This window comes from Eleutherodactylus coqui, chromosome 2 (assembly GCF_035609145.1).
Source record: "Eleutherodactylus coqui strain aEleCoq1 chromosome 2, aEleCoq1.hap1, whole genome shotgun sequence".
NCBI classification, from domain to species: domain Eukaryota; kingdom Metazoa; phylum Chordata; class Amphibia; order Anura; family Eleutherodactylidae; genus Eleutherodactylus; species Eleutherodactylus coqui.
The window spans coordinates 41,918,814-42,062,992 of NC_089838.1; the positions used below are offsets into that span (position 1 = coordinate 41,918,814).

The 144,179-nt window shown below is 40.6% G+C and overlaps 4 protein-coding genes and 1 pseudogene across 4 annotated transcripts in view; all 5 read right to left on the reverse strand.

The window, feature by feature from the left end:
- The window catches only part of LOC136609959 (protocadherin alpha-3-like), an 11,457-nt gene extending 9,899 nt beyond the window's left edge, over nt 1-1,558 (reverse strand). Inside the window, exon 1 of the mRNA XM_066589237.1 lies at nt 1-1,558. This exon is cut by the window's left edge and continues 812 nt beyond it. Coding sequence (XP_066445334.1) covers nt 1-1,558 — 1,558 coding nt within the window.
- Nucleotides 1,559-1,847: 289 nt separating this feature from the next.
- On the reverse strand, nt 1,848-13,511 carry LOC136609960 (protocadherin alpha-10 pseudogene; annotated as a pseudogene).
- A 24,366-nt stretch (nt 13,512-37,877) lies between these two features.
- LOC136609962 (protocadherin alpha-10-like) lies at nt 37,878-45,691 on the reverse strand. The gene is made up of 4 exons (XM_066589239.1): nt 43,322-45,691; nt 42,742-42,801; nt 38,343-38,413; nt 37,878-38,226 (listed from the first exon to the last, which is right to left on the reverse strand). The coding sequence occupies exons 1-4, from the start codon at nt 45,689-45,691 to the stop codon at nt 37,878-37,880; spliced, it is 2,850 nt and encodes a 949-aa protein (XP_066445336.1).
- A 3,879-nt stretch (nt 45,692-49,570) lies between these two features.
- On the reverse strand, nt 49,571-55,241 carry LOC136609963 (protocadherin alpha-6-like). Its single transcript, XM_066589240.1, has 5 exons — nt 55,194-55,241; nt 54,735-54,905; nt 53,251-53,328; nt 49,850-52,222; nt 49,571-49,660 (listed from the first exon to the last, which is right to left on the reverse strand). Exons 1-5 carry the CDS (start codon nt 55,239-55,241, stop codon nt 49,571-49,573), a joined length of 2,760 nt encoding a protein of 919 aa, XP_066445337.1.
- Nucleotides 55,242-55,270: 29 nt separating this feature from the next.
- On the reverse strand, nt 55,271-89,614 carry LOC136609964 (protocadherin alpha-13-like). The gene is made up of 6 exons (XM_066589241.1): nt 89,099-89,614; nt 78,032-79,819; nt 70,400-70,529; nt 68,625-68,863; nt 55,488-55,751; nt 55,271-55,402 (listed from the first exon to the last, which is right to left on the reverse strand). Exons 1-6 carry the CDS (start codon nt 89,612-89,614, stop codon nt 55,271-55,273), a joined length of 3,069 nt encoding a protein of 1,022 aa, XP_066445338.1.
- Nucleotides 89,615-144,179: the final 54,565 nt, after the last annotated feature.

The following is a 144,179-nucleotide window of genomic DNA, read 5'->3' on the forward strand; positions in this document are numbered from 1 at the left end:
CAAAGACCTTCCCATTCTCCGGATTAATGGAAATGTAAGACGAAATAGGGATCCCATCAACTGTGCGCTCCTTAATTGAGTAAGTAATGAAAGAATTTTGCCCAATATCTGGGTCAGAGGCAGATGCTGTATAAATATGGGAACCTGGTGGGTTGTTCTCCTTAATGAATATTGTATCTTCTGATTGGATAAATCTTGGAGCGTTGTCATTGACATCACTTATATCAATCTTCAGAGTTGTAGAGGTAGACAAGGATGGCGAACCTTCATCTGTTGCAATAATTGTAACTTCATATTCATCTTTCACCTCTCGATCCAAAGGCCCATTTACAGTCAAAGAAAAATCACTCATGAAAGCTGGATTTACTTTAAATGGTGAAGGCTCGGAAATAGAGCAATGGACTTTTCCATTTGACCCTGAATCTTTATCATGGACACTGATGATGGCCACTGTTGTTCCCTGAGGAGAATTTTCGGGTACAGGAACTGATAATGATGTCACTAGTATTTCTGGAGCGTTGTCATTGACATCTACAACAGTTACTAAAACTTTACAATATCCAATATGCTGAACCTCTACTCCATCATCAATAGCTTCAACCTGAATTTCATACATATTGACAGTTTCAAAATCCAGTTTGCCTTTCACTCTTATTTGGCCTGTGTTTGTGTCTAACATGAATGCTTCCTTTGCTTCACCTGACACCATTTTATTAAATCTATATTGTATTTTCCCATTTCTTCCTTCATCCAGATCAGTGGCATTTAACTTGAACACTAAAGTTCCTTCATCAGCATTTTCATTAACACTGCATTGGTAGAATGGCTGATCAAACACAGGAGCATTGTCATTAAAATCTTCCACATTAACAATAATATGTGTAGTGCCACTCAGTCTTGGTTTGCCTCCATCATAAGCTGTAAGAGTCAGATTGTGAACAGACTGCTTCTCTCTATCTAAACTCTTTTTCATTACAAGCTCTAATGACTTGATTTGATTTACATATTTTTGGAAATCCAATGTAAAATAATCACTTGCACTGAGCTCATAGTTTGTTATAGAATTTGTTCCAAGATCTGGATCAGCAGCTACCATCAATGAAAAACGAGATCCTGCAGGCTTCACTTCTGATATGACAAGATTAGTAACACCGGAGGAGAATACTGGACTGTTGTCATTTATATCTTCTATTTCTACATCTACACGATACATCTGCACAGGCTTATCTACAATAACCTGCAGAGGAATAATACAGAAGGGTGTATTTGGACACTGCACTTCTCTGTCTATTGTCTCCTTAACAAACAAGATTCCATTCTGCAGATTAACCTGGAAATATTCCTTCTCATCTCTAGAGACAATATGTAACATTCTGGAATTAATCTCACCTATATCCAGTCCAAGATCCTGGGCAATTCTTCCCACAAAGGTGCCATGCTTGGATTCCTCCGGGATGATATAATGCAGCTGACTGAGGACCACATCCCAATACATTTGTAACAAAAAGAAGTGGATGAATCTGCTCCTTGTTTGATAATCCTGTTTCTGATAGAGCATTTCTAAAAACCAGTGAAGGTAGAGGTGGTGATTTTCCTAGCAATAAAGGCACTCGTGTTGATGGGAGAATGAAGAAATTGGAAAAAAATCTATCATGGCCGAAATCCTTGCAGCAAGAATTTCATTTAGCGATGCAGAAATACAGTTCCTCTTTCCTTCCTGTTATTAGTTGGTGTGTAGTGCCATCTAGTGATCAATTTATAAGTTGCATGTCAGGTATGTATTTTTGTCTTTTTAAAGCATCAATTTATATAGATCTTTGAAATGTAATACTAATAATTCATTTTTATCAAAATATGTGTTTAACCTAAAAATATAAATTTATAGATTATATTTTATACCATAAAACTGTTGCCTCATTTTAATTGTTTTCCTTTTGAATATTTTTTGTTATCAAATATTTTTGTATTACACAATCAATTCACCATGTGTAAAATAATAGTAGTAATAATAATACTAATAAAAAACATCCTTAAAAAGCTTTAAAAGTAAAGAAAGTACATTAACATGCCTTACTAAATGTATAAAATGTTTTTAATAAATAATATACAATAAATAATTATTTACCAAAATGAATGTAGTAATAATAATAATGACTAAGCTTAAAAAGTGGAATAACTTTTAAATTATCATATTTATTTGTCCATTTTATTTTAATATTAGGTTGAAGATCTGACCATGGAATGGTTTTTAAAAGTGTTGGGTAAAACAGTGGCGCATGGTTATTAAAACAGTAACGTCATCATCATTAATTCCTTTCCATACAGTTAAATAATTCAAAGTATATCCTATTTGAATGAACAAGGGCCCAAGCATTTCTCAAGATAGTTCCCTAATTTTTAAAATATTTGGTATACAATGAAAATTTTCTTACAGGACACACAAAAAAAAACTGCCCTGATATTGAACAAATGTTTGTGACATTTATCAATACTCATACTATCTTAAAAATAGTAGACCACCTTTCTAGATTTTTGTTTTTAATTTTAAGGAAGTTTCATTAGATATCAGTCACATACTTTGTTATGATATTTCAAAATAGAGTCTCTCAGTAATTCTCCCATCATTAGACCAAGTACATAGAATGTCACATAACTTTCCAGACTTTGCATACAAGAATGTAGTCGTCATGGCCTGATCAATTCATAACTCATAGTATCTTATAAATAGTAGCCCACTTCTTTGAACAGACCACCTTTCTAGATTTTTGGTTTTCATTTTAAGGAAGTTTCATTAGATATCAATCGCATACTTTGTTATGTAAGTCCCAGAAGTTCAGCAATTTATAATAATGGTGGCAGCATCAATGGGTGCAGAAAAATCCAAGAAAGTTTTATTCTGCCATCAAACTCGATAAAGCTTGCTAAAGACCAAACGTTGGTGGAAATGTCACTGTATTATCATTTTTGATATGAATAAACAGTCAAAGAGAGCGCCTCACACTCTATATATCCACAATGTAATCAAAAATCCAAAGAACTTACCCGGTGTCAGGCAGGATACTAATGATAAGTGTCCCGCCTGCACCTGGAATCCAGGTGAGCCTTTAGCAAGTTACTTTTGAGGGGCTTTCCATTCATCCAATACCTTGGAGAGCTGCAGCATTTAAGGGGTGCTCCGATTTTTTGGCAAAAAAATCGGGTAGAGAAAATAAGTAAAAATAAAAAAAACCCTTTTAATGCTTGCGCTACCATGGATCAGCCTCTAAAGTCCACAAAGAGGAAAATATCCTCAATAGAATGATCCTTTAAAAGATAGTCTTATTAAAACATACAAAAGAGAAAGAAACGAGGTAACCCATACCTCTATCGTACAATAAAATATGCAACGCGTTTCTGCGTCATGTGACGCCTTTATCAAGCATACATTCAAATAACAACTCTGCTATATATAGCTGAAAACATACCGTGATCTAATGTGCATAGAAAACAGCTGATTGAAGACTGTCAGTTTGAAAACGCCATTCTGGCACGGACCGAGGAGTCAGGTCTTCCGCTATCGTCATAACTCGGCTGCTGGAACGCACATCGCGTCTCCTAGTGAGGACCACATGACCGCTCCATACACGTCACTTCCGTCCTCTGCCGATATATGTAACTTCCTGTGAAACCACTGCTACTCGCCTGGAACGCAGTCAGCGCTTCACGGAAGTAAGTCACATGACCACGAGATGACGTATAGGTCATGTGACGTCTCATGTGTTGTGGTAACCTAGCTGATCTCAGCATTCAGTCTATGGGGACAAAAATGAACCCTAACCTCACTGCAATAGAACAAAAGTGAAATAACTTCCTCTAAGCATTTATATAGATCATAGATATAAACGTTCATCTAAAACCACCTGTCTTATGGCCCATATAGAAAAACTGTCCCACAGCCTATCTGGAGAAAATGTCATTTCAGAGAATCCATATCTTAAATGTAACACAGTACAAACAAATGCATATATACTAAAATAGTGTAAACTACCTTTAAATTAACCATTTTTTTAAATCTCTTTTGAGAGCAGACCACCTTCCTAGATTTTTGGTTTTCATTAAGTGTAAATAGATATCAATCACATACATTGTTATGATATTTCAAAATAGAGTCGCTCCGTAATTCTGCCATCATTAGACCAAGTACATGGAATATCACATAATGAATTCATGAATGGGTGTGAGTGGGACCTGCCTCTGATTGGCTCAGCGCTGAGCCAATCAGGGGGCCGGTTTGACTCACACCCCCTTCACACCCACTGCAGGTCGGCCGCGCTGAACTCTGGCTGCTGGGACAAGGTGAGTATATATATATTTTTTATTTTAACACATTTCTGGATGAACTGCAGGGAAGGGCTTATATATTTAAGCACTTCCCGACAATTCATCCCGCGCACGCTGGCAGCCCATTGCTTTCAATGGAGCCGGCTGTATTGCCGACTCCATTGAATTCAATGGGCAAACATCGTTCTTCTCTGCCACAGCTGTTACAGCTGTGGCAGAGAAGAATGATTTGTCTACTATATGTTCTCAATGGGGCCGGCGCTGCTGCCGCCGGCCCCATTGAGCGCATATAAAGAAGAGAACAGGAATCGCAGATCGCAGATAGGTGCGATCTGCGATTTCTGTTCTATAATTTATCGGACGAGCGCATAAAAAGCTCTCATGTGTCCGATACCATTGCAAAGCAATGGTTTTAAAAAATCACCGGACGCATGCGCATGTGCAAATTGGGTGAAAAAACGCCCGACTGACTGAGGCCTTATGATGCAGATTTTAATGTGGATTTTTCACTGCAGAAAATCCTCATCAATTCTGCTCTTTGTGATTGTACCATTTAGGCCTTAGTCAGACGGGCGTTTTTAGCCGCGATTTGCGCATGCGCATGCGTCCGGCGATTTTTTAAAACCATTGCTTTGCAATGGTATCGGACACATGAGCGCTTTTTATGCGCTCGTCCGATAAATTATAGAACAAAAAATCGCAGATCGCACCTATCTGCGATCTGCGATTCCTGTTCTCTTCTGTATATGCCTCAATGGGGCCGGCGGCAGCAGCGCCGACCCCATTGAGAACATATAGAAGACAAATCATTCTTCTCTGCCACAGCTGTAACAGCTGTGGCAGAGAAGAACGATGTTTGCCCATTGAATTCAATGGAGCGGCAATACAGCCGCTCCATTGAAAGCAATGGGCTGCCGGCGTGCGCGGGGTGAATTGTCGGGAAGGGGTTAAATATATAAGCCCTTCCCGGCAATTCATCCTAAAATGTGTTAAAATAAAAAAAAATTGTATACTCACCTTTCCGCTGCAGCCGGAGTCCAGCCGCAGCCGCTGTCAGTTCTCCTGAATTGCTTCTCGGCACTATTCAGCCGGCGGGGCTTTAAAATCCCCGCCTGCTGAATGATCTGCCTCTGATTGGTCACAGCCCTGACCAATCAGAGGCTGAAAACACTCACACACCCATTCATGAATTCATGAATGGGTGAGTGACTGCTGCCTCTCAGCGCTGAGCCAATCAGGGGCAGGTCTGACTCACATCCATTCATGAATTCATGAATGGGTGTGAGTGAGGCATGCCTCTGATTGGCTCAGCGCTGAGCCAATCAGGGGGCAGGTCTAACTCACACCCCCTTCACACCCACTGCAGGACGGCCGCGCGGAGCTCCGGCTGCCGGCAGAAGGTGAGTATACAATTTTTTTTTATTTTTACACATTTTAGGATGAATTGCAGGTAAGGGCTTATATATTTAAGCCCTTACCGACAATTCATCCCGGGCTTGCCCGCAGCGCATTGCTTTCAATCGAGACGGCTGTATTGCCGTCTCCATTGAATGCAATGCGCTGGACAGCTCCGGCCCGTTTCTAATGAAACGCGGCTAGGAGCAGATTTTCGGGTGATTTGCGGGCGACTTGCGCGCACCGGTCATGCGATTTGCGGATGCGCATCCGTCATGCGATCCGCAAATCGCACGAAAAATCGCCCGTCTGACTAAGGCCAAAGAGTTAAAAATTTCTTCCTGACCTCTTAGAATCAATTACAAATAACTCTGGATTTAGCAAACCTGATTTCTTCTTAAATGTGATAATAGTCATTTACCTAATTAGAAAAGAATTATCATGTCACTTTCATTCTTCTTTTCTAAAAGATTAATAAATTCATTTTAATAAGTTTCTCTCATGACTTCCATACCTTTCATTAATTTTTTTTCAAAAACAGTTACAAATGTAAAGGGGCAGATTAGCGGTTAAAATAAAGGGTAAAAAAGTACTCACTTCTTAAACAACCCTACCCTCCCGTCAAGTGCTGCTGCTCCAGCCATCGTCACATCCCACTCATCTTTCCTTCAGACGCTATCACTGACACAACTCCTTAAAATATAACCTTTAATAAAGCCTACCTTCAAGGCTGAAGATGCTGCTAGGCTTTTTCAGATTTTATTATTTTGGGTTCTCTTAGCTACATATTTCCTTATTTAGCTAGCGGCTGCAAGCAATTACTGGAATTTTGGTTATTCCTATACTCGTAGGGTCTCTATGGCATTTAGCTTTATGTCACCTATAGATATTGCAGGGCTTATCTAAACCCACATGGTGATATACGCAATTTTTTATGCAAATACTGACCCATTTGAGAACCATTCTTCCTAGCATAACAGGGCATTGCTCTCCCTCTATACAATTCCTAGGTCATCTCTAGGATTGTGGAGTTCTAGTATTTACTAGGCACTGTCCTCATCTACGAGGGTTAATCTTAGGTTCAGCAGGATACTTACTAGGTTTATTATCTCTACGGTTCATTTTTTTAATCAGGCTTCTGAAGAGTCGTGCTTACGACAGAAATGCATTGAGCCACACTGAACCAAATTAGAACTGTTTCCAGTGAACCACATGACTATGCTGAGGAATCATCCAGAATCCACATATTTTTTGTCTCACTGGGCCTATATGTATTCTAGAGCCCTATATCTGGCTTGATTCTCGCACATGAAAATTTGATACTAGACCTTATATTTCTGGTCTTATCCCTATATTTGTAGATACCTAATTGGTCCTCATTTCTGTCTTTGATGGACGGGCCTATATGTTTCAAGTGACGGGCAGACAGGCACTTTTTTAGTGGTTAGGAAACACTGGCACTTTTGTTGCTTCCGTCTAACTTTTGTCAGGACCACTTTCTTGTTATTGAGCGTCTTTTGAATTCTATGTCTCTCACACACTTGGACATAGCCAATTTTCAGTAATTACATGTAGTGCCTGTCAGGGTAGACCATCATTTGTGTTGTTTGCACATAAAGCCGCAATTCTCTAGTTTTTAGCATTTCTTAATTAAAAGTTATATTTTAAGGAGTTTTGTCAGTGATAGCGGTTACATTTTCTTACTCCCCTGCACCTGTGATTTCTAATCTTTCCTTCAGAGAATCACTTGCCTCAGATGTCATGTGTGCATAAATGTCACATGAGTACTGAAGCCAGTAATTAGCTGAGCAGTCACTTGAATAATGAACAGCACGTGTCTTCAGCAGGAGTATCTGGCTCCATTGTGAAACAGCAGAACTGTAAGCAGGGAGGGGTTATAATTTAGCTACTAATCTGGGTTCTGTTAATTGCTAAATATTCACTGAAAACTTCTTTTCAATTTAGAAGTTCACATTTGAACTTTCTCCACCTCCGTGATATCCTTTTCATTAAATGGTGCCCAAAACTACATTGCATACTCGAGATATGTACTTCTTTATAAAGTGATAAAATAATGGCTTCCTGAGCAGACTTGCTTCTTTCAATATTGTTTTCTTTATATACAGCAGATTTTCACTGCATGCTTAACTATATTATTACATTTATTATCAATAATCATACCTGAATCTTCCACCACTACAGTCTCATTCAAATCTTATCCATTCTGGATATAAATGGTTTGCACTTTTTAGTTCCAAAATGTATAAGCTCAAATATATGGACTTTTAACCTCATCTACCATTAAGCTGCCCTTTTGTCTAGTTTATATGGGTGCTCCTTCAAGACTCAAGACAAACAGATGTAGAAATCATTACTGTGACAGGCACATCCTGATAACTCGATTTACAGAATAGGAGTAGTCTACAATTATGATATCAACATGATGAATGTCAAGTTACTGAATCTGTGGTATCTATAGCTCTACCTAGCTTTATGTTGATACAAAAAAATATTAATTTTCGCAGCAATCATTAAACATCTATGGTCTCAGTAAAGATTCCTTCAGAAAACAACCCATATGATAAGAGAATGCACGGGTATATAGAGAAGTATAGAGCTATGCTGGTATATTAAAACCTATAATAAAAATAACTTGTCAAAAGTCCCATTTTTAAGGAACAGTAAATGTTATTAAAATATAAAAGTTTATGAACAATTTTAAATTAATGAATTTTTAATATATTTTAATAAATAAACATTACAAAGTAGTAAATGACATGCAAACAATATGGCAATTATTTATGGTATTCAGTGCAAATAAAAATGCAATATTGCTTTTTTTCTGGCTTCAACCCATAATGAAAGTCACTAGAAAGGAAATGCCTATGTGTATGGCAAAATGGCACCTAAAAGACTACAGATCCTCTCACAAAAAGAACAACCTATAGCTATGACTGTGGAAACAAAAAAGATTCAGAACAAGTGTAGCACCCAATAGTAAAAAAGGTTAAATTGCAAATTTTGAAACACAATTCTAATTGCCAAAGGCGAAAAATACCCATAGGTGATATCCCCTAAATATAATCTAAATACTTTATTATTCAAAAAAGACAACATCAAATGATATTTAAAATGAAGGGTCAAACGGTGGTAGCAATGAAATGTGACCAGCAGTCATCAATTAGTATCATGTGTGTAATTGTGCATATACACACTAAAACATATAGCCACCCCTACATGTTTGGCCTTGCAGCATCCTCAGGGGGAGCAAAAAACCAGGGCAATAGTGAGACTCTATAGCCTTGGTTTTTTGCTTGCCTGAGGACGCCACAAAGGGAAACATGTCGGGTGGCTATAGATTAGATTTTAATAGGGTTTTGGTGGTGACAACTTATTAATTTCTACATAAACTTTTGTAACATACACCTGCTTATCTTCTACTTACAGTGTGTTTAAACATTCCAGTTTTTGTTGTGTGTAGAAATGACAGGCACATATTTTAAAGTATTTTTTTAATTAAAAAACTATATCTCCCTTGAAAAACACAGCAAAAATGGTTATAAAAATGTCACTATTGCTATTACTGGTGTGTAGAATATTGGGTAGATGAAAAAAGTGGAGGCATAAATGGCCCACTATGAGTTTATCATCCAAGAGGGCAAATAAACTACTTTTTGGACACTTTTTAACTGTGTAGTGTAACAAATAGTGATATCCTGACAAATGGATGTGAAGTTGATCAATAACTGCATGTAAGAAACCATTTCAAGCAATATAGTAAAACAATAATAAATCAACAGTATGAAATGCCCAGATTCCTGCTCAATAATTAATAAAATGCCAGTAAATTTGATTCACAGGAGCCTTAGTCATGGAGCCATGGTGGCTTTTAAATGCTTTTAAATGATCACACATCGAGCTTTCAACTAAATGCCCAACTTTACCTGCTAAACATAATTGTTTATATGTCAAGCACACTCACTGAAACATTTTTGAAAGTAGTAATGAAATAAACCTTTGCCAGGCCATTGGTACCATACATGTTAGCAGTCCTTAAGTATAAAAAAAATAATGGTTTGGCAATGAATGAGCTAAATTCTCAAGGTATTGAAAAGAAAAAGCAAACATAAGGGATTGGAACTTTATTCACATTGCTCTTCTATGAATCTTTTTGGACATTTTTTTTCAGCCCCCCGCTAATCAATAATAATGATGAAATTAATAATATTAGAAAACTGTATTTAATAATTCTGCTTTCTCAAGTCATAAAAAAGGGTTTAAGTGATATCTTTAAATGGGTAAGCTGCAATAAAGCTTATGTTAGCTATCCTTTATGTTTTCATTACTCTTTGATTACCAGAAAACCAAAACAAGCAAAATATACATAGAAATTTCCCAAGAAACCTCACAATGCAATCATAAATAAATCAGATCCATCATGATCTCAACATTATATACTGCCCCACTCTACAGTTGTTGGTGAGAGAGACACAGCTATGGTGGCATTTTTGAGAGAAGTGAACATATATTACAAATGTCTTTATCTGACTGCTTTGGTCAAAGGCTTAGAAACATACTCTTTATTTCATTTTTAAATGTAATTTTGAGCTCAGGAAACGAGTGATATAATAATGTTCTTTATTTTTATAGCGCCGACATATTCCAGTTATACTTTTCAAACGGACATCAATTAAAGAATCCCAACTAAAATATATTGTCTCCTTTTACAAATGGAAGTACTCTAATGAAATAACAGTATATAAAGAGGATTATTCAGAGGTACTGCCCCATAGAATAATTACTCCCAGGAGAGAATACCTTTATAATGTGGTACCTTACAAAAGCCCCAAGCAGCAGGGCCTACTGCATGACACCTAAGAACAGAACCATTGCAGCTCTGCCATGTGCAATAGGCCATTATCTGTATTGTTTCTTTGTAAAATACATCCTGGCTTTGAAGCTACATTTTTAGGTTGCTTAAAGCTCTATTCACTTTTGTATTCCGGGTTGCTTTCATGATTTCTCACAAGCTTTTCTATATTTTGATATTATGTATTTTGTCAGCAAAATTAACTTACACTGGAGAAATACAGATGTATCCATCCGTAACTATTCTGGCATTTAATTAAGGCCTCCAATTTATCAGGAAACAAAAATGACAAATTCTTGGATCACCAAGTAAAAATCTTCTTTTTAAGCATGGGAGCTTAAAATACTGGAGACTTGACAAAACTAGAACATTTATGAGGTCCACCAGAATCTCTATGGCTTAGGAACAGTAGAAATGAGAATTGTGTGCTTTGTATGTGCTTACGTTTTATATAATTTTACTTGCAATACTTTATCTTTATATTTTGTTTGACTTTTAACATAATTTATATATGATTTTTAAAAAGCCCCCAAACAATATATTTCATTATTCTTACCTTATAGGCAGAGTTTAATATGACCCCTTGAGGAATGACCTGCTCTTCAGTCCCTGGTGTCTGAGAGTTATTTGGAGTGAACACAATTAAGTCACTTTTAGGTCGCAGTGAATTGGAACTTATTTGATACTGAGTGTGTTGGGAATACATCCAGCTCCCTCCAGTGTTGGAGCAGATTTTGTAATTTTCTTTCAGTTCATTGACTTCATCTCTGTATTTTTGCCATCTTAAAACACTGAACACAATTAGAGTGATCAGAAAAATACTTGATATGACGCAGATTGCAACAACCAAGTAAATATTTGCATCAGAAAACTCATAACTATTCCTCTTGATCTCTTGATTATCAAACTTTAATTCTTCTCCAGACTCCACCACATATACGACAATTTGTGCCTCCGTTGTCATGGCTGGTTCCCCGTGATCTTGAGCTACAACATGCAATCTGTACTCATCATTATCTGAGTCTGTAAATGACCGCTTTAAAGTAATTTCTCCCGTTTGATGTGCAATGGTAAATGGTGATTTTCCAGATTCTCCAAGATCCTTTAACTTATAAAATGTCCAAGCATTGTATCCAGAATCCAGATCTACGGCCTTTACTTTAGTTATCAGGTGTCCAGGTTCTGCTGACCTTGAAGCTTTAATTGTTAATGCAGAATGAAGTGGGGTGAATGTAGGAGCATTATCATTAATATCCTTAATAAATATATTTAGTGTAAGGTTAGAGCTGAGTGCTCGTAGGCCAGCATCGGTGGCTTTTATGTGACATTGGAAATATGCAATCTGTTCATGGTCAAATGACACTAAAGCAAAGACCTTCCCATTCTCTGGATTAATGGAAATGTAATACGAAATGGGGATCCCATCAACTGTGCGCTCCTTAATTGAGTAAGTAATGAAAGAATTTTGCCCAATATCTGGGTCAGAGGCGGATGCTGTATAAATATGAGATCCTGGTGGGTTGTTCTCCTTAATGAATATTGTATCTTCTGATTGGATAAATCTTGGAGCATTGTCATTGGCATCACTTATATCAATCTTCAGAGTTGTAGAGCTAGACAAGGATGGTGAACCTTCATCTCTTGCGATAATTGTGACTTCATATTCATCTTTCAACTCTCGATCCAAAGGTCCATTCACAATCAAAGAAAAATCTCTCATGAAAGCTGGATTAACTTTAAAAGGTGAAGGCTCAGAAATGTAGCAATGGACTTTTCCATTTGACCCTGAATCTTTATCACGGACACTAATAATGGCTACTGTTGTCCCCTGAGGATAATTTTCTGGTACAGGAACTGATAATGATGTCACCATTATTTCTGGAGGATTGTCATTGACATCCACAATAGTTACTAAAACTTTACAATATCCAACATGCTGAACCTCTCCTCCATCATCAATAGCCTCAACCTGAATTTCATACAAATTAACAGTTTCAAAATCCAGTTTGCCTTTCACTCTTATTTGGCCTGTGTTTTTGTCTAACATGAATGCTTCATTTGCTTCACCTGACACCATTTTATTAAATCTGTATAGTATTTCCCCATTTCTTCCTTCATCCAGATCAGTGGCATTTAATTTGAACACCAAAGTTCCTTCATCAGCATTTTCATTAACACTGCATTGGTAGAATGGCTGATCAAACACAGGAGCATTGTCATTAAAATCTTCCACATTAACAATAATATGTGTAGTGCCACTCAGTCTTGGTTTGCCTCCATCATAAGCTGTAAGTGTCAGATTGTGAACAGACTGCTTCTCTCTGTCTAAACTCTTTTTCATTACAAGCTCTAATGACTTGATTTGATTTACGTATTTTTGGAAATCCAATGTAAAATAATCACTTGCACTGAGCTCATAGTTTGTTATAGAATTTGTTCCAAGATCTGGATCAGCAGCTACCATCAATGAAAAACGAGATCCTGCAGGTTTCATTTCTGATATGACAAGATTAGTGACACTGGAGGAGAACACTGGACTATTGTCATTTATATCTTCTATTTCTACATCTACACGATACATCTGCACAGGCTTATCTACAATAACCTGCAGAGGAATAATACAGAAGGGTGTATTTGGACACTGCACTTCTCTGTCTATTGTCTCCTTAACAAACAAGATTCCATTCTGCAGATTAACCTGGAAATATTCCTTCTCATCTCTAGAGACAATATGTAACATTCTGGAATTAATCTCACCTATATCCAGTCCAAGATCCTGGGCAATTCTTCCCACAAAGGTGCCATGCTTAGATTCCTCCGGGATGATATAATGCAGCTGACTCAGGACCACATCCCAATACATTTGTAACAAAAAGAAGTGGATGAATCTGCTCCTTGTTTGATAATCCTGTTTCTGATAGAGCATTTCTAAAAACCAGTGAAGGTAGAGGTGATGATTTTCCTAGCAATAAAGGCACTCGTGTTGATGGAAGAATGAAGAAATTGGAAAAAATCTATCATGGCCGAAATCCTTGCAGCAAGAATTTCATTTAGCGATGCAGAAATACAGTTCCTCTTTCCTTCCTGTTATTAGTTGGTGTGTAGTGCCATCTAGTGATCAATTTATAAGTTGCATGTCAGGTATGTATTTTTGTCTTTTTAAAGCATCAATTTATATAGATCTTTGAAATGTAATACTAATAATTCATTTTAATCAAAATATGTGTTTAACCTAAAAATATAAATTTATAGATAATATTTTATACCATAAAACTGTTGCCTCATTTTAATTGTTTTCCTTTTGAATATTTTTTGTTATCAAATATTTTTGTATTACACAATCAATTCACCATGTGTAAAATAATAGTAGTAATAATAATACTAATAAAAATCATCCTTAAAAAGCTTTAAAAGTAAAAAAAAGTACATTTACATGCCTTACTAAATTTATAAAATGTTTTTAATAAATAATATACAATAAATAATAATTTACCAAAATGAATGTAGTAATAATAATAATGACTAAGCTTAAAAAGTGGAATAACTTTTAAATTATCATATTTATTTGTCCATTTTATTTTAATATTAGGTTGAAGATCAGACCATGGAATGGTTTTTAAAAGTGTTGGGTAAAACAGTGACGCATGGTTATTAAAACAGTAACGTCATCATCATTAATTCCTTTCCATACAGTTAAATAATTCAAAGTATATCCTATTTGAATGAACAAGGGGCCAAGCATTTCTCAAGATAGTTCCCTAATTTTTAAAATATTTGGTACACAATGAACATTTTCTTACAAGACACACAAAAAAAACTGCCCTGATATTGAACAAATGTTTGTGACATTTATCAATACTCATACTATCTTAAACATAGTAGACCACCTTTCTAGATTTTTGTTTTTCATTTTAAGGAAGTTTAATTAGATATCAGTCACATACTTTATGATATTTCAAAATAGAGTCTCTCAGTAATTCTCCCATCATTAGACTAAGTACATAGAATGTCACATAACTTTCCAGACTTTGCATACAAGAATGTAGTCGTCATGGCCTGATCAATTCATAACTCGTAGTATCTTATAAATAGTAGCCCACTTCTTTGAACAGACCACCTTTCTAGATTTTTGGTTTTCATTTTAAGGAAGTTTCATTAGATATCAATCTCATACTTTGTTATGTAAGTCCCAGAAGTTCAGCAATTTATAATAATGGTGGCAGCATCAATGGGTGCAGAAAAATCCAAGAAAGTTTTATTCTGCCATCAAACTCGATAAAGCTTGCTAAAGACCAAACGTTGGTGGAAATGTCAATGTATTATCATTTTTGATATGAATAAAAGGTCAAAGAGAGCGCCTCACACTCTATATATCCACAATGTAATCAAAAATCCAAAGAACTTACCCGGTGTCAGGCAGGATACTAATGATAAGTGTCCCGCCTGCACCTGGAATCCAGGTGAGCCTTTAGCAAGTTACTTTTGAGGGGCTTTCCATTCATCCAATACCTTGGAGAGCTGCAGCATTTAAGGGGTGCTCCGATTTTTTGGCAAAAAAATCGGGTAGAGAAAATAAGTAAAAATAAAAAAAACCCTTTTAATGCTTGCGCTACCATGGATCAGCCTCTAAAGTCCACAAAGAGGAAAATATCCTCAATAGAATGATCCTTTAAAAGATAGTTTTATTAAAATATACAAAAGAGAAAGAAACGAGGTAACCCATACCTCTATCGTACAATAAAATATGTAACGCGTTTTTGCGTCATGTGACGCCTTTATCAAGCATACATTCAAATAACAACTCTGCTATATATAGCTGAAAACATACCGTGAGCTAATGTGCATAGAAAACAGCTGATTGAATACTGTCAGTTTGAAAACGCCATTCTGGCACGGACCGAGGAGTCAGGTCTTCCGCTATCGTCATAACTCAGCTGCTGGAACGCACATCGCGTCTCCTAGTGAGGACCACATGACCGCTCCATACACGTCACTTCCGTTCTCTGCCGATATATGTAACTTCCTGTGAAACCACTGCTGCTCGTCTGGAACGCAGTCAGCGCTTCACGGAAGTAAGTCACATGACCACAAGATGACGTATAGGTCATGTGACGTCTCATGTGTTGTGGTAACCTAGCCAATCTCAGCATTCAGTCTATGGGGACAAAAATGAACCCTAACCTCACTGCAATAGAACAAAAGTGAAATAACTTCCTCTAAGCATTTATATAGATCATAGATATAAACGTCCATCTAAAACCACCTGTCTTATGGCCCATATAGAAAAACTGTCCCACAGCCTATCTGGAGTAAATGTCATTTCAGAGAATCCATATCTTTTAAATGTAACACAGTACAAACAAATGCATATATACTAAAATAGTGTAAACTACCTTCAAATTAACCATTTTTTTAAATCTCTTTTGAGAGCAGACCACCTTCCTAGATTTTTGGTTTTCATTAAGTGTAAATAGATATCAATCACATACATTGTTATGATATTTCAAAATAGAGTCGCTCCGTAATTCTCCCATCATTAGACCAAGTACATGGAATATCACATAATGAATTCATGAATGGGTGTGAGTGAGACCTGCCTCTGATTGGCTCAGCGCTGAGCCAATCAGGGGGCCGGTTTGACTCACACCCCCTTCACACCCACTGCAGGTCGGCCGCGCTGAACTCTGGCTGCTGGGACAAGGTGAGTATATATATTTTTTTTATTTTAACACATTTCTGGATGAACTGCAGGGAAGGGCTTATATATTTAAGCACTTCCCGACAATTCATCCCGCGCACGCTGGCAGCCCATTGCTTTCAATGGAGCCGGCTGTATTGCCGACTCCATTGAATTCAATGGGCAAACATTGTTCTTCTCTGCCACAGCTGTTACAGCTGTGGCAGAGAAGAATGATTGGTCTTCTATATGTTCTCAATGGGGTCAGCGCTGCTGCCGCGGGCCCCATTGAGCGCATATAGAGAAGAGAACAGGAATCGCAGATCGCAGATAGGTGCGATCTGCGATTTCTGTTCTATAATTTATCGGACGAGCGCATAAAAAGCGCTCATGTGTCCGATACCATTGCAAAGCAATGGTTTAAAAAAATCGCCGGACGCATGCGCAAATCGGGTGAAAAAACGCCCGTCTTACTAAGGCCTTATGATGCAGATTTTAATGTGGATTTTTCACTGCAGAAAATCCTCATCAATTCTGCTCTTTGTGATTGTACCATTTAGAGTTAAAAATTTCTTCCTGACCTCTTAGAATCAATTACAAATAACTCTGGATTTAGCAAACCTGATTTCTTCTTAATTGTGATAATAGTCATTTACCTAATTAGAAAAGAATTATCATGTCACTTTCATTCTTCTTTTCTAAAAGATTAATAAATTCATTTTAATAAGTTTCTCTCATGACTTCCATACCTTTCATTAATTGTTTTTAAAAAACAGTTACAAATGTAAAGGGGCAGATTAGCGGTTAAAATAAAGGGTAAAAAAGTACTCACTTCTTAAACAACCCTACCCTCCCGTCAAGTGCTGCTGCTCCAGCCATCGTCACATGCCACTCATCTTTCCTTCAGACGCTATCACCGACACAACTCCTTAAAATATAACCTTTAATAAAGCCTACCTTCAAGGCTGAAGATGCTGCTAGGCTTTTTCAGATTTTATTATTTTGGGTTCTCTTAGCTACATATTTCCTTATTTAGCTAGCGGCTGCAAGCAATTACTGGAATTTTGGTTATTCCTATACTCGTAGGGTCTCTATGGCATTTAGCTTTATGTCACCTATAGATATTGCGGGGCTTATCTAAACCCACATGGTGATATACGCAATTTTTTATGCAAATACTGACCCATTTGAGAACCATTCTTCCTAGCATAACAGGGCATTGCCCTCCCTCTATACAATTCCTAGGTCATCTCTAGGATTGTGGAGTTCTAGTATTTACTAGGCACTGTCCTCATCTACGAGGGTTAATCTTAGGTTCAGCAGGATACTTACTAGGTTTATTATCTCTATGGTTCATTTTTTTAATCAGGCTTCTGAAGAGTCGTGCTTACGACAGAAATGCATTGAGCCACACTGAGCCATATTAGAACTGTTTCCAGTGAACCACATGACTATGCTGAGGAATCATCCAGAATCCACATATTTTTTGTCTCACTGGGCCTATATGTATTCTAGAGCCCTATATCTGGCTTGATTCTCGCACATGAAAATTTGATACTAGACCTTATATTTCTGGTCTTATCCCTATATTTGTAGATACGACAAATTGGTCCTCATTTCTGTCTTTGATGGACGGGCCTATATGTTTCAAGTGACGGGCAGACAGGCACTTTTTTAGTGGTTAGGAAACACTGGCACTTTTGTTGCTTCCGTCTAACTTTTGTCAGGACCACTTTCTTGTTATTGAGCGTCTTTTGAATTCTATGTCTCTCACACACTTGGACATAGCTAATTTTCAGTAATTACATGTAGTGCCTGTCAGGGTAGACCATCATTTGTGTTGTTTGCACATAAAGCCGCAATTCTCTAGTTTTTAGCATTTCTTAATTAAAAGTTGTATTTTAAGGAGTTTTGTCAGTGATAGCGGTTACATTTTCTTACTCCCCTGCACCTGTGATTTCTAATCTTTCCTTCAGAGAATCACTTGCCTCAGATGTCATGTGTGCATAAATGTCACCTGAGTACTGAAGTCAGTAATTAGCTGAGCAGTCACTTGAATAATGAACAGCACGTGTCTTCAGCAGGAGTATCTGGCTCCATTGTGAAACAGCAGAACTGTAAGCAGGGAGGGGTTATAATTTACCTACTAATCTGGGTTCTGTTAATTGCTTAATGTTCACTGAAAACTTCTTTTCAATTTAGAAGTTCACATTTGAACTTTCTCCACCTCCGTGATATCCTTTTCATTAAATGGTGCCCAAAACTACATTGCATACTCGAGATATGTACTTCTTTAAAAAGTGATAAAATAATGGCTTCCTGAGCAGACTTGCTTCTTTCAATATTGTTTTCTTTATATACAGCAGATTTTCACTGCATGCTTAACTATATTATTACATTTATTATCAATAATCATACCTGAATCTTCCACCACTACAGTCTCATTCAAATTTTATCCATTCTGGATATAAATGGTTTGTACTTTTTGTCCCAAAATGTATAAGCTCAAATATATGAACTTTAAACCTCATCTACTATTAAGCTGCCCTTTTATCTAGTTTATATGGGTGCTCCTTCAAGACTCAAGACAAACAGATGTAGAAATCATTACTGTGACAGGCACATCCTGATAACTCGATTTACAGAATAGGAGTAGTCTACAATTATGATAACATGATGAATGTCAAGTTACTGCATCTGTGGTATCTATAGCTCTACCTAGCTTTATGTTGATACAAAAAAATATTAATTTCCGCAGCAATCATTAAACATCTATGGTCTCGGTAATGATTCCTTCAGAAAACAACCCATATGATAAGAGAATGCACGGGTATATAGAGAAGTATAGAGCTATGCTGGTATATTAAAAACTATAATAAAAATTCCTTGTCAAAAGTCACATTTTTGAGGAACAGTAAATGTTATTTAAACATAGCAGTGTATAAACAATTTTTAATAAATGCATTTTTAATATATTTTATTAAATAAACATTACAAAACAGTAAATGACATTCAAACAATATGGCGATTTTTATGGTATTCAGTAAAAAGCATAAATAAAAATGCAATATTGCTTTTTTTCTGGCTTCAACTCACAATGAAAGTCACTAAAAAAGAAATGCCTATGTGTATGGCAAAATGGCACCTAAAAGACTACAGATCCTCTCACAAAAAGGACAGCCTTATAAAAGGTATAGCCATGACTGTGGAAATACATAAACAAAAAAGATTCAGAACAAGTGTAGCACCCAATAGTAAAAAAGATTAAATTGCAAATTTTGAAACACAATTCTAATTGCCAAAGGCAAAAAATACCCATAGGTGATATCCCCTAAAATATAATCTAAATACTTTATTATTCAAAAAAGACTAAGACAACATCAAATAATATTTAAAATGAAGGGGCAAATGGTAGTAGCAATGAGATGTGACCAGCAGTCATCAATTAGTATCATGTGTGTAATTGTGCATATACACACTAAAACATATAGCCACCCCTACATGTTTGGCCTTGCAGCATCCTCAGGGGGAGCAAAAAACCAGGGCAATAGTGAGACTCTATAGCCTTGGTTTTTTGCTTGCCTGAGGACGTCGCAAAGGGAAACATGTCGGGTGGCTATAGATTAGATTTTAATAGGGTTTTGGTGGTGACGACTTATTAATTTCAACATAAACTTTTGTAACATACACCTGCTTATCTTCTACTTACAGTGTGTTTAAACATTCCAGTTTTTGTTGTGTGTAGAAATGACAGGCACATATTTTAAAGTATTTTTTTAATTAAAAAACTATATCTCCCTTGAAAAACACAGCAAAAATGGTTATAAAAATGTCACTATTGCTATTACTGGTGTGTAGAATATTGGGTAGATGAAAAAAGTGGAGGCATAAATGGCCCACTATGATTTTATCATCCAAGAGGGCAAATAAACTACTTTTTGGACACTTTTTAACTGTGTAGTGTAACAAATAGTGATATCCTGACAAATGCATGTGAACTTGATCAATAACTGCATGTAAGAAACCATTTCAAATAATATAGTAAAAAATAATAAATCTACAGTATGAAATGTCCAGATTCCTGCTCAATAATTAATAAAATGCCAGTAAATTTGATTCACAGGAGCTTTATTCATGAAGCCATGGTGACTTTTAAATGCTTTTAAATGATCACACCTCGAGTTTTCAACTAAATGCCCAACTTTACCTGCTAAACATAATTGTTTATATATGTCAAGCACACTCACTGCAACATTTTTGAAAGTAGTAATGAAATAAACCTTTGCCAGGCCATTGGTACCATACATGTTAGCAGTCCTTAAGTATAAAAAAATAATGGTTTGGCAATGAATGAGCTAAATTCTGAAGGTATTGAAAAGAAAAAGTAAACATAATGGATTGGAACTTTATTCACATTGCTCTTCTATGAATCTTTTTGGACATTTTTTTTCAGCCCCCGCTAATCAATAATAATGATGAAATTAATAATATTAGAAAACTGTATTTAATAATTCTGCTTTCTCAAGTCATAAAAAAGGGTTTAAGTGATATCTTTAAATGGGTAAGCTGAAAAAAACTTATGTTAGATATCCTTTATGTTTTCATTACTCTTTGATTACCAGAAAACCCAAACAAGCAAAATATACATAGAAATTTCCCAAGAAACCTCACAATGCAATCATAAATAAATCAGATCCATCATGATCTCAACAATATATATTACACCCCGCTCTACAGTTGTTGGTGAGAGAGACACAGCTATGGTGGCAGTTTTGAGAGAAACGAACATATATTACAAATGTCCTTATCTGACTGCATTGGTCAAAGGCTTAGAAACATACTCTTTATTTCATTTTTAAATGTAATTCTGAGCTCAGGAAACGAGTAATATAATAATATTCTTTATTGTTATAGCGCCGACATATTCCAGTTATTCTTTTCGAACGGACATCAATTAAAGAATCCCAACTAAAATATATTGTCTCCTTTTACAAATGGAAGTACTCTAATGAAATAACAGTATATAAAGAGGATTATTCAGAGGTACTGCCCCATAGAATAATTACTCCCAGGAGAGAATACCTTTATAATGTGGTACCTTACAAAAGCCCCAAGCAGCAGGGCCTACTGCATGACACCTAAGAACAGAACCATTGCAGCTCTGCCATGTGCAATAGGCCATTATCTGTATTGTTTCTTGGTAAAATACATCCTGGCTTTGAAGCTACATTTTTAGGTTGCTTAAAGCTCTATTCACTTCTGTATTCAGGGTTGCTTTCATGATTTCTCTCAAGCTTTTCCATATTTTGATATTACGTATTTTTACAGCAAAATTAACTTACACTGGAGAAATCCAGATGTGTCCATCCTTAACTATTCTGGCATTTAATTAAGGCCTCCAATTTATCAGGAAACAAAAATGACAAATTCTTGGGTCACTAAGTAAAACTCCTCTTTTTAAGCATGGGAGCCTATAAAGATGATTGTTGATGAATGTAATCCATCAAAGATATCCAACAGACAGTTTTCTTACATATTTCTACAGCTAATAGAGGGTATATATGTATTCCTGCTGTCAAAAATACTGGAGACTTGACAAAACCATAACTTTTATGAGGTCCATCAGAATCTGTTTGTGCTTTGTATGTGCTTAAGTTTTATATACTTTCACTTGCAATGCTTCATTTTTATATTTTGTTTGCCTTTTAACATAATTTATATATGATTTTTAAAAAAATCCCCCAAACAATATATTTCATTATTCTTACCTTATAGGCAGAGTTTAAGATAACCCCTTGAGGAATGACCTGCTCTTCAGTCCCTGGTGTCTGGTAGTTATTTGGAGTGAAAACAATTAAGTCACTTTTAGGTCGCAGTGAATTGGAACTTATTTGATACTGAGTGTGTTGGGAATACATCCAGCTCCCTCCAGTGTTGGAGCAGATTTTGTAATTTTCTTTCAGTTCATTGACTTCATCTCTGTATTTTTGCCATCTTAAAACACTGAACACAATTAGAGTGATCAGAAAAATGCTTGATATGACGCAGATTGCAACAACCAGGTAAATATTTGCATCAGAAAACTCATAACTATTCCTCTTGATCTCTTGATTATCAAACTTTAATTCTTCGCCATACTCCACCACATATATGACAATTTGTGTATCCGTTGTCATGGCTGGTTCCCCGTGATCTTGAGCCACAACATGCAATCTGTACTCATCGTTATCTGAGTCTGTAAATGACCGTTTTAAAGTAATTTCTCCCGTTTGATGTGCAATGGTAAATGGGGATTTTCCAGATTCTCCAAGATCTTTTAACTTATAAGATGTCCAAGCATTGTATCCAGAATCCAGATCTACGGCCTTTACTTTAGTTATGAGGTGTCCGGGTTCTGCTGACCTTGAAGCTTTAATTGTTAATGCAGAATGAAGTGGAGTGAATGTAGGAGCATTATCATTAATATCCTCAATAAAGATATTTAGCGTAAGGTTAGAGCTGAGTGCTCGTAGGCCAGCATCGGTGGCTTTTATGTGACATTGGAAATATGCAATCTGTTCATGGTCAAATGATACTAAAGCAAAGACCTTCCCATTCTCTGGATTAATGGAAATGTAAGACGAAATGGGGATCCCATCAACTGTGCGCTCCTTAATTGAGTAAGTAATGAAGGAATTTTGCCCAATATCTGTGTCGGAGGCGGATGCTGTATAAATATGGGACCCTGGTGGGTTGTTCTCCTTAATGAATATTGTATCTGCTGATTGGATAAATCTTGGAGCGTTGTCATTGACATCACTTATATCAATCTTCAGAGTTGTAGAGGTAGACAAGGATGGCGAACCTTCATCTCTTGCGATAATTGTAACTTCATATTCATCTTTCACCTCTCGATCCAAAGGTCTATTCACAGTCAAAGAAAAATCACTCATGAAAGCTGGATTTACTTTAAATGGTGAAGGCTCAGAAATGTAGCAATGGACTTTTCCATTTGACCCTGAATCTTTATCACGGACACTGATGATGGCTACTGTTGTCCCCTGAGGAGAATTTTCAGGTACAGGAACTGATAATGATGTCACCATTATTTTAGGAGCGTTGTCATTGACATCCACAACAGTTACTAAAACTTTACAATATCCAACATGCTGAATATCTCCATCATCAATAGCTTCAACCTGAATTTCATACAAATTAGCAGTTTCAAAATCCAGCTTGCCTTTCACTCTTATTTGGCCTGTGTTTTTGTCTAACATGAATGCTTCCTTTGCTTCACCTGACACCATTTTATTAAATCTATATTGTATTTTCCCATTTCTTCCTTCATCCAGATCAGTGGCATTTAACTTAAACACTAAAGTTCCTTCATCAGCATTTTCATTAACACTGCATTGGTAGAATGGCTGATCAAACACAGGAGCATTGTCATTAAAATCTTCCACATTAACAATAATATGTGTAGTGCCACTCAGTCTTGGTTTGCCTCCATCATAAGCTGTAAGAGTCAGATTGTGAACAGACTGCTTCTCTCTGTCTAAACTCTTTTTCATTACAAGCTCTAATGACTTGATTTGATTTACATATTTTTGGAAATCCAATGTAAAATAATCACTTGCACTGAGCTCATAGTTTGTTATAGAATTTGTTCCAAGATCTGGATCAGCAGCTACCATCAATGAAAAACGAGATCCAGCAGGTCTGACTTCTGATATGACAAGATTAGTGAAACTGGAGGAGAACACTGGGCTATTGTCATTTATATCTTCTATTTCTACATCTACACGATACATCTGCACAGGCTTATCTACAATAACCTGCAGAGGAATAATACAGAAGGGTGTATTTGGACACTGCACTTCTCTGTCTATTGTCTCCTTAACAAACAAGATTCCATTCTGCAGATTAACCTGGAAATATTCCTTCTCATCTCCAGAGACAATATGTAACATTCTGGAATTAATCTCACCTATATCCAGTCCAAGATCCTGGGCAATTCTCCCAACAAAGGTGCCATGCTTAGATTCCTCCGGAATGATATAATGCAGCTGACTCAGGACCACATCCCAATACATTTGTAACAAAAAGAAGTGGATGAATCTGCTCCTTGTTTGATAATCCTGTTTCTGATAGAGCATTTCTAAAAACCAGTGAAGGTAGAGGTGGTGATTTTCCTAGCAATAAAGGCACTCGTGTTGATGGGAGAATGAAGAAATTGGAAAAAATCTATCATGGCCGAAATCCTTGCAGCAAGAATTTCATTTAGCGATGCAGAAATACAGTTCCTCTTTCCTTCCTGTTATTAGTTGGTATGTAGTGCCATCTAGTGATCAATTTATAAGTTGCATGTCAGGTATGTATTTTTGTCTTTTTATAAGCATCAATTTAAATGGATTTTTGAAACGTAATACTAATAATCCACTTTTATCAAAAATGTGTTTAACTTAAAAATATCAATTTATAGATTATATTTTATACCATAAAACTGTTGCCTCATTTTAATTGTTTTCCTATTGAATATTTTTTGTTATTAAATATTTTTGTATTACACAATCAATTCACCTCATGTAAAATAATAGTAGTAATAATAATACTAAGAGAAATAATCCTTAGAAAGCTTTAAAAGTAAAGAAAGTACATTTACATGCCTTACTAAATTTATAAAATGTTTTAAATAAATAATATACAATAAATAATAATTTACCAAAATGAATGTAGTAATAATAAGAATGACTAAGCTTAAAAAGTGGAATAACTTTTAAATTATCATATTTATTTGTCCATTTTATTTTAATATTAGGTTGAGGATCTGACCATGGAATGGTTTTTAAAAGTGTTGGGTAAAACAGTGGCGCATGGTTATTAAACAGTAACGTCATCATCATTAATTCCTTTCCATACAGTTAAATAATTCAAAGTATATCCTATTTGAATGAACAAGGGCCCAAGAATTTCTCAAGATAGTTCTCTAATTTTTAAAATATCTGGTATACAATGAAAATTTTCTTACAGGACACACAAAAACAAACTGCCCTGATATTGAACAAATGTTTGTGACATTTAGCAATACTCTGAGTATCTTATAAATAGCAGCCCACTTCTTTGAGCAGATTACCTTTCTAGATTTTTGTTTTTCATTTTAAGGAAGTTTCATTAGATATCAGTCACGTACTTTGTAAGGATATTTCAAAATAGAGTTTCTCAGTAATTCTCCCATCATTAGACCAAGTACATAGAATATCACATAACTTTCCAGACTTTGCATACAAGAAAGAATGTAGTTGTCATGGCCTGATCAATTCATGGTATCTCGCTTGTTAAATAATGTGCTAGTTTCAATTCAAAAGGTTGATAAATGATCTAAAAGCTGAACATATTAGTCCAGAATTGGCAATAGTCTAGCATCATTGAAAAATAAGCTCAAATTTAATTTTAATCCAAAATCAGGAAGAAGGTCAAATGTTAGAGTTTCTGGTATGGGAGTGAAAGGACTACACTATAAAAAAAATAGTAAAAAATTAAAGTTAGAAATGAACAAACGAACAGATCATAATAATTGAAAATCTAATACTGTTAGCTGTAAAAGTAGGGACTAAAAAAACCCTATAGTATATAAATATAAAATAATAAATTAAAAACAATTAGTGATTTATTGATGTCTACTTCTATTTTTGACTGTGTATCTGAGTAATTTCTAAGTTTTTATATAATGTTTGAGTAGAACAGAGTTTTTGGCCGTAAACTACAAAGAGATAAAAAAAAATGACAATTTCAATAAAAAGGAAAAAAAGAGCAAAGGAAAGGAAAAAAAAGATTTAAAATATAAGTAATGTTTTGCTGATTAGGGGCTCAGTAAGACAGGCGTTTTTTGCTGCGCATGTTACTTGTGTTTGCGATCTGCGTCTATATAAAACTAATGTTTTTCAATGGCAGCGGTCACATGTCCAATTTTTTCATGTGCATAAAATTCGCACCTACAAAAGACAGAACATAGGGGTGGCAATGAACGTGCTCACGCTTTTTTTACGTGCACAGTGCAATCTTTTTTACGCGAAAGAAAAAGGATGTAAAAAGAGCCCGTCTGACTGAGCCCTTAGGCCTCGGTCACATGAGCATTTTTTACACGTATGAAAAGAGGCACACAAAAAGATAGCTTTTAAAAGAACCAATGCGTTCCTATAAATGTGTTCACATGAACGATTATTAGACGTGCAAAATACTTGCACTTGCCAAAGATAGGACATGCGAATGAAACTTGCATCTAAGGTCTGTGGTGTGTGTAAAGATAGGACCTGTCCAATCTCTGGAGTATGCTTTCCCTAGACTCCCATGAGAGCTGGAAAACGGGCTACTTAAAATAGCTGGATTCCCCTATTCACGCAATCTTTTCTATATGTAGGGGCAATCTTTCTTTGCGCCCCGGAAAAAACGCTCATGTTACCGAGACCTTACCATCAAAGTACTACACATGTATGCAATTCTACTTTTTAGCGCTGCAAACTCAGGCCTTAGTCAGACGGGCGTTTTTTTGCGCAATTTGTGGATCACATGACGGATGCGCATCCGCAAATTGCGTGACCGGTGCCCGAAAATCGCCCGAAAATCTGCTCCTAGCCACGTTTCATTAGAAACGGGCCGGAGCTGTCCAGCGCATTGCATTCAATGGAGCCGGCAATGAATGAATGGGTGTGAGTCAGACCTGCCTCTGATTGGCTCAGCACTGAGCCAATCAGGGGGCAAGTCTGACTCACACCCCCTTCACACCCACTGCAGGCCGGCCGCGCGGAACTCCGGCTGCCGGGAGCAGGTGAGTATATATATATATATTTTTTTTATTTTAACACTTTTCTGGATGAATTGCAGGGAAGGGCTTATATATTTAAGCCCTTCCTGACAATTCATCCCGCGCACGCCGGCAGCCCATTGCTTTCAATGGAGCCGGTTGTTATGCCGCCTCCATTGAATTCAATGGGCAAACATTGTTCTTCTCTGGCACAGCTGTTATAGCTGTGTCAGAGAAGAATGATTTGTCTTCTATATGTTCTCAATGGGGTCAGCGCTGCTGCCGCCGGCCCCATTGAGCGCATATAGAGAAGAGAACAGGAATCGCAGATTCTGTTCTATAATTTATCGGATGAGCGCATAAAAAGCGCTCATGTGTCCGATACCGGTTTTAAAAAATCTCCGGACGCATGCGCAAATCGCGCGAAAAATCGCCCGTCTGACTAAGGCCTCAAGAGGAAAAGAAACACCAACTGTGAATGCTATAAACCAGATAAACATTCAAAATTAGTAGACTTTGGTGTGGTTTCAAACCAAGATCCATAGTATGTTTTGTGCTGCTGATTTCTGGAGTAGATTTGCACCAAACTTCATATTTAAATCTGCATGATTTTCTTCGGATTAGAACACTGTTTTTGATAAGGATGTGCAGCTGATTTCACTCTTTCAATTGAAACAGTAAAGTCTGCTGCAGATTCATGTGAAAACCTGCACCAATGCTATGGATTTTGACTTATGATTCAAATTTTAATGTGGATTTTTCATTGCACAAAATCCTTACCAATTCTGCTCTTTGTGATTGTACCATTTAGAGTTAAAAAATTTCTTCCTCACCTTTTAAAATCAATTACAAATAACTCTGGATTTAGCAAACCTGATTTCTCTTTAAATATGATAATAATCATTTGCCTAATTAGCAAAGAATTATCATGCCACTTTCATTCTTCTTTTCTTAAAGATTAATATATTAATTTTGATAAGTTTCTCTCAAGGCTTCCACACCTTTTATTAAATTAGTTTTAAAAACAGTTACAAATGCAAAGGGGGCAGATTAGCAGTTAAAATAAAACTAAAAAAGTACTCGCTTCTTAAACGTCCCTCCCCTCCCATTAAGTGCTGCTGCCCAAATCATTAAATATCTATGGTCAGAGTAAAGATTCCTTCAGAAAACAACCCATACAATAAGAGAATGCACTGGTATATAGAGCTACATCCGTATATTAGAGCTAGATTTAAAAAAAAACTTGTCAAAAGTCTCATTTTGGAGGAACAGTAAAAGTTATTTAAACATAGCAGTGTATAAACAATTTCAATCAATGCATTTTTATTTATATTTTATTAAATAAACATTACAAAACAGTAAATGACATGCAAACAATATGGTGATTATTTATGGTATTCAGTAAAAAGCATACATAAAAATGGCAATGTAGTTTTTTTTTTCTCTGGCTTCAACCCACAATGAAAGTAACTAGAAAAGAAATGCCTATGTGTATGGCAAAATGGCACCTAAAAAACTATAGATCTTCTCGCAAAAAGGACAACCTTATAAAAGGTATAGCTATGACTGTGGAATTAGAGAAACAAAAAAGATTCAGAACACGTGTAGCACCCAATAGTGAAAAAGATTAAATTACGTAATTTTGAAACACAATTCTAATTGCCAAAGGCAAAATATACCCATAGGTGATATCCCCTAAAATATAATATACATACTTTGTTATTCAAAACTAACAAAGGCAACATCAAATGATATTTAAAATAAAGGGGCAAATGGTGGTAGCAATGAGATGTGATCAGCAGTCATTAATTAGTAATTAGTATCATGTGTGTAATTGTGCTTTACACACATATAGCCACCCCGACATGTTTTGCCTTGCATCGTCCTCAGGGGGGGGGGGCAACAATTAGGGCATTAGTGAGACTCTATAGCCTTGGCTTTTTGCTTGCCTGAGGACACCGCAAAGGGAAACATGTCGGGGTGGCTATAGATTAGATTTTAATAGGGTTTTGGTGGTGCCGACCACCACATAGGCCTTTTGATGCTGGCCATCCAGGCCTATGTCTTAGTATGTTTATGCATAATTACACACATGATACTAATTGATGACTGCTGGTCACATTTCATTGCTACCACCATTTGCAACTTTATTTTAAATATCATTCGATGTTGTTTTAGTCTTTTTTGAATATTAAAGTGTTAATATTATATTTCAGGGGATGTTACCTAAGAGTAGTTTTTGCTTTTGGCAATTCAGATTGTGTATATAAGCCAGAGTATTCCTAGGGCAATTTCACAAAATAAACTTTTGAAACATACAGCTGCTTATCGTCTACTTACAGTGTGTTTAAAATATGTTCTTGTCATTTCTACACACAACAAAAACTGGAATGTTTAAAGTATTTTTTTATTTAAAAAATATCTCTCCCTTGAAAAACATAGCAAGAACTAAATATTGGGTAGATGAAAAAAGTGGAGTCATAAATGGCCCACTATGAGTTTATCATCCAAGGGGGCAAATAAACTACTTTTGGACATTTTTTAGCTGTGTAGTGTAACAAATAGTGATATCCTGAGAAATGGATGTGAAGTTGATCCATAACTGCATGTTAGGAACCAATTTAAATATTATAGTAAAAAAATAATAAATCAACCGTATGATATGTCCAGATTCCTGCTCAATAATTAATAAAAAGCCTGTAAATTTGATTCACAAGAGCTTTATTCATGAAGCCATGGTGGCTTTCTAAAAAAATGCTCTTAAATGATCACACATCAAACTTTCAACTAAATGCCCAAATTTACATTCTAAACTAGAGATGAGCGAACGTACTCGGTAAGGGCGATTTCGCAATCGAGCACCGCGATTTTCGAGTACTTCACTACTCGGGTGAAAAGTATTCGGGTGCGCTGTGGGTGAGCGGGGGGGTTGCAGCGGGGAGTGGGGTGGAGAGGGAGAGAGAGAGGGCTCCCCCCTGTTCCCCGCTGCTACCCCCCACTCCCCTCTGCAATCCCCCGCCCCGCAGCGCACCCGAGTACTTTTCACCCGAGTAGTGAAGTACTCGAAAATCGCGGTGCTCGATTGTGAAATCGCCCTTACCGAGTACGTTCGCTCATCTCTATTCTAAACATAATTGTTTATATGTCAAGCACACTCACGGAAACATTTTTGAAAGTAGTAATAAAATAAACCTTTTGCCAGGCCATTGGTACCATACATGTTAGCAGTCCTTAAACATAAAAAATAATGGTTTGGCAATGAATGAGCTAAATTCTCAAGGTATTGAAAAGAAAAAGCAAACATAAGGGATTGGAACTTTATTCACATTTTTCTATGAATCTTTTTGGACATTTTTTTCAGCCCCCGCTAAGCAATAATAATGATGAAATAATAAGATTAGAAAAATGTATTTAATAATTCTGCTTTCTCAAGTCATAGAAAGGGTTTAAGTGATATCTTTAATTGGATAAGCTGATACAAAGCTTATGGTAAATATCTTTTATGTTTTCATTACTCTTTGATGACCAGAAAACCGAAACAAGCAAAATACACATGGAAATTTCCAAAGTTCACAATCCAATCATAAAAATATTAGATTCATCATGATTTTTTATATCAACAATATATACGGCCCCCCTCTGCAGTTGTTGGCGAGAGAGACACAGCTATGGAGGCAATTTTGAGAGAAGTGAACATATATTACAAATGTCTTTATCTGACTGCATTGGTCAAAGGCTTAGAAACATACTCTTTATTTCATTTTTTCATGTAATTTTGAGCTCAGGAAACTAATTACAAAATGAAATACATTTATACTTTTCGAATGGACATCAATTAAGGAATCCCAACTGAAATATAATGTCTTCTTTTACAAATGGAATTACTGCAATGAAATAACAGTATATAAAGAGGATTATTCAGTGGTACTGCCCCATAGAATCATTGCATCCAGGAGAGAATACCTTTATAGGCCTTAGTCACACGGGCGTTTTTTTCCCGCGATTTGCGGATCGCATAACGGATGCGCATCCACAAATTGCGTGACCGGGGCCGAAAAATCGCCTGAAAAAACTGCTCCTAACCGCGTTTCATTAGAAACGGGCCGGAGCTGTCCAGCACATTGAATTCAATGGAGTTGGCAATACAGCCGGCTCCATTGAAAGCAATGGGCTGCGGGCGATCTCACGATGAATTTTCGGGAAGGGCTTAAAAATATAAGCCCTTCACGGAAATTCATCCAGAAATGTGTAAAAATAAAAAAAATATATATACTCACCTGGTCCCGGCAGACGGAGTTCAGCCGCGGCCGGCGGCAGTCCTCCTGAACTGCTCTCTGTAGTATTCAGCAGCTGGGGATTTAAAATTCCCGCCTGCTGAATGAGCTGCCTCTGATTGGTCACAGCCTCACCAATCAGAGACAGCTCTCACTCACACCCATTCATGAATTCATGAATGGGTGAGTGAGTGCTGCCTCTGATTGGCTCAGCGCATGTCATTCAGCTGAGAGCTGCCCCTGATTGGTCCCTGCACTGAGCCAATCAGAGGCAGCACTCACTCACCCAAAACAGGTGCAATCTGCGATTTCTGTTCTATAATTTATCGGACGACGGCATGAAAAGCGCTCATGTGTCCGATACCATTGCAAAGCAATGGTTTTATAAAATTGCCGGACACATGCACATGAGCAAATCGCGCGAAAAAACGCCCGTCTGACTGAGCCCATAATGTGGTGCCTTACAAAAGCACCACACGGCAGGGTCTACAGTATGACACCTAAGTACAGAACAAATGCAAAACCACCATGTCCATTAGGCCATTATCTATATTGTTTCTTGGTAAAAATACATCCTGGCTTTGAAGCTACTTTTTTAGGTTGCTTAAAGCTCTATCCACTTCTGTATTCAGGGTTGCTTTCATGATTTCTCTCAAGCTTTTCTATATTTTGGTATTAGGCATTATGTCAGCAAAATTAACTTACACTGGAGAAATACAGATGTGTCCATCCTTAACCAATCTGGTATTTCATTAAGGCCTTCAATTTATCAGGATACAAAAATTACATAATCTTGGGTCACCAAGTAAAAATCTTTTTTTAACATGGGAGCCTATGAAAGTGATTGATGATGGATGTAATCAATCAAAGACATCCAACAGACATACTTTTCTTACATATTTCTAGATATGGCAAGTTAAGGGAACAGCTAATGGAGGACATATAAGTATTCTTGCTGTAACAAATACTGGAGAGTTTATAAGACCATAACTTTTATGAGGTCCATCAGAATCTGTATGAATTTGTCAACAGCAGATCCATCACAGGATAATGACTTGGTTTTGGATCAGTAGAAATTACACTTGTGCATTTTCTATGTCTTTAAGTTTTATATACTTTTACTTGCAATACCTAATCTTTATATTCTGTTTGCTTTTTAACATACTTTATATATGATTTTTTAAGAAGCCCCCAAATAACATTTTTCATTAGACTTACCTTATAGGCAGAGTTTAATATAACCCCTTGAGGAATGACTTGCTCTTCAGTCCCTGGTGTCTGGGAGTTATTTGGCGTGAAAACAATTAAGTCACTTTTAGGTCGCAGTGAATTGGAACTTATTTGATACTGAGTGTGTTGGGAATACATCCAGCTCCCTCCAGTGTTGGAGCAGATTTTGTAATTTTCTTTCAGTTCATTGACTTCATCTCTGTATTTTTGCCATCTTAAAACACTGAACACAATTAGAGTGATAAGAAAAATACTTGATATGACGCAGATTGCAACAACCAAGTAAATATTTGCATCAGAAAACTCATAACTATTCCTCTTGATCTCTTGATCATCAAACTTTAATTCTTCTCCAGACTCCACCACATATACGACAATTTGTGCCTCTGTTGTCATTGCTGGTTCACCATGATCCTGAGCTACAACATGCAATCTGTACTCATCGTTATCTGAGTCTGTAAATGACCGTTTTAAAGTAATTTCTCCCGTTTGATGTGCAATGGTGAATGGTGATTTTCCAGATCCTCCAAAATCCTTTAACTTATAAAATGTCCAAGCATTGTATCCAGAATCCAGATCTACGGCCTTTACTTTAGTAATCAGGTGTCCGGGTTCTGCTGACTTTGAAGCTTTAATTGTTAATGCAGAATGAAGTGGGGTGAATGTAGGAGCATTATCATTAATATCTTCTATGAATATATTTAGGGTAAGGTTAGAGCTGAGTGCTTGTAGGCCAGCATCGGTGGCTTTTATGTGGCATTGGAAATATGCAATCTGTTCATGGTCGAATGACACTAAAGCAAAGACCTTCCCATTCTCCGGATTAATGGAAATATAAGAAGAAATGGGGATCCCATCAACTGTGCGCTCCTTAATTGAGTAAGTAATGAAAGAGTTTTGTCCAATATCTGGATCAGAGGCGGATGCTGTATAAATATGAGATCCTGGTGCGTTGTTCTCCTTAATGAATATTGTATCTGCTGATTGGATAAATCTTGGAGCGTTGTCATTGACATCACTTATATCAATCTTCAGAGTTTTTGAGGTAGATAGGGATGGAGAACCTTCATCTCTTGCAGTAATTGTAACTTCATATTCATCTTTCAACTCTCGATCCAAAGGTCCATTCACAGTCAAAGAAAAATCACTCATGAAAGCTGGATTTACTTTAAATGGTGAAGGCTCAGAAATGTAGCAATGGACTTTTCCATTTGACCCTGAATCTTTATCACGGACACTAACGATGGCCACTGTTGTCCCCTGAGGAGAATTTTCAGGTACAGGAACTGATAATGATGTCACCAACATCTCTGGAGGATTGTCATTGACATCCACAACAGTTACTAAAACTTTGCAATGTCCCACAAGCTTGAAATCTCCATTATCAATAGCTTCAACCTGAATTTCATACATATCAATAGTTTCAAAATCCAGTTTGCCTTTCACTCTTATTTGACCTGTGTATTTGTCTAAAATGAATGCTTCATTTGCTTCCCCTGACACCATATTGCTAAATTCATATAGTATTTCTCCATTTCTTCCCTCATCCAGATCTGTGGCATTTAGCCTGAACACCAAAGTTCCTTCATCAGCATTTTCATTAACACTGCATTGGTAGAATGGCTGATCAAACACAGGAGCATTGTCATTAAAATCCTCCACATTAACAATAATATGTGTAGTGCCACTCAGTCTTGGTTTGCCTCCATCATAAGCTGTAAGTGTCAGATTGTGAACAGACTGCTTCTCTCTGTCTAAACTCTTTTTCATTACAAGCTCTAATGATTTGATTTGATTTATATATTTTTGGAAATCCAATGTAAAATAATCACTCGCACTGAGCTCATAGTTTGTTATAGAATTTGTTCCAAGATCTGGATCAGCAGCTACCTTCAATGGGAAACGAGATCCTGCAGGTTTCATTTCTGATATGACCAGATTATTCACTTTGGTGGAAAATACTGGACTATTGTCATTTATATCTTCTATTTCTACATCTACACGATACATCTGCACAGGCTTATCTACAATAACCTGCAGAGGAATAATACAGAAGGGTGTATTTGGACACTGCACTTCTCTGTCTATTGTCTCCTTAACAAACAAGATTCCATTCTGCAGATTAACCTGGAAATATTCCTTCTCATCTCTAGAGACAATATGTAACATTCTGGAATTAATCTCACCTATATCCAGTCCAAGATCCTGAGCAATTCTTCCAACAAAGGTGCCATGTTTGGTTTCCTCCGGGATCATGTAATGCAGCTGAGTCAGGACCACATCCCAATACATTTGTAACAGAAAGAAATGCACCAGCCTTCTCCTTGCTTTATAATCCTGTCTTTGATAGAGCATTTCTTAAACTCAGTGAAGGTAGAGGAAAGAATTAGTCCAAGTAAGGCACTCAAGCTGATGGAGAAAAATAGAACAAAAAATCTATCATGGCCGGAGTCCCTACAGCTAGAATTTCATTTAATGATGGAGAAATGCAGTTCCTCTTGACTTGCTTCTATTAGTTGGTGAGGAGTGCCATCTAGTGCTGAGTTTCAAGGTTGCATGTCAGGTATTTATTTTTGTGTGTAATTTTCTAAGCATTCATTTATATACTGTTTTTGAAATGCAATATTCACTATACTCTTTTATCGAATAATATATTATGATTGTCTTGTAGTATTTTTCTACTTATATATATTTTATACATTTTTATAATATAGTGTCTTGGCCTTCATTAAATTCATAATGTTATTGGTTTTAGATGCAGACAATTGCCACTGTTTGATGAACTGCATAATTGAAGTTGTTCAGAATAAGAAATATATGACTGCGATCTTCCAAAACTAGTACTACACCCGACAACTGGTTGTGTGTGGTGGTGCATCTTGAGAAGAACTAGAAGCAGTAGATCCTACTGCTGCCACAAATTTGTCACATACCAAACTTTCTCAGCGCTTGATGTGGACTTGACCTCAAGAGGTTGATCTACTTTCACTTGCAAGATAGAGGATAATTCATACCCCAACGCAGTCTGACAGACCCCAGATACACACGTTTCCAGCGTTCATGATTTTATATTATAAGGCAGGTCTCATATTCAAATTTGTAATTTATCAATGTACACATGCTGTTACTGTGCTCCAGCAGTCAAACTTAACAGTAGGGAGTATCACCTCTACAGAGCAAGAAAGACTGAACATATAAACATTTTAAGCTTTAATACAAGAGGTGCAATGCTTAGAAAACATTACAAAAAGATGGGATTAAAAGGACATACATACAAGTAAAACTATTACAAAATAAAAGGGAGTAACAGAAGAACACAAGACCTTTCACCAGTTAAATTGGGTAAGATTTGGCCATTAGGAGATATGCTGAAGTATTTGGATAGTCCTGAAAAGGTAGATTACATGACTTTTATTCTCTTTTTCTTCAGAAGAAGATCATGAAGCTGATGTATGATAAAAAAGACATGCTTTACTTTATTCCATCGACGCCATTACATGTCCACATTAAAATACAGCCAGAGGACCAGTTTCAGCCCTTAAACAGAGCCTTGATCAAGGCTCTGTTTAAGGGCTGAAACCGGTCCTCTGGCTGTATTTTAATGTGGACATGTAATGGCACAGATTGAATAATAATATTAATATTAGGAATATGAATAATAATATTAAAATTAGGCCTGAAACCACACACACATAGAGAGCCTCCTACAGACACACTCGCAGAAAAAAAGTTACCAGGAGAACTGTTAGATACAGGGAAACGGGTTGAACCAAGAACCAACCAATTGCATTAATGAATCAAGAAATTTTATAAATGAACATAGAACCAATTAATTTTACAATTGAAGCTTTAAGGATCATATCACAGATCTCTCGATGGGAATAAATGAGGTTATCCTGAATGTCTCAGCCCACTAACGTCCATCAAACTGACCTAACTATGTTATTAATAGACTAACCAGATAATATCAAATTCCTATTCTTTTAACCAGCACTGGATCAGACACATCCAGAAAGAAACTGGTCGACAGGATCTAGGGATCTGAAGAATTTTTCAGGGGATCCTTATCTCTGGATCACTGAGACAATAATCTATTATAGCTGGTTGACTATTTGTGTGTTGTTCGTATGTCTAGAGACCCGCACTCCTTCTCCTGGTAACTTCTTTTCTGTGAGTGGGTCTGCAGGAGTCTATTTATGTGCGTGGTTTAGCCCTAATTTTAATATTTCTAATAAAATTTGCTAAGATAATAGGGAGAGATTATTGCTGCCATTTTGCCAAACATATTTTGTCCAGTCCATGGATATCAAAGGGTGGATAAATATTAAAAACTGGAACCAATATTGACTTTTGGGGTTTCCTGTGTCTCTCGTTCCTAAATGTGATTGTTCTCAGCAAGAGAAACGACGTAATCTTGTAGATATGATACCTTTTAATGGCTAACAAAAATACATGATGTAATAATAGCGAGCTTTCGTACCAACGCAGGGTACTTCTGCGTTGGTACGAAAGCTCGCTATTATTACATCATGTATTTTTGTTAGCCATTAAAAGGTATCATATCTACAAATTACGTCGTTTCTCTTGCTGAGAACAATCACATTTTGCTCTACTGGCTAACACGGTACCAGATCTTTGTTCTCGTTCCTAACACTTGGAACACATAAGGGCTCAGTCACACGGGCGCATTGGCACCCGTACACTGGTGCTGATGTGCCCATGTGACTGACAGAAAACGGCCGTACCTGAAGACGGCCGTCTCTCTCCAGTGCTGATCATAGAACACATGACAAGCAATGGAGCCGGTCACATGTTCTTCCTCCCGGCGCTGCAGAGAGATGGCTGTCTTCAGATGCACCCGTGTGACTGAGCCCTCAGGGGGAAGAATTCTCAGATTACAAAAATACAACTGGGTTCATCCAGGAAAAAAATTGCCAAGAAAATCTTCAATTATTTTATTTCTATTCTTCTTTAAATAAATAAAAGATTTTTCTGTGTGTTTGAGCTGAGCACCTGAGAGAATAAGCAAACTGTAACATCGCTTGGTCCTTTGTTTGCGTGAAAGATTTCTCACTCCATTTAAAAGCACCCTGTTTGTCTCAAATTTTGAATAAATCACCAACAAGGTCACAGCAAAATACCCCCATACCATCACACCTCTCAATAGGTCATGGTGGGAACCACACATGTGGAAACCATCCACTCAACTTTTCTGTGCCTCACAAAGACATGGCAGTTGGTACCAAAAATCTCAAATTTTGACTTTTTAGACCAAAGTACAGATCTATACTGGTCTAATGTCCAGTCTTTGTGTTTTGTCATCCAAGCAATTCACTTCTTCTTGTTAATGATCCTTAGAAGTGTCTTTTTTGAAGCAATTTGACCATAAAGCCCTGATTCTTGCCGTCTACACTGAACAGTTGATGTTGAGATGTGTCTTCTACTTGATCTCTGTGAAGCATTTATGTGGGCTCTAACCTGAGGTGTTTTTAATTTGTGGTTTCTGAGGCTGATAACTCTAATGAACTTACTCTCTGCAGCAGAGGTAACTCTTGGTCTTCCTTTCCTGGGGTGGTCCCCATGAGAACTAGTTTCATCATAGCGTGTGATGGTTTTCATGATTGCACTTGAGAATACCTTCAAAGGTCTTTTCATTTTCTGAATTAACTTGGCTTCATATCTTAAAGTAATGATGGGTTAGTGTTTCTCTTTAGTTAAGTAGTTCCTGTTACAATGTGGATTAGAATAGTTGTTGAATAGGACTAATCACAGTATGGGACTGTATAGCAATCCTACCTTTGCAAAACACAACTGATGGCATAGACAAGCAAAAAGTGAACAATGTCAAATTTAAAACATAACCTTGACTAATATAAGGTTAAAATATATGACATCTCAATAATCCACAATAAATTTGTCAAAATACAGCATACGAAGAAAAGACATTCATAATTTTCAAATGTGTAATGTCATAGCACATGTATGGATAAAGTTACTCTATAACACAGTATAAGAAGGTAACCTCTGACAAAGTATACTCCAGGGACGATAAAGGTGATAATTGTGATGATAAAAAAGATGGAGCTTACTGCTCCTGTAGACCTGTCTGTCTATCTAGGTACAATTTTTCATGAACATTGCTGTCTGTCAACAGGAGCTTCCTCTTAAGGGTGAGCTTAAAGGGATTGGATGAACTGTCCCTGAATATCCCTAGTAACTAAATCACCCTATGCAGCAACATGCAGAGTGATTGCCCTGAAAAGAGTGGCTCCGCTGATAACCCGAAAACTAGAAAACCCTGTTATGGTCCTATTTAGAGTATATATGCAGGAAATACAAACAGGAACAACAATGAGATAAAGTGAGATATGAAGTTAATGTTGAAATGTCCCAATGTGTTTCATCCTACTCACAGGCTCATCAGGGGACCAATAGAAGAAGAAAAAACAGAACCAAAGCACTGAGTAGCAGAAAAACAATTCTGCAAGAATTTTTTTAAATGCCATATAAAATGCATGCAATATTGATCATAAATTGCACATAACCACTGTGAAGCACTTTACATAAAGTGACAATGCCAAAAATTGCAATCATGCAGTATGTGGTAGATAAAAACCACAAACCTAATAAACAGTCCTGCAGATACCAACACAGCATGCCTGCATAAATGTGTCATTGGTAAGCACATTGTATATGGTATTTGTGCTACATAGCAAAGACACCATAATGCAGCACATGGCTAGCATCAGCTGCATATGGCAGCAAATGACCACATATAGCAGTAAAAATAGAAAAGATGAAAATATCCCTTCTATGTGGAAAAGGCAATATAATGATGTCTATCTGCTCCATGGTGCTACATCATTTGTAAAGGCACAATTGCAGGTCAGTCACATCAGTTCCTGGCAATCAGGTGATGTCAATACTGGGGGAGCTGCTTCTGTAGCAACCCACTCCTCCATGCGAAGCAACAAGGAAATTATAGAAGAAACACAAAATGCAGCGTTCAGATGTTAAAACGCTTTACACACAATAAAGGGTCATTCCTTGGTTGGTTTTCCCATTCTCTGGTCAACTCACATTAACAACCAAGGTAAAATAAACTGGGAAAACTACCAAATCCACCATCAGTGTTTTTACTAAAGTCACCATAAATTCAATCTGTCATTTAACCTCTCAGGTTCCATAGTATGTAAAGTGTAAATCCAAGATTTCACTCTATGCAGCAATAGACAATCCCAATCACCTCCACGTGTGGGAGGGAGGGTTCATTTCAATACCCATAAATTTGATGTAATTAATTGAGCCTGTATATTTACCATTAAAACAGAGATCAAATGCAGTATCCCTATTATGTTGTGTATCATTGATATGTTCGCCAATTTTTCTCCGGAACTGTCTTACCTACATACTGCTTACCACACTGGCATGAAGGTAAATAGACTACTCCCATAGACCTATAGTTAATGGAATATTTAATTTTGCACTGTTGGCAGAATGCTTACTCCAAAAAGTGTGTCCCATATGTACATATGAACACAGCTACTACAACGATAACACCCCACAACACATGACTACAGACATGACACACCAGAACGATTAGCCACAAAGTGTCTGTGGACTAATCTGTCTTGTAATGATCTGCGCCTCTGATACGTTATGGAAGGACAAGTGCCGATAGATTCCATCAAGTTATGGTCCATACACATTGTTTCCCAGTGTCTACTAGATATTAGGCAGCTCCATCAAAAGTAGTGATGAGTCTGATGGTTTTTTCAAACTGTTTAACCCTGATGCGAATCATGTAAAAGAGTAATCCTGTCTTGATGTAGGGCTCTGTGATATGCTTATCACAAAATATGATCAGGTAACCCCGACTGCAAAATCATTGTTGCATTTCTACCGACTATTTAATGAAATTCTTCTTGTTTGGGCATATTTTTCTTAATCGGAGGTACTGGCCCTATGGCATCCTTGTCTTCAGAGGAGCAGGATGGCAACTGCTCCAGTGAAGGAGGGAGTTAGTGGATGTAGGTTTAGAGTGAATGGTGGTACCAAGTTTACAGTTTGATGATTTAGATATACAAACATCCAAAAAAGGAAGCCTGTCAATATGGATCCCACAAGTGAAACTGAGACCCTTCTCATTTTGATTAATTCTGTTGGCAAATTCCAAAAAGACACCCTTGTCCCTTTACCAAACCACAAAAATATCATCTATATAACAAAGCCATTGACCAATAGATTCGGTGCCCTCCATAACTGGATCACCAAAGACCAGTGTCTCCTCCCACCAGCCCAGGAGCCGGTTGATATATGATGGGGCACAAGAACATCACAGTGCCCCTGAGCTGGAAGTCATGCCTATTAAACAGGAAAGTATTTCTTGTAAGGACATATTTAAGCAGTTGCAGTACAAACTGATAATGTACCCCTTACTAGCACTCCCTAGCAGCCAAAAAATAAGGCATTGCACGTAGTCCAAATTCATGGGAAATAAAGAGATAAAATGCTTCAATGTTGAGGGAAGCCAATCAAGTACATGAGTCAATAGAAATGCCGTCAATGCACCTCAATAAATCGCTACTATCTTTTATAAAAGTCAACAGAGTGGAGACAGATGGGAACAAAATACAATCAATATATATGCCAAATTCTGACATAAACACCCAACTCCAAAAAACAATTGGATGAATTTTCAAGGGAGTTAACGCTTGGTAAATTTTAGGAAAGGCTATAAAAAGTTGCCCAGACCGGAAACTTAGGATATAGAAATTCACATTCATCAGAACTAATTAGGTTATCACTCTTGGCTTGTGCAATAAGCTCTTTAATTCAAGCCAGTTATGCTGAGTAGGATCTGATGATAGGACTTATATCCAATAGAATAACATAAAAGATTTTCATACATTCTACAATAATCAGAGGTGCCCAAACTCACCACATTCCCCCTTCCTTATCTGAAGGCTTAATGGAAATGGCTGCATCATTTTATGGATGCAGAAATGTACCTGTAATATTCTTGTATGAAATCAGCCCAATACAGTTTTTTTTTTCAATAAATATTAACCAGTTATAACTACTCTTGCGGAAAGGCGAAAACTAATACATTCTCCTTTCCATCTGAACATGAACAGGATTCAATAGCAAAAAAAATTAAATGACAATCTCTGTGAAATACAGCAGCCTTTCTTCTTCTTAGGGCATGCTCAGGCATCATGTTTTGTTTTTAAATATGTGCGTTTGTTAAAAAAAAAAAAAAAACACAAAAAAAACTAAAAAATAAATATATTTCCATGGGATAAGGGATAACGTTATAATTGTTGAGAGTCCAATTGCTGGGATCCACATGCATCCCAAGAATGGGGGTCCCAATGGACTCTACATGAATGGAGCTGTGGGATTGCATGTGCCCCATAGCTCCATTTATTTCAGGGATAGTACTGGAGATTGACAAGCCTCATATTCTGCAGTTTCCGGTGCTGTCATTGAAATGAATGGAGCAGCAGCACATATGTGTGACCTTCGCTTCATTCATGCAAGGACTGTAACAGTGTTCATTTTTAGGTTTGATGGAGGCCAAAGTGGTCAGACCCAACTGATCCTCCCCTCCCCTGTTGTTATGGGATAACTATAAATCTTGGTATAATTCATTGCATCACTTTAAAATAAATTAAACCCCTCCACCCTAAAATACAGCATAAATTTTGATGACAATGTCACTAGTACCATACTGGTGTATAGAATGCTGGGTACACTAAATAGGTTGAGACATAAAGGGAGTCGTCTGCAGGTACTATAGGAAAGACTTTTGAAAAACCCTATAAGAATAAAATTCACTGTTTACAATATCCAGATTCCTATTCAAAACTTTATAAAAAGCAAGTCAATTTGTTTCAGAAGACCTCCTTTTGATAAACACATGGTGACTGCTGGGAACTATGTCACTTTCTAAAAAAATATTGTTCAATGATTCCGCATTGAACTTTTCTATTATGAAAAAGTTTATTTTTTCCAAATAAAATAATACAACAATCAGTACCAGTACATCATAATTAGAATTTGACAAATGTTTGGGGATACAGTTATTATAATGATTTTCAAGAAGTGCTGAAAACTGGTGTGTTATGTTCCACTGTAAAATAAGACTAAAGGGAATGGCGCATGACAGCACAAGCATATCGAAATTAGATACCTGCAGAGTTACAAATGTGTCCACCCTTAATGTTTCTTGAATTTCGTTCAGGACTCCTACCTATATTTTTAGAATACAAAAATAATTCAATCTCATGCCATCTAGTAAGACATGGTGTATGTTAAACTTACATGCTCTTAAAATGGAAGTTTATGATGATGCATGCCTAACAGAGGCATCAATCACAGACAATGGTTAGACAAACACATTTTTTGTCATTTTGCACCGCATATCCTGGGATTTGTCAAGTTAAGGGAATGTTAAGGTAGAATGTATCTTTGCTCTAGCTTCCAAAAGTAATAGAGCCTTGACAGAACCAAAAATGTAAGGATTTCATCGGTGTCTGTTTAAATTTATCAAACACATAGAAGTCAAAGCATAATGACTTAGATAATGCACATAAGGCATAATGGTAGTGTACATGAAGCTTGTACTTCGAATGTTTTTTAAGTCATAAAAGATTTTACTTATAATATTTAATTTTTATTGTGTTTTCTTTGTTTTTGAGCGTAATTTAATGTATAAAAAGCACTAAGAAATATACTAGATTATAGAAAATATTAGATACCACGAGTCTTACCTTAACATCAGAGCTTAATAAGACCGCATGTGGATTGACTTGCTCATCAGTCCCTGGTGTCTGGGAGTTATTTGGAGTGAAAACAATTAAGTCACTTTTAGGTCGCAGTGAATTGGAACTTATTTGATACTGAGTGTGTTGGGAATACATCCAGCTCCCTCCAGTGTTGGAGCAGATTTTGTAATTTTCTTTCAGTTCATTGACTTCATCTCTGTATTTTTGCCATCTTAAAACACTGAACACAATTAGAGTGATCAGAAAAATACTTGATATGATGCAGATTGCAACAACCAAGTAAACATTTGCATCAGAAAACTCATAACTATTCCTCTTGGTTTCTTGATTATCAAACTTTAATTCTTCTCCAGACTCCACCACATATATGACAATTTGTGCCTCTGCCGTCATTGCTGGTTCGCCATGATCTTGAGCCACAACATTCAGTATGTACTCATCATTATCTGAGTCTGTGAATGACCGTTTTAAAGTAATTTCTCCTGTTTGATGTGCAATGGTAAATGGAGATTTTCCAGATCCTCCAAGATCCTTTAATTTATAAAATGCCCAAGCATTGTATCCAGAATCCAGATCTACGGCCTTTACTTTAGTTATCAGGTGTCCGGGTTCTGCTGACCTTGAAGCTTTAATTGTTAATGAAGAATGAAGTGGAGTGAATGTAGGAGCATTATCATTAATATCTTCTATGAATACATTTAGGGTAAGGTTAGAGCTGAGTGCTTGTAGGCCAGCATCAGTGGCTTTTATGTGACATTGGAAATATGCAATCTGTTCATGGTCAAATGACACCAAAGCAAAGACCTTCCCATTCTCTGGATTAATAGAAATATAAGAAGAAATAGGGATCCCATCAACTGTGCGCTCCTTAATCGAGTAAGTAATGAAAGAATTTTGACCAATATCTGGGTCAGAGGCAGATGCTGTATAAATATGAGATCCTGGTGGGTTGTTCTCCCTAATGAATATTGTATCTGCTGATTGGATAAATCTTGGAGCGTTGTCATTGGCATCACTTATATCAATCTTCAAAGTTTTTGAGGTAGATAGGGATGGAGAACCTTCATCTCTTGCAGTAATTGTAACTTCATATTCATCTTTCATTTCTCGATCCAAAGGTCCATTCACAGTCAAAGAAAAATCATTCATGAAAGCTGGATTTACTTTAAATGGTGAAGGCTCGGAAATATAGCAATTGACTTTTCCATTTGACCCTGAATCTTTATCATGGACACTGATGATGGCCACTGTTGTCCCCTGAGGAGAATTTTCTGGTACAGGAACTGATAATGATGTCACCAACATCTCTGGAGGATTGTCATTGATGTCTACAACATTCACTAGAACTTTACAATGTCCAACATACTGAACATCTCCTCCATGATCAACAGCTTCAACCTGCATTTCATACATATTAACAGTTTCAAAATCCAGTTTGCCTTTCACTCTTATTTGGCCTGTGTTTTTGTCTAACATGAATGCTTCCTTTGCCTTCGCTGACACCATCTTGCTAAATCTGTAGAGTATTTCCCCATTTCTTCCTTCATCCAGATCAGTGGCATTTAACTTGAACACTAAAGTTCCTTCATCAGCATTTTCATTAACACTGCATTGGTAGAATGGCTGATCAAACACAGGAGCATTGTCATTAAAATCTTCCACATTAACAATAATATGTGTAGTGCCACTCATTCTTGGTTTGCCTCCATCATAAGCTGTAAGTGTCAGATTGTGAACAGACTGCTTCTCTCTGTCTAGATTTTTTTTCAACACAAGCTCTAATGACTTAATTTGATTTATATATTTTTGGAAATCCAATGTAAAATAATCACTTGCACTGAGCTCATAGTTTGTTATAGAATTTGTTCCAAGATCTGGATCAGCAGCTACCATCAATGGGAAACGAGATCCTGCAGGGTTTATTTCTGATATGACAAGATTAGTCACACTGGGGAAGAATGCTGGACTATTGTCATTTATATCTTCTATTTCTACATCTACACGATACATCTGCACAGGCTTATCTACAATAACCTGCAGAGGAATAATACAGAAGGGTGTATTTGGACACTGCACTTCTCTGTCTATTGTCTCCTTAACAAACAAGATTCCATTCTGCAGATTAACCTGGAAATATTCCTTCTCATCTCTAGAGACAATATGTAACATTCTGGAATTAATCTCACCTATATCCAGTCCAAGATCCTGGGCAATTCTTCCCACAAAGGTGCCATGCTTGGATTCCTCAGGAATTATATAATGCAGTTGTGTCAAGACCACATCCCAAGATATTTGTAACAGAAAGAAATGGACGAATCTGCTCCTTGCTTGATAATCCTGTCTCTGATACAGCATCTCTTAATATTAGTGAATATAAAGGTATGAATTTGTCCGAGTAAGGCACTCAAGCTGATGGCAGAACGAGAAAAATAGAAAAAAATCTATCATGGCCGGAATCCCTACAAGAATATCTTGTAATTATGGAGAAATGACGTTCCTCTTTCCTTGCTGCTATTAGTTGGTGTGTATTGCCATCTAGTGCTCAATTCCTTAGTTGCATTTCAGGTATGTAAACATTTCTTTATTGCTTAAGCATTCATTTAGAACTGTTTTAGATATCAAACATTTGAGACTCAAAAATAACACTTCAAAAACTTTTAGTTATAATAAAAATAAGAATATGTTATTCTTTATTTTCATTCAAAAAGTAGTGGTCTATGAGTATGATAGATTTATATATATATATATATATATATATATATATATATTGTGCTGTAATATATTTAAAGAAAATTGGGTACCTGATTCTAATTTTATCTTAAGATGTGAGTCAAAGTGATGAAAATATCTGTAACTTTATTTATTTTTTCGCCGGATTCTCCAATGCAGAAATATTTTTCCACACTTCTTGCACGGCAAACAAATTCCTGTTAAACCATCCAATGGATGATTTACTCCTCTACTCTTCCAGGCTTTTCCTTCTTTCAGTAAAACATGCCAAATGATAATCTTGATGGAGATAATCACAGCTCAAACAGTCAGGGCATGCATAGTGATATACTCTCATGCATTTAGGTCAGAAATGACATCCCATGCATGCACTATTCTCTGTGTGCCGCAGACACAAAGGATCTGGAACACACAGCAGCTCCGGCTGCTTGAGTGCTAGAGACATCAATCAAAATGATCCTGGGAATGTTTTACAAAAAGAAAAAGGAGAGAATCATGCTGCGTAATAGAAATGAACCACCCACCAGTTGGTTTAACAGGAAGACACATACTATGCCGAAAGCATGGAAAGGATGATATTTCTGCATTGGAGGATTTGGTAAAAGACATAAAGGTTCACTTAATTTCATCCTTATGTCCCACATCTTATTTTACAATTAGTTTATAATACTAGAGAAAGTTGAAAGATTTCCTTTAACTACTATTTTAACTTTTCTGTTACCTTATCTAATGGCGGTTTATAATATGTGCACTTTGGGTAGCTGCTCACAACCTAAGAATCTCGGGAGGGAGGACACTGCTGTTAAAAGTTCCCAACAGCTTGATGTACAAAGCAATTCTGTAAAGAATTTTGGTATGATTTACTGCAAAACAGTGATAAAAGAAGACTCTGATTCTCTAAGGACCTACAGAAGGACCTTTAGAGACAAGATCACATGACTTCACGAATCCTCAAGCCAGACAACAGAGTAGCAGGGAGGCAGAGGAGGAAGAGAGTGTGAGCCAAATGTAAGTTAATGGAATTTGGGTCTGTATTTAGGAGGTCTGCAGGGACTGAAATTATTTAGGGATCTGTCCTCTTTTTTTGTGGGCCTTTTGTCTATATTTAATAGGTCTGGGGTTTGTATTTAGGAAGTCTTGGGGTTGGAAGTTATTTAGAGGGTGGTTGGCCTGGGTCTGCATTTAGTAGTTCTTGGAATCTGAATTTAATCAGGGGGTTTGAGTATGTACTTTATTTAGTGTGTCTGAAGTGTGAATTTATGTAAGGGGTGTGGGCCTGTATTTGGGAGGTCTGGCTTTGAATTTATTTAGGTTTTCTTGTAGTAGATATCTATTTAAGGATTATGGTCTGAGTTTGTATTTAGAGGATCTGTATCTATTTAGCAGTCTGTTCTGGATAGTATAATAGATGAAGCAGACTTGGATCTGTATTTAGGGGTGTCTGCATTTATCCTGGGGTTTGCTCTGTAGTTGTAATTTATGTTGGGGTCTAGTCTATTGCCTAAATTAATTTATGTTGCTATAGAGGCTCTAGATTGTTGCAATAGTGAGGGGCCAAAGAAATCTTAGCAACAAACTCTGTGGTCGTCAGGTGAAGTCTTGGTATTCTGGGCCGCATGGAGAAGAAAAAGTAAGAAAATGTATTCAATCAGATACAATGGCATCTGTGAGTCAATAGATAGAGGAGTTGTCACCCCTCCTGACCAGTCTGATATAGCAAATCCTTGTATTTCACATAAAGCCTCTGTGTAGTTAAGGCTGTATGACAAATAGACAATATAATTGCCACTGTAAAGAGGTTCTGTCGCTACACCGTGTAATACTGTCAGCCATGATGGGAAACTGAAAGTCTGTAGGGAAAAAAGCTTTTTAAAAGGAAATTAGTAACACCCAGTTACAAATGCTAACACAAAGAATGGGTGTTTTTTATAGACACAGCATGTCAGGCAGTGGTAGGGAAGGCAGACAAATATTGTGAACAGTCCAGTGCTTATGGTCTACTTAAATTACAACTGACTTTATCATTGCTTGGTCTCAAACTTGGGACCTTGTCCATGGCAGAAACACAGACGACGAGCAACAGGATGCAGTGCTGTCTATGATAGAATTTTCTCTGTCTAAAAACATTAACAGTATTCTTCTTGGTAGGCAGAGTCTACTAGCACATAGAAATGCGAATATACTGTATTATGTGTACAGTAAAAAAAGAAATTATAAAAATTTAAATTTGCTTTTTTTGGTAAAGTTAAAATTAATAAAATATACGGTAATAGTGTAAAAAATATTTCAATAAATGTATATTTTATACAATTTGTTAAATAAACCGCAACACAGTAAAGAACATCAAGACGTATTTGGCATCCCCATAAGTATACAATGCAGCATAGAATTTATACATAGTGATCAGTAAAGAGCTTAAATAAAAATGCAAAACTGCTTCTGTTTGTCTATTTGATTTATAATAAAATTTACAATAAATTAAATCCTTACTTATGTGTGAAAAGGCAAAAATAAAAAAAAAATGTGGCCATCTGAGTAAGTACAGAACTCAATAGGGAAAAGATTAAATTATAAAATGTGCGGCACACAGCTGCCTCTATTGTTCTTAGAATATGTTCAAACATCATGAGTCTTTTTGTGTGTGTGTATGTAAATTGACAGGAAAATATATTTGTCATTTTTCTGAAAATGAACATCCCCTCTCTGTCCAAAAATGTAGCTGAAAGTACAAACGGATCTTACTTTGTTCAATAATTAGGTCAGGAACCATATCAAATACTTTAGAAAAGTTGCAAAAATTAAATCTATCATACACAGTGTCCAGACTTGTGCTCAGTACTTCAGTAAAATAATTGGCTCCTTTCCTGCTTCTTTTAATATAATCATAAACTCAGGGAATTGGAAGAAAAATTGAAAGACATTTTTATCTTTGCAATGGACGTTAACAACTGGTGATACCCAGTCATCATTGTTTCTTGCTGGTAAAGCCTTAGTAGTAAAGGATTGGGAAGGCCTGTGCAAACATAATGCCTCTTTTTTTATTAAAAAAAAAGTGATACAATAATATAGCAAGAGACTAATTTTGATGAATTTTCCCAGAGATTCACTGCCTCCAATGGAGTATACCTCCACAATATGGTGTCTTACGGAAGCTCTATACAATACACATGGAGTCTCTATGGTTCCGCAGTACAGAATCACTGAGAACTGTGTGAGGCCTTAAACTATAATGTAACTTGATAGTAACCTTATTGACTGCCTCTGTAAATATTACTTTAGGTTGGTTTAAGCTCTCTTCACATTCTCGTTGAGTGGGACTGTCTTGGTTTCTGTCAAGTTTTTTATTATTTTATTAGTAAAATAGTCGTAACCTACAGATATGTCCGTTGTTAACTCTAACAATGGACATATCTTAATATGTTAACATTGAATCATGTTAAGGATTCCCATTTCTCAGAATATAAAAATACAATCTCATGCCACCCAGCTAATAAAATGTAAAAGTTAAAAAGCTCTTGCTTCCAAAATAAACTGGAGAATTGACAAAACCATAAACTTAATTGGTCCATCAGGTTCTAAATCCTCAAAATGTAACTGTCACCAAATAATGACTTAGTTTATGCACAGAAAGCATGACAGTAGTGCACATGAGGATCTACTCTGTATGTTTTCAGTCATAAAGGATTTTAAAAACATAAATTTTTTTTTACATAAATGAGTATGAAAGGCACCAAGAAACTTCTTTAAGAAAAGCCAGAAAATGTTACACATTATTATTCTTACCTTATAGGCAGAGTTTAATATGATCCCTTGAGGATTGACCTGCTCTTCAGTCCCTGGTGTCTGGGAGTTATTTGGAGTGAACACAATCAAGTCACTTTTTGGTCGCAGTGAATTGGAACTTATTTGATACTGAGTGTGTTGGGAATACATCCAGCTCCCTCCAGTGTTGGAGCAGATTTTGTAATTTTCTTTCAGTTCATTGACTTCATCTCTGTATTTTTGCCATCTTAAAACACTGAACACAATTAGAGTGATCAGAAAAATACTTGATATGACGCAGATTGCAACAACCAAGTAAATATTTGCATCAGAAAACTCATAACCATTCCTCTTGATCTCTTGATTATCAAACTTTAATTCTTCGCCATACTCCACCACATATATGATAATTTGTGCCTCTGCCATCATGGCTGGTTCACCGTGATCTTGAGCTACAACATTCAATATGTACTCATCATTATCTGAGTCTGTGAATGACCGCTTTAAAGTAATTTCTCCCGTTTGATGTGCAATGGTAAATGGTGATTTTCCAGATCCTCCAAGATCCTTTAACTTATAAAATGTCCAAGCATTGTATCCAGAATCCAGATCTACGGCCTTTACTTTAGTTATCAGGTGTCCGGGTTCTGCTGACCTTGAAGCTTTAATTGTTAATGCAGAATGAAGTGGAGTGAATGTAGGAGCATTATCATTAATATCTTCTATGAATATATTTAGGGTAAGGTTAGAGCTGAGTGCTCGTAGGCCAGCATCAGTGGCTTTTATGTGACATTGGAAATATGCAATCTGTTCATGGTCGAATGACACTAAAGCAAAGACTTTTCCATTCTCTGGATTAATAGAAATGTATGAAGAAATAGGGATCCCATCAATTGTGCGCTCCTTGAGTGAGTAAGTTATGAAAGAATTTTGCCCAATATCCGGGTCAGAGGCGGATGTTGTATAAATATGGGACCCTGGTGGGTTGTTCTCCTTAATGAATATTGTATCTATTGACTGGATAAATCTTGGGGCATTGTCATTGGCATCACTTATATCAATCTTCAGAGTTTTTGAGGTAGATAGGGATGGAGAACCTTCATCTTTCGCAGTAATTGTAACTTCATATTCATCTTTCAACTCTCTATCTAAGGGTTCATTCACAGTCAAAGAAAAATCATTCATAAAAGCTGGATTTACTTTAAATGGTGAAGGCTCAGAAATGTAGCAATGGACTTTTCCATTTGATCCTGAATCTTTATCATGGACACTGATGATGGCTACTGTTGTCCCCTGAGGAGAATTTTCAGGTACAGGAACTGATAATGATGTCACCAACATCTCAGGTGGGTTGTCATTGATGTCTACAACATTCACTAGAACTTTGCAATGTCCAACATGTTGAACTTCTAATCCATCATCAATAGCTTCAACATGAATTTCATACATATTAACTGTTTCAAAATCCAGTTTGCCTTTCACTCTTATTTGACCTGTGTTTTTGTCTAAAATGAATGATTCCTTTGCTTCCCATGACACCATATTGCTAAATCCATATAGTATTTTTCCATTTCTTCCTTCATCCAGATCAGTGGCATTTAACTTGAACACTAAAGTTCCTTCATCAGCATTTTCATTAACACTGCATTGGTAGAATGGCTGATCAAACACAGGTGCATTGTCATTAAAATCTTCCACATTAACAATAATATGTGTAGTGCCACTCAGTCTTGGTTTGCCTCCATCATAAGCTGTAAGTGTCAGATTGTGAACAGGCTGCTTCTCTCTGTCTAGACTATTTTTCAACACAAGCTCTAATGATTTGATTTGGTTTATATATTTTTGGAAATCCAATGTAAAATAATCACTTGCACTGAGCTCATAGTTTGTTATAGAATTTGTTCCAAGATCTGGATCAGCAGCTACCTTCAATGGGAAACGAGAGCCTGCATGTTTCATTTCTGATATGAGAAGATTAGTGACACTGGAGGAGAACAATGGACTATTGTCATTTATATCTTCTATTTCTACATCTACACGATACATCTGCACAGGCTTATCTACAATAACCTGCAGAGGAATAATACAGAAGGGTGTATTTGGACACTGCACTTCTCTGTCTATTGTCTCCTTAACAAACAAGATTCCATTCTGCAGATTAACCTGAAAATATTCCTTCTCATCTCTAGAGACAATATGTAACATTCTGGAATTAATCTCACCTATATCCAGTCCAAGATCCTGGGCAATTCTTCCCACAAAGGTGCCATGCTTAGATTCCTCCGGTATCATGTAATGCAGCTGACTCAGGACCACATCCCAATACATTTGTAACAAAATGAAATGGACCAATCCACTCCTTATTTGATAATTTTGTCTCTGATAAAGCATTTCCTAAAACCAGTGATGATTAAGGTGATGATTCCCCAATAACAAAGGCACGCACGCTAGTAGAAGAATGAAGAAATTAGAAAAAAATCTGTCATGGCCGGAATCCGTGCAGCAAGAATTTCATTTAATGACGGAGCAATGCAGTTCCTCTTTCCTTCCTGTTATTAGCTAGTGTGTAGTGCCATCTAGTGCTCAGTTTCTAGTTTGCATGTGAGGTATTTGTGTTTTTTTTCTTGCTTATACAGTAATTTATTTACTCTTTCATTATTTCAAGTTAAAAATGTAGTTTAAATGTATATATTACAGAATATTTTACAGCATTTTAATTTTTAAACTAAAAGCATAATGCAAAATAAAACATAAAATTATAGATTGTTTTACATATTTTTATTATAAAGATTACAAATAATGGTCTACCAAAGATAGTTCTGATTTTCTGATAATTAATTTTACTTAGTTTCCCTTGAAGATTACAATAATACTAAATAATAATATACATTTTTATTTATTTATTTTGTATAGTTTCTATTTTTGCTTTTTCAGATAACAAGGGAAGAAATTAAATGTGACCCTCCATCCATCCCCAAGTAAAAAAAAACAGATCTAAAGGTCCTTGAGCCAAATTCTAGGCCTAATCGAACTGGTTTTGGCCAATATGCATGTTGCTCAGTGCTTGGTTCATTTTCTTTTGCACAGATGAAGAATTGACTCATGGGAAGAGCAATCACTAATACAATCATTCTTTCCCATAGGCTGGCAGTACATGTGCAGGTTCACATACTTAACATAAAAATGCTCACTCAAACTGTACAATTAGCTGCTGAACGAGCATTGGTCCCTTTATATGGCCCAATTTTTGGGCAAATGAATATTTGGAGGAATGTTTGAGCATAGAAATGAGCCTGTGTGACTGCATCTTAAGTTGTCAAAAAGATCAATTGAAATTTTACATTAAATTTCACAAAATAATCCTGCCAGTCTTTAAAAGGATGAGTTTCTTTTTTCTTTTCAGGCTAGTTTGAAAATCTTACCATATCAGGTAAAAGATTCACATTAAGAAATGTAGTTGTAACTTTACCAGTAACATTTATCTCTTTAGTTGAATAATTCTGTGACCATTACAAATAATTAAAAAGTCTTAATTTATCAAAATATCTCTATAGTTTTACAATTTTTAAGATGCAGTGAAATTTTTTTGACAGACTACCTCTTTGAGAAGATCACTTCTGGTCTAGAAAAGGGTTTTTAAGGTATATTTTACATTCCTTATATCTTACTAATATATTATTTTTCTTTCACTTCAAGATTTGGTGATAGGCTCAAAAATCACAAAAGTCTTCAATGTGCCAATAAGACTTAAAGACCCTTATTAAAAAGGTTACTGAACAGTGCAAAAATGAAGAAATCAAAGACTATAGTAACAGAAAAACTAGCAAAGTCCATTGAAGTATTTACAATATGTTCATCAACAGCGAATCTAGAAGTCAAGAGTATGGATCTGAACTTATGACATAAGCACTGTGTCTATCTTCTTACCTTCCCCTACAGGTTCCTTGCCCCCAAAAGCATGTGGGCTATCTCAGACTACCATAGCATACTGTGCATATGGTAGTCTGAGAATCTGACATCTATTTTACATACATGAAGAGGGGCCTGGGAGTTAGACAAACTATGGGAGCAATTTAGAAAATTAGGGCACCAGATATGCTTACTAAATATTCTGCATGTATATTGAAATTTTTACTGGAGTTGGAGGGATGCTTTAATTCATGTTAATTTCAATTAAAGAGGTAGCTCACTTTGGCCATCCTTTTTATGAAAGAGGGATCCATTAAAAATAAGCTGTGATTTTTGTTGCTACAACCCTTAGCAATCAGCTCCTATCTGCAGGTGAAGCTACAGATACAGTAGCATTAACCTGGACACGTGTGGCAAGCTACACCATTAACAGAGTATGCCTACAATATTTGTATAGCATTCTCATACTCAGTTTGCATTAAAATGGTTATGCTATGCTTGGTTTAGCACTGTTACATCTGTAGCACTGTTTTAAATTTCTCTGAAGTATCAACACACAGGGAAAATTATACAGTATATTACATGTTGTCCATCATAATAAATTGTATGTCTGTATGTGGTAGGTTCTCCAGATAGGCACTCCTTACAGCCCCCTGATCTTCGGTTAGAAAACCATGGATTAGAACCCCTCTTTATTAACTCAGAATTCCCTAATTATATATTGATTCTCTAAACCATACAATCGCTTTGAAGGAATGGGTCATTTAGAGCAATGTTTTTCTAGGTTCCTAAGCCAAGTAACCCGTGCTCAAGCAGATCACATCAATATACTGTGTTGCCAGTTAAACGTACAGCATGAACACAATGTGAACAACCCCTAGAGACATGGTAAGCCCCTTTGGTAACACGTACCTTAGGTTAAGAAATAAAGATCTAGAGAATTATAAACAATCTTTAAAAATGGTTTTTAATATGGGATATAATCTCCTGATTTCACATTTGAGATGGTAATCTGTGTTGTTGTAGTCATGACTAGCTCTCTGTGATCCTGTGCCACTACTTGTAATCTGTACTCTTCATTGTCTGTTTCTGTAAAAGAGTGCTTTAAATTGACTTTACCAGTTTGTTGAGAAATTACAAAAGGTGATTTCCCAGATCCTCCAAGATCCTTAAAGTAATAACTTCATATTAATCTTCCATTTTCCTATCCAGGGGCCCATTAACAGTCAAGTCAAAACACCAATAAAAGCTAGACTTATGTTAAATGGTATTTGTTCAGTTTCATAACTTTCTTTTCCATTTAATTCTGAATCTTTATCATGAACATTAATAATCGCAACTGTTGTTCCCCGTAGTGAATCTTTTGGAACAGGAACTGACACAGGTGTCAGTAAAATCTCAGGAGGATTATCATTGGCAATTAAAACTGTTACTAAAACTTTATCTAGTGTCCAACCTTTGGATGATCTCCATTATCAATAGCATCCATCTGTATTTCATACATATTTGCTTGCTCAAAGTCAGCTTTTCCTTTCACTCCAATATCCCTTTCTCCATTTGTCCAGACTGAAAACAATATTTACTCCCGAGTCCCTTTATATTCATGTTGTTAAATTCATAAATTACATCCCCATTCTTCTCTTGATCCAAATCTGTAGCATTTAACTTTAAAATATAATTTCCTTGAGAAACATTTTCAGCCACACTACAATGGTAACGGTTGATTAAAAGATGGAGCATTATCACTCACATCTTCAAAACTGACTGATGTTGCAGTTGTGCCACTTAGTCTTGGTTTGCCTCCATCATTAACTGTAAGTGTCAGATTGTGAACAGACTGCTTTTCTCTATCTAAAGTTTTCTTTAGCAAAAGTTCCAATGGTCTGATCTGATTCATATATTTTTGAAAATCCAATGCAAAATAATCAATTGCACTGAGCTCATAGTTCACAATAGAATTTATGCCAATATCTGGATCTACAGCTTCTTTTAGAGGTTTTTGCAGGTTTGAGCTCTAATTTGAATTCTCTAAAAAAAAGAATACTGGACTACTGTTATTTATATCCTCTATTTCAACATCTATATGATATATCTGCACAGGCTTATCTACAATAACCTGCAGAGCAATAATGCAACATGGTATATTTGGACACAGCACTTCTCTGTCTATTGTCTCCTTAACAAACAAGATTCCATTCTGCAGATTAACCTGGAAATATTCCTTCTCATCTCTAGAGACAATATGCAACATCCTGGAATTAATGTCACCTATATCCAGTTCAAAATCCTGAGCAATTCTCCCAACAAATGTGCCATGCTTCGATGAGATAATATAGCTGAGGACCAAATTCAGTGTTATTTGTATAAATAAGAAATGGACCAACATGCTCTTTCTTTGAAAATGTTTCCTTAAATAAAGCATTGCTTAAATTCACAGAAGAGGAAGGTATTTTTTCTAATAAATAAGTCATCCACATTAGTCAAGATCTAGGTATTGGAGAAAAATTCTATAACATCCACTATCTGTACAGTAAAATGTTGGGCTGGTAACATTGGATAAACATGCTCCTTCTGTGACGTTTTTCAGATATACATTGCTTTAATGGTGCATCTGGTGTATGGCATAACTAAATACATTTATTGTCTTCTGTTAAAAAATTTTTAATTCTCGCATTTTTTTTGTGTTTTGTACAGGAATTGGAAGTTATTTGAATACAATCTTAATGATGTATAGATTGTATTTTCTTATTTATTGTTTATGAGTTCATTGTTCTTCAGTGAACTTAAATACTAATATAAATATCAAAGATTAACTAATGTTTGCAATTTTTTGGTGTTCAGGATCAATATAAAATGTATACATTATTTAACTGCAACACATTCTGTTCTAGATTAATGAAACAACCAACAAATCTTAAAATATCTTATAGGAGTATTTTATTGACACACATTTCTTATATTCTTGTCACTTCAGGTCACTTCAGAATAATCTACAATCTATAAACATGTGACAGCATCCATATAGTATCTAAAAGTCATAAGTATCTTTATTTATCCATTACAAAAGTTGCCTTTTGAAAACTTACCAACCCATTCCAATTCTCTGTCAAGCCAAGTCTTTGAAGAAATTCAAGGCAAGGTAAGTTTGGATACATCAGTATTCAAAATAATGTAGTTGCTTACCACAGATTTTTTATGCATTAATCATTATGAATAGATTACTTATGATAGATTAGTTTTGACAATCACTCTAGTATTTATTTCACGGCTAATAATGGCATATTTGTTATGCCTAATAGAGGGCCTGAAGGTCCTCTACATGACTAATCATTTTGGTGTTATTAGAACCTGCCCTTGTCGTGCACTGTCCATTCATGGTATGTATTAAACAATGTATTCATGTTTACATATGTGTTATATATTACTTATACATTCTCATGAACTGCTATTTTAAGAACAATCTCAAATGAAATGTCAAATTTACTAACATATTTATGGTGTAGACATGACTTAAGAGAAATGATCTTTAAAATAGTTAAATCATAACTATATACTTTGTTTTACATACAATATCAGTATAAAGAACTTAATAATATATGTATCAGACTCTAGCAACTAGTAGATCTCCTTCCACTACCCAATGCTTACAAATGTTGAGGAACTTCAAAAATCTTTCTAGTGTAAAACATCAAGTTTTAGGCAATAAAGAGGCTATGGAACACAGCTTCCACATTGGTGCCTCTTAAATACTGTATGAAATGCTGACTGAATAAGAGGGAGATAAATAGTGCTGTAAAGGGCTTGTCCAAAGCCCATAACCAAACTTCTTTCACTTATTAATACTACCATACATCACATAAGTGCAACCTCACCTCTGGGACCCATGCATCTCTCCTTTTCCGTCCTCTACCACCCTCAGCCGGGCTGTATCAGATGGCCAGGGGGTGGTTGGGATTGCGTAAAAACAGCACAGAGGGCTTCACTATGCTGTTTTTGTAACTCCCATAAAAGTCAATAAATAATAAGCCTTCGTTTTGCATCTTGGACAATGTCTATAATCCACAAAGCACAGTTCTGATATCAATCAGAGCAAAGGCCATCCACTTACTAAATATAAAGAGAGGAAATATATATTTATAAAAAAGACCAAATAAGTGCACTTTACATGTAAAATTTCTGACTGCACTATATCATATTTATACTCTGCCAAAATAATGATATCGACTATTTCTAACAATAAAAAGGGTGTTTTTATATTGACAGATTTTCTGCCAGGAGCAAACCCAGTCAATATTTTTACAAATCCATCAGGACTCATATACATGGAGTGATAAGCACTACCATATGTGGCCAAACAAATATTAATGCACTCATTTGGGGACATGCAGCACCATTGTTGTCAGCAGCACATCACTATTTGCACATGGTGATGCGATGCCAACAGCAAATGATTTTTGATATTGCATAAAAAGATGTGATCACCCAACAAATGAGTGCTTGCCCATTTGTCATGAGTTTGGGGATAGATGATTGGGTGAACGAATGTTCTGGTAAATATTTGTTCATGATCATCTGCCCACATTAAAGACCCTTAAAGCACAAATGCAGATGTGATATTAATATTACATGTAGCTACTCTGGTTCTTCTTGGAATGCTGATAGAACTCAATTTCTACAGTACATATTTTCTTCAGTTTGCCCTAGATTTGCTCTGCCATTGAGCTTTGTTCCACAGATGGTTTGTCAGAGCATCATGCAGTATTCCATGATAAAAGATGTGTTCAAATATAGAAATAGTGTCAGATGATATAGTGATATAGCATTCAATACAAAAAATGATGCAATCAAACATTAACTTCAAAGTGGATTTTTAAAGAAATTAACATTCAAAAATCTGAATTTCTCTCTTGCGGTAAGCTAAGACGTACTAAAGAATATCAAACAAGGGTTCAAATAGTTTTATTTTTTAGAATGTTTCAGAAATATTTCCAAAATTACTCTTTTTTGGCTAAAATTAAATTATATTGTAATAAACCAAGAAATATATGCAAAGTCTTTAAAATAAATAACATTAATTAATCGTGTAGTGCAGAATGTTCAGCTCCTGTCATGACCAGAAGGTTGTGAGTTCAATCCCCGCACAGTTCAAGTATCCAGCTCAAGGTTGACTCCCCCTAGATTATGTGAGGATTTAGCTTAAAGAATAGTATAATAAAGTGCAAAACTTACAACATAAAATTAGCAAATTTTTAAAAGCAGTTTTTAAAAATTAAGAAATAGTATAGTTTTTGATGAGAATTTAGTTTAGGAAACTAAATAAAAAGGAACAACACTTGCAATATAATTTTACTTATAATATCCTTTATAGCATCAAAGCAGTTCAATATAGAAAAACGGATTTCGGATTTGAAAACGTGTTAAGACTGTTGGGGGGTTGATTCCTAATAGATACCAGCTCATAATTTTTTTAAATTAGAAACAACCCTCATAGTTCTTTAATAAAATAAATAAGATGGAAAGATTATAAATATTTGTAGCTGCAATACATATAAAACTTTGCCAATCTATTAGACGTTTAATGTATATTACATTTCTTGATGGCCCATTAGATTAGAAAAACTATAGTAAACCAGCTATAATATGCAAACAATAGACAGTCTTCTTTTTGAGCATATGATAATAAAAACAACGAATATAATAAAACAAAATGCCTACCCCCACTCTTCACACATTGCAGTATACATATGCATACAAATAATTTTCTACTTTATCTGCTAAATATTGAAAAACTTGGGTATACAATAAACAAAGAAATTTCCATTACTATTAGAAAGATATTTGTAATTCTGTGATTTGTATTTCTGATTCCAGCCAGTGATAAGATGCCTAATTTATAAATTGATACATGTTTTTAAATTGATGTAAATTACATAATTTAAATGTCTCCATGATTCTAGCAATTGCTATCCATAAAAAATATTTTTTCTAAAATGTGCAAACAGGTTGTATTTTTATAAATGCTAAGTAAGTTGTTTTTAATCAAAGTATTTCTATTAGGCCTCTTTTACACGAGCGCTGTTTTCACACTGGACAGGATCGCACAGAAAGCGTTTCTATAGGAAATAATTGTTTCCTATAGAAGCATTCACATGCAGGAATTGTAGCCGCAGTAAATACTCTCATGTCACAAAGATAGGACATGCAAGTGCTATGCCCGCCTCTAACTTCGTGGTGCATGCAAAGATAGAACTTGTCCTATCTTTGCTTCATCCTTACCATAGACTCCTATGGAAGCTGGAAAGCATGCACCTTGCACCACAGATCATGTGAATGGGCTACTTCAAGTAGCAGGAATTAACCTGTTAACGCGATCTTCAGAGCTATACAGCCATGATCTTTGCTCATAGCTATATATTGCGGGGACTGTGCTCATGTGAAAGAGGCCTTAAGGTTATTATCATTTACATATTATTATTTATATTAAGGTTTTACAATTTAAGAACAACTCACAGATACCTTTAAATATGCCTTTATCCCACTTCCCCATATTATAATATTGTACAGTTATATACAACAATAACAATGAAAAAAAACTGGCACGACTTAAATATTTAACAAAGAAATCCAATAAATGGGGTGTTGTAAGACAACACACTTAGAACTATAATATCAGGCAAGAAAGAATAGCACACCAATAGAAATATAGGCAAAAAATGGATTACTGTGACACATTTTACTAAACAGATATGAATATATAAACACACATGTACTTAAAAACAATTTTTAAAAGTGTTCAAACAATACTGGTTAAAGCTCCACATGATCATTATGATAGGTAATCTGTGCACATCTACCAACTCCTAAAAAGACTTAATATAGATTGCAAAACTCTTTTATTAGCACTTCAGCCATTCATGAATGACAGCTGAGAGCTGCCCCTGATTGGTCCCTGCGCTGAGCCAATCAGAGGCAGCACTCACTCACCCATTCATGAATTCATGAATGGGTGTGAGTGAGAGCTGCCTCTGATTGGTGAGGCTGTGACCAATCAGAGGCAGCTCATTCAGCAGGCGGGGATTTTAAAGCCCCGGCTGCTGAATACTACTCAGAGCAGTTCAGGAGAACTGCCGGAGGCCGCGGCTGAACTCCGTCTGCCGGGACCAGGTGAGTATATATATATTTTTTATTTTTACACATTTCTGGATGAATTTCCGGGAAGGGCTTATATTTTTAAGCCCTTCCCGAAAATTCATCGTGAGATCGGCCGCAGCGCATTGCTTTCAATGGAGCCGTCTGTATTGCCGGCACCATTGAATTCAATGCGCTGGACAGCTCCGGCCCATTTCTAATGAAACGCGGCTAGGAGCAGTTTTTTGGGGCAATTTTTCGGCCTGGTCACGCGATTTGCGGATGCGCATCCATCATGCGATCCGCAAATCGTGGGAAAAAACGCCCGTGTGACTAAGGCCTTTTAAAATATTTAAATCTCATTTCTATGTCTAGAAAGCAATTAAATGTTTGTTATTGTCTGATTTAATGTGAAGATAAATGCCATAATATCATGAGTTACAGGCATTAAAATTGTAATGGAAATCAGTCTGAAAATTATAAATGAAAGCATTATATCACTATTACTCTTACTAAGCATTTGTGAATATATATGTATAATATACATGTACATTGTATGAAAATTAAGAACAAAATGTAATTAACTTTTTATGAAATTCATAAATAAATACAGTAAAATCAGGATCAATTATAAAGCTATTTATAGAAATTAAAGCATGGACATATTTGCCAATGTCATACTTAACTAGTATAAAAGAAAATATTTTATCTTTATAATATAAGCCCTGCGGAATAAATTAGCGCTATACAAATAAAGATTACTATTGTATTATAATATTTGGGTTCTCACACTGTGTCAAGAGTGGGGGAATATTATCCCTAATGCGTTTCGAAGAGTAAAAAGGGAAGAAATTAAGTGCCTCTGAAACACAAAAGTGGTTTCGCAGTAGCAGGGGGAACACCTGGATAATTCTTTATTTCGTCACAGTGAGGGTTCTCAGGTAACTCTAAAACGTAACTTTTAATTACAGTCTTACATAAAAAGGATTCTGTTTAGTCAAAGTCCTAGCTTACAGACACACAAACAAAAAATGTTAAAATGTCTAACCCCTAGCAACTTCTGGGGAAAGAACAGCCAATGAGCCACCCTTATAAAAAGTGTATAGTTACACAGTATCGGGAAATCAGGAATTCCCGATACTTCTCAAGTTTAATATCGTATACAACTTGAGACAGAGTATTTAAGTTTGGCTCAATGGAACTAGCTAGATTGTTCCCATCATAGTGAACAGATAGTACAGCTATTCAATGAAAATGAATGCTGTCAATTTCATCAACAGGCCGTGGTTGTGTCTCTTGGTTGGGATGAGATACACTTTTTACGGCTAGTCGAAGAAGAAAAAAATTTTTTTAAAGCTGACAATCGTCAATCATTATGGCTCAACATGGCGTTCTTATAAGCCAATGTATAGCCACAAAGTGCAGTGCATCAACTGCTGAAAAAATGCTTAACTGGGTTCGACGCGTTTCCGCTACGATAAACGCAGCCTCATCAGGAACCATCAATTATGGATCAATAAGTCAGCTATAAAGAGATCGGTAAGTCCCGAAAACGAGACTCACCCCTCTTTAAATAGAAGGAAAGTGGACTGTTCTACCAATTAATGAGAACAAATAAGTCCGCTTCCTGACAGAAAATAAAACTGCAGGATTGGAGATTGAAAGGTAAGTCCCAAGGTGGGGAGATACCCTGCATTCACTCAGAGGAGATAGACGATCCTATCACTAGGTTAGAAAAGATAAGCCCAGTTTCCCCCAGAAAAGATTTTTCAGGAACAAAATAAAAAAATGGCAGCAACCAGCCTCAGTGGTCCATAGCTACCTGCCTACCACTGAGGCTGGTTGCTGCACTTTGTGGCTATACATTGGCTTATAAGAATGCCATGTTGAGCCATAATGATTGACGATTGTCAGCTTTAAAAAAATTTTTTTCTTCTTCGACTAGCCGTAAAAAGTATATCTCATCCCAACCAAGAGACACAACCACGGCCTGTTGATGAAATTGACAGCATTCATTTTCATTGAATAGCTGTACTATCTGTTCACTATGATGGGAACAATCTAGCTAGTTCCATTGAGCCAAACTTAAATACTCTGTCTCAAGTTGTATACGATATTAAACTTGAGAAGTATCGGGAATTCCTGATTTCCCGATACTGTGTAACTATACACTTTTTTCAAGGGTGGCTCATTGGCTGTTCTTTCCCCAGAAGTTGCTAGGGGTTAGACATTTTAACATTTTTTGTTTGTGTGTCTGTAAGCTAGGACTTTGACTAAACAGAATCCTTTTTATGTAAGACTGTAATTAAAAGTTACGTTTTAGAGTTACCTGAGAACCCTCACTGAAACACAAAAGTGAACCTATCCTTGCCAGGTAAGGAGCTGTAAGACCTGCTCATATGTATTGACCACATGATACGGATCCGCAAAACAGGACTATAAGATCCCTGGGACATTCACATGTTCCACGTCCAATGTTATGTACCTGATCCAGATCAGTGAATGTCTTGTTGGGTCTGTTTATGTTGGAGAAACAGGACAAAAACTAAAAGCAAGCCTAAGATCGCATCGCTACATGATTAAAGAGAGAAAGACAGAATTACCTGCAATTCATCCAGAAATGTGTAAAAATTAAAAATATATATATACTCACCTTGTCCCGGCAGACGGAGTTCATAGCGGCCGGCCGGCAGTGGGTGTGAAGGGGGTGTGAGTCAGACTTGCCCCTGATTGGCTCAGCACTGAGCCAATCAGGGGGCAGGTCTGACTCACACCCCCTTCACACCCACTGCAGGCCGGCCGCGGGGAACTCCGACTGCCGGGAGCAGGTGAGTATGTATATATTTTTTATTTTAACACTTTTCTGGATGAATTGCAGGGAAGGGCTTATATATTTAAGCCCTTCTCGACAATTCATCCCACACTCGCCCGCAGCGCATTGCTTTCAATGGAGCCGCTGTATTGCCGGCTCCATTGAATGAAATGCGCTGGACAGCTCCGGCCCGTTTCCAATGAAACGTGGCTAGGAGCAGATTTTCGGGCGATTTTCGGGCACCGCTCACGCGATTTGCGGATGCGCATCTGTCATGCGATCCGCAAATCACGCGAAAAAACGCCCATCTGACTAAGGCCTAATGGTGCAAATGAAACCAAAAAGACTGTCTTAAATTCACTGGGGAAACCCTTAAAACATAACTGTTAATGAAATATTAAGAACTAAAAAAGGGGGCTGACGACAAGGGATGAACAACACACAAAATACACAAATACAACTAATCGGACAGGGATACCGATATAGAGACATTCCCTAAACTGCTAGTTCATAACCATAATATACTCACGGGAGACAACATAAGTCAAACATAAGAAGACCATAAATGAAAGATGTATGTAAGATGGTCAATATGTTGATCAAGAGTGTACCCCCACAGTAAGTAACAAGAAGACACGCAGGCAGGCAACCCCTGCAGTGATTTTCGAGGAAAGGCTTTAAATATAAGCCCTTCCCTGAAAATTATTCCTAGCTTGTGTAAAAAATATATATATATACTCACCCCCTACGGGGAGTGCCATCATCACTCAACACTGTGACAGTGTTCAGTGATAAGGGGACTCCCGCGGGGAATATTTATGCGCAGCAAGTAAACGCAAGTCCTATGTTTTGCAGGTGCGCGAATTTGCATGCCTGTAAAACACAGACATGTGAACACAGCATAGGAAAGCAATGGTTCTAATAGACAACGCGGTTTTGTGCACACATATGCGCGCACAAATACACGCTCATGTAAACGAGGCCTTAGCTTGTGAACTGACTGTTTCTCTCTGTTTAAAGATGTCTTCAGTTCAAGCTATAATGATCTGAATTGGTTCATATATTTTTGAAAATTTAGTGCAAAGTAATCATTTGTACTGAGGTCATAATTTATCCCAAAATTTGTTCCAAGGTCTAGATCCACTTTTGAATCTAAGTTTTCACCTTGTGACCCAAATTTCATGAGACGGACTCCCCAAAATTTTAAGGATTCAATATTACCACCATGCATTTTGTTTGTATACTTTGCTGCTGGAGTATCAGCAATCGTTCTGACACTGACACTCCAGTAGCTAGACATGAACAGCATGCATGGAGGTAATATTGTACCATGAAATGGGATATTAGGTTCCAAATTGATGTGAGAAGAGGCTAAATGGATACTCAGACTTAACACCAGGAGCCCTATGAGAGTGAATGAGAGTTTTTCCTTTTCTGCTTTCATTTGATAGGTTTATTTATCTAATTTGTTATTTCATACACTCTATCCTATTATACTATATTGATTTCTGTTTCCACTTTTTTCAACACCTCTTTGACAGCCTTTAAGTAGATAGATTTGAATGGTGTTCTTTAAAAAGATAAAATAATTTATATGCATATTGCTTTAAGTGCCCTTTTTCCTCTTAACTGCTTGTTGTATCTGGTTTTATGCCCGTAACAGACTGAGAATATAGAACATGTTTTTAGCAGGGTTTGGTTGCTCTACTAATAACTTTGCTAATACTGACTTGGTGTCTATTATTGTAGCTGACTGGCTAGTAGTGACTTTGTGGAGACAAAGTGTAGCCTTTACTCTAATGATCATGTCCCCTGGTCCCTGACACACCCAATGCTCACTGAGCATGTGCAGGTGATGCTCCTGGATTGGGCATGAGGAAATCACTACAATTGTTGGATTGTGCTGTCTATTATACGAATGCATTCGGCAAGCACGAATAATGTCTTCCTATTGTATGAAACTATGTATGTGATCCCATTGTAGGTTGGATAATTTGTCACTATGCTATCTGCAATTTAAGAGCTGTCACTGCAGCTCCGTTTTCATTATAGCCCTGTTCTTTCCCCGGTGGCTAGTTAGGTGAAACATGTTGGGTATGGCTAGGGGTTACATTTTAGTTCAGGATTTTACTGCTGCTTTGTATATACACATGGAGATTTGTATTCAATCCCTCCATACTCAAGTATGATAGGAGTCAGCTTGGTTACCTACCAATTTCTATGGCATCATCTATAATTCATGAATACTTTAGTTTATAAGAGCTGCAAGAGTCTTGCTATTTTAATATTTTCATGTTTTATTTCACTTATATAATAAAGGTTATTTTTTACTTAGGTGGTGGTCATAATCAACCGGCTTTTAGCTGCCCTAAATAATCTTTCTGAGGCAAAGTATGAGAAATTTAAAATGAACAACTGAGTCATACAATGAGGCTTAGAGAAAAAAGTGGAGCAAACCCAAGTACATGCCTGAAGCAGGAAATGCAGATAACAATGGGTGGGGTGGGGAGGGGGGTTAAACCAGCATCTGCAGTGACACATTTGATTTACGATACCCACTGGTACCTTAACTTCCAACCCTATATTTATTAAAGTCCTTCCCCTTTCTAACAGCCATATACTGTCTGTTATACAATGTAACTGCTGAAGGGGCTTCTTAGTCTTGCTTTATTGCTGGCATTATTTGAAAAAAATCACTCTGTTTTACTACATCCACCACAAGAACTTTTCTTCAGGAGTTTGTGCCATGTACCAGGCTATTATTCTGTACTCTTTCACTGCTCCAAGGTAAAAAAAATAGAAGGACATTTGGAACACCTATCTTCTAATGATCTAGAATTCATACCTTTGACAGCTGAGAGCTGCCCCTGATTGGTCCCTGCGCTGAGCCAATCAGAGGCAGCACTCACTCACCCATTCATGAATTCATGACAGCTCATTCAGCAGGCGGGGATTTTAAATCCCCGACTGCTGAATACTACTCACAGCAGTTCAGGAGAACTGCCGGCCGCGGCTGAACTCCATCTGCCGGGACAAGGTGAGTATATATTTTTTTTACTTTTTACACAGTTTTGGATGATTTTCAGGGAAGGGCTTATATTTTTAAGCCCTTGCCGAAAATTCATCCTGAGATCGCCCGCAGCCCATTGCTTTCAATGAAGCCGGCTGTATTGCCCGCTCCATTGAATTCAATGCGCTGGACAGTGCTGCACTGCTCCGGCCCGTTTCTAATAAAACGCGGCTAGGAGCAGATTTTTCGGGTGATTTTTTGGCCCCGGTCACGCAATTTGCGGATGCGCAGACGTCATGCGATTCGCAAATTGCGGGAAAAAACGCCCGTGTGACCGAGGCCTCAGGGTGCACTGACACAAGTGACTTTTTTAGTGCATGTATAGGGGAGCCAAAAAATCACAACTATAAGAACCAATGCTTTCCTATGAAAGCAGTCACATGTCCGATCTTTAAAAGCGAAAAAAAATTGCACCTGTAAAAGATAGGACAGCGTGTTTAAATGCACATGTCTAAACAACGTGTACCAAAGCAAAATTGTATTTCAAGCCCCCCCAAAAAAAATCATCGCTGCGGGGGTTGCCTTAATCCCATTGCTCTCAATGGGGCGGCAATGGGATAGCATCATGCTCCTCTGTGACAGGGGATTCCTTTATCTTATACCTATGTTTTCAATGGGGCCAGCGCTGCTGCCACCGGCCCCATTGACAACAATGTGAAACTCCAGGATGTGACAGCATCAAGAGGTGTCACAGCCGTAGCAGGGGATACTGATCGCACTATCTATGTGCCATTTTATGCTTATGTCACATGATTTTTAACCAATGCAATGTCTGATTTTTTTTTTGCGCACCAAACATGTGCTAAAAAATTGCTAGTGTGACTGCACCCTTACTTGTCTAAAAATTGAATACATAAATGTGATTCCCTTACACCTCCAGATATTCACATTTCCTATTGTTCTCTAAATCTATATATAATGAGAAATGAGAAATATTTTGGTTTCTTAATATCCCCGTCTCAAGTAACATTAATATATTATATGTGTTCAAATGAAAGTCAACACCCCAGAATGAACAGTTTGGTATAAAGTAGGGTACATATGTACACTTTTCCATTTCTAAATGAGTGCCTAATTATCTCTTGCTACTGCCTTGCATCCTCTCGTGGTAATTGTTTTACATAGTTTTGTGTTCATCTGTAAATATTGATGTTTTTCTATACTTCTACCAGGTCATTAATAAATATTTTAAAAAGAAAAGAATAGCGACCAAAACTGACCCTAAAGCCTTATACCCATGGCCGGGTTGGATTCCGACTGCAAAATCTCACAGCGGAATCAGACTCAGTGGCCCCCCAAAGACCTTATACTCATCTGTCCGGATCCGTGGGTAATGTCTCGGCCGGTAAGCTGGCGCACATGCATAGTGCAGTGCATGATGCGCCGGCACTGGGTTGTGACGCGGATTTCCGCGATACTTTCTAAGTGCTCACAGGAGAAGTATCGTGGGATAGACAGATTCCATTGGCTGCAATGGAAGCCAAACATGCAATTTTCTGCACAAAATAGAACATACTGCGATTCTCCCCTGGAAGTGAAAAATCGCAGTTGATCGCAGGGGAAAATCGTTTAACATTGCATGTCTATGGACAGACATTGCTGCGTAATTCACAGCGGCTGTCTGACCGTGAATTCCACAGCGATAATACATCCATGGGTATTCGGCCTTTTGGTACCGCACTAGTAACGTGACCCTATAAAAGTATGTATCATTTAGAACCACCCTCTGCTTTCTATTACTGAGCCAATTACTTACCTGCTTACACACATTTTTTCCCAGACCAAGCATTCATATTTTATATACCAACGTTTTATGCTTTGGAAAAGTCCAGGTACACAAGATCCAGTGATTTTCCTGGGTCCAGTCTAGAACTTACCTTCTCGTAGAAGCTGCTCAGGTTGGTTTGACAGAAGCTAACCCTCATAAACCCATGCTGATACGGAGTTATACAGTCATTTTCCTTGAGGTACTCCAGGATAGCATCTCTTAGAAACCCTTCAAACATTTTACCCACAATAGAAATAAGACTTACTGGTCTGTAATTTTCAGGCTCACTTTTTGACCCCTTTTGAATACCGGCTAATCCAGTGGAACAGACCTCATCCCTACAGAGAGCTTAAATATAAGAAACAAGGGTCTGTGTATCACATTACTTAATTCCCTTAAAACCCAAGGGTGTAGGACAAATCACTGGGTCCAAATGGCAATTTTTGATCTTTTTAAGATGGCTCTGCACTTCTGCCTGCATTAGGCTAGTGATATTTAGTGGGGAGCTTACATTATCATCCAGGCAAGAGTCTCTCTAGCTGAGAAAAATATTGCAAACATTCCATAATTTTAATTTAACCTTTTAATACAGGTAATACAGTCTTGCTTGTACTGTATAATCCCCTAAATCTTCAGTAATTTTTTTATTTAATTTTTGAACTATCATCAATTGTAGTATTAACCCATCAAACTCTATTGCTAATTTCTATAGTTGCATAGCTGCCAAACTTCCCTATTAATGACATAATTTTAGTTAGACAAATGGGTATTTATAAGCAGCAAAAGCATAACATTAGTATCTAAAATAAGTTATTATACTCTACAACATTTGTGATCCCTCTGCTGTGTACCCCTCCTCATTCTGATTGCACACACAAAAGGCTCTTTATATAGTGCATATCTATAGTGCAAAAAGGAGGGGAAAGTCAAGGAGCATAATCATTCGAATTTATATTTCACTTTTTTATGGTTTTACATATATTTACATATTGTATATACCTGTTTCTAGCTGACATTTACTTATCTATCTGTAGAAGAAACAAACAAGCATTTACAAATCACTATTAGCATCATAATAATCTAAAGATTGTACTTAATTCAATCAAAATGTAAAAAAATTCTAAAAAATATATTGTGATTAAATAAAGTGATATTTGCTATCGAAATTATTTAACACCCATTGCAAAACCTGCAAACTAGGCTTATTTGGCAATTATATATATTGTAATTACATACAATTGTTATGATGCAATTTTATATATAATTATTACATAATTTAATGTATTCATTTTTTACATGTGACTACAAAATTCGTGTTTTTTATAACTAGAAATAAAAAAAAACCCTGTTAGACTTTTGTACTCAACTTCTAACTTTGATTAAGTTAAGGATATTATGATGATGATGATGATTTTTACAATGATGGCACTTTAAAATAATGACTTTTCTCTGTGTTTTAGTTGATTTTTTGTATGCATGTGCGTGTATCACTTAAATTTGAAGATTATTAAATGGATTGATAATAGTACAATAATAGTTGACGATAGTACAATATATTGAAGATTAACATTGTTAAAACCGTAACAGAATTAACACATCCAAAATAATATCAATAACATCTGAGAATAATAGTCATTACAACTTGTAGTAATGTTAAGCCCTCATTTAAACATGTTGTTGGTTGAATGGTAGCAATAGCATAATATAATGAATGGGTATAATACTGTAATATATACTATTTATTTGTCAACATAGTTCAAACAGCCAAACATTTACAGGTGTTGAAATCTTTAAAATGTACCTGAGTTTCAAATAACTTTTTAGAATAAGCTGTCATGTGTATACATGAGTGATAACCACTTTTCCAGCCATGATATGACTTACATCCTACATTTTTTCCCTGTGCAAGCTGTACATCTATTCGTCTATCCTCTCTGGCCTGGAGGGAGGAGTTGCTGCTTAATGAGCTATAGACTCTGTAGAGATAACTACAAATATCTTGCTTTCTAAATGCCTACTACACACACAGACATTATCTCATTAGGCACATGTGTATAGAATGATTTAGCAATGTACATGTGTATAAATAGCAGAAGATTTCACTGTTAGCTCTACTTGCTACTCTCCAAGTGTGAATGTCTTTCCCTCCCCCTCCACCCTATTCTCTGCATGCAGCTCAATAAGCATGATGATGCATCCCTTACTCTGCTGTCCTAGTGTCTTCTTGTCAATAAACAGCTAGCAGAATTTAGACAGCAAGCTAAGAGGAAGGGAGACAGCACTTTCAAGGGATTTTAAGGCACAAAAACATCATTTTAGGTAAATAAAGTACATATCATTGCAAAAAAATTCTACTGCAGTTACTGCTGATAATTAGAGGCTGCTTGCACAGTTATAATGAAGAACATGACAGTTCATCCTCCTCACTGTATACTTATAGGTCTATACTTTAATCCGTCCAGAAATCCACAATAACCAGGACAATAGAAATGCACAGTACACAGTTGGTATCCTTTTGTAGAATGCTCTTAGGATTTATTGAATATCTCCAGACATCCACAGATATATGCAATGATTTGGGCTAATGTCCCCTATCAAACAAGTGAAGCAGTCAAGAGGCTTGAGTACTGAAGATGCTTAGTACATGGGAAACATAGTTCAAAACAAGTCCCAGTGGATAAAAGAAAGGGGAACCAAAGTCATTGCGTGCATCGGGAGTTACAAGGCAAGAACAAAGAGGTTCACATACACATATGTTAAAAATTCATGAAGTATATTTAAAGGGATAACAAGTAGAGAAACGTGCAAGATATCAAAAGACATTCATGATATCAAGACAAGCAGGATATACAAATAGTGTATCAGCGAGGAAAAACAAAACAATATTATACTCAGCATCCGAGGTACATGGCAAATCGATGTTGGATGGAGTCGTCGATGTTCATCAGCCCCAGAGACCGAGAATAGACGTCACCAAAACTATTTAATGGTGGACTCCACCCAGCCTTTGTCTGCAGGAAACTTACAAACCATGTATAACTCTACATGATATTTCCACTGCTTATCACTTTAAGTAAACCTGAATATTTACCATGTATGTATGTAACTCACCATAAAATATTTGGAGGTTCCCACCAAGATAATTTGAACTGTTACAATGCTGGCTAGATTTCAGTAATCTTGCATTCATACTATCTACAAATTAATGCATGGAATGATATGAGGTGAGATGATAGGGTTTTGGAGGGGGGAGAGAATGGCAATTGGACCCAGTTGGTTGTACTTGTTAGCTCTTAACCTCTATTCCAGACATGCTGGACACCTAAGTGAGATGTGAGTGGATTAAAGATGAGCGAACACCAAAATGTTCGGGTTCGCGTTATTCGAAACGAACTTCCCGCGATGTTCGGGTGTTCGTTTCGAATAACGAACCCCATTGAAGTCAATGGGCGACCGGAACATTTTTGTATTTCGCCGATGCTCGCTAAGGTTTTCATGTGTGAAAATCTTGGCAATTCAAGAAAATGATGGGAACGACACAGCAAGTTCTCCTCTGCCACAGCTGTAACAGCTGTGGCAGAGAAGAACGATGTTAGCCCATTGAATTCAATGGAGCCGTCAATACAGCCGACTCCACTGAATGCAATGGGCTGCCGGCGATCGCGGGATGAATTGTCGGAAAGGGGTTAAATATATAAGCCCTTTCCTGCAATTCATCCAGAAATGAATTCATGAATGGGTGTGAGTGAGGGCTGGCCTCTGATTGGTCAGGCTGTGACCATTCAGAGGCATCTTATTCAGCAGGCGGGGATTTTAAATCCCTGGCTGCTGAATACTACTCACAGCTGTTCAGAGCAGTTCAGGAGAACTGCAGCCTGCCGCGCTGAACTCCGTCTGTCGGCACCAGGTGAGTATATATATATTTTTTATTTTTACACATTTCTGGATGAATTGCAGGAAAGGGCTTATATATTTAACCCCTTTCCGACAATTCATCCCGCAATCGCCGGCAGCCCATTGCATTCAGTGGAGTCGGCTGTATTGCCGGTTCCATTGAATTCAATGGGCAAACATCGTTCTTCTCTGTCACAGCTGTTACAGCTGTGGCAGAGAAGAAGGATTTGTCTTCTATATGTTCTCAATGGGGTTGGCGCTGCTGCCGCCGGCCCCATTGAGCGCATATAGAAATTATTTCTCAGGGAAGAAAGTTAAAGTAACCCGAACATCCGAACATCGTGTGGTGTTCGTTACGAATAACGAACATCCCGAACACCCTAATATTCGCCCGAGCATCAAGCTCGGACGAGTACGTTCGCTCATCTCTAGAGTTGATGCATTCGACAGTCCTGATACACACTGGGAAGGATGGATAGCATTTTGCAACACATCCGGCAAAATTGTTTTTCAATAATTTAAAACAGCTGCATGGTTACATATGTATGTGTATTTGTTTTGAGTTGTATGTGTAAAATTACTTAGAGCTGGAATGTATTGCACAAAGTATCTATTGAGACTATGCAGTATGTTAACAGAAAGTAATCTAAAGGTGCTTTGACATAGCGACACAGCAGTGAAAGCAAGTGAGGTGCTAGAGTTAATTTTGAGTTGTGTGTTTAGGTCCTTGGTACAGATATAATATTTCAACTATTTGAAATTTAGTTAGAAATGTGTGTGCTGTGAATTTAGCTGTGTGTAGAACACTGTAAATTATTCTAGTATATGGCTTACTTGAAAGAAACGAAATGTTTATTTTGTTTGTCTTTCTTCAGCAGGAGACATGGAGCACTATGTCTTCAGAGAAGTAACACATATGAGCTCATCTTTCATATTTTGTATTGTGTAAACGTATTTTAAACTTTTGATTAAATATAAGCATACCTAATTAAATCTAGATTTTTGACTCATCAAATTAACAACCACTTCTAGCTGCTATAGCATTCTTTCTACAATTGAATTCAGACATTGCTCAGAAATTTCTTCCTAACATTGATGTAGACGTTCCCACATATGTTCTCCCATGAGAAAGCACAGGGCGAAAAATACATCAAGGGCACCAGATTTCAGGTTTGCTGTCATAGATGCCGTTATTGTATTTTTTGGCTACCTGATATAATGTAATACTTCCTTTGGCTATTTGTGTTAAACTTTCTAAGACACATTGTTCTCTCTAAGTATTGTTGCATTTGCACTTTATTATTATTAGAGTTCTTTTTACTGATTACTATGTGTCTTTTGGCAGCAATTTATTTGTTATTTGCACTTTGTCAATGTATGCTTACCTTCAGGCTGCATTCACACGAACGTATATCGGCTGGGTTTTCACGCCGAGCCGATATACGTTGTCTCTCTCTGCAGGGCGGGGAGGATGGAAGAGCCAGGAGCAGGAACTGAGCTCCCGCCTCCTCTCTGCCTCCTCTCCGACCCTCTGCACCATTTGCAATGGGGAGAGGTGGGATGGGCGGGGCTAATTCGCACCACTTAGCCCCGCCCCCACCCCGCCTCCTCTCATTGCAAATAGTGCAGAGGGGCAGAGAGGAGGCAGAGAGGGGGCGGGAGCTCAGTTCCTGCTCCTGGCTCTCCCATCCTCCCCACTTCCCCCCCTGCAGAGAGACACAACGTATATCGGCTTGGCGTGAAAACCGAGCCAATATACGGTCGTGTGAATGCAGCCTCAGTCTGATTTTTATTATGGCTGCATACATTCCTGATTATTTTAAAATAGCTTATTAATAAAGATTGTCTTGTTATTTTATATTGATTGGTTGTGCTGTAAGTCATGTTTAGGTGTGGTATGTGCTGCACTTGTAGGTGCGAGACAACTAAAATTTTCCATAAATATATATATATATATGCAAGACAACTAATATTTTGCTTATTTGCAGGAATGATGAAGATAATTTGCCTATCTACAGATAAATGTGATCACCGTATAGAAGATAGGATATCATTTTGTTTTAGCGCAGACAATTTTTTCCACTGACATTTAGATAATGTTTTTATTTCTTTTCTTTTCTTGAGGAAAATCTATTGCTTGTGACTCTTGTTTTGGCATATAAGTACATATTTTTTATTATGTGTAAAAGAATATATGATGGACCTGTATTTCAGTATTTGTTTGTTCTGTGTCATCTGTCTGTGTGCCACTGGACAGGTGAACAAAGACTCACAGAAAAATACCTAAAAAGTTGGCCAGACCACAGGGAGTGTAGCTATGTGATGTAAAGGGGAAGGAGGAGATATATGTGGACACATGTGAATGGAGAGGCGATGTGCATGCTCAAGTGCTGCTTCATTCACTTCTATTGGATGAGGGGAAATAGAAAAGTGCATTAATCTCCCATAGAAGTGAATGGAGCAGTAGTGCAGCATGCACACCACCATTCCATTCACATGGGGAATCTTGTGGATAGGACAAATGTCCTCAATGGTAGAACCCCTTTAAAGATCAAACTATATGCAGAAACCATATGAAATAGAGTGAAAAAACAATAATATGACACTGGTTAGAACACTATTAAAAGGCAGTGGCCAGCAAGATATAAACACATCATGGCAAACATGCTAGGCAAATATAAGAAATACAGCAAGAACACTTGACTAAATATAAAAGCAGATGCAAGAATAGTTCTTAGTAGTCAGATGTGAGAAAAACAACAAAATATAGTTCTAAAATTCTGTGAGTGCTAACGAGTTTTCATTAAGAGCACAACTTTTCAAATTAATGCTAACTTGGTGTTAAAATTTTCCCCTCTGGTTCATCTTCAGTAACTACTGCATCATTTAATGGATAAAGTGGGTCAACTAGAGTAAGAGCTATTCTTTGTTAGTGGTGGCAGTCATCTCAAGTTAATAGAGAAGAGTTCCTAGTATGAGACCTCCCAATACAATGTCCATGTGCCTCACTATGACATATGGAAATAGGCTGTTTTAAAGAGACACCTCCTTAAAGAGTTATCTGATATTTTGAAGAGGTCTGTTTTCATTCACAAGGTTATTCTAAATATGGGCTTTGTTTGATATTACAGCATAGCCTCATACATATGCATCAAATACACATCCTTCAGCCAAAGCATGAAGCTGTCCTGAAAAGTTTTAGAAAGTTACAGAAATACAAACACAGCATTGTGGAATATGAAATGATAATATGTTATACGTTATATATTTTTATATGTTTGCATGGTTTTCTTTAGAACAATGTGTACATTTACTGAGAAAACAAGATTTTATTTTAGTAAGTTACAGTACACAAATGTTCTTGATAAATGGGAACATTCTGTTAATCTGTACTCCAATATCGTAGGAAATATCATAGTGCAGCATAACATTTTCATAGCTTTCAAAAACAATCTAAAAAAGGTTAATATTAGAGATGAGCGAACGTACTCGTCCGAGCTTGATGCTCGGGCGAATATTAGGGTGTTCGGGATGCTCGTTACTCTTAACGAGTACCACGCGGTGTTCGGGTTACTTTCACTTTCATCTCTGAGACGTTAGCGTCTGGTTTTCTGGCCAATAGAAAGACAGGGAAGGCATTACAACTTCCCCCTGCAACGTTCAAGCCCTATACCACCCCCCTGCAGTGAGTGGCTGGCGAGATTAGGTGTCACCCGAGTATTGAAATCTGCCCCTCCCGCGGCTCGCTACGGATGCATTCTGACATTAGTTCAGGGAAAGTGCTATCGTGTTGGAGCTGCTATAGGGAGAGTGTTAGGAGTTATTATAGGCTTCAAGAACCCCAACGGTCCTTCTAAAGGCCATAAATCTTCTCTATATGCGCTCAATGGGGCCGGCGGCAGCAGCGCCGACCCCATTGAGAACATATAGAAGACAAATCCTTCTTTTCTGCCACAGCTGTAACAGCTGTGACAGAGAAGAACGATGTTTGCCCATTGAATTCAATGGAGCGGCAATGGGCTGCCGCCGTGCGCGGGGTGAATTGTCGGGAAGGGGTTAAATATATAACCCCTTCCCTGCAATTCATCCAGAAATGTGTAAAAATAAAAATATATACCGGCGTACAAGGCGACGGGGCGTATAAGACGACCCCCCAACTGTCACCTTATACGCCGGCAATACAGTGGAGCAAAGAATAAAAAGCATTACTTACTTCTTCAGACGATCTGCGGCGCTCCTGCAGGCTGTCACTCCCTCCTGGTGTTTGCAGGCTCTTGCTCCCTCCTGGTTCCCGGCAGACTATTGCTTTCTCTACGAAAGGCTTTAAATCCCTGCCTCCAGAAACACATGTGCCTTCAGCCAATCACAGCCAATGACAATGATGTCATTGAATGGCTGTGATTGGCTGTGGTTCTGGAGGCGGGGATTTCAAGCCTTTCGTAGAGAAAGCAATAGTCTGCCGGGAACCAGGAGGGAGCAAGAGCCTGCAAACACCAGGAGGGAGTGACAGCCTGCAGGAGCGCCGCAGATCGTCTGAAGAAGTAAGTAATGCTTTTTATTCTTTGCTCCACTGTATTGCCGGCGTATAAGGTGACAGTTGGGGGGTCGTCTTATACGCCCCGTCGCCTTATACGCCGGTATATATTTTTATTTTTACACATTTCTGGATGAATTGCAGGGAAGGGGTTATATATTTAACCCCTTCCCGACAATTCACCCCGCGCACGCCGGCAGCCCATTGCTTTCAATGGAGCGGCTGTATTGCCGCTCCATTGAATTCAATGGGCAAACATCGTTCTTCTCTGCTACAGCTGTTACAGCTATGGCAGAGGAGAACGATCTTTACGCTGACAGTGCGGGGGGGGGGGGGGGGGGCCACTCTTGCCGCTATTGTGGCTTAATAGTGGGACCTGGGAACTTGAGATGCAGCCCACCATGTAGCTAGCCCCTCGCCTGCCCTATCCGTCACTGTGTCGTTCCCATCACTTTGTAGAATTGCCCAGATTTTCACACATGAAAACCTTACCGAGCATCGGAGAAATACAAAAATGCTCCGGTCGCCCATTGACTTCAATGGGGTTCATTACTCGAAACGAACCCTCGAGCATCGCGGGAATTTCGTTCCGAGTAACGAGCACCCGAGCATTTTGGTGCTCGCTCATCTCTAGTTAATATTAGTTTTAAAATATCATAATTGTGTTTCATTTTGAATTCAGGTTACCAACATTATGGCAGTCATTATGTCCAGCAGCTGAGGGAGTTCAATTCCAATGTTCGAAAAAGCATCAAAAGTGGGGAGTAGTTAACAGGTTTATCTAAGGGCCATGTCGGTACAGCAGGCTAATTAGGTTTTGAAAAATATGGTAACCAGATAATTCTTTTAATCGTTATTGTGGATCATGGAGGGTGAGGAAGATGAAAGAAATAAGGAAGTTACAATGAAATAGTGAAAAAAGCACAGTTGAAGCCTTCACAAGCATGTCCTAATTTTTTAGCGCACTGGCTGAGATCACACAAAGTTAGGCCTCATATTCATATTTTCTATTTGCCATATGGTTATCTGTAATATTGCTACTACTAATACATAACTACAACAAATTTGTTAGAGTATTGATCACTTACCATTGCAGAAGCTTCTGGTGCCAGGCTACCAGTATTAAAATTTGCATAACCCAATGATGATTGAGGAATGTTCGGAGTGAAAAGAATTAAATCATTCCTTGGTGATGCACCATTCAAGCTGACATTATACTGACGTTGAGAATAAGTCCAGCTGCCCGCTACACTGGGGCACATTGTATTTTGTTTCAGTTCTGCAATTTCTTGGGTATATTTATTCCATCTCAATACTGTGTATGTGATCAGTGTAACAAGAAATATCCCAGATATTAAAGAAATGGACAGAATCAAGTACATGTTTTCATCTAGAAACTCAACATCCTTCCTTTTTTCTTTATTTTTTTCTGCAGGTAAATCTTGACCAGTGTCCACCAGTATGAGGACAACCGTTACTGTAATGGACATTGCGGGGACTCCGTGATCTTTTATTACAATAGGCAATCTGTGATTAGCATCATCTGACTCCAACAGTTGACGCATTAGAGTGACATCTCCAGTATGCTTTCCAACAGCGAAAGGAATATTTCTCCCCAAATCCTTAAATTCATAAGAAATCCAAGCATTGTAGCCAGAATCTGCATCAATAGCTTTGATTTTAGTCACCAGATACCCAGATTTGACTGATCTTGGGATAACTTCTGTAATTTCAGGCTCAATATTTGGTAAGGGAATGATAACACTTGGGGCATTATCATTAATATCTTCTATGAATATGTAGAGCATCACCTCACTGCTCAAAGGTGGTAATCCAGCATCTGTGGCTTTTACTTTACAATGAAATTGTGCAACCTGTTCATGGTCAAAGGACAACAGTGCAAATAATTTCCCATTCTCTGGATTAATAGATATATATGAAGATATGGGTATTCCATCAATGCTGCTGTCAACAATTGAGTATGTAATGAATGAATTTTGGCTCTTGTCTGGATCAAATGCTGACACTGTGTAGATATGGGAGCCTGGTGGGTTGTTTTCCTTAATAGACACTGGTTCTGATATTGGCAAAAATGTTGGTGGATTATCATTAACATCATTTATTTGAATTTTTAGTGATTTGGTTACTGAAAGGGAAGGAGACCCTTCATCTGTAGCTGTAATTTCAATGTCAAATTCTGATATTGTTTCCCTATCAAGTTCTCCTTTTACTGTCAATGAAAAGTATTCTCTTAAGGTCGGCAATATTATGAATGGTAGATTTTTGGATATATGGCAATTGACTCTCCCATTTTCTCCGGAGTCTTTATCATATGCTCGGATAACTGCAACAACTGATCCTTTAGGAGCATCTTCAGGAACAGGGACATTAAGTGATGTCACCATAATCTCTGGAGTATTATCATTCATATCTATAATGTTCACTAATATCTTACAATGTCCCGTCATGGCAATTGGACCCTTGTCAATAGCAGCTACCTGAATTTCATATACATTTTTCTTCTCATAATCAATTTCACCAATAACACGGATTATTCCAGATCCTGAATCTATATTGAAAGCTGATAATACTTGCTGGGAAACTGGTTCATTGAATGTATAAAATACTTCCCCATTTTGTCCTTGGTCTGTATCAGTTGCATTCAGTGTGATGACAATAGTCCCATTAAGGGCATTTTCCAACAAGCTGGCTCGATAAAATAACTGACTAAATGTTGGCGCATTATCATTAACATCTTGCACAACAATAAGGAGCTGCACCGTGCCACTTAGTCTTGGTTTACCTCCATCATATGCAGTCAGTGTTACATTATGAAACGGAATCTGTTCTCTATCTAAAGTTTTCTTCAGCACAAGCTGAACAGATTTACTTTCATGTGTATATGTCAGAATATCAAGTGCAAAGTGTTCACTTGTACCGAGTTCATAATTTGTTATAGAATTTGTGCCTATATCTGGGTCAATAGCACCCTCTAGTGGAAGGTGAGATCCAATCAGCAATACTTCAGATACAGACAGTTTAAATTCATTTGCAGAGAAAACTGGATAGTTATCATTAATATCTTCAATTTCTACATCAACATGATGAATCTGTACAGGTTTATCTACAATGATATCTAGCTGTACTATGCAAATGCTGATCTCAGGACACAATTGTTCCCTGTCTATAATCCTATTTACAAATAAAATACCATTCTGCAGGTTTACCTGGAAATAATCTGTGTCATCCTTTGAAACAATTCTTAGTCTCCTGGAATTGATATCACTGATGTGTATTCCCAGATCTTGAGCTAATCTTCCAACAAATTTCCCATGCTTGGATTCTTCAGGTACAACATAGTGGAGCTGGCACATCACTAGATCAGCAGCCATTTGTATGATGAATACAAAACCCAGTCTTTGTCTGAATAAGAATTTGTATAAATGCAGAAACATTTCTGCTACTGAGTATTATTTATAAGGAGGAAAAATCTTTCTATGAAGACAAAAAACAGTCTTCTACAGCAACTGTAAAATCTGACGCAGTGAAAATATGGCTTGGAAGCTGTGGGTTTTTTCCACAAAAATTGTGTAAGCCTGACATCTGGTGATAAAATGTTGAACTACAAGAGGAAAATTTTTTTATTTATAAAACTAAACTTTATAGTTTGACTGTTAAAAATATTAAAGTTGACATTTAATAAATTAATCAACCAATACATTCAGAAAGCACATTTTTGCTTTTGTTCAAATTACTTATGCATTCTGCAAGGAAAAAGTGAAAAAATGTATTGCAGCCTAAAAAAATAATGTGCCTAATACAAGCATCTGTTTTCAAATTTGCTCAAGTTTATTTTAACCCCAGAATGGGATGTCTTAATATCATTTAAATGTTTGCTGCAATGACACATTTTTAAATAAAACTTTATTGTGAAATGAAAAAAGTTCATCATCATCATCATCAACTAAAGAAATGAAATTCTCTTAAACAGAAATCAAATAATGACAAAATCCAAGATTTGCTATAAAAAAGTAATTGTTTAATTTTAACCCAAATTCCTGCCCTAATACTTTATGTTTTAAAACAAAAAGTCAAAGTCTATGCATTTATTAAATATAATTTTTTTATTTTGAATATACTAGATAACATTTTGCATTCAATTTTCTTTTATACACTTGTTTCACTGCTTTGGTTGTGTTTTGATTTTTTCAAAAATGCATGATAAAAATGAATTATAATATTAAAATAGATATTTCAAATACATTGGAAAATTATAATTTGTTTCAGTTCATCACAGATTACAGTGATTAGTACAATAATGTAAGATACATTTGCAATATACACGTAATCTTGTCATTATTTTTATTTTAGGACTTGAGTATCTAATTTAGTTTAAAAAATTTCAGTGTCCAAGCATAAAAAAGCATTAACCTCATAAAGGCCCACAATTGCTGACATTTGTTGAGAAATAAGATATTACATTTTCTACATGATCATAATGAGCTTTTCGTGTGTTAATTAAAACTGGAAACATGTTCCTATGCTTAATTTTCCCCTTCTGTAAACTCTCACACATTTTTGCTATTCATATGTTCTGCTGTTACTATATATAAATTATTTTAAAAGATGTCTGCCAATCACAAAGCGACATGAAAAACATTAACATACAAAAAAAAAACACAGATGTGCCGATGTTTCTTATGGCCCTTTTATGCACAACGATTATTTGCTCAAAGGCCATTTTTTGAGCGATAATCATAGAGTGTAAATGTGTGCACGTCATGCACTTACCGTGCACTTTTTGTCCATTGCTGAGTTTAGCTCAGCTTAAAATCCATTGGTACTGATAAGATGGACCGCACGTGGAGTTCTCTGTGGGCAGCGCTGATAACATTCTTTCAGCAGCTGTCCTGCTGGAGAACAATAGCGATGTATTTAGAGAACAAACCAGCTGCTGTTCTCTAAATACATGCAATTAAAGCCAGTTAGCTACTAATGGGCTGATTAGCTCATTAGTAGCTAATGCAAAATGATCGCTCAAAACTGTCAGTTTCCGACGAATTCTGAGTGATCATCTGTGTGTGTAAAAGGACCTTTAGGCCTTCGGTCAGGTGAGCATGTTTTTTTGTACGCTTATGTGTGTGAAAAAAATGCACTCCATACATGTGCAAAATGCACGTGAATGGGTGCATTAGCATTCACATGTCCTTTCCTTTGCAGGTGCAAGTATTTTGTGTCCCTAAAAAATGGGGAGTGAACACTTCATAGGAAACCAATGGTTCTAATAGATGCAATCTTTCTGCGTACCTATTCATGTGCAAAAGACACCCTCGTCTGACCCAGGCCTTACAATGTAAGAAGATTAGAGTAGCTTTTTTTAAATTTTAACTAATATTAATTATTGCTAATCTAAAATACTCTACATAATGAATATCAGACAAAATTGTGCAAAAAATGTAATACAATAAAATGGATTGTCTAGTCTCCTGTTCAGGACCTTCATCGGTTACCAAAAGAGAAACTACAAATAGTATTATGCACTTTAGTAGACCCAGTATGTTCATGTATTATACAAATGGCCCATTGTATAAGGTATCATTACTCCTGTGGTGGCGATGTGGGAAAATGAATACTTGCTGCTCAGCTCCTCTACAGTTTACCGCTAATCAGCTGAATCTGTAGGGGTAATCTAAAAGCAGTGAGAAATCCAGTGATTAACCTATTATCAGAATATTTGTCTTATAAAAATGATAGTCCAATGTAATGAAGCCAAACATCTGTGTTATCCTCTAGTACTTAGCTCTGTACATTCAAACAGGTTATACAATGGTCACTAGAGATAAGCGAGCGTACTCGGAAAAGCACTACTCGCTCGAGTAATTTGCTTTATCCGAGTATCGCTGTGCTCGGGTCTAAAGATTCGGGTGCCGCTGCGGCTGACAGGTGAGTCGCAGCGGGGAGCAGGGGAGAGCGGGCGGGAGAGAGGGAGAGAAAGATCTCCCCTCTGTTCCTCCCCGCTCTCCCCTGCAGCTCCCCGCTCCGTGCCAGCACCCGAATCTTCAGGGACGAGCACAGCGATACTCGGATAAAGCAAATTACTCGAGCGAGTAGTGCTTTTCCGAGTACGCTCGCTCATCCCTAATGGTCACTTAATATTTTTAATCCTAGTCTACCGGTAGGACAAATCATTTTTACTAAGCAAAGCAAACCATCATGTACTCCGGAACTTCTTGAGTGGTGTTATGAAGTCCTATTCAGGAAATTGCTTGACAGTTGGCTTTGTATGTTGATTGAGTCCATTAAAACCAGCCCCCAATCAGACAAGTGATGCTGTATTACAATCCCTATTCCAAAAAAGCTGGGATGCGGTGTAAAATGTAAATAAATGTAAAGAAAAAAAGAGAAAATAATGATTTGGAAATCTCATATAACCATATTTCATTCACAATAACACATGTATCAGAAGTTGAAAGTGAAACATTTTTCCATTTCATAAAAAAAACCCTTTAAAAATTAATGTCAGCAACAATTCTCAAAAAAGTTGGGATATGGTTAACAAAAGCCTGGATAATTAAGTGATACTAATGAAGATAAACTGGAAGGTCAATTTTTAAATCACATAACCATGTATAAAAAGAGCATGCTAGAGAGGCAGTCTCTCAGAAGCAAAGATAGTCAGAGGTTAACCAATCTGAAAAATGTTTCTCAATGTAAATTTATAAAGACTTTGAATATTCCCCCATATACAGTATATATCATCATCAAAAGATTCAGAGAATCTGGAGAAATTGATGTGCACAAGGTACAGGGCCGATGGTCAATAATAAATGCTCCAGATCTACAGGCCCTCAGGCATCATTGCATTAAAACAGGTATGATTCTGTGAAGTAAATCACTGTATGGGCTCAGGAATACTTCCAAGAATTATTGTCTGTGAACACAGTTCACCGGGCAATCTACAAATGCAAGTTAAAGCTTTATTAATCAAAAAAGCCATATATCAACGTAATCCAGAAACACTGGCCAAAGCTATTTTAAAATGGACTGAGGCAAAATGGAAACTATTCTATGGTCAGATTAATCAAAATTTGAAATTATTTTTTGAAACCATGGATGCTGTGCCCTGTGGACTCAGGAGGAGAAGGACCATCCACGTTACTCAAAAGCCTACATCTCTGAAGATATGGAGCTACATTAGGGCCTATGGCATGGACAACTTACACATCTTAAAAGGCACAATCATTGCCGAATAGTATATAGAGACACATGCTTCCATCCAGTCAAGCTCTCTTACAGGGAGGGCATTGTATATTTCTGTAAGACAACGCTAAACCACATACTGTATCCATAACAACAGCATTGGCTTCGCAAAAGAAGAGTCTGGGTGCTGAATTGGTCGCCTGCAGTCCAGACCTTTCACTAATAGAAAACATTTGGCGCATTTTGAAATGCAAAATGTGAAAAAGAAGTTCCAGGACAATTAAACAGCTAGAATCCTACATCAGACAAGAATGTGGCAACATTCCTCTCCCAAAACTCCAGTAATTGGTCTCCTCACTTCCCAGATATTTACAGACTATTGTAAAAAGAAGATGCTATACAATGGTAGACATGACTGTGTCCCAACTTTTGTAAGCTGTGTTGCTGCCATCAATTTCTAAATTATTTAATTTTTTAAAGAAACTGAAAAATCTCACACTTTCACCTTCTCATCTGTGTTCTATTGTGAATAAAATATGGTTATATGAGATTTCCAAACCATTTCATTCTTTTTTTCTTAACATTTATTTATATTTTACACAGCATTCAAACTTTTTGGAATTGGGTCTGTAATATATAGGGCATATCTGAGAGATTGGAGAAGGGGCACTTAGTTATTGAAGGAACATTTAGTTTTGTTTCTTCTAAGGTAATAGATATCCTAAGGTAATAGATATCTCTCCTAGTGATGCCATTATATTAATAACTGACAATTGCTGCATAATTCTTAAATTCTGCCCACAACCTCATACACTAGTTAAAACTGGACACTAAAACATTTACTAGAATAAGTCCTGATTTTATTGACCAGCTTTGTCAATGCAGTATGTACAGTTTTAACCTACTGTGCCATACTTGTGTATATCCTATTATATTACTAGTCATTCTATATCCATTTTCCAACATTTCGAATTTTCTACAGTACAGTATTATTCTATTGTTTTTTCATTATTTCCTATGTCACAAATTGTTTCGATCTTAAGTCATTAAGCAATAATTAAGATTTATTCAAGATGAGTAATTAAAACATGATCTACTTAATTAAAATGAAATATTATGTAATCTTTTAAATTAGATTATAATTAGAAATGTATCTTTTTATGTTATATTACTATATTTACAGTATATTTTCTTTTTGCCTTGAAAATGTGGCCCAGATCTGTCTTAGCTACTATGGCTCTGTTATGAACAGAAGGGATAATTTGTGTGAACAAAGCTTTAGGTTAAACAGAACTGGAGAAATATTAGCCTTTTAGATATATTGTAATTTTCATGGAAGGTAACTTCACTTAAGCCTGAAAGTTTACCACAAGACTAAGGGTAGGACTTCATGACATCTTTAGCCATGACAGGGGTAGCAAAACTAAATATTGTTGTGTAGCCCGGCAACCTTGCACTAAAAAAATCCAACCTTTTCTTAACAAACATCCCAGTCTTTGAGGTTACTTGCAACCAAAATGGTAGATGTAACAAGAACTCCAGTTCAGTTTTCCTTATTGTCTTTTGTATGTTGCGGCATTTGTTTTGTTTTCAGTCTTGTTTTATAAAACAAATTGTCTAGGCTGTCAATGACTATGCAACTCACATGTACAGTGTGTGATTCTGAGCTTTAAACCAACGGTGCTGTAAATGAACATCTATAAAATACAGACTGAGTGTCTGGGCAAATGCAGAATTGGTTTGCAACCACTTATTTCTTAACTTTGCAACATACATAACATCAAAACATGTCATGACATGGGGCTGTTTTACCTTGTGACTGGGCATCCTATGGATGCCCAAATGAAAAACTGTAAAATGAAAAAATTATTACAGTGAATTTCAAATAAAGGTATTTTCTGACCTCATGGAAGACATATATTGTTAAAATATAGAGGAATATAGAAAAAAAATAGCTAGAAAATATAATGCAAATAATGACCCCAAAATACACACCACCTATGCTAACACAAACCGTCACCATAGCTGCATCATACAACCAAGACAATGCAAGTACATATTATGTATCAAAATGAACAAATCAAAATAGGGAACCTATTTTAATAGTCTATGTTAGTGTAAATGTCAAAAATAGAAGAATAAAAATATATATAACATTAAAATTAAATTTTTACAAACATTGCACATTTAAAAGTAAAAAAAACATCTAGACAGTTATTATGAAACAGTCCTAAGTGTTGTTAATAAATGAAGACACCTAACTATTAAATTCACAATTGTACCAACTTTAACTTGATTATTTTTCAATGGCTTTTGTTGTGTTGAGTGGTAATTTAAAATTTGTTACAACTGTGCTTTTCACATGTTAAGTGTCAAGTTAAAGTTTTCTATATCTCTACTGTGAGTTTTTAAAAAAAGACAAAACTGAAAACATTTTTAACCATCCTATCATGGAATTTTTAGCTAATACAAATACAGATAAGTCGGCAAAATAGGACTGCCTTCTCTAGCAGCCAGAGAAGGGGGTGGCTAAAAAGTTCATCTCTAGCTCTGGAGGACCTATCATATCTGTACAACTTATCAACAGTCCACTGATTTCAATGGATATGGTATAATGCTTCATTTCCTCTCTGATGTCACTTTAGCACTTGCTGATAGGTTCCTCCACAAAGTACAGCTCATTGCTTGGTGCCTCATGTCCCTGGACAAGACAATCAGATAGAAAACATTCAGTCCCCTACATTTACAAAACTGGTAGATGGTACCCAGTAGAAGAATATATTAGAAAGAGATATCAGTTATTATTTAACTACTCGCGTAGAAATCCATAACTTCCATGAAGACATACTGTATCAGTGATCACACTTACAGCAGCAATAAGCACTTGTAATTATTTTAATAAGAGTGTCCACTGAGGTCTCTCAGTGATTGGCACTGTTGCCTAGCAGTCCTGGGTTCAAATCTGACCAAGAGCAACATCTGCATGGAGGTTGTAAATTATCATGTTTGCGTGGATTTTCTTCCAAAGTCATACTAATAGATGAATTTAAATTGTGAGCCACCATGGGAACATGGCCTAGTGTGAGTGGTTACAATATGTACAGCAATGTGGAATATGTATATGCTATACAAGTAAAATGAAACAATCTGAGGTTAGGTTTAGATTTCCTTACCTTTGCTGATGGGCCTGTCATGAGTCCAGGCTGATGACTGTTTCCTTCAATATCTTGAGGTAAATTTGGAGTGAATAAAATAAGGTTATTTTGGGGGGTAATCCCATTCATAGAGTATTTGTATTGGCGTTGCATGGAATAGGTCCAGCTTCTAGCAATAGATCCCATATTGTTCTGCCTGAGTTCATCTATTTCCTGAGTGCACTGCTGCCATCGTATCAGTGTATACACGATAAGAGTAACTATGAAGATCCCTGATATTAAGCAGATTGCCATGATTAAGAAAACATTGGCATTTGTAAAATCCTCATATTTGAATCCCTTTTGGTTTTCTTCAACATTTATTTCTTGTAGATTTTCAGTTAGCACAATAGTCATTGTCATGGTGGTAGACATTGCTGGTTCCCCATGGTCTTTTATAACAATGACTAGTTTGTATTCACCCTGATTTGACTCAAGAAGAGAATCAATGACAGTAATGGCTCCACTATGATGTCCAATTCCAAATGGGACATTTTCAGCTGGGTCTAAAAAGTCATATGAGAGCCAGGCATTATAACCAGAATCAGCATCTGTTGCTTTCACTTTAGTTATCACGGTTCCAATTTTCGCTGATCTTTGGACAATCTCTGCAACTTCCGAATCAATATTAAACAATGTTGTGTATGGACTTGGAGCATTGTCATTGATATCAATAATAAAGATACTCAGGGTCAAATTACCACTTAGTGATGGAAATCCAGCATCTGTAGCTCTGATAGAGCATTGAAAATAACTGACTTGTTCTTGATCGAAGGATACCAAGGCAAAGAGCTTTCCATTGTCTGGATTTATTGAGAGGTAGGAAATGACTGGCATTCCATCTATAACACTGTCGATAAGAGAATATGTTATAAAGGAATTCTGTTTTGTGTCGCCATCAGTGGCTGAAACAGTAAAGACATGAGAACCTGGTGGGTTATTTTCTATGATAAAAATAATGTCCGAATGTTGATTAAATGTTGGAGCATTGTCATTAACATCACTTATCTCCACCAGAAGAGTCTCCGAAGTGGAAAGTGCTGGGATACCCTCATCCTTTGCAGTAATTTCAATTTTATATATGTCAATAGCTTCGCGGTCCAGAGGTCCAGCCACTATTAGTGAATAGTATTCACGTAGAGAAGGTTTTAGTTTGAATGGTACATTTTCAGTTATTTGACAGTTTACTTTACTATTGGACCCTGAATCTTTATCTTGTATTCTTATAATTGCTACAGTTGTTCCCACTGTGGAATCTTCTGGAACGGGTAAAGAAAGAGATGTCACTGTCATCTCCGGTGGGTTATCATTCACATCTATTATATTGACCAGCACTTTGCAATGTCCTGCCATTGGATTTTGACCACTGTCAAAGGCATTAATACGTATTTCATAGTGACTGTTTTGTTCAAAATCCACTTCACCAGCCACTTTGATCTTACCAGAAATCTTGTCTAAATCAAATATTGACCTTATCAATGGTGGCACCTGGTTGCTAAACTCATAAATAACTTCTCCATTCTCTCCAAGATCTGCATCAGTAGCATTCAGCTTAACAACGACAGTTCCTTTTGGTGCATTTTCTAACACATATGTTTCATAGACAGACTTTGAAAAAGTTGGTGCGTTATCATTGACATCCTGTACAGTTATAATAAGCTGAGTTGTACCACTTAATTTTGGCTTGCCACCATCAAAAGCAGTAAGAGTTAAATTTAATAAGGGTTCTTTTTCTCTATCAAGTGATTCCTTCAGAACAACATTAAGTGATTCACTTTGATGCTTGTCTTTCTGTACTTCTAATAAAAAGTAGGCATTTGGGGTAAGCTCATAGCTCTTCACAGAATTTATACCTATGTCATCATCTACAGCGCCCTCTAGTGGAAACCTAGTTCCCACAACTCTAGATTCTGCTATCACAATGTTATATTGCTTAGCTGAAAACATAGGGTAGTTATCATTAATATCTTCAATTTCAACATCTACATGATATATTTGGACAGGTTTATCCACAATTATTTCAAGATGAATGACACAAACACTAATCCTTTGGCAGATTTCTTCTCTATCTATAATAGTGTTAACAAATAAAATTCCATTTTGTAGATTTACCTGAAAATAGTCTTTCTCATCTCTTGAGACAATACGCAACATTCTAGAGTTAATCTCCCAGATCTCAAGACCCAGATCTTGTGCTATCCTTCCAACAAAGGTGCCGTGTTTGGATTCTTCAGGGATCATGTAGTGAAGCTGACAGAACACCAGATCCAAAACCATCGGCAGCAGAAATGCACCTCTGAAAAGACTCATACGGCTAGTCCAATTTAATAATGAAATTTCCATTGCCGGACAGATGATCAGATCTGCAGTTCCATGAGCCAGTCGATTATTTTTTTTGTCTTAAAATATGTGAAGATCAGCAGCCATTACATCTCCCAGCACACACAGGAAGCTTATTTTTAGTCCTCTGGCTGGGAAAAATGAAGCTATAGTGTCACCCAGTGTACAAACTAAGAATGACGACCTACATAATAAGTTGAAAAAACGAACACATAAACTGAATAGTCTAAATAAAATAAAAACTTACCACTATGTGTTTTTGTACTGAAATCATTAGGATTGAAACAAAATCATAATAAATCCTTTAGCTTACAGTATCATTCTGTTGTTTTCCCCTAGACCATTACATTTACAGTTGCAAGAAAAGTAAGTGAACTGTTTGTAATTACTCAGATTCTGCATTCGTTACTAATAAAATGTGGTCTGTTCGTTATCCAAGTAACAATTATTATACAAAGTTATTAACACACAAACTAAAATGTAAGATTAATAAATGTAGACAGACAATCGGATGACCTAAATACAAATCTCCATAAATGTAAACTAGTTACTTGATTTTGAATTTTAGTTTCATGTTCCCAAATATACTAGGAATTAAAGGTTTGGAGCACAAATTGCTACAATTAAAAAGTTAAATATGATAAACATTCATAGGCATATTTACAAGTTTGATTTATTCAATATTGAACATAATGTCTAATGAGCATTTGTAGCAAAGTTTAACTCAACTGTAAAAACTTTTGGTATTCAAAGGACTTTTTAATAATGACAGGGGAAGAAAAATATGTGAATTTAGACTGATGAGGACTTTCCAGAAATTAACACATGGCCTTAACATAGCACTAGGCTATAAGTCTCATTATAGGAACACTTTATACCCATCAGCTTAACCGGTCACGTCCTCAATCATCACTTCTCCTCCTTTCATCTTATACACAAACCATAGTTGTATAACTCTACTTTATCATTATTTAAATGCTGTGATGATCCTCCCATTTGTCATCCTGTCTTTTTTAATGTAAATTCATCACTCTGTCTCTGTTTTGTTGTGTATATATATATATATATATATATATATATATATATATATGTTTCCTCATTTATTATCTGAATAAACCTGATGAAGGGGCATTAAGTAGCCTTGAAAGCTTGCTTACATAATTTTCTGGTTAGCCAATAAACGTATCAGCTATGTAATACTTTTGTCTTTTTTATACAAGAGCATTTAATATTACAAAGATCTATTGGCTCAACAGCTATTTTCCTCACTGATGCCCCAAACAAACAATTTGGTTGATTCAGATGAGCATTCATGTGTTTTCCATGGGAAGAGTGGAGAAAGTCGCAGCTAGCAGCTTATCTCTAGTGATGACTAAAGCATCAGGCCATGACACTGAACATGCCCAATCTTTCTCTTCCCAACATTGTCTGTCAAGGAAGGTCGACCAGTCCTGCCAAAATTGGCACATTCAGACAACATTCTGTCTAACGTGTATGAGTGACCCCTCTCCATGGGCCTTGAATAAACCAGAAATGTCATTACCCAGTCTATGCTGCCTGTGTGTTCATAAGCATGTCTACTTATCTAAAGGCAGTGGAGTGGGGGATGCCTTACACTTTCCTAGAGCACTTTGCATTAAGAAATCTGAGCTTGTGATGACCATCTTGTGTAGAATAGGGCAGCTGACCAGAATAGAGGCAGCTGGCTATACATTTGCCATGTATAGTGACATTTTAAGTTTGGACAGTAGAACTATTTTAATCCAGAGAACATAAATATTATATACAGTAGTTACAGTATTTCATTGGAATTAAAACATAAATCACTCACATAAATAAATATTTTTATTGTCATAATATAAACACTTTATATAGAATTTCACACAAATTATATCGACAGCAATAACTTTCAGCTACACTCTTCTAGTTTAGTTAGTTCAGTGCTCACAGTTTTGTGAAGTGGTAAGATAAGAGGGAATATCTTGCTAGGAATGATCATCAGTTACAGTTTGCAAATATTTTTCATCAACATTTTACATATATGTTCATTTTTTAGTATCAATTTTAATATTTAATAGGTAACATAACACATATACTAAACCAGCATAGTATCTGACTGGAGTTTGTAGAATTTCAATATAATCTTATTTAAAATACAAAGTGTTATATTCACCTGAAAATACCTCTTCACAGCCTGTGGGTCACTTCATCGAAAATGGAGGTCAGACAATAATGTCAGTACGCAAGTCTTTGTCATAATTGTCACAAGCACCTTGAAATGCTTCCCTCACAGCAGACATAGCAATGTCATAAAAGACTGGGCTGTTTAAGAAATGTGTCCCTGTCACAGCCTTAGATTCCTTTGATCAGAGGTCAAGAACACAGATTCAGATAATAGTCCACATGTAGCAACAGATAAGAAACAGCTGTACATCTTGATCCTTAGGATTCCCAAGTATTAACTATAAAATGAATGAAACAAAAGACTGAATGGAAACGCCCTTTCCTTATTGCAGTGTTTATTTTATCATGCTGCACCATCTGGTGGTCACAAGTGAAAATGCATTCTGAAGCATTGCCATCTCTATTTTCATAGTCTGAGATATACCAATAATAAATTTGCTGTTTATAAACCAGCTTCTGAAATTAAATATGTACTAGATTTTTTTACCACTTACCCATTTCGACCTGCATCTAAATATTTGCAATTTAAATATACGAATCAGCCATAAGATTAAAACCAAGTGAGTGACATTGATTATCTCATTTCAAGGCCACTTGTTAAAGGATGAATATATTGGGGACAAATGGACAGTCATCTATTGGTGATATGTTAGGAGGACAAGATCTGAGCAACTTTGACAAGGGCCAAATTGTGATGACTAGGTCAGGGTATTTACAAAATGACACTTCTTGTGGGGTGATGCCACTGTGCAGTTATTAGTACCTACCAAAAGTGGTCCAAGAAGGAATAACCAGAGAACTGGTGACAGGGTCATGTATGCACAATGCTCATTCATGGGGATGAGCATTGGGGGGATTTATGGGGATGAAAGCTAGCTTTTCTGGTACAATCTCATAAAACAGCCACTGTAGTCAAAATTGCTAAAAATGTTAGTGCTGGTTATGATATAAAGGTGTCAAAACACACAAAGCATTGTAAATTGTCGTGTATGGGGCTGTGTGGCCACAGATTACTCAGAGTGTCTAGGTTGACCCCTGTCCATTGCTAAAATTAGTACGATCATGTTATTATATAGGCTTTAACACTATAATTCATTTGGAGAATATTTTGAGTATAGTTGGGTTATGCATATGTATATGTACAAAATGTTGTACTTGCAATTGTCCCCTACAATCTCAATAAAAATATCTTACCTGTTCGAATGGGACAAAAGATTCCTTTTGCGATAAATGTGCAAGGTTAGTAATACCCACCTTGATATATTCAACCATGGGGTTTCGCATAATCATGGAATGTTTTCCATGCCTTTAAGAATATAGGTAGGAGGTAGAGATGAGCAAGGACGCTTGGATAAGCCAGTTACTTGAGCGAGCATTGCTCTTCTCTAGTGACTGCATTTTCATCCTAGCAGCCTCGGGGGGGGGGGAGCAGGGGGTGAGAGTTAGAGAGATCTCACTCTCCCTCCTGCTGCCCCCGAGCCTGCTCGAATAAGAATGCAATTAATCGAGAAGAGCGATGCTCACTGCCTTATCCAAGCATGCTCGCTCATCTAGTGGGAGGGTAGAGGCAAATTCCATAATGGAATTACAAACAGAGTCTTAGTTGAGATAGAAAATATAGGAAAGGCTAGATAATGTTGTATATAGATCCAGTGTTTATGTCAGGGCTTGAACCCACAACCTCCCGCATTCCAGTTGGCAGTTCCCTGCACTAGGCCATCCAGGACTTGGACAGTTCATTTGCTGAAACCTAGCCTTGTTCTGTATTTCTCCTTATCTAGTCCCTGCCTCTTTTTCCTGGCCCCACTCTGCCACTAATTGGGACTCTCTATAAAAGCCTGGCCTTGCCACTTGCTTCTTGCATGACTATTTTGCTTCACAGCACTGTTTAGTCAAGCTCCATGTTACCTGCTCCTCCACTATTCTGCAAAGACTACTTTATAATGACTCCTGTCTTCCGCCTGACTACGGTTTCCACCTCATCCTTTTGTACCGCAAACGTGACTACCCGATAACAACTCCTGGCTTCCACTTGACTATGCTTTCCACCTCATCCATTGTACCGCAGACATGACTACCTGCTGATGATCTCCAGCTTCCTCTTGACCACTCTCCGGTCCTTCTTGTGTTACGGTATACTACCCTTAATACGCCAGCCCGGGTGCCCTAGATCTCATCCACAACCCCTGTCCCTGCCTACTTGCATCCACTACTGGCTAACTCCAGGCGGGCAACTGGGTGGCGATCCCTACTCTCGCTGAGACCAAACAATACTAAGCAGAACTGAGACAGATGGTAAAACCTGGCGGATAATAGCAAAGTATAGCAGACAAGATGACAGAAGCAGGAGACCAACTGAGGCAGACTAGCTAGCACACTGAGAGAAACCAATAACTATCCGTGATTGCCAGTCTCTGCCCGATCTTTAAACAAAAGCCTCTGCCCAGGGGTGGAGAGAGGGAGACAGCCAACTCCCAACAGAACATAATAAAAGGGAGCTTGTGCACGGCAGCTGCACTCACAGGTGCATGCGCACACGGTGTCATGCGCCACCAGCACCACACCACCATGCCGGCCAGGCACCCATGTCCCTGGCAGCCGGACAGCAAGCCCGGGAGACGCGCCCCACCGTGGGACACCGCCGCCCTGGGAGGACCAGCAACCGCCGCTTGGTAACAGCTTGGCTACTACACCTGTGGCTCCTATCCAGTGCCAGTTAGACACTACAGTGTCAGACCTCCACCATAGAGCTACTTGGGAGACATGTGTGCGTAGATAACAATCCTGAATATCTGGGAGGCCTAGGCCTCCTACCCAACCATCTTTAGAAAGAATTGTAATAGTCAAGCAAGGTTTGTGTTGTGCCCAGAATAAATTGAGACTAGATCCTTTTCATATCTTTATAGTAACAATATGGTAGTTTGATAGGGAGAGTAGCAACTTTGACAATAAAAGCATTTTAAAAGAAGCTTTTCTTCTCACCCATAGAGTTTTTTTGTGTAACGCGGCTATGCTTGTACCCAAGTATCTTATAGCCGTGTGTTGTCAGTAGACAGTAGTCAGAAGACTGCTTCTTTTGTAAATAAAGTAATATGTCAGTAGATTTATTCATAGGCAAGATTTGAGATTTCAGTGTGTTTATCTTGTAATAAGAAATTTGTTCAAGCTCTTTTATTACCTCCAATGCATTTTCTAAAGAGGATATGGGCTTTGTTAGTGTCAAAATAATATCATCTGGATATAGTGATAGTAAATGAAAGCGATCTCCAATCTGTATTTCTATGATAAAATAACTTTTTCTAAGGGTTAGTGCCAATGGTTCTAAGGACAGTATAAATATCAATGGGGACAGTGGGCAACCCTGCCTGGTACCATTGGTAATATTAAATTCATCTGATAAGGCCTCGTTTGTAAATTATCGTGCTAAGCAATTTTAGTAGAGTGCAGATATAGCTTTGGGAAGGGGCCACTAAATCCCATTTTAGCTAGGACTGTGAAAGCATACAACTAGTTATTGCGATCAAATGGCTTTTCAGCATCTAGAGCAATGAAAACTGTTGGTATTTTTGTAGTTTCGACATAATAAATTCATCTCAGATAGCATTAAAATGTCCACATATAAGTAATTTACCTAATTTTCATTTAAAATGTTTACAAAAAATTTTATGAACAAAATACCTTCTTTTTTTTGTTTTGGGTATAAATGGAAGCCGATGTATTCGCTGGAATGCTATGCAATTTTTAATCACAATTAAAACACGTCAGAGTTGCTGCAGTTAGGTATGGCGCCGGTACTGGACCTAGTTTCCTGGCCACCTCCAGAAGCTTCTCTTTTAATTGGAAGAAGTGGATTTGCCCCAAATGTCTTTGCACATGGTCCGACAAATGTTTAGGATGAGGAGATCTATTGACAATCTCGAAAGGAGTCTGCAGCTCACTTGGCAGACATTAATTGAGGTAGATGTGCAGCTGGATAGCATCATGGAAGTGCAAGATAATCAGGCAGCTAGCTGGATGACAGAAAGAGGAGTAGAGGGAAGAGTGCTAGGAAGGCAAGTCTTGAACTGGCACACCCCAACAAGTTTGTAAATATGGCAGTTGGGGGAATGCCATTACTAGCACTGTTGCAGCATGACATGCCCTCTGGCCGCCAGAGGGATTTGTACTCTAGTAATAAGAGGAATAAGAGTTCAGGGCAAGGTAGACAGGTCCTGGTAGTGGGGGACTTCATTTTTAGGTGGCAAACAGGCAATCTGCTACAAAGCCCAGGATTGTTGAACTGTATGTTGATTTCTTGGTGCTCGAGTTTGAAAAACCATGGATCAGGATGTCATATTACTGAGAGGGGCTGGTAAGGACACAGTGCTTATGGTGCACATTGGCACCAATGACAAAGTTAGAGGTAGGTGGAAGATCCTTAAAAATAATTTCAGGGACCTAGGAATTAAACTTACGGCAAAGACCTCCAAAGCAGTATTTTCTGGAATACTACCTGTAACACGTGCCACTCCAGAAGGGCAGCAGGGAGATAAGGGAGGTTAACAAGTGGCTCTAGAGTTGGTGTAAAATGGAGGGATTTGGGTTCCTGGAGAACGGGGCCGACTTTGCTATTGGCTACAGGCTCTACCGTGGGGATTAGCTGCATCTTAATGGATGGGTGCAGCCATGCTGAGGGATAAAATGGCTAGAAGGTTGGAGAAATGTTTAAACTAGGGACTGATGAGAGATCAACCAGAGACTTAGAAGGGAAGATGCTATAGTGTTCTGAGATTAAATAATTAAAATAGGGGTTAGTACAATTAGAGCTGGCAAAACAGTGAATAGGGATACAATTAAAATAAAAAAAATAACCATAAGCTTGTAAATTGCATAGTGACTAATGCTAGAAGTCTGACCAATAAGGTTGACAAACTGAAAAAATAATGTTTGACAAAAACTAGGATATAGTGGGGAAAACTGAGGCCTGATTGGATGAAAGCTGCGACTGGACAGTTAATTTACAGGCTTATTGTTTGTTTAGCATTGCAAAAAGCAGAAAGAAGGAGGAGTTTGTCTTTATGTAAAGTCCTGAAGATTTGACATGAAGATTAATATAAAAGAAATGAACCAGTGAAGTCTCCATGGGTAGAAATACATGGAGGAAAAACAATAATATAATCCTCCTAGAGGTTTGCTATAGGCCACCAAGTATAACAGAAGCCACTGAAAATCTATTACTATATTAGGGCTCAGTCAGATGGGTGCTTTTTGCTGCGCATGTTACTTGCGTTTGCAATCTGCATCTATTAAGTACCAATGCTTTTCAATGGCAGCGGTCACATGCCCGATATTTACCTGTACACAAAAATGCACAATGGTAAACATAGGGCAGCGGATTTAAAAATACAAGTAACTGCGGCATCCGTCTTTTTTAGATGTAAAACCCCTGGATGCTGTCACACTAAGGGGTTTCACCCTGTGCTCAATGGGGCCGGCGGCAGCGGCGCTAAACCCATTGAGAACATACAGTGAAGATCATAATCCTCTGGCACAACTGTAACAGCTGTGGCACAGGAGTGCGATGCTCTCCCATTGCTTTCAAAGGGGTTGGCGCTTTTGAAGCCCCATTAAAAGCAATGGGCTGTCTTTTAATAGCTGAGTGCTGCCTCTGTTTGGTCACATTGCTCAGCCAATCAGAGGCAGCCCTTTCAGCAGCTGGAGATTTTAAATCCCCACCTGCTGAAAGCACTTCACAGCAGTTCAGGAGAAGAAGCTGCTGGATGTGCCTGAGCCCCAGCAGCTGCAGAGATGTGAGTATATATTTTTTTTATTGTTTACACATTCTAGGGACGGTTTTCAGGGAAGGGCTTATATTTAAAGCCCTTCCCCAAAAATCACTGCAGGGGCTGCCAGCATCTCACTGCTTTCAATGGAGCCGGCTGTAGTGCCGGCTCCATTGAATTCAATGGGATAGCATTGTGGTCCTCTGCCACAGCTGTTACAGCTGTGGCAAAGGATTTCTTCATCTCCCCAGGAAGTCCCCTTGTCACTGCACACTGTGACAATGCTGTCACAGTGTTCAATGACCAGGGGACTCACCGCAGAGATGAAGAAATCCTCTGCCACAGCTGTAACAGCTGTGACAGAGGATCCCGATCTTCTGTGTGTGTCAATGGGGCTGCCGCTGGCCCCATTGACCAAAGGTGAAACCCCTGGATGTGACAGCATCCAGGGGTTTTACATCTAAGGAATCCCCAGCTGCAGCTGTCACAGCCGCAGCAAGGGAAAGTGGACAGCACACTTTATCTGTGCAAAATCACAGTCAAGTGCGTTTTTTTTCAACGTTTCTACACCAATATATAAGGGGGTTCTTTACTGTTAGAGCAATGAAACTATGGAACTCTCTGCCTGAGGACGTGGTAATGGTAAACTAGCTAAAAGAGTTTAAGAGGGACCTGGACACCTTTCTTGAGTGTTACAGTTAGAGATGAGCGAACGTACTCGTCCGAGCTTGATACTCATTCGAGTATTAGTGTGTTCGAGATGCTCGTTACTAGAGGCGAGCACCACGCGATGTTCGAGTTACTTTCACTTTCATCTCTGAGACGTTAGCGCGCTTTTCTAGCCAATAGAAAGACAGGGAAGGCATTACAACTTCCCCCTGTGACGTTCAAGCCCTATACCACCCCCCTGCAGTGAGTGGCTGGCGAGATCAGGTGTCACCCGAGTATATAAATTGGCCCCTCCCGCGGCTCGCCAGAGATGCATTCTGACATAGCTCAGGGAAAGTGCTGCTGATGCTGGAGCTGCTATAGGGAGAGTGTTAGGAGTGATTTTAGGCTTCAAGAACCCCAACGGTCCTTCTTAGGGCCACATCTGACTGTGTGCAGTACTGTTGAGGCTGTTTTTTGCAGTGTTGCACTTTTTTTTTGTATATCGGTCGTGCAGAGCATTGCGTCCTCAGTCTGCAGTAATTTTACATAGTATAGGGCCAGTAGTGCTGAGGCAGGGACAGTGAAAAATGTGAAAGACATATACTGTCTATATAGGCAGTGGGCTTTTCCAAAAGAATTTGGGCTAAAAAAATATATTTGGGCTGCCTGTGACCGTCCTGACTGTACTGCCTCTCTGCTGGGGGTAGTAGTCCTAATTAATACGCAGCCAGCTAAGTGTTACAATTCTTTCCTGGCTCTGCTGTACGTTTCGTAAGCGAAGTCAGCCTCCAACCACAGGCCAATAAGCGGCACATTTAATTACAGCGTTCTGTTTCTGCACTACTGGTAATACACCATGCTGAGGGGTAGGGGTAGGCCTAGAGGACGCTGGCGAGGACGCGGAGGCCCAAGTCAGGGTGTGGGCACAGGCCGAGCTCCTGATCCAGGTGTATCGCAGCCGACTGCTGCGGGATTAGGAGAAAGGCACGTTTCTGGCGTCCCCACATTCATCTCACAATTAATGGGTCCATTAGAAAATGAGCAGCGTGAGCAGGTCCTGTCGTGGATGGCAGAAAGTGCATCCAGCAATCTATCGACCACCCAGAGTTCTGCGCCGTCCACTGCTGCAACTCTGAATCCTCTGGCTGCTGCTCCTCCTTCCTCCCAGCCTCCTCACTCCATTACCATGACACATTCTGAGGAGCAGGCAGACTCCCAGGAACTGTTCCCGGGCCCCTGCCCAGAATGGGCAGCAATGGTTCCTCTCCCACCAGAGGAGTTTGTCGTGACCGATGCCCAACCTTTGGAAAGTTCCCGGGGTCCAGGGGATGAGGCTGGGGACTTCCGGCAACTGTCTCAAGAGCTTTCAGTGGGTGAGGAGGACGATGACGATGAGACACAGTTGTCTATCACTCAGGTAGTAGTAATTGGAGTAAGTCCGAGGGAGGAGCGCACAGAGGATTCGGAGGAAGAGCAGCAGGACGATGAGGTGACTGACCCCACCTGGTTTGCTACGCCTACTGAGGACAGGTCTTCAGAGGGGGAGGCAAGTGCAGCAGCAGGGCAGGTTGGAAGAGCCAGTGTGGTGGCCAGGGGTAGAGGCAGGGCCAGACTGAATAATCCACCAACTGTTTCCCAAAGCGCCCCCTCGCGCCATGCCACCCTGCAGAGGCCGAGGTGCTCAAAGGTCTGACAGTTTTTCACTGAGAGTGCAGACGACCGACGAACAGTGGTGTGCAACCTTTGTCACGCCAAGATCAGCCCGGGGAGCCACCACCACCAGCCTCACCACCACCAGCATGCGCAGACATATGATGGCCAAGCACCCCACAAGGTGGGACGAAGGCCATTCACCGCCTCCGGTTTGCACCACTGCCTTTCCCCCTGTGCCCCAACCTGCCACTGAGATCCAACCCCCCTCTCAGGACACAGGCACTACCGTCTCCCGGCCTGCACCCACACCCTCACCTCCGCTGTCCTCGGCCCCATCCACCAATGTCTCTCAGCGCACCGTCCAGCCGTCGCTAGCGCAAGTGTTTGAGCGCAAGTGCAAGTACGCTGCCACGCACCCGCACGCTCAAGCGTTAAACGTGCACATAGCCAAATTGATCAGCCTGGAGATGCTGCCGTATAGGCTTGTGGAAACGGAGGCTTTCAAAAGCATGATGGCGGCGGCGGCACCTTCACTACTCAGTTCCCAGTCACCACTACTTTTCCCGATGTGCCGTCCCAGCCCTGCACGACCACGTCTCCCGCAACATTGTACGCGCCCTCACCAATGCGGTTACTGCCAAGGTCCACTTAACAACGGACACGTGGACAAGCACAGGCGGGCAGGGCCACTATATCTCCCTGACGGCACATTGGGTGAATTTAGTGGAGGCTGGGACAGAGTCAGAGCCTGGGACCGCTCACGTCCTACCCACCCCCAGAATTGCGGGCCCCAGCTCGGTGGTGGTATCTGCGGCGGTGTATGCTTCCTCCACTAAACCACCCTCCTCCTCCTACGCAACCTCTGTCTCGCAATCAAGATGTGTCAGCAGCAGCACGTCGCCAGCAGTCGGTGTCCTGCGGCACGACAGCACAGCGGTGGGCAAGCGTCAGCAGGCCGTGCTGAAACTACTCAGCTTAGGGGAGAAGAGGCACACGGCCCTCGAACTGCTGCAGGGTCTGACAGAGCAGACCGACCGCTGGCTTGCGCCGCTGAGCCTCCAACCGGGCATGGTCGTGTGTGACAACGGCCGTAACCTGGTGGCGGCTCTGCAGCTCGGCAGCCTCACGCACGTGCCATGCCTGGCCCACGTCTTTAACTTGGTGGTTCAGCGCTTTCTGAAAAGCTACCCACGCTTGTCAGACCTGCTCGGAAAGGTGAGCCGGCTCTGCGCACATTTCCGCAAGTCCCACACGGACGCTGCCACCCTGCGCACCCTGCAACATCGGTTTAATCTGCCAGTGCACTCTACGCTCCACATGTTGGCCAGGCTCTATGAGCAGCGTAGAGCTATAGTGGAATACCAACTCCAACATGGGCGGCGCAGTGGGAGTCAGCCTCCTCAATTCTTTACAGAAGAGTGGGCCTGGTTGGCAGACATCTGCCAGGTCCTTGGAAACTTTGAGGAGTCTACCCAGATGGTGAGCGGCGATGCTGCAATCATTAGCGTCACCATTCCTCTGCTATGCCTCTTGAGAAGTTCCCTGCAAAGCATAAAGGCAGACGCTTTGCGCTCGGAAACGGAGGCGGGGGAAGACAGTATGTCGCTGGATAGTCAGAGCACCCTCCTGTCTATATCTCAGCGCGTTGAGGAGGAGGAGGAGGAGGTGGAGGAGCATAAGGAGGAGGGGGAAGAGACAGCTTGGCCCACTGCTGAGGGTACCCATGCTGCTTACCTGTCATCCTTTCAGCGTGTATGGCCTGAGGAGGAGGAGGAGGAGGAGGAGGAGGAGGATCCTGAAAGTGATCTTCCTAGTGAGGACAGCCATGTGTTGCGTACATGTACCCTGGCACACATGGCTGACTTCATGTTAGGATGCCTTTCTAGTGACCCTCGCGTTACACGCATTCTGGCCACTACGGATTACTGGGTGTACACACTGCTCGACCCACGGGATAAGGAGAACCTTTCCACTCTCATACCCGAAGAGGAAAGGTGTTCGAGAGTGATGCTATACCACAGGACCCTGGCGGACAAACTGATGGTAAAATTCCCATCCGACAGCGCTAGTGGCAGAAGGCGCAGTTCCGAGGGCCAGGTAGCAGGGGAGGTGCGGAGATCAGGCAGCATGTACAGCACAGGCAGGGGAACACTCTCTAAGGCCTTTGACAGCTTTCTGGCTCCCCAGCAAGACTGTGTCACCGCTCCCCAGTCAAGGCTCAGTCGGCGGGAGCACTGTAAAAGGATGGTGAGGGAGTACGTAGCCGATTGCACGACCGTCCTCGGTGACGCCTCTGCCCCCTACAACTACTGGGTGTCGAAGCTGGACACGTGGCCTGAACTCGCGCTCTATGCCCTGCATTTAATCTGACGTTAGCTCTGCTGTCCAGGGCACTGCAATGGGACACATTTATGTACCGCCGGTGGGTTCCAGGGAGCCACTCATGCTGTCGGTCCACATGGAGTTGTAACTGCATGTGTCCACTTCTAAAGAACCCCAGTCTGACTGGGGCATGCAGTGTGGGCTGAAGCCCACCTGCATTTAACATGACATTACCTCAGCTGTGATGGGCAATGCAATGGGATATATTTATTTACCGCCGGTTGCTTCCTGGCACCCACCCATGCTGTCGGTCCACACCGAGTTGTAACTGCATGTGTCTACATCTAAAGAACCCCAGTCTGACTGGGGCATGCAGTGTGGGCCGAAGCCCACCTGCATTTAACTTGACATTACCTCAGCTGTGATGGGCAATGCAAGGGGATATATTTATGTACCGCCGGTGGGTTCCAGGGAGCCACCCATGCTGTGGGTGCACACGGAATTCCCATTGCAGAGTTGTACCTGCCTGTGACTATTTATAAAAAACCGCGGTCTGACTGGGGCATGCAGACACCTTGACAGAATGAATAGTGTGTGGCACATAGGTTCCCCATTGCTATGCCCATGTGTGCAGCTCCAGATGGAGGTGGCACAGGATTGGATTTCTCATTGCTTCTGTACAGCATTGTGGGCTATCGCCCTGCCCCTTTTAAAGAGGGTCGCTGCCTAGCCGTGCCAACCCTCTGCAGTGTGTGCCTGCGGTCCCTCCTCATGGCAGACGCACTTATAAATAGACATGAGGGTGGTGTGGCATGAGGGGAGCTGAAGGCTGCGCAGGGACAATTTGGTGTGCGCTGTGGACATTGGGTCGTGCGGGGGGGGGGGGGGGGGTTGGGCAGCATGTAACCCAGGAGAAGTGACAGCGGAGTGTCATGAGGGCAGGGATTGTGCTTTGTTGGAGGTAGTGTGGTGCTTAGCTAAGGTATGCATTGCTAATGAGGGCTTTTCAGAAGTAAAAATTGTTGGGGGGGGGCACTCTTGCCGCTATTGTGGCTTACTAGTGGAACCTGGGAACTTGAGATGCAGCCCAACATGTAGCCCCTCGCCTGCCCTATCCGTTTCTGTGTCGTTCCCATCACTTTCTTGAATTGCCCAGATTTTCACAAATGGAAACCTTAGCGAACATCGGCGATATACAAAAATGCTCAGGTCGCCCATTAACTTCAATGGGGTTCGTTACTCGAAACGAACCCTCGAGCATCGCGAAAATTTCGTCCCGAGTAACGAGCACCCGAGCATTTTGGTGCTCGCTCATCTCTAGTTACAGTATTACATGTTACAGTAACTGATTACTTCAGAAGGGGGTTGATCCAGGGAATAATTTTGATTGCCAGATTTGGAATTTTTTTCAGAAAATGAGAAAAAGTGGTCTCTACCTTATGGAGTGTTTTCGCCTTCCTCTTGATCAACATTGGGGGGTAGTAGTCTGAACCTTTTTTGCAGCCTCTCACATTATGTTACTATAACCTGGCTTCCAAAATCCCCACATGCTATGTCTAAATTATTACCGCATCTGTTCTAAGTATTTAGGAAATGCAGTGTTTATAAAAAGAAAAAAGGCCTATTACTTTCTGAATCTGTCTCTTCATCATCACTTACTGTATATTCTATTTTGACAGCTCAATCATTTAGTGCTGAACCAGACAACATGACAGATTAATTCATAGATGGTGTTTCTTTACCACATTTCTTTGGAAAGTCTAAGTGACAAAAAAAAAAAAGCGAGAAAACATGATGAACATGGCGGTGATGTGTCTGCTTCTGTAGCACTGAATTGTTTAACAACATCTTGACTTTTTAGTGAAATTTTACCTGTCTGAACATCTGAACCTTTTTTACAATTTACCATATTGATTTAAACACCAATTAAGCTTCTCAAAAGAGACAAAAATCAGAATTCTAACAAAATTATTTGTTACAAACCTAACAATATGGGGGAAATTACTAAAATATTCCAACTTAAAAACTACTGCTTTTATGGGGGTATGGCTAACTGCCAAGTGGTGTGGCTGCATTTTTCGGTAGTTTTGTGAACACAGGCTGAAACCCCTCTGATCCAGGGCTTGAGTTGTATTCTGCGGATCAACCAGTAGACCCTGCAATAGAGGGGCCGTCTCGCTGACCATTGGACCACCTTTGAGCTTCCGCAGCGCTCTCTAGTTACCGCAGGGACTGAGGCCTATCTGCAGCCTGCAACCACGGGGCTTGCACTACCCTGGCACCTTCGCCAGCTTGCTGACTTGTCACTGGGTTCTCACTGGACTTGGGCCCTGCCTGTCCTGTAGAAGATCATTGGCCTGGCTGGCCCCACTCAGGTACTGCAGATGCACTCCCACCATATACTTATACACTGACTCCAGTGCCAGCAGGGGATTGGCGGTGAGTGAAGTGGGAACCATGCAGTTCTCTCTCCACTTTAGCCCCTTTAGGGAACATTCTGTGCAGACTAAGCCCCCCTCCTCTCTTTCCCACAGTGTTAGTGAACTCCTAAGTCTACTATCACTGGTGGGGACTAGAGATGAGCGAACGTACTCGTCCGAGCTTGATACTCGTTCGAGTATTAGTGTCTTCGAGATGCTCGTTACTCGTGACGAGTACCACGCGATGTTCGGGTTACTTTCACTTTTCAGCTCTGAGACGTTAGTGAGCTCTTCTGGCCAATAGAAAGACAGGGAAGGCATTACAATTTCCCCCTGCAACGTTCAAGCCCTATACCACCCCCCCTGCAGTGAGTGGCTGGCGAGATCAGGTGTCACCCGAGTATAAAAATCGGCCCCTCCCACGGCTCGCCACAGATGCGTTCTGACATAGAGGAGGGAAAGTGCTGTCTTGGTGGAGCTGCTATAGGGAGAGCGTTAGGAGTATTTTAAGCTTCAAGAACCCCAACGGTCCTTCTTAGGGCCACATCTAACCGTGTGCAGTACTGTGGAGGCTGCTTTTTGCAGTGTTGCACTTTTTTTTTTTTGTATATCGGCCGTGCAGAGCATTGCGCCCTGCAGTAATAGGACATAGTGCAGGGCCAGTAGTGGTGAGGCAGGGACAGAAGACATATATTGTGAGGCAGGGACAGAAGACATATTGATTGAATATAGGCAGTGGGCCTTTGCAAAAACATTTGGGGAAAAAAATCTATTTGGGCTGCCTGTGACTGTTCTCAGTGTTCTGGGTCTCTGCTGGGTGTAGTAGTCCTCCTAATTCATACGCAGCCAGCTAAGTGTTACAGCAGGCTTGCGCAAAATTATTTCCTGGCTCTGTGTTGGCTGTTAAATCACCGCTGTATTCCAGTCCACAGTGCAACACTCTGCAGTTATTTGACATACTCCAGGGACAGAAGTGATGACGCAGAGAGAGAAGAGATATATTTATTGAATATAGGCAGTGGGCCTTTGCAAAAACATTTGGGGAAAAAATCTATTTGGGCTGCCTGTGACTGTCCTCAGTGTTCTGGGTCTGTGCTGGGTGTAGTTGTCCTCCTAATTCATACGCAGCCAGCTAAGTGTTACAGCAGGCTTGCGCAAAATTATTTCCTGGCGTTCCGTAAGCGAAGTCAGCCTCCAACCACAGGCCAATAAGCGGCACATTTAATTACAGCGTTCTGTTTCTGCACTACTGGTAATACACCATGCTGAGGGGTAGGGGTAGGCCTATAGGACGTGGACGCGGGCGAGGACGCGGAGGCCCAAGTCAGGGTGTGGACACAGGCCGAGCCAGTGCGGTGGCCAGGGGTAGAGGCAGGGCCAGACCGAATAATCCACCAACTGTTTCCCAAAGCGCCCCCTCGCGCCATGCCACCCTGCAGAGGTCAAGGTGCTCTACGGTGTGGCAGTTTTTCACAGAGACGCCTGACGACTGACGAACTGTGGTGTGCAACCTTTGTCGCGCCAAGATCAGCTGGGGAGCCACCACCACCAGCATGCGCAGGCATATGATGGCCAAGCACCCCACAAGGTGGGGCGAAGGCCGTTCACCGCCTCCGGTTTGCACCACTGCCTCTCCCCCTGTGCCCCAACCTGCCACTGAGATCCAACCCCCCCTCTGAGGACACAGGCACTACCGTCTCCTGGCCTGCACCCACACCCTCACCTCCGCTGTCCTCGGCCCCATCCACCAATGTCTCTCAGCGCAGCGTCCAGACGTCGCTAGCGCGACTGTTTGAGCGCGAGCGCAAGTACGCCGCCACGCACCCGCATGCTCAAGCGTTAAACGTGCACATTGCCAAATTAATCAGCCTGGAGATGCTGCCGTATAGGCTTGTGGAAACGGAGGCTTTCAAAAGCATGATGGCGGTGGCTGCCCTGCCCCACTCGGTTCCCAGTCGCCACTACTTTTCCCGATGTGCCGTCCCAGCCCTGCACGACCACGTCTCCTGCAACATTGTACGCGCCCTCACCAACGGGGTTACTGCCAAGGTCCACTTAACAACAGACACGTGGACAAGCACAGGCGGGCAGGGCCACTATATCTCCCTGACGGCACATTGGGTGAATTTAGTGGAGGCTGGGACAGAGTCAGAGCCTGGGACCGCTCACGTCCTACTCACCCCCCGAATTGCGTGCCCCAGCTCGGTGGTGGTATCTGCGGCGGTATATGCTTCCTCCACTAAACCAGCCTACTCCTCCTCCTACGCAACCTCTGTCTCGCAATCAAGATGTGTCAGCAGCAGCACGTCGCCAGCAGTCGGTGTCGCGCGGCATGGCAGCACAGCGGTCGGCAAGCGTCAGCAGGCCGCGCTGAAACTACTCAGCTTAGGAGAGAAGAGGCACACGGCCCACGAACTGTTGCAGGGTCTGACAGAGCAGACCGACCGCTGGCTTGCGCCGCTGAGCCTCCAACCGGGCATGGTCGTGTGTGACAACGGCCGTAACCTGGTGGCAGCTCTGCAGCTCGGCAGCTTCACGCACGTGCCATGCCTGGCCCATGTCTTTAATTTGGTGGTTCAGCGGTTTCTGAAAAGCTACCCACACTTGTCATACCTGCTCGGAAAGGTGCGCCGGGGCAGCGCACATTTCTGCAACTCCAAGACGGACGCTGCCACCCTGCGGACCCTGCAACATCGGTTTCATCTGCCAGTGCACCGATTGCTGTGCGACGTGCCCATACAGTGGAACTCTACGCTCCACATGTTGGCCAGGCTCTATGAGCAGCGTAGAGCTATTGCGGAATACCAACTCCAACATGGGCGGCGTAGTGGGAGTCAGCCTCCTCAATTATTTACAGAAGAGTGGGCCTGGTTGGCAGCCATCTGCCAGGTCCTTGGAAACTTTGAGGAGTCTACCCAGATGCTGAGCGGGGATGCTGCAATGATTAGCGTCACCATTCCTCTGCTATGCCTCTTGAGAAGTTCCCTGCAAAGCATAAAGGCAGACGCTTTGCACTCGGAAACGGAGGCGGGGGAAGCCAGTATGTCGCTGGATAGTCAGAGCATCCTCATGTCTATATCTCAGCGCGTTGAGGAGGAGGAGGAGGGGGAGGAGCATGAGGAGGAGGGGGAAGAGACAGCTTGGCCCACTGCTGAGGGTACACATGCTGCTTGCCTGTCATCCTTTCAGCGTGTATGGCCAGAGGAGGAGGAGGAGGAGGATCCTGAAAGTGATCTTCCTAGTGAGGACAGCCATGTGTTGCGTACAGGTACCCTGGCACACATGGCTGACTTCATGTTAGGATGCCTTTCTAGTGACCCTCGCGTTACACGCATTCTGGCCACTACGGATTACTGGGTGTACACACTGCTCGACCCACGGTATAAGGAGAACCTTTCCACTCTCATTCCCGAAGAGGAAAGGGGTTCGAGAATGATGCTATACCACAGGGCGCTGGTGGACAAACTGATGGTAAACTTCCCATCCGACAGCGCTAGTGGCCGAAGGCGCAGTTCCGAGGGCCAGGTAGCAGGGGAGGCGTGGAGATCAGGCAGCATGTATAGCGCAGGCAGGGGACCATTATCCAAGGCCTTTGCCAGCTTTCTGGCTCCCCAGCAAGACTGTGTCACCGGTCCCCAGTCAAGGCTGAGTTGGCGGGAGCACTGTAAAAGGATGGTGAGGGAGTACGTAGCCGATCGCACGACCGTCCTCAGTGACGCCTCTGCCCCCTACAACTACTGGTGTCGAAGCTGGACACGTGGCCTGAACTCGCGCTGTATGCCCTGGAGGTGCTTGCTTGTCCTGTGGCTAGCGTCTTGTCAGAGAGTGTGTTTAGTGTGGCTGGGGGAATCATCACGGATAAGCGTACCCACCTGTCAACTGACAGTGCCGACAGGCTTACACTCATCAAGATGAACAAAGCCTGGATTTCCCCAGACTTCTCTTCTTCACCAGCGGACAGCAGCGATACCTAAGCAATACGTAGGCTGCACCCGCGGATGGAAGCATCGTTCTCTATCACCATCAAAAACGGGGACCTTTTTGCTTCATCAATCTGTGTATAATATTCCTCCTCCTCCTGCTCCTCCTCCTGAAACCTCACATAATCACGCCGAACGGGCAATTTTTCTTAGGCCCACAAGGCTCAGTCATATAATTTTTGTAAACAATTTTTATACGTTTCAATGCTCATTAAAGCGTTAAAACTTTCACCTCAACCAATTTTTATTTTAACTGGGCTGCCTCCAGGCCTAGTTACCAATTAAGCCACATTAACCAAAGCGATTAATGGGTTTCACCAGCCCTCTTGGTTGGGCATGGCCAATTTTTCTGAGGTACATTAGTACTGTTGGTACACCAATTTTTGGGGGCCCTCGCCTACAGTGTAATCAAATTAATTTTTAGCCCACCTGCATTACAGCTGACATTACATCAGCTGTGTTGGGCACTGCAATGGGATATATTTATGTACCGCCGGTGGCTTCCTGGCACCCACCCATGCTGTCGGTCCACACAGAGTTGTAACTGCATGTGTCCACTTCTAAAGAACCACAGTCTGACTGGGGCATGCAGTGTGGGCCGAAGCCCACCTGCATTAAGCACGACATTACCTCAGCTGTGTTGGGCACTGCAATGGGATATATTTATGTATCGCTGTTGGGTTCCAGGGAGCCACCCATGCCGTGGGTCCACAGGGAGTTGTAACTGCATGTGTCCACTTCTAAAGAACCCCAGTCTGACTGGGGCATGCAGTGTGGGCCGAAGCCCACCTGCATTAAGCACGACATTACCTCAGCTGTGTTGGGCACTGTAATGGGATACATTTATGTACCGCCGGTGGGTTCCTGGCACCCACCCATGCTGTCAGTCCACACGGAGTTGTAACTGCATGTGTCCATTTCTAAAGAACCCCAGTCTGACTGGGGCATGCAGAGTGGGCCGAAGCCCACCTGCATTAAGCACGACATTACCTCAACTGTGATGGGCAATGCAATGGGATACATTTATGTACCGCCGGTGGGTTCCAGGGAGCCACCCATGCTGTGGGTGCACACGGAATTCCCATTGCGGAGTTGTACCTGCCTGTGACTATTTATAAAAAACCACGGTCTGACTGGGGCATGCAGACACCTTGACAGAATGAATAGTGTGTGGCACATAGGTTCCCCATTGCTATGTCCACGTGTGCAGCTCCAGATGGAGGTAGCACAGGATTGGATTTCTCATTGCTTCTGTACAGCATTGTGGACTATTGCCCCGCCACTTTTAAAGAGGGTCGCTGCCTAGCCGTGCCAACCCTCTGCAGTGTGTGCCTGCGGTTCCTCCTCATGGCAGACGCACTTATAAATAGACATGAGTGTGGCGTGGCATGAGGGCAGCTGAAGGCTGGGCAGGGACACTTTGATGTGCGCTGTGGACACTGGGTCGTGCGGGGGGGGGGGTTGGTCAGCATGTAACCCAGGAGACATGGCAGCGGAGTGTCATGCAGGCAGTAATTGTGCTTTGTTGGAGGTAGTGTGGTGCTGAGCTAAGGTATGCATTGCTAATGAGGGCTTTTCAGAAGTAAAAATTGTTGGGGGGGGGGGCCCACTCTTGCCACTATTGTGGCTTAATAGTGGGACCTGGGAACTTGAGATGCAGCCCAACATGTAGCCCCTCGCCTGCCCTATCCGTTGCTGTGTCGTTCCCATCACTTTCTTGAATTGCCCCGATTTTCACAAATGAAAACCTTAGCGAACATCGGCGATATACAAAAATGCTCAGGTCGCCCATTGACTTCAATGGGGTTCGTTACTCGAAACGAACCCTCGAGCATCGCGATAATTTCGTCCCGAGTAACGAGCACCCGAGCATTTTGGTGCTCGCTCATCTCTAGTGGGGACCCCTTTAGAAAATAACTTTTATAAAATAATATCTAAAATATATTTGGACCATATGGGGTAGACAAACAAATAATTAAGTGTATAGAGTGGGTGATGAGATAAGTGGTTATACATCCACCACTCTCTATAATGCTAGGATGGCTTACAATAGTATCTCCAACACCAGTTGTGTCTTATATTAGATACAAGGAAACTATTAAAAGTACACAAACACCACTCTTGAAAAAAGACCTCTATAGAAGTGCATAACCGATGTGTCATGTGTTTGATGTATAAATGAGGTAATAATATTGTAGCTCAGTTTTGAAGCACTAATTACTGGTGAATACCCTCTAACTCTTCAAAGAGAGTAATATTAGCAGTAAAATAGAGAGTCAAAATTGGAACAGCCCAGATAGATGGTAGAGAACTTTCTGTCTGGAATGACAAATTCCAGATGGGGTGACGCAAATCCTTGTAGAGTAAACTGCGAATGATCGTTTGATCGTAGGATGCACACTCTAGACATGACACGTTAGTGGGACCAAATGGAATATGGTCCCATTACATAATGTGTCAGTGTACAGTTCTGATATACCAAAAAAAAAAGGTAGACTGGAGAATGGCAAGCAATAGTGCCTATTATTCGATTCAATAGTTCACGTTCTACACATTTCGTCACACGAGCGACTCATCAGGAACCATAGAGATAGTACTTCCTAGGATATATAGTTTTATGTGTTTGCATGGAGGACACCTTGCATCGATGTGAACTCGTGTGTCGGCGGACATATCTTGGACCGCATTCACACTCACCCATTTGGGTGCGGCCTTGATGGGTTGTTACCTACTTGATTCATTTAAGAACACACAGTTAGTTAATACTTTGATCACTTAATTGAGTCTAACAGACTTTCTTGGCCACAAGGCTTTATCAAAAGAGCTCAAAAGGATAAAACCTTGTGGCGAAACATGTTGGGAGGGCATGTGTCACATGTTTTTTAGATTAGGTTTAGGGATGACTTTACTATGCAATATGCTTATAGATAGTTAGGCATTCAGGCAGTTTCTTTGCGGTTTGACAGAGCCCTCTCTGACAATTCCAGCCTCTGTCACAACTGTGATTTATGCGCAATCAGCATTGGAAACCTATAACCAGGCTACCTGCATAGCACCTTTATTAACTCACACCCTTGGTAATTGTTTATTTAGCCAGGTATACCCTAGGGCTGCTTTCTTTTCTTACTATTAATAGAATCCCCTTTAAAATATAATATAGATCAATATTTATGTTGTTTAAAGGAAACATGTCAGCTCAAACATCCTGTCCAAACTGCAGGTAGCATGTTACAAAAGCAAAATGTCTTAAGCAGATTGATATATAGTTTTGGTGGGAAAGATTCAGTATAACTTGTAGTTTATTCATTTATATATCTGCTCATTATGGGTTTAATGGCCCAGTGGGTGGTCCTATCAGTGATTTATAGAGATGTAGAGGTATAGACATATAGCTGTTAATCACTGAAAGGAACACCCACTGGACCTCTGAGCTTAGAATGAGCAAAGGTTTAAATCAATAAAATACCTGCTGTTCCACCTGCTCTATAAAATGCTGCCTGCAGTTTGTATACCTTTTTTAGGCTGTTAGTTCAAATCAAGACCTTTATGTGGACTAAAAAAAAAAAACTGTTAAAGATTTTTGTTATTATTAAAAAAAAAAATTTAAATTGTACAAATAATTTTTTCCCCTTTTTACCATTAAAAAATCAAAACAACAAAAAAATTTGAAATCACTACATCAATATTAGTCGAATCTATTAAAATAATGAATAAAAATCACTGATCCTGAAAACAAGTTATTTTAAGCAAACAGCATTTATTCCAAGATGAGGCAAAGCAAGAACAGTGTACAAACTTTTACAGGTTTTTACAAGTCAGAAGTCAAACAGCAAATGGTTCCCTCACAAAAATAATACACATATCTCATACATTTCTTTCCATACTTAAGTGGTTAAATCGCCTCAAGACTACACATCTGACACCCTTCTCACCCTTTAAGTGAGACCCAATCTCAGTTCAAGATACAAGGTGTTTGTGAGTGTCTCCCAATAGATCAATGAACTTTTTCAAGTTTCTATGCAGGCCTGGTGAAAAAATATAAACCTATCAGAGTAGGTTAGATATATATTTGTTTAACTTTAGGGATAATTACTAGAGATTAGCGAACGTACTCGTCCGAGCTTGATCCTCGTTCGAGTATTAGCGTGTTCGAGATGCTCGTTACTCGAGACGAGCACCACGCGATGTTCGAGTTACTTTCACTTTCATCTCTGAGACGTTAGCGCACTTTTCTGGCCAATAGAAAGACATGGAAGGCATTACAACTTCCTCCTTAGATGTTCCAGCCCTATACCACCCCCCTGCAGTGAGTGGCTGGCGAGATCAGTTGTCACCCGAGTATTAAAATCTGCCCCGCCCGCGGCTCGCACACATGCATTCTGACAGAGATCAGGGAAAGTGTTGGTGATGCTGCTGCTGCTATAGGGAGAGCGTTAGGTGTTATTTTAGGCTTGAAGAACCCCAACGGTTCTTCTTAGGGCCACATCTGACCGTGTGCAGTACTGTTGAGGCTGCTTTTAGCAGTGTTGCACAATTTATTTTTTTTGTATATCGGGCGTGCAGACCATTGCGTCCTCAGTCTGCAGTCATTGTACAGAGTATAGCGGCAGTACTGGTGAGGCAGGGAAAGAGAGAAAGGTGAAAGAGATATACTGTCTATATAGGCAGTGGGCTTTTTCAAAAAAATTGGGGAAAAATACTATATTTGGGCTGCCTGTGACCGTCTTCAGTGTACTGCGTGTCTGCTGGGGGTAGTAGTCCTAATTAATACGCAGCTAAGCGTTACAGCAGGCTTGCGCAAAATTGTTTCCTGGCTCTGCTGTGCCCGTTACATCACCGCCGTCGTAGCGCCAGAGGGAAACAGTAAACATAATATACGCTGCATACAGTATCTGTCTGCTGTTTTAGCTCACCATTTAAAAAAAGGGAAGCCAAATACTTAAGGCGTACCACTGCCCTTTGGCGACTTGACTGCTTCTGCGCTGTGAATTCCACTACCTGAGTGATACGCACCTATGTCTCACTACAGGCGTGCGCAAAATTGTTTCCTGGCTCTGCTGTCTCCGTTACATCATCGCCGTGATAGCGCCAGAGGGAAACAGTATACATAATATACGCTGCATACAGTATCTGTCTGCTGTTTCAGCTCATCATTTAAAAAAAGGGAAGCCAAATACTTAAGGCGTACCACTGCCCTTTGGCGACTTGACTGCTTCTGCGCTGTGAATTCCACTAGCTCAGTCCTACGCACCTACGTCTCACTACAGGCGTGCGCAAAATTGCTTCCTGGCTCTGCTGTGCGTTCCGTAAGCGAAGTCAGCCTCCAACCACAGGCCAATAAGCGGCTCATTTAATTACAGCGTTCTGTTTCTGCTCTACTCGTAATACACCATGCTGAGGGGTAGGGGTAGGCCTGGAGGACGTGGACGCGGGCGAGGACGCAGAGGCCCAAGTCAGGGTGTGGGCACAGGCCGAGCTCCTGATCCAGGTGTATCGCAGCTGACTGCTGCGGGATTAGGAGAGAGGCAAGTTTCAGGGGTCCCCAGATTCATCTCACAATTAATGGGTCCACGCGGTAGACCTTTATTAGAAAATGAGCAGTGTGAGCAGGTCCTGTCGTGGATGGCAGAAAGTGCATCCAGCAATCTATCGACCACCCAGAGTTCTACGCCGTCCACTGCTGCAACTCTGAATCCTCTGGCTGCTGCTCCTCCTACCTCCCAGCCTCCTCACTCCATTACAATGACACATTCTGAGGAGCAGGCAGACTCCCAGGAACTGTTCTCGGGCCCCTGCCCAGAATGGCCAGCAATGGTTCCTCTCCCACCGGAGGAGTTTGTCGTGACCGATGCCCAACCTTAGGAAAGTTCCCAGGGTCCGGGGGATGAGGCTGGGGACTTCCGGCAACTGTCTCAAGAGCTTTCTGTGGGTGAGGAGGCGATGACGATGAGACACAGTTGTCTATCACTCAGGTAGTAGTAATTGCAGTAAGTCTGAGGGTGGAGCGCACAGAGGATTCAGAGGAAGAGCAGCAGGACGATGAGGTGACTGACCCCACCTGGTTTGCTAAGCCTACTGAGGACAGGTCTTCAGAGGGGGAGGCAAGTGCAGCAGCAGGGCAGGTTGGAAGAGGCAGTGCGGTGGCCAGGGGTAGAGGCAGGGCCAGACCGAATAATCCACCAACTGTTTCCCAAAGCGCCCCCTCGCGCCATGCCACCCTGCAGAGGCCGAGGTGCTCAAAGGTCTGGCAGTTTTTCACTGAGAGTGCAGACGACCGACGAACTGTGGTGTGCAAGGTTTGTCACGCCAAGATCAGCCGGGGAGCCACCACCACCAGCCTCACCACCACCAGCATGTGCAGGCATATGATGGCCAAGCACCCCACAAGGTGGGACGAAGGCCATTCACCACCTCCGGTTTGCACCACTGCCTCTCCCCTGTGCCCCAACCTGCCACTGACATCCAACCCCCCTCTCAGGACACAGGCACGACCGTCTCCCGGCCTACACCCACACCCTCACCTCCGCTGTCCTCGACCCCATCCAGCAATGTCTCTCAGCGCAGCGTCCAGCTGTCGCTAGCACAACTGTTTGAGCGCAAGTGCAAGTACGACGCCACGCACGCAAACGCTCAAGCGTTAAACGTGCACATAGCCAAATTGATCAGACTGGAGATGCTGCCGTATAGGCTTGTGGAAACGGAGGCTTTCAAAAACATGCTGGCGGCGGCGGCCCCGCGCTACTCGGTTCCCAGTCACCACTACTTTTCCCGATGTGCCGTCCCAGCCCTGCACGACCACGTCTCCCGCAACATTGTACGCGCCCTCACCAATGCGGTTACTGCCAAGGTCCACTTAACAACGGACACGTGGACAAGCTCAGGCGGGCAGGGCCACTATATCTCCCTGCCAGCACATTGGGTGAATTTAGTGGAGGCTGGGATCGAGTCAGAGCCTGGGACCGCTCACGTCCTACCCACCCCCAGAATTGCGGGCCCCAGCTCGGTGGTGGTATCTGCGGCGGTGTATGCTTCCTCCACTAAACCACCCTCCTCCTCCTACGTAACCTCTGTCTCGCAATCAAGATGTGTCAGCAGCAGCAGCACGTCGCCGGCAGTCGGTGTCGCGCGGGGTGGCAGCACAGCGGTGGGCAAGCGCCAGCAGGCCGTGCTGAAACTACTCAGCTTGGGAGAGAAGAGGCACACTCCCACGAACTGCTGCAGGGTCTGACAGAGCAGACCGACCGCTGGCTTTCGCCGCTCAGCCTCCAACCGGGCATGGCCGTGTGTGACAACGGCCGTAACCTGGTGGCAGCTCTGCAGCTCGGCAGCCTCATGCACGTGCCATGCCTGGCCCACGTCTTTAATTTGGTGGTTCAGCACTTTCTGAAAAGCTACCCACGCTTGTCAGACCTGCTCGGAAAGGTGCGCCGGCTCAGCGCACATTTCCGCAAGTCCAAGACGGACGCTGCCACCCTGCGGACCCTGCAACATCGGTTTAATCTGCCAGTGCACTGACTGCTGTGCGACGTGCCCACATGGTGGAACTCTACGCTCCACATGTTGGCCAGGCTCTATGAGCAGCGTAGAGCTATAGTAGAATACCAACTCCAACATGGGCGGCGTAGTGGGAGTCAGCCTCCTCAATTCTTTACAGAAGAGTGGGCCTGGTTGGCAGACATCTGCCAGGTCCTTGGAAACTTTGAGGAGTCTACCCAGATGGTGAGCGGCGATGCTGCAATCATTAGCGTCACCATTCCTCTGCTATGCCTCTTGAGAAGTTCCCTGCAAAGCATAAAGGCAGATGCGTTGCGCTCGGAAACGGAGGCGGGGGAAGACAGTATGTCGCTGGATAGTCAGAGCATCCTCATCTCTATATCTCAGCGCGTTGAGGAGGAGGAGGAGGGGGAGGAGCATGAGGAGGAGGGGGAAGAGACAGCTTGGCCCACTGCTGAGGGTACCCATGCTGTTTGCCTGTCATCCTTTCAGCATGTATGGCCTGAGGAGGAGGAGGAGGAGGATCCTGAAAGTGATCTTCCTAGTGAGGACAGCCATGTGTTGCGTACAGGTACCCTGGCACACATGGCGGACTTCATGTTAGGATGCCTTTCTCGTGACCCTCGCGTTACACGCATTCTGGCCACTACGGATTACTTGGTGTACACACTGCTCGACCCACGGTATAAGGGGAACCTTTCCACTCTCATACCCGAAGAGAAAAGGGGTTCGAGAGTGATGCTATACCACAGGACCCTGGCGGACAAACTGATGGTAAAATTCCCATCCGACAGCGCTAGTGGCAGAAGGCGCAGTTCCAAGGGCCAGGTAGCAGGGGAGGCATGGAGATCAGGCAGCATGTACAGCAGGGGAACACTCTCCAAGGCCTTTGCCAGCTTTATGGCTCCCCAGCAAGACTGTGTCACCGCTCCCCAGTCAAGGCTGAGTCGGCGGGAGCACTGTAAAAGGATGGTGAGGGAGTACGTAGCCGATCGCACGACCTTCCTCCGTGACGCGTCTGCCCCCTACAACTACTGGGTGTCGAAGCTGGACATGTGGCCTGAACTCGCGCTGTATGCTGTGGAGGTGCTTGCTTGTCCTGCGGCTAGCGTCTTGTCAGAGAGGGTGTTTAGTGCGGCTGGGGGAATCATTACGGATAAGCGTACCCGCCTGTCAACCGACAGTGCCGACAGGCTTACACTCATAAAGATGAACAAAGCCTGGATTTCCCCAGACTTCTCTTCTCCACCAGCGGACAGCAGCGGTACGTAAACAATACGTAGGCTGCACCCGCGGATGGAAGCATCGTTCTCTATCACCATCAAAAACGGGGACCTTTTAGCTTCATCAATCTGTGTATTATATTCATCCTCCTCCTCCTGCTCCTCCTCCTGAAACCTCACGTAATCACGCCGAACGGGCAATTTTTCTTAGGCCCACAAGGCTCAGTCATATTACTTTAGTAAACAATGTTTATACATTTTAATTTTCATTAAAGCGTTGAAACTTGTACCTGAACCAATTTTTATTTTAACTGGGCTGCCTACAGGCCTAGTTACAAATTAAGCCACATTAACCAAAGCGATTAATGGGTTTCACCTGCCCTCTTGGTTGGGCATGGGCAATTTGTCTGAGGTACATTAGTACTGTTGGTACACCAATTTTTTTGGGCCCTCGCCTACAGTGTAATCCTAGTAATTTTTATGGGCTTCGCCTGCACTCATGGTACAGCAAGGTATGTGGGGTTGGCCTACACTTTTGCTACATAAACATGAATGTAACTGGGGCCTTGTCTATACTGCAACTACTGAAATGTGAAAGAGACTGTTATCTCCCTAAACTGCTGCAACGGGAATGTTACTGTGGCCTGTCTTGACTGCTACTACTACTGAAATGGAACTAATACTGTGCTCCCCCTATACTGCTGCTTCGGAATTGTTACTGGCGCCTGTCTGGACTGCTACTACTACTGAAATGGAACTAATACTGTGCTCCCCCTATAATGCTGCTAGTGATATGGTACTGGGGCCTGTCCCTAATGCTACCGCTGAAATTTTACTAATTCTAGGCTCTACCTATACCGCTGCTAATGCTATGTCACTGGGGTGTGGAAACGGAGGCTTCCCAAATACATGATGGTGGCGAGGCCATTTTCCACCAACGCGGTTACTGTTAAGGTGCATATAACCACGGACACGTGGAGAGGACAAGTAGTGCCTCAAAAACATCCCCCACCTCCTCCAACAATGAAAATATTCTTGGCAAATACCTTTGCATTGGTCCGTCTGGTGGCAGTCCAAGAATTTCACCTTTATCGACACAACAAGAGAGCCCCCCCACCATCCCCCCGCCACGGTCCACTTAATCCTGGCCACATTCCGAAAACCAACTAAATAAAACCGCGCCACTAGGTCCGCAGTCGCCACCACATTCCCACCAACGCAGTTACTGTTAAGGTACATATTACCAGTCTGACTGGGGCATGTACTGTGGGCCGAAGCACACCTATACTGTATGTGACGTTAGCTCTGCTGAGCAGGGCACTGCAATGGGATACATTTATGTACCGCCGATGGGTTCCAGGGAGCCACCCATGCTGTGGGTCCACAGGGACTTCACATTAGGGATTTGTACCTGCCAGTGTCTATGTATTAAAAACCCTGGTCAGACTGGGGCATGCAGTGTGGGCCGAAGACCACCTGCATTTAATCGGACGTTACCCGTTACCTCAGCTGTGATGGGCAATGCAATGGGATATATTTATGTACCGCCGGTGGCTTCCTGGGACCCACCCATGCTGTCGGTCCACACGGAGTTGAAACTGCATGTGTCCACTTCTAAAGAACCCCAGTCTGACTGGGGCATGCAGTGTGGGCCGAAGACCACCTGCATTTAATCGGACGTTACCTCAGCTGTGATGGGCAATGCAATGGGATATATTTATGTACCGCCGGTGGCTTCCTGGGACCCACCCATGCTGTCGGTCCACACAGAGTTGTACCTGCCAGTGTCTACTTATAAAAAACCCCAGTCTGACTGGGGCATGCAGTGTGGGCCGTAGCCCACCTGAATTTAATCTGACGTTAGCTCTGCTGTCCAGGGCACTGCAATGGGATACATTTATGTACAGCCGGTGGGTTCCAGGGAGCCACCCATGCTGTGGGTGCACACGGAATTCCCATTGTGGAGTTGTACCTGCCTCTGACTATTTATAAAAAATCCCGGTCTGACTGGGGCATGCAGACACCTTGACAGAATGAATAGTGTGTGGCACATGGGTTCCCCATTGCTATGCCCACGTGTGCAGCTCCTGATGGAGGTGGCACAGGATTGGATTTCTCATTGCTTCTGTACAGCATTGTGGACTATTGCCCCGTCCCTTTTAAAGAGGGTCGTTGCCTGGCCATGCCAACCCTCTGCAGTGTGTGCCTGCAGTTCTTCCTCATGGCAGACGCACTTATAAATAGACATGAGGGTGGTGTGGCTATGAGGCCAGCGTGTGGCATGAGTGCAGCTGAAGGCTGCGCAGGGACACTTTGGTGTGCGCTGTGGACACTGGGTCGTGCGGGGGGGTTGGGCAGCATGTTACCCAGGAGAAGTGGCAGCGGAGTGTCATGCAGGCAGTGATTGTGCTTTGTTGGAGGTAGTGTGGTGCTTAGCTAAGGTATGCCTTGCTAATGAGGGTTTTTCAGAAGTAAAAAGTGTTGGGAGGGGGGGCCCACTCTTGCCGCTATTGTGGCTTAATAGTGGGACCTGGGAACTTGAGATGCAGCCCAACATGTAGCCCCTCGCGTGCCCTATCTGTTTCTGTGCCGTTCCCATCACTTTCTTGAGTTGCCCAGATTTTCACTAATGAAAACCTTAGCAAGCATCGGCGATATACAAAAATGCTCAGGTCGCCTATTGACTTCAATGGGGTTCGTTACTCCAAACGAACCCTCGAGCATCGCGAAAAGTTCGTCTCGAGTAACGAGCACCCGAGCATTTTGGTGCTCGCTCAGCTCTAATAATTACCTTATGTGAGCTAGACTCTATGCTTCTCTTACTACATCACAGAATTGTGTTTGCCTTTTTTGCTACTGCATCACACAATTGACTCATGTTCAGTCTGTGATCTATTAGTATACCCAAGTCTCTTTCATGTGTGCTGCTTAGCTCTATTCCTCACATTCTGTATGTGCTTTTTTCATTTTTCTTGCCCAGATGTAGTACTTTTCATTTCTCCTTGTTAAATACCATTCTGTTAGTCGCCGCCCACTGTTCAAGTTTGACCAGATCTTTTTGAATTCTCCTTCTCTCTTTTCCAGTGTTAGCAATCCCTACCTAGCTTTATGTCAGTTTTCCCTCAACTCCCTCCTCTAGATCATTTATAAAAATGTTAAACACTGGGCTCAGGACAGAGCCTTGTTGTACCTCACTTTCTTCCATTTGGAGGATATTTTAATTCTTGTAGAAGGGAAAACTGTTTTTAAAAAGTGTCAAATTTGGAGGTATTTGAAAAAATCTGACTGGGGAATATTAAACCTACTATAGTAGTTAGTTCTGAAAAGACAAAAAAAACCTTCCTCCTCCCAAAATTGTTTTATAGGCCTAATTTTTTCCAATTAGAAAGTTACAGATTTTCAGTGACAACCTCTGTCTTTCCTCGGTAAAGGAAATTATCTTTTTTGCCACTACATCCCAGACATTAATAGTGGCAAGAAAAGTAGCTAAATTATAAGTTTAGAATTCAAAAATTAATTGAGCTAATAAAAAAATACTTTAGAAAGTGCTTATTTAATCTAAAGTTTTCAATGGAAACCCATTCTTTTGTGAAATCATTTAGACACAAAACTGGTCTTGGATAGTCGCGCTATAGTAGTGAATCATGAAAGTAGTCCCCAGACCTCCATTCTTCCAATGCATCTAGAGAATTTCCCTTCTGACTCTGGGTTTCTTTTCCCCCCAGATAAGGACTGAAGACAGCTAAGAAATCTCATATGTCTTAAGTTTATTTAGTTCCATTTTAATGGATAAGGAGAGGGGTTTAAAATTGTATTCAAATAATTTAGATGAAGGGTAGATTAAGTTTATATTTGCGCGATCACGATTTTAACATTACAAGTCCCATAGACCCCTGCAGAGAAAAAAATGCTGCGAATTTCGCAGGGAAAAAAAACGCTAGTGGGTGGGCGCCCTAAGTATTCAGCTTGTAAGTATCCCCAGTGAACTCTGTCAAATGCCTTCCCTGCATCTAGTGATAAAAGCAGAGAAGGAATTCAACTAGATTGAGTAGGTTGATGAATCTCCTAATCGTGTGTTAATATTGCCTTTTTTAAATGAAGCCCACTTGATAATTTTGAATTAAACTTGGTAAAACATTAGTGAGACCATAGGCTAGGATTTTAGCAAAATCTTTTACATTAGAATTAAGCAGGGAGATAGGCCTAAAGTTTTCAGGGGTAGTATGTGATTTACCTGCTTTAGGAAGCATGATAATCAAAGCATTCAGTATTTCTAAAGGGGAAGGATCTTGATTGAATGGCATGATTAAAGATTCTTAAAAGGTTTGGAGAAAGAACACTGGCATTTTTTTTAAAATTCATTAGATAGTCCATCAGGACCAGGGGATTTATTTAGTTTTAAAGAAGCAATGGTGTCTAGAATTTCAGCTATGCAGAAATTACCTCAGAGAGAAAAGGTAAAAGGCATTTATGGCTAAGCACTCAGCCAATCAGATACAACCCTTTCAGCAGGCGGGGATTTTAGATGCTGGACACACCTGAGCCCCGGCAGCTGCGGAGATGTGAGTATATATATATTTTTAATAGATTCTAGGAATGATTTTCAGCAAAGGGCTTATATTTCAAGCCCCTATTGCTGTGAATGCGGCTGCTGGCAGTAGCCGCAGCCCCATTAAAAGTGATGCTGCACAGACCTGCATTCACACGTGTTTGTACACGTACGTCAGAGCGCGGTTTTGTGCTCACTAATGTACGCATACGCACACACTTGTGTGAATGCAACCTTAAATTGAGAATCTGTAAAAAAAAATGGTACTGTTCTAATTTCTAATCCACTTTTCTTTAGTTCCTGTAAAATATCTAAAGGGTAATGAACTTCCTAAATGCTATTTTGAATACTTTGAATGGTGTAGTTTTTAAAATGGGGCGATTCATGGGGGTTTTCTGATATACAGGCTTTTAAAATCCACTTCTGAACTAAATTGGTCCTTGAAAATTTCACATTTGGAAATTTGCTTGTAAATTTGAAAAAATACTGCTAAATTTATATAATATGTGGAGTCCTTAAAAAATAAATAACACTTAAAAAAGCATTGCAGTATAAAGTATGCCTATGGGAAATGGTAATTATTAATAAGGATGAGCGAGTATACTCGCTAAGGCACTACTCGTCCGAGTAATGTGCCTTAGATGAGTATCTACCTGCTCGTCCTTAAAGATTCGGGGACCGCTGCGGCTGACAGGTGAGTCGCGGCGGGGAGCAGGGGGGAGCGGGCGGGAGAGAGGGAGAGAGAGATCTCCCCTCCGTTCCTCCCCGCTCTCCCCCGCAGCTCCCTGCTCCGCGGCGGCCCCCGAATCTTTAAGGACGAGCAGGGAGATACTCGTCTAAGGCACATTACTCGGACGAGTAGTGCCTTAGCGAGTATACTCGCTCATCCTTAATTATTAACTATTTTGTGGTGTTTGACTATCTGTCTTACAAAAAGGAAAATTCTAAATTTGAAAATTTTGATTTTTTTTTCAAATTTTCAGTAAATTAGGATTTTTTTTCCTAATAAAGACAAAACTTATCCACTAACATAAAGTACAATATGTCACGAAAAAACAATCTCAGAATCACATTGATAAGTAAAAGCATTCAAAAGTTATTATCACATAAAGTGACAGATGTCAGATTTCAAAAATAACACAAACACACGTCAGGGAAGCACTACCGGTGTAGACTAGGAGTTATCAAATAAAATAGATATAACACTCTAAAGGAGTGCTATAACCAAGACAAAATGAGATGGACTCACCCGGTGTTTGGCGAGAGCCCCTGTTGAGAGGCCTCACCAATACCTCCACTTCCTCGTTAGTATGTAAATCCCCTAGTTCGTCCGCTGGGCTGCTGGGCTTCTGTGTCCTGCTGGATTGCAGGACCCACTTGAAAGATCCGTAAGATGAGAAAAGCTGGCAGCGGGCAGCTTTTCTCATGTTACGGAGATTTCAAAAATAGGCAATGTCCTTAAAGGGTTAAAGGCTTCTTTCAACAACAAAAAAGAGATTGTTTGAGAGAGCTACTAATATATTAATAATCTTTATTTTTATAGCGACAACATATTCCATAGCGCTTATAAAAAAACAGGGGGATACAGAAAGACAAAAGTACAAAAATACAAAAACCACGGTTACATGTAGTAATCAATTGATGGAAACAGTAGGGGTGAGGGTGCTGTACTAACGAGCTTACATATTACTGATAATGGGGGTATACAGAAGGTAAAGGGGCTGGAGAGGTGCACGGTATGGCGAGGTGGAGAGTGAGGGATGTTATACACATAAACAATGGTCAAACATTAAGGGTGGCTTCAAAATGCATCTGTTAGCCCCATGCATTCCCTATGGTGTGTGCACATGTCCAGGCTTTACAGGTGTGTGCCTGCAAAGATAGGACATGCGTGCACCATATTGAATGCACGCACTGTTTTCAATGGAGCCGCGGCTGCTGCTGCCGGCGGCTCCATTGAAAACAATGGTCTGCCGACACCCCTGCATTGTTTTTCAGGGAAGGGCTTTACATATAAGCCCTTCCCTGAAAAACAAAAATTTTAGTGTAAAAAAAATAAAAAATAAACGTACTTGTCCGCCGCTGCTGTGTCCCCTGCAGGGATGAAGAACACATATGCCGCATGTGGCGGATGTTTCCTTCATCCCTGCTAGTAAAAAGAATTCCCTACTGCTACATCTGCCACATCTGTGACAGATGCAGCAGATGAATTCTTTAATTCTCTATTATGGTTTGAATATAAGCCCTTCCCTGAAAATCCAGTAAAAGTGCTTTAAAAAACAAAAAAAATAGATACTCACTTTGCTTCAGCGCTCAGCTGCATCTTCTCCTGCTGTCCCCTGCTCTGTGGTGCTGATCTATCAGCAGGCAGGGATTTAAAATCCCTGGCTGCTGAAACAGCTGAATGTGATTGGCTGAGGTCCTCAGCCAATCACAGGCAGCTCTCGCCTGTCATTCATTCAGGGAGAGCTGCCTGTGATTGGCTGAGCACCTCAGCCAATTACATTCAGCTCTTTCAGCAGGGGTGCCGGGAGACCATTGCTTTTAATGGAGCCACCAGCAGCAGCCGCGGCTTCATTGAAAACAATGCACGGACCTGCATTCACGGGTGTTTTTGCACGTACATGGGTGCGCACTAATGTACGCACCTATCTACACACAAAAACACACTCGTGTGAAGCCACCCTAGGCCGTGTTGTGGTTGAATTGGTATGACTGCAGGGGCAGTTGATTAAGACTAGAGATGAGCGAGCATACTTGTCCGAGCTTGATGCTCGTTCGAGTATTAGGGTGCTCGAGATGCTCGTTACTCGAGACGAGCACCACGCGGTACTCGTCTCGATTAAACGAGCACTGACCATTGAATTCAATGGAGTCGGCAATACAGCCGGCTCCATTGAAAGCAATGGGCTGCTGGCGAGCGCGGGATGAATTTTCGGGAAGGGCTTAAAAATATAAGCCCTTCCCAGAAATTCATCCAGAAATGTGTAAAAAGTTAAAAAAAAAAATACTCCCCTTGTCCCGGCTGACGGAGTTCAGCCGCGGCTGGCCGGCAGTTCTCCTGAACTGCTGTGAGTAGTATTCAGCAGCCGGGGATTTAAAACCCCCGCCTGCTGAATGAGCTGCCTATGATTTGTCACAGCCTCACCAATCAGAGGCAGCTCTCACTCACCCATTCATGAATTCATGAATGGGTGAGTGAGTGCTGCCTCTGATTGGCTCAGCGCAGGGACCACCTGCTGAATACTACAGAAAGCAGTTTAGGAGAACTGCCGGCCAGACACGGCTGAACTCTGGCTGCAGCGGAAAGGTGAGTATACATTTTTTTTTTTATTTTTACACATTTTAGGATGATTTTCAGGTAAGGGCTTATATTTTTAAGCCCTTCCCGAAAATTCATCCCGCGCTCGCCGGCAGCCCATTGCTTTCAATGAAGCCGGTTGTATTGCTGGCTCCATTGAATTCAATGGGCTAACATCGTTCTTCTTGTTACAGCTGTGGCAGAGGAGAACGATCTTTATGCTGACAGTGTGTCTCACTCTTGCCACTATTGTGGCTTAATATGAGACCTCCGAGCACGAAATGCAGCCCTGCATGTTGCTCCTCGCCTGCCCTATGCATTTCTGTGTTTTTTTACATGACTTTGGTGATTTGCTAAGATTTTCACAAATGAAAACCTTAGCGGAGCACCAGTCATATACAAAAATGCTCGAGTCGCCCATTGACTTCAATGGGGTTCGTTACTCGAAATGAACTCTCGAGCATCACTAAAAGTTCGACTCGAGTAACGAGCACTCGAGCATTTTGGTGCTTGCTCATTAAGACCTATTGATTAAGGCTATTAAGACCCTTTACATTTAAAGAAGAGATTTTAAATACCATATATTGTAGCAACAAACTATATGCTCAAATTGTTGTGAACAAGTCCCCCTCCTCTAAGGGTGGATCCTAAGTAAATAATATGGATCTACAGGAGTGAACAGTCTAGATATATACCTATCAGTAATAATTTTTGAGAAATTTTGCACAAGCGTAGTAAAAAGCCATATACCGTGGAAAAGTAACCAAAACAAAAGATAAAAATAAATCAAAAGTCAAAATTAGTTCAGGTTCTATGTAAACCAACAAATGAGTTGTAGGTAAAAAGGTAGATTAAAATCTGTATTGGGGGGTGAATATCAACTCAACAGAACAAGGAGTGTGAGCCCTACTCTAAATAAGAGCGGAAAGGAGTACTAAGTATGGAGATAAAACTAAAACATTTTGACCAAGGTACAAATTGCGTAAGTAGACAAACTATTGAAAAACTTTGGGAGGCTGTCACTCACATTAAAAGAATAAGAAAAAAGTATAAACAAATGAGTGGCAGTACTATATTAAAGCAGAGGTTTTGTAGGTATTTTAGACCGTTCCTGGTTGAGAACTGATGGTCTTTTTCTAGGAGACAGTTTGGATACTTCTTCTTGGGGTGGGACGATGAACCATTAAGAGAACACAACTTCTGCTTCTTTAGGTGAGGAAATAACATTTTCGAAGATCAGAAGTTTTACTGAGAAACTCCATTTTTAAGGAATTTTTTGATCTTTCGAGATCCTTGGAAAATTTAACACTCATCTCTCAAAGCTAATCGAAGTGTTTTTCAAATGTCAAGTTGTCTTCATCTACGTAAAGTAAATATAACTCAAGTTGTGTAACTGCTGCCAAGTAATCAACGATCTCTCTGCCAATAAAGTGTTAACGTGTTTTAACAGCTAAGTCCTGTTTCCGGGAGTACCTTCCCACCATCTATAACATCTGCACTGAGGTACCACACTATACACTCCAACGACTATTACTCCAATTTTTGTTTAGTTCTCCACTTTTTGTTTTTATTATTTTTGTTCAGAATGGGTCCCTACCCATATAAAGACTGGTGTCACGACAAAACAACATCTTCCCCTACTCAGCTCCATGGGTAGCTCCCCACTGGGGTATCACCAACTTACCCTACCCAAATATGCAGGCAGCATGCAGTGAGAACTGCAAAATATTGCCACTGTTGTAGCACCACATCCAGACCATATTCACAACCTTTCCAGGAGGAGCAGCAGAGCCACTGTGACTACCATCTTAATTTCCCTCACTGCTTAACCCCTCCTAGGTCTGGCCCACAACAATGTCTTAGGTCATTGCAGATTTATCTTCATCAAAACATAACTTCAAAGGTTGGTGAGGGTTTAGTCCTGAAATAGTAGAGTTGCATAAGCACCACTAGGTGGCAGTGTTTGTTCACCAAATGAGTAATCAATGAAGAGTCTTCCATAAAATGAAATCCTGAAGATCTAAGGAATAGAGGGCCACAGGCCTGAGATAAAAAGAAAAAGCAGGCACTTTTCTTCCTCTTTCCCTCTTCTCTTCTTCCTCCTTTTAGTTTTCCTTTTTAACTCCCTTTTTTTCATTTTCCTTCCTCTTCTCTCTCCTTTTGCTCTCTCTTTCACCTTCTCCTATTACTCTCCTCTATCCTCCACGCCTCTTGCCCATCACCGGCAGGCCCTGACATTTTCACAATTATATGGGGGTACCTATGGGGCAGTGTTCTTTATCTCTCCTGGCTTCACAAATGGCAACTATCTGAGGCAAAGAGAAGATCAAGAGGCCCCCACAGTGTCTCTTAATCCTCAGAGGCAGGAGACACCAGAAGGGAGGCCCCTACAATGGATGCAGGCAGGCCCATCTCACCTCGACACTGCGATCAGTGGTACTGCGTATCAAATCTCCAGAATACAGATGAAATAAATATCAAAGATTAGAATTCCTTTTTTATAGCTCTTGGTGTGAGACAATTCTGAAATATTGATAATAAGAAACAAGGTTAAGAACTGCAAAATTAGATAGGTTGTTCTTATATCTTACCTCATTTATCCTTTCTAAGGCCTTAGTCAGACGGGCATTTTTAGCCGCGATTTACGCATGCGCATGCGTCCGGCGATTTTATAAAACCATTGCTTTGCAATGGTATCGGACACATGAGCGCTTTTTATGCGCTCGTCCGATAAATTATAGAACAAAAAATCGCAGATCGCACCTATCTGCGATCTGCGATTCCTGTTCTCTTCTGTATATGCGCTCTTCTGTATATGCAGCAGCGCCGACCCCATTGAGAACATATAGAAGACAAATCATTCTTCTCTGCCACAGCTGTAACAGCTGTGGCAGAGAAGAACGATGTTTGCCCATTGAATTCAATAGAGCGGCAATACAGCCGCTCCATTGAAAGCAATGGGCTGCCGGCGTGCGCAGGGTGAATTGTCGGGAAGGGGTTAAATATATAAGCCCTTCCCTGCAATTCATCCTAAAATGTGTTAAAATGAAAAAAAATTGTATACTCACCTTTCCGCTGCAGCCGGAGTCCAGCCGCGGCCGCTGTCAGTTCTACTGAACTGCTTCTCGGCACTATTCAGCCGGCGGGGCTTTAAAATCCCCGCCTGCTGAATGATCTGCCTCTGATTGGTCACAGCCCTGACCAATCAGAGGCCGGTTTCACTCACACACCCATTCATGAATTCATGAATGGGTGAGTGACTGCTGCCTCTCAGCGCTGAGCCAATCAGGGGCAGGTCTGACTCACATCCATTCATGAATTCATGAATGGGTGTGAGTGAGGCATGCCTCTGATTGGCTCAGCGCTGAGCCAATCAGGGGGCAGGTCTGACTCACACCCCCTTCACACCCACTGCAGGACGGCCGCACGGAGCTCCGGCTGCCGGGAGAAGGTGAGTATACAATTTTTTTTTTATTTTAACACATTTTAGGATGAATTGCAGGGAAGGGCTTATATATTTAAGCCCTTACCGACAATTCATCCCGGGCTCGCCCGCAGCGCATTGCTTTAAATGGAGGCGGCTCTATTGCCGTCTCCATTGAATGCAATGCGCTGGACAGCTCCGGCCCGTTTCTAATGAAACGCGGCTAGGAGCAGATTTTCGGGCGATTTTCGGGCGATTTGCGGGCGACTTGCGCGCACCGGTCACGCGATTTGCGGATGCGCATCCGTCATGCGATCCGCAAATCGCGCAAAAAAACGCCCGTCTGACTAAGGCCTAAAGCAAGAAATATACTGTGGTAACTAAAAGAGATGATAAAATGGCAGAGTGAGACGCGGCTTTAGTAAGCTCCCACGGCACTCACCAGCGAAGGGAATAGGGCATCGGCAAAACCGTCCTGAAGGTACATCAAAAGAGTGAGATGGTGAAGAGGAGGATGGGCAAGCCTGAGGGAGCGGCGGAGAGAGGAGACAGCGGAGCTATGGAGTGTTTCCCCTGCGCTCCGCACCCAGTGGCAGCAGGATGCAAGGTAGTGCCCGCTCCTTTAGGTGCATGAGTGGAGAGAGCAGCAGAGGTGGCCGGCTGTCTCCCAACAGAAGCAGCCAGCAGGGAGGCAGCAGGGAGCTCTCCTGTGCAGGGCTTTTCCACCCAGGGCTTTGACATACAAAGAGTTGCAGGAGCCAGCAGCCCCGGGAATGCTGGGGACAGCACCTCATCTGGTACAGTGAGTACAGCTGGTAACAGCTCCCCTGCTCTCCTAACAACATCCCAACCTCAAGCACATGACAGGCAGCCTCAGACCCTAGAGAGAGGCTGTAGTTCCACATGGGATATGGCACCATGACCCTCAGCAGGGTCAGTTAACCACACTGCAAAAAATAAAAAGCAAATGGCGGCTCTGATGGGAGGGAGGAAGTATGGAAGGCCCGTATAATGGCAATCCCAACAAAAGAGGCAAAACAACAAGTAGAAGAAGCACAGGAGGGGACAGTGGCCATTTTAGAGTCTCACAGACAGGCCTGCAAGCACAGGTATATCAGATTGCAGGTCTCACTATGCACTTGGATGACCTGGAGAATAGGAATAGAAGAAATAATTTGCATATTAGAGGCCTCATTGAGGAGATTGAGGGAAATCAGTTGGAGCCCTGGGCACAAGCCCTATTTTTAAGTCGGTGGGGACGACCGCCTGATCGACCTATAAAAATAGACAGAATACACAGGGCGCTGGGCCCCAAAACTTCGGATGTCAGCCGTCCAAGGCAGGGAATTTACTGAATATATTTTTATAGGCCCAAAGACGCCATATTATGTAAAGCCAGAGAAGAATAAGATATTCTTGTTAATGAGGGCAAGCAAATCATCATTTTACAGGACTTGGCACATCATACGCTTCAGCTGTGAAAGGCATTGTAGCATCTTCTGATAGCACTGAAAGATCAATAGAAGAAGACGAAGAAGACGGCCACACTGCAGGTGCAGACGACTCTCTGCAGCGCCGGAGGAAAGAACACATGACCGGCAATGGAGCCGGTCATGTGTTCTTTCTGCCGGTGGTGCGGAGAGTCGTCCGTACCTGCAGTGCGGCCACCTTATCCTGCAGGAAGACGGGCCCAGATGCGCCCGTGTGACAGCCCTGAGTATGACTCTTCTAGTGGGAATTACTTGTTGGAAATAACCAGGAATACTAAATCGAGTGCGTAGAATCCATTGGTGAAAGCAAATTTGGGGGTTGCTGCATTAAAATTGTGACTGAGCCCTGAGTGTTGAACATTTGTGTTTCAGGACTGCTTTTTAGCCCCTGTCTAACCCTGGTGCAGCCACCAATCATTTGCCCATTTTGTCCTTCCTAATTCCTCCTTGGATGTCTGTTTGGATAACAGTTTGCAAAAATCATATGTCCCCAGACAGGAATACATGGAGCAAATTTATGAACATCAGCCCTCATTTATCAAAACTGTCTAACAGTAAATCAACAAACAGTGAAAAAAACTGTTTTTGGTGCGTATAGTAAACAAACACAGAGCAGCTTTCATTTTACCTCAGCACTAAGAGGATTAAATACTGTTGTCCATAGCAGCCAATCGCAGAGCAGCTTACATTTTATCTCAGCACTGAGGATTGAAAACTGTTACCCATAGCAACCAATCATAGCACAGGCTTCATTTTACCTGAGCAGTAAAAGGACCAAGAAAAAAAAAACACTCACCAGCTCTAGCAGGACTTCAGATTAAGGGTGGCTTCACATGAGCATGTTTTTGTGCTTGCATACATGCTTGTATTTGCAACATTGCATTCCCTATGGTGCATTCACACGTCCATGCTTTACAGGCATGTGCCTGTAAAGATAGGACATGTGTGCACCATTGGGAATGCACGCATTGTTTTCAATGTAGCCGTGGCTGCTGCCGGCGGCTCCATTGAAATACAATACTCTGCTGGCACTCCTACATTGTTTTTCAGGGAAGGACTTTACATATAAGCCCTTCCCTGAAAAAGAAACATTTTAGTGTAAAAAAATAAAAAATATACTTACCTCTCCGCTGCTGCCGTGACCCCCGCGGGGATAAGCCCTTCCCTGAAAATCAAGTAGAAGTGCTCAAAAAACAAAACAAAACAAAAAAATACTTTCATTCGGCTGCCGGGCTCAGCCGCGTCTTCTCCTGGCTGTCCCCAGCTCTCTAGTGCTGATCTTCCAGCAGGCGGGAATTTTAAAGAGCTGTTGATTGGCTCAGCCAATCACAGGCAGCTCTCGCCGAATGAATGACAGCACTTTTACTTGATTTTCAGGGAAGGGCTTATATTTGAAGCCCTTCCCTGAAATCAATTGCCAGCAGAATCCTCTACCGCAGCTGACATGTGTGACAACTGAGGTAGAGAATTGAAGAATTCCTCTGCTGCATCTGCCACAATTCTTTTAACTAGCGGGGATGAAGAAAACATCTGCCGCATGCGGACGATGTGTCCTTCATCCCCGCGGGTGTGACGGCAGCAGCGGAGGGGTAAGTTGTTTGTTTTTTTTTACACTAAAATGTTTATTTTTCAGGGAAATGAGCCTCGTGTGGCGAAGAGTGTAAGCTCTCGCCTACGACCTGAATGTTGCAAGTTCAATCCCCGTGTGATTCAGGATGCCGGCTCTAGGTTGACTCAGCCTTCCATCCTTCTGAGGTCGGTAAAATGAGAACCCAGCTTGGTGGGGGGTAATAAATAATAATTACCTGAAAGCGCTGCATAATAAGTTGGCGCTATACAAATACCAAGATTTATTTATATGTAAAGCCCTTCCCTGAAAAAGAATGCAGGAGTGCCGGCAGAGCATTGTTTTCAATGGAGCCGCTGGCAGCAGCAGCGGCTCTATTGAAAACACTGCACGGACCTGCATTCACGCGTGTTTTTGCACATACATGGGTGCGCACCTATGTACGAGCAAAAACACGCTCGTGTGAAGCCACTATAACAAGTAAGCACAGCAAATGGAGCTCCTATATGGCCAGCACTCCTTTAGCCCAACATCAATAGAACAAGTAAGAATAGATGGTCTGCACAACGTATGCTGGTGAAAAAATCTAGTTCATGTTTATTAAAAACACGTGAAGGTGCACAGGCAGTTTAAAAACATTGAAAATAATTTTACCTCAGCAGTAAGAGGATTAAAGGCTGTGGCTTATAGCAACCAATTACAGCACACCTTTTATTTTACCTCAGCAGTATAATATATACAAACCAATGACATTTTACCTCAGCAGAATAACAAATGAAAGCTGAGCTATGATTGGTTGTTATTGGCAACAAAAAATGCCAAATTTTACTCAAATCGGACCAGAACTGGGGATTTGTATACAAGACAAACAAAATCTGTTTTAGCTATAAAATGCCAAGCAAGCGAAGGACCTGTTTGGGCAGAAGGACAACAGCCACACTTAAAGTAGCAGCTGCTTGAATAGCTGCAGCGCTGGAGCAAACTAACACCCGATTCGAGAATCAATGCACTTGACCGCTGCCCGACTAACTGAGACGCTGGAGCAAACTAACACCCGATTTGAGAATCAATGCACTTGACAATCCGCCGCTTGACTAGCTGAGACGCCGGAGCAAACTAACACCCGACTCGAGAATCAATGCACTCAACAAGCCGCCACTCGACTAGCTGAGACGCCGGAGCAAACTAAGGGCTACTCAAGAATCAGTGCACTCAGCAAGCCACCGCTCGACTAGCTGAAACATCGGAGCAAACTAACACCCGACTCAAGAATCAACACACTCGAGAAGCCGCCACTCGACTAGCTGAGATGCCAGAGCAAACTAACACCCGACTCAAGAATCAACGTACTCGACCAGCCACCGCTTGACTAGCTGAGACGCGGGAGCAAACTAACGGCCGACTCAAGAATCAATCTAACCGACAAGCGGCTGCTCGAATTGTAGAAACTGATGAAGCGAAGCATTCTTCAGACCGAGAGAGACATCAATTTTGAGAAGAACAGCTTGGAAATTCTTGAAGGGGGAAGTTTTTACATACAATTCAAACAAAAACTACGAGTGTCATCCCAAGCTTTCTATTGGCTGAATGAACAAACCATGTTCATATTGCAGTGCTGTAAAGTGGCCCAAGGAGACCCCTGGAGTCCTACTTTTTCCACAATCAGTTGTATGTGGCATTTTCAAGAGTTGGGAATGGAAGAAATCTTTTTGTTTACCCTCCTGATGGAAAAAACAGCAACATTGTTTATCAAAAGGCCTTGCAGTTACTAAAAATCTTAAAGGGGTTGTCCCGCGCCGAAACGGGTTGTTTTTTTTTTCAATAGCCCCCCCGTTCGGCGCGAGACAAACCCGATGCAGGGGTTTAAAAAAAAACCGGATAGTACTTACCCGAATCCCCGCGCTCCGGTGACTTCTTACTTACCTTGCGAAGATGGCCGCCGGGATCTTCACCCTCGGTGGACCGCAGGTCTTCTGTGCGGTCCATTGCCGATTCCAGCCTCCTGATTGGCTGGAATCGGCACACGTGACGGGGCGGAGCTACGAGGAGCAGCTCTCTGGCACGAGCGGCCCCATTCAGAAGGGAGAAGACCGTACTGCGCAAGCGCGTCTAATCGGGCGATTAGACGCTGAAAATTAGACGGCACCATGGAGACGAGGACGCTAGCAACGGAACAGGTAAGGGAATAACTTCTGTATGGCTCATAATTAATGCACAATGTATATTACAAAGTGCATTAATATGGCCATACAGAAGTGTATACCCCAACTTTGTTTCGCGGGACAACCCCTTTAAATGCAAGAATCATTGAATTTGTCTATTTTAAGTTAATACATTAACATAGAATTAATCAGCATAGGTGTCTTTCCACGTATTTATGCGTACATTCTGATATCATCTTTTGTTAATTAAAATGTCACGTTTTGTATTGCATGCATTCTGTATAGGGTACCCGGGCTAGTTCTTTTTATGCTTTACCAATAGAGACACACTTGAGCTAATTCCCACATGGGCTGTGGCTGAGCTTTCTGTACCAGCCTGTTCACACTCTGCATTCACCTGTGTAGACTGTGGACTACTTCCAAAGATTATAGGCATTTCATACACAGAACAAGACATTCCATTAACCACATCATATAAGGATTCTGTGTCAGTTTCATTACACAAAATTTCATGCAACATATTTTTATCTTTTTATCAATGCACTCTTCAGACACATTTTTTAAATGCTAATGCACATTGTGCAAATTCCACTGCACCATCCTGCATAGAAAACACATCACATGACTTTGCATAAACATTATCACATTTTTTTTTGGGGGGGGGGGGTTGTTTTCAGTACACATGTTTGCAACAGACACCTCCTGCAAAACATTTGCAACATTGCATACATTAGCATTTTCATGCTGCACTCTTTCACCAGTCCCTGGAATGATCTCACCATTCTTCAGCTGCAGCTTCTCCAGACTTTAGACAGTTCACACGATCAGGTAGTGAAATTCCAGCCACCAACTGCTTACAGGCTTGTTTCTGACTTGGGCTACTTAGACTGAGAAAATGGTTTTGTAGGAGGCTGATCCTGATCCTTTCCCTTCCACAACTGCCAGAAATATGGGAAGTCTCTGCCCCGAATGAACTCCACTTGAAGATTGTCACATATAATTGTCAGCTCTCGGGGTCTACGTGCCCGCACCACCGGTCCTGGTTCCCGAGCTGCGGCGCAGGGAGCCCGGTTTTAGTGACCTCCCCTGGCCGCCGTGATCCGGTGTGCCAGCTCCGGACGTGCGGTCCCATGCGCAGGGAGCGTGCGCCTAGTTTGCTGGGTCCTTGTTCCCGTTACCATGACACCCTGGCGCGCCTGCTCTGCACTCGCTGCTTGTTGTCTGGATCTTTGCTCTACACTCGCTGTTTGTTGTATGAATCTTTGCTCTGGACTCTCTGGTGGATGTCTGGGCCTCTGCCTGTCGTTTGCAGGCACTGGGGGCTGTTCTCCGATCGCCCTGGGATTGGCTCCTATTGCTGTCAGGCTAGCCGCCCCAATCAGCTGCTGGGGCGGGAGTTCTTACAGCATTTAAACGTTCAGTGTTCATTCCCCCAGTTCCAGTATATGGTAGGTCTTCTGCTGAACTCGCGTTCCTGGGATTTGACTGACTCCCTGTTTGACGTACTTGCTTGGACCCTGACTTCGCCTTCACCTGACCCCTTGTACTGCGTACCATGCTGTTGCTGACCCGAATTGACTGACCAGCCTTTGTGTTGATTTGTCTCAGTGTTTGTTTGTTGTCTGACCACTCGCTCTGCATCCCTAGAGAGTCTAGGGACTGTTGCCCAGTTGTCACCCTGGGGCTTAGCACCCAGGGGGGCAAGTAGGTAGGGACAGGGGTTGCGGGCAGTTTCAGGGACTTCCAGTACTTGAACCCCAGTTCCTTGACAGCTAAACTGGCCCAAAGAAGGTCAGACTTTTTATCTGACCTGCCACGTTTACTCCTTCTATGGAGACTGTATCGGTTTTGGCCAACCAGGTCCAGACCCTGACGAGCCTGATATGGGCGTTGTCTATGCCTCAGGGTCAGCCTCCCGCGGTCCCAGTGACAGTTTCTGAGCCTCGGGCTACGCTGCCTGATTTTTTTTCACTGGTGAGAGGAGACAGTGTTTTGCCTTTCGGGAAGGCTGTAAACTGTACTTTGATCTGCGACCCCACTCTTCTGGCACTGAGTACCAGAGAATGGGAATCGTGATCTCCCGCCTGAGAGGAGACCATCAACATTGGGCCTTCTCCTTACCCTCGGACTCCCCCACACGACAGTCGTTAGCCACCATTTTTTCTGCTCTGGCTCAGATTTATGACGAACCTGACCAGGCTGCTTACGCTGTCTCTAAACTGTTGTCCTTGCGCCAGGGGCAGAAGTTGGCAGAGGACTATTGCTCCCAGTTCAGACAACTCTGAACAGAGTCAGGGTGGAAAAATTCAGCCCTCAAGGATTAGTCCTTAAGGCCTATCCAAAGGCCTTAAGGATCTGCTGGTTGCACATCCTGAGCCAAGAACCCCTGAGCAAGCTATGTCACTAGCCATTCGAGCTGATCGACGACTAAGGGCCAGGTGATCCACTAGGACCAGTCTGGTATGACCGGTTACATCATCTGAAGTTCAGACTGCTTCACCTCTCTCCGTTGAACCCGTGGAATTAGGTACTATGTCACCTCAACAGGGAAGAGAATATCAACTAAAGAAAAACCTCTGTTTGTACTGCGGAGAATCTGGTCATCAAGTCGCTAACTGTGGGAAGAAGGAACAAAAGGCTTCAATAAAGACTTATGAAACACCCTGTGAACCCTCCATGTGGCTGGCAAATCAAGTTCATAAGCCAGAGGCTTCACTACCCGCGTGTTAACAAAGGGCCCCACATAACGCAGCGCCAGTTTTAAAGACGGAAGCTTCAATTTGAGATTTTTAGAAGACAGGTATACCTTTTGTCCCACCCTGTAAGGTTCAGACACTGACAGACTCTTCCCACTACGCAACTGCATACGAGCCCCCGTCGCTTCCAAGTTTTCCTGTACTTCTTTCCATACTCCCTGCAGCATATCTGTGGCAACATCAGCTGCAGGACAGGCAGATAGAGTAGGAATAGCCGTAAGAAAGTGAGGATGCTGCCATATACACAAAAGAATGGAGATACCCCAGTAGAAGAACAAGTGAGATTGTTTAGCGCAAACTCTGCCAATGGCAAGAAGTCTGCCCACTGATGAGCTTTTTCACTGGCAAACAACCATAACTATAGCACTAAATCGTAGTTCTTCCGCTCAGTCTGACCATTAGTTTGCGGGTGAAAGCCTGAAGAGAAGGACAGCGACATTCCCAGGCTTTTGCAGAAGGCTCGACAAAACTGCGCAACAAACTGAACCCCACGATCAGATACAATGTTCTCAGGAACCCCATGTAGATGAATGACTTCTTTCACAAAAATCTTGGAAAATTTCAAGGTAGCTTTTTTAATGCCACAAAATGTGCCATTTTTGAGAAACGGTCTACAACCACTAAAATAGCGGTGTACTTCTGAAATTCCAGTAGATCGGTGATAAAATCTACTGATAACTGCGACCACGGACGAGAAGGTACCGGTAACGGTCTCAGAGGCCCCTCCGAATGCCGCTGCCGACTTTTACTGCGTGCACAGCCAGAGCATCCCTTAACAAAGTCGCGGATCTCCTGAGACATGCCTGGCTACCAGAAGAGTCTAGAACAAAGATCCAGAGTACCCTGAACCCCCGGATGGCCTGCGAAAACCGATGAGTCCCCTAGCCCCCTCAAGATGGTGTCGTCACTCTTCTACAGCCCACTTGATTGCCAACAACTCACGGTTCCCCACGTCATAATTACAATCCGCCGAATTAAACTTCCCTGAGAAGAAAGCACATGGACTATACCTGGATCTCCCGCTCACCTCCTGAGACAAAACTGCCCCTGCTCCCACCTCAGATGCATCGACTTCAATAAAAAATGGTTGCCGCGCGTCCGGCAGTGGAAAATGCCCTTTTTAGATGACTAAAAGCATCTAGGGCCTCTGGTGAACATCTTACTAAGTCGGCCCCGTTTTTGGTAAGATCGGTCAGGGGTTGGGCAATAACTGCGTAATTTTTAATGAATTTGCTGGAGAGCTTTTAAGTTGTCTGGTCTGACCCATTGGGAGATTGCAGCCACTTTATCAGATTCCATTTGAATCTCCGTGGGTGAAATCACGTAACCCAGAAAAAACACAAGTTTAGTACCAAATATGCATTTTTCCAACTTGACAAAAAGTTGGTATTCACGCAAACGGGTCAGAACCAACCTCAGGTGCAGCACATGGGAATCCCAGTCCGGGGAGTACACCAGAATGTCATCCAGATATATGACCATAAATACCCCCAGAAAGTCATGGAACACCGTGTTCATAAATCCCTGGAACACAGCAGGGGCGTTACAAAGTCCAAAGGGCAGGACCAGACATTCAAAATGTCCTAACGGGGTGTTGAACGTGGTCTTCCACTCATCTGCCTCTCGAATGCGAATTAGATTGTAAGCGCCCCTTAAGTCCAATTTGGAAAACCAGTGGGCCACTACTACCTGATTCAATAAGTCAGGAAATAGGGGCACTGGTTCTTCACTGTAATTTTCTTTAAAGTCTGATAATCCCCACAAGGCCTCAATGTCCCATCCTTCTTCTCCACAAAGAAGAGACCTGCCCCGGCAGGGGACCTGGACGGCCTGATATGTCGTTTGGCCAGAGACTCTGAGATATAGGACTAAATGGCTTCATGCTCGCAAAAATTGAAAATGGCTTCCTTAGGGATATGACTGTCGGGGATCAAATCAATACCACAGTCCCACTCCCTATGAGGAGGCAAAGTCTCAGACAGTTTCTTAGAGAATACGTCCTGAAAATCAGACAAATATTCTGGGATAAGTACGGTATTTGCTGAGCACATCGATACAGTAGTTACGTGATTACGACAGGACAACCCCCAACATGTCAATTCCCGGGTGGACCAATCAATTTGGTGGTTGTGCAATGCCAACCAGGGCATACCAAACACCACATCTACGGACATCCTTTCCATAACCAGAAAGGACAGATTCTCAGAGTGGAGAACACCCACAGTAAACTGCAGAATGGGATTCCTCCATTGGACAACACCTGTAGACAGAGGGGTTTTTAAATCCCCGCCTGCTGAAAGTTTTGGACAGCAGTGCAGGGGAGCCAGCCGGAGGACGTGTTTGAGCGGCGGACAGGTGAGTAACTTTTTTTTTGTTTTTTTAACAAGCTAATGATGATTTTCAGGGAAAGGCTTATATTTCAAACCCTTCCCTGAAAATCATGCTGCGGGGGTTGCCACAAATACTGCTTTCAATGGGGCCGGCAGCATCCATTGAAAGCAATGGGATAGCATGCTGGACTTCTGTCACAGCTGTGACAGCTGTGGCAGAAGTCCACGGTATTCTCTCTATGTTTTCAATAGGGCTAACGCTGCTGCCGCTGTCCCCATTGAAAACACTGGCGAGAACCCAGCGTTTTTCTTGCACTGCAAGGCGAGTGTTTTCACTTGCTCTCGCAGCGCAAGAGAAAAAAATAATGCCAGTGGGTGTGAGCCCTTAGAGAGAGTCTATGAAGGACTATATTCAGGACAGTTTGGCCCAGGGCCACATCTGACCCTCTGAGTCTCCTACTGGGGCCCAGTGGTTCTCAAAGCTCGACTTGAGGGGAGCCTATAACCTAATCCATATACGAGAAGGGGATGAGTGGAAGACTGCCTGTAATACACCTCTTGGGCACTTTGAATATCTCATTATACCATTTGATTTATGCAATGCCCCTGCTGTTTTTCAAGGGTTCATGAACACTATTTTCCATGATATCATGGGTGTCTTTGTGGTGGTTTACCTGGATGACATCTTGATCTTTTCCTCTGACTGGGAAACACACTGTGTCCATTTACACACTGTACTGACTCATCTTAGAGCAAACAAGTTATTCGCTAAGTTTGAGAAATGTGTTTTTGGCGTTCAGAAAATATCCTTCTTGGGGTATATCATTACACCTTGTGATATTCAGATGGATCCAGTTAAAGTGAAGGCCATCATGAAATGCGCTCAGCCAGTCATGTTAAAAGCATTGCAGCGCTTCCTGGGGTTCGCTAACTACTACCGTAAGTTTATTAAGAACTTCTCCGTGGTGGCTAAGCCATTAACGGATCTCACCAGAAAAGAGGCTGATGTTAGTAGCTGAAGACTGCCTTCCCCTTTGCGCCTGTCCTCATCCAACCTGACCTATCCTGTCCATTCGTGGTGGAGGTAGATGCCTCAGAGTTTGGTGTTGGAATGGTACTGTCTCAAGGTCCCTCCACACTCACGAATCTCAGACCACGTGCCTACTTTTCCAAGAAATTCTCAACTACCGAATGAAATTACAACATAGGCAACCGGGAATTACTTGCTATTAAGTGGGCGTTTGAGGAATGGAGGCATTTTTTGGAGGGAGCACGCCATCAGATCACAGTGCTTACTGACCATAAAAATCTATTTATTTAGACTCTAAGAGCTAAGAGGTTGAATGCTCGGCAAGCCCGCTGGGCCTTGTGGTTTTCACTCTTCAACTTTTTAGTTACTTACCGACCCGGCTCAAAAAACATTAAGTTTGATGCCTTGTCTAGAAGTTTTGGTACCCTGGAACCTACGGAGTCTGAGCCTGAGACTATCCTCTTCCCCGGGGTGGTTCTCGCTGCTGTCTCCTCTAACCTCTCACCTCTAATACATGCTGCTCAACAATCGGCCCCTAAAGCCCTTCTGGAAGGCAAATGTTTTGTTCCCTTGTCATAGAGGTTGAAGTTGTTAGAGGAGACGCATGCTTCAGTCCTAGCTAGTCACCCCGGTATCAGGGGTACTCAGGAACTACTATCCAGAATTTATTGGTGGCCTCAGATAACTAGAGATGCACGGTTGTTTGTAACGGCATGCCCGATGCGCCAGGGGGAAGAATCTCAGGAGACGTCCTGAAGGTCTTCTTTTCCCCTTGCCGATTCCTTCCAGGCCATGGTCCCATTTGTCCATGGACTTTATAACTGATTTGCCTCCCTCGCTTGGGAACATGGTCATTTGGGTAATAGTTGATTGGTTCACCAACATGTCACATTTCATTCCGCTATGCAAGCTACCTAACGCCAAAGTATTATCAGAAGTTTTTATTAAGGAGGTTGTCCAGCTACATGGGATTCTAGAGAATATTGTCTCGGATAGAGGGGTACAGTTTGTTGCTCGCTTCTGTCGAGTCTTCTGCAAGAACCTAAACATTAATCTGTCTTTTTCGTCTGCATTCCATCCTGAATCGAACGGACAAACTGAGCGCCTGAATCAAGAATTAATCCAGTAACTACGATTTATTGCTTCTGATAACCAGTTTCAGTGGGCCAATTACTTACCTCTCGCTGAATTCACCATCAATAATCATGTAAATTCGTCTTCCCAAGTATCGCCGTTTTTCTGTAATTATGGGTTCCATCCCTGGTTAAATTCTCTACTCCCTCTGCTTCTGACACTCCGTCTGCTGATACATCTATTGATGAACTGTGCACAGTTTGGACCCAGTTTTGTAAGAACCTTAAGGGTTCCCAAGAGAAACTTCTTAAACAGGCAAATAAGAAATGCCCTTTGTGGTCGGGGATCAGGTGTTACTGTCGTCTAACAAATTTCAGGCTCAAGGTTCCGTCCTTAAAACTGGCTCCCCGTTTTATTGGTCCATTTACTATCTCTCAGGTTGTAAGCCCAGTGGCATATAAATTATCCCTTCCTGAGGGCTTTCCCCTTCAAGCCTGCTCCTGGTCTTGAGGGTCCGGTGTCCCCCCGTAGGAGGGGGTATACTGTCAGGTCCGGCGGCTCTCGGGGTCTCCGTGCCCACACCACCGGTCCTAGTTCCTGAGCTGTGGGAGTGCGACACAGGGGAGCCCCAGTTTTAGTGACCTCCCCTGGCCACCATGATCCGGTGCGCCGGCTCCGGGTGTGCGCTCCCGAACGCAGGGAACGTGTGCCTAGTTAGCCGGGTCCTGGAGACTCACCGGGATACCGCCCCATGCCGTGTTCCCATTACCATGACACCCTGGCGCGCTTGCTCTGTACTCGCTGCTTGTTGTCTGGATCTTTGCTCTGGACTCTGTGGTTGATGTCTGGGCCTCCGCCTGTCATTTGCAGGCACTGGGGGCTGTTCTCCCAGCTAATCTTCTACTGTCTCCTACAGTCTCCTGGGTCACGTCACCTTCAACTGGCCAGATCCTCTTCTTCCGGTGATGAAGCGTCCATTCCTCGCATAGGGCAATGTACGCTATGTCACTAGTGATGTAACATGTACTGCCTAGGAAGGAATGCCAATCTATTGCCGAGACTGTGCGCTGCAATAGATTGAATTTTAAAAAAAACTGCTCTGTGCATGTCCGACGGCTCGCTGTTTGGACCATCCGCAGTACAGCTGGCGAGAGAAGAAAGCAGGTACGTGCGGATGCCAGCTGTGCATAGAGTCAGATTCCACTGCATGATGCACCTGGTGGTGTGCAGCCAGCCATAGTTTGCTGTTTGCCTCAGGAAACAGGAGGGCTAGGCACACTCCTGAGCATGACACAGTGTTAGGGCAGAGTTTTGCTGTGGAATCCGCAACGGGCATCTGCCCACGGATTTTGCATCAATGTCTACCCATAGCACACAATGGGAAAATTACTTTTCATGCACATGAGTTGAAGTCAATGGAAGCCGTCCTATCTGCAGTCCTTCTTCAATCATCATTGCAGAAAGGCCGCGGAACCCATGTCATTGCCTAGCGACGGCGTGGGGGAAATCTGTATTGGGCGCACTGGCGGCCCATCCACAGTACGGAAGAAAAGAAGAAAGCACAGGTAAGCATAGTCGCCGGCAGCAGGCAGGGACGGATTTCTTGTGGAATTCCCCATGCAGAATCCGTGCATGACCCTGTACATGAACCCATACCCTGAGTATTCCTATAAACTATTGCAATCTGGCTATAAAGTTAGGATGAAATATATTGTTGCAAATAACATGCAGTATATAACAACTGGAGCTGATAGCTGAGATCATATTTGTTTGCAAAAGGAAAAGGTCACTTTCAAATTGTCCTCTGTTTAGTGGAGTGAGAAAACTGAACAAATATCAAAGATGATTAGGACAGGTGAAAAATCATCAGTAGAGAGCTATCTCACAGAAGACCGGACTTGACATTCAGCAGAACAGGAATCAGTTTGTCACACTTTCTAAAGGAGCATAAGCACACTGAAAGAAATCGGAGCAAAATGGAACGCAGCCTATTAATATTCCTTTTATGAAGTTGTCCAGTCCCATTTTTTTTCTAGCACTAATGAATATCTTTTAAATTAAACTTTTTTGCAATTTGGTATTGGATACTCCATGTATACCAAAGTAGACACCTGATTGTTACAGTATTTGCTAGCTGTATTCTCATTAGCTGCTGTAGACGAAAAGACAGTTTCACTGAGACAGTTTAATGCTTGGATCTATGTTATAAAACTTATACACTGTGTAAAAACAGTTTAAATATAAATGGAAATTATCTCTAGTAAACACTTTGTATCACTCTGAACTGAAAGCCTTTTTCAGTTCTCGATTTATGTTCCAACAGTGCCATCCTGTGGGCATTTTTGTAATAACAATGTACAAATTCTGTGTTCTGTTCAAATGTATAGTAATAATACAATTATAACAAATATTAAATATTAGCAAATTTTAATAAAATATGTAATTATAAATTATATTGGCACTTTTTTAAATACAAAAACCTATCATCCTGGCTACACTACTGAAGGATCTGGACTTCGGTGACGTCTGCCACATCAATAACATCTCACATAAGATCAATTATGCTATGTGCAGGTGCTTATGGAAAAATGCACTTAAATCCAAAATACTTTTAGAGGATTTTATTTTTAAATTTTTAACTACTTTCACTATTTTAATGATTTTTACTAAAACGATAACCTTATGGTAATCTACTGTGTGATGCAATGTCCTTTGTGTTATGCTTCTTACTTGCTAAACTGTGACAAGTATTCACACGTAGATTTAAAGGTCAATAAACTGACTTGTAGGTAAGAAATATTGCCTGCAAAGTAAAAAAAAATAGTGAAAATTTTACTAAAAAAATACTATATTTGGCCAACAGATGGCAGTAAAGAGTCAAATAAATCTTAGAGCGTATATACGTAGAAACAAACGAGCATTTTAAAAAAATGAAATACGTTTTTAATTATTATTGTTTTGTCAGAGATATAATACATGGATACTAAATATTTTAATTAGGTGCTAATTTGTAAATAGTTACTTACTCTAATAGCCTGCTCTGTATTTCTAGTATACTACTGCAGCATCATCTATAAAAGGCTGAAATTACTGCAATGTCAGAATAATAAAGTTTATAGTGGACTTTGTA

Bases quoted from the DNA above. Each gene is read 5' to 3' on its own strand.
- LOC136609962 (XM_066589239.1), bottom strand. From the start codon at position 45,691: ATGCTGTATCAGAGACAGGATTATCAAGCAAGGAGCAGATTCGTCCAT. The intron at 38,414-42,741 runs GTATCTAATTTC...ACCTTATATTAG, and splicing joins ACACATTTGTAACTCTGCAG to TCAAGGTTATGTTTTAAATT. The intron at 38,227-38,342 runs GTAGGATTGCTA...CATTACTTTAAG, and splicing joins ATCAGTTGTGTTTTGCAAAG to ATATGAAGCCAAGTTAATTC.
- LOC136609963 (XM_066589240.1), bottom strand. From the start codon at position 55,241: ATGTATGAAATACAGATGGATGCTATTGATAATGGAGATCATCCAAAG. The intron at 54,906-55,193 runs GTTGGACACTAG...TATTACTTTAAG, and splicing joins ATAATGGAGATCATCCAAAG to GATCTTGGAGGATCTGGGAA. The intron at 49,661-49,849 runs GTAAGAATAATA...ATTTGGTGACAG, and splicing joins TATTAAACTCTGCCTATAAG to TTACATTTTGAGGATTTAGA.
- LOC136609964 (XM_066589241.1), bottom strand. From the start codon at position 89,614: ATGGTTTTGGATCTGGTGTTCTGTCAGCTTCACTACATGATCCCTGAA. The intron at 68,864-70,399 runs GTAAGTCATATC...CTTATATTTAAG, and splicing joins ACAGGGAAAAAATGTAGGAT to CTCTCTGTAGGGATGAGGTC. The intron at 55,752-68,624 runs GTAAGTTCTAGA...AATTCAAATTAG, and splicing joins TGAGCAGCTTCTACGAGAAG to AGCTCAAACCTGCAAAAACC.